This window comes from Triturus cristatus, chromosome 1_2, assembly GCF_964204655.1.
Source record: "Triturus cristatus chromosome 1_2, aTriCri1.1, whole genome shotgun sequence".
In the NCBI taxonomy this organism is placed as follows: domain Eukaryota; kingdom Metazoa; phylum Chordata; class Amphibia; order Caudata; family Salamandridae; genus Triturus; species Triturus cristatus.
Genome location: NC_140580.1, coordinates 1,187,340,195 through 1,187,462,611, shown reverse-complemented (window position 1 = coordinate 1,187,462,611; position 122,417 = coordinate 1,187,340,195). Strand labels below are relative to the sequence as shown.

General features: G+C 45.1%; 1 long non-coding RNA gene across 3 annotated transcripts; it reads left to right on the top strand.

The window, feature by feature from the left end:
• Positions 1-57,887: 57,887 nt before the first annotated feature.
• LOC146868993 (uncharacterized) lies at positions 57,888-114,443 on the top strand. 3 transcript variants are annotated; one of them, XR_014965467.1, is made up of 6 exons: positions 57,888-58,060; positions 66,305-66,514; positions 66,598-66,698; positions 102,764-102,833; positions 109,131-109,201; positions 114,104-114,443. It is a non-coding gene; the product is annotated as an uncharacterized LOC146868993 (long non-coding RNA). The 3 variants fall into 3 exon arrangements; XR_014965466.1 differs by lacking the exon at positions 57,888-58,060 and adding an exon at positions 58,255-58,378; XR_014965465.1 differs by lacking the exon at positions 66,305-66,514 and having other exon boundaries at positions 57,891-58,392.
• The last annotated feature ends 7,974 nt before the right edge of the window (positions 114,444-122,417 follow it).

Sequence of the window (122,417 nt, the reverse complement as noted above, 5' to 3'; positions counted from 1 at the left end):
TGCAACAGTGGGGTAAGTGTTGGATAGTATAGGGGTAAAAATTACTATTCTAACTCCAGGGGGTGCATCAGTAGGGTAAGTGTTGGATAGTATAGGGGTAAAAATTACTATTCTAACTCCAGGGGGTGCAACAGTAGGGTAAGTGTTGGATAGTATAGGGGTAAAAATTACTATTCTAACTCCAGGGGGTGCAACAGTGGGGTAAGTGTTGGATAGTATAGGGGTAAAAATTACTATTCTAACTCCAGGGGGTGCATCAGTAGGGTAAGTGTTGGATAGTATAGGGGTAAAAATTACTATTCTAACTCCAGGGGGTGCAACAGTAGGGTAAGTGTTGGATAGTATAGGGGTAAAAATTACTATTCTAACTCCAGGGGGTGCAACAGTAAGGTAAGTGTTGGATAGTATAGGGGTAAAAATTACTATTCTAACTCCAGGGGGTGCAACAGTAGGGTAAGTGTTGGATAGTATAGGGGTAAAAATTACTATTCTAACTCCAGGGGGTGCAACAGTAGGGTAAGTGTTGGATAGTATAGGGGTAAAAATTACTATTCTAACTCCAGGGGGTGCAACAGTAGGGTAAGTGTTGGATAGAATAGGGGTAAAAATTACTATTCTAACTCCAGGGGGTGCAACAGTAGGGTAAGTGTTGGATAGTATAGGGGTAAAAATTACTATTCTAACTCCAGGGGGTGCAACAGTAGGGTAAGTGTTGGATAGTATAGGGGTAAAAATTACTATTCTAACTCCAGGGGGTGCAACAGTAGGGTAAGTGTTGGATAGAATAGGGGTAAAAATTACTATTCTAACTCCAGGGGGTGCAACAGTAGGGTAAGTGTTGGATAGTATAGGGGTAAAAATTACTATTCTAACTCCAGGGGGTGCAACAGTAGGGTAAGTGTTGGATAGTGTAGTGTAATATTATGCGTTGTAATGGTATGCGTTGTAATGGTAGTATGCGTTGTAATGGAATGCGTTGTAAAGGTAGTTTTTAAAAATGCGTTGTAGTGTCATGCGTTGTAATGTCATGCGTTGTAATGGATTATGCCTTGTAAAAAATGCGTTGTAAAGGTAGTGCGTTGTAAAAGTTGCGTTGTAAAGGTTGTTCCCCTGGTGGAAGACATCAATGAGGTGCACATATGCAATGTTCTTACATTAATTTGAAGTGACATTTGTCATTGCACAACTTTATTTACCTCCTTTTTGTACATCTTTTTTACATCCTCATTTTGTTTCTTTCAAGTATTTCAATTCTCCGTTATTTGTTTTCATTATGGTGATTCCTGGGGTGGATAGAGATCATATTTGCATTTTGACTTTGGGGTCACGTACATTTCACAGGTTTACTACATTTTTGTTGTTGTTTTAATGTTTATTTTTCATGCTTATTTTCCTTCCCAAGTTTTCCCCTAAGTTTGTTTTCTGTTAGTTATTATAATTATCAGTTTTGTCACATATTCAAATATGGCTCCACATGGGTCACAGGGGTTGGACTTTTCTTTTGAGTTGTATAGAAATGACGTAAAAGGAGCCATGCAATAAGGATTATCCTTCCTATCAGCTCTTTTTGCCTGATGAAAGGCACTGTAATGCCTAAAATGCATTGGACCGAAGCAGGGAATTTGGCTGTTTTACATTTAGATACAAGAAAATCATAGTTTCTTTAATGTACAATATTCTTGAGTTCAACATTCGAAAGTTAAAACTTGAAGTTTATATTGTGTGCATTAAAGTGAAAGTTACTTACCTTCTGTAACTTAATATCTGATAGAGTCACAGTCTAGCCTCAGATTCATTAACTGAAGGGGACATATCTGGCTCCACTGACGTCATGACCAGAGTCGACGTCATTGCAGAGCCGTACGACGCCATCCCCTGGTGTGCAGAGTTACTGCTAATAAATTTCTCGATCCAGACTGGTGCCTGAGGAGAATTCAAAAGGTAAGGAATCTGCAGCTAGATGTCTCTATCAGATCTTATACTTTCAACAGATTAATGTTGCTGTTTACATGTGGATTACTTTTGGACGGGGTTATCCCCTAGGAGTGTACGCAGCAAGCCTGTCACATATCCAGACTGTATTTCAGCCAGTGCTGTGACACCGAGGCACAGAGGGTGAGGGTGCCCTGCCCCAGTGTGAGGTGCAGATCGTGAGTGCGAGGCAGAATGCTCATTACTGGTAAGTGCGTGTGAGGCTTCTGTCTGAAGACCAATGGTCTCACGGCAGACAGGGGCTACGGGGCCCCAATAGTGGTGAGTGAGGTAGCTTGCCACTGGTGTCCTCTGGCCGTCCTCTTATGGCTCTGCAAACTGGTCCAATAAACCCCTTCCATATTTGGCTTTAGTGAGGGCGAGCAGACCGAGGCTTCTCAGGGAGGTAGTGTTAGGGAGAAGAGCTCAGAACTCAAAGGTTAACCAACAGGTTTGCCAGCCGAATGCTTCTCTTTTGAATTAAAATACATGTATTTAATGAAACAACAGCGCAGTTAGGAGACTCAGCCATTGGCTTGTAATCCTGTTTGCAATCCTCCTTGAGGCACTACGCCTCTCCCTGTAATAGACTTCACTGGCAGCTATTTTCATTGGTGGATAACTCATGACAAGGCCCTGATTAGGCACATGTGTAGTTCACTTAAATCACCCCCAAGGTGTAAATGTTCCCACCCTTTCAGTTTGCTTTAACCTCTGTGTGTTTGTTCTGCAATCTCAGACTTCTACTTAGTCTCTCCTTCTCTAGGCACACCCTCAGCACCTCCAGCAGAAAGAGCAGAGTTCAGGTGATGTCCCCTCTCCTCTGGGAGACTCCCTGTTATACAGACACCACTCCTGGCCACACGGCAATCCTTTGAGTACTCTGTGGAACACTCCTTTCCTTGGTCATGAAAAACATGGACCTGGAATAAACTGCGGTGGGTTGGATCACATTTGTGTACACATTTTCCAGACTGGGGGCGCGGATGCACTGTTTAAGGCTTCAGACCCGGGTTGGGTTGGCTTTATTTCCGATGTCATTTTTTGGCTGCTCTTCTGGCACTGTCTTTGTGCGAGGTGATTGCTATCACAGCAGATCGCAATGGAGCCGAGTATGCGAAACATGGGCACAATGAAGAGTGGGATCTCCGCACCTGGCTTTCCATAGCATTACTGAGACCGCAATCAGAAACAATATAACGCAGTGGTTCTTACCCTGTTGTCCGGGGACGTCTGGGGGTCCACGAGGACTTTTCAGGGGGTCCGCAAATGTTTTATAAAAGTAAATAATATTCAAATGAATACATTTAAATCAATAAAGTTTATACAAATAAAGAGGCAACATTTAAAACTTTAAGATTTGAATGTCAATTAAACAAACTATAGCAATATTTGGTCATTTGTTTGGTATATACATGTTTTTGTATTTTTGTTAATTGTTTTGAGGTTCAATCATAGAAATTGCTTAGGCTGGTGGTCCCCAGGTTCCAATAATGCCTCAGTGGGGATCCTCGGATTCTAGAATGATTTAATGGGGGTCCCCAGCTCTCCAAAGGTTAAGAACCACTTATCTAGAAGGCAGAACCTGTCTAGAAGCTTCCTCACCTTGAATAACAGAAACTGCAGTCTCCCCTAACAGCTACTAGTGGCAGTGTTCAGAAAGAACTATTAGTGGCCCTTTGCGAACAAGGACTTCGTTGAAGGACAGCCAAGTCTCCATCCTCCTCCACTGCATTGTCAGCGTCTCCACTTTCCAGCCACAGGGATGAATGCAATACCGTTCTGTGGTCTGGCGACTCTGTCCTCCTCCCTCCGCCCGCAGAGCAGATGTATCACTTTATTGTTCCTAGTTACACGGCGACCGAGCCGCCGCTGCCTAGAGCTCTCCTTTGTGGTAGTGTGGGGGAACAGTTTAGGCTTATAAGAGGATAGTGTTAAGCATTTATTGCAAACACAGAGTCAATAAGCGAGACACACGCTCTATAAAGAAATCCAACACCAATTTATAAAAATAACGCTGATTTTTATATGAATTTAAACACCAAGATCATCGTAATCAAGTAAGTACTTTTGAGATAGGGATTTTTCAGAAAATAGAAAATCACTGTATTTGTTCTTGGCAACAACTTCCAGAGCTGTCCTTCTGGACCTTAGGTGAGTAGGGGCCAGGTCTACGGCAGCACCATCAGGCCACCTCGGCCTGCTCTGGGGCATCCGGGTGCAGAGGTGATTTGAGGGCGGCTGTGGGCGGACAAGAGCACGGCATGGTGTAAAGGGCGGGGCAATGAGTCACCTGTTGAAAACCACAATGAACTGCGACCATGTGACACACTAACAAACACTGGCAAATGCAAGGGTATATTGGATGCGCATTCTCTTAAGCTTTCCAAAAGTGATCAATTTAGGTGACCTCTTCTATCCCTCCGCTGTCCTTCTCAATCCAAATAACGGACTAATATCCACCAATCAAATGACTGTCATATTTCACTGCACTAATTCAGCACTAATCCTTTATGGGTTCTGGAGTAGCGTGCTACTCGCCAAAAAATGCGTTTCAATACCTCATCAGGGGTAACAAGCGCAATATAAATGTAAAACTTTTTCCCTCTTCTATCCCTCCGCTATCCTTCTGAATCCAAATAACTGACTAACATAGTCACCACTCAAAATTACTTTCATATTTCACCAAACTAATTCAGCACTAATCCTTTATGGGTTCCGGAGTAGCGTTCTACTCGCCGAAAAAGCCCTTCGATGCCTCGTCAGGGGTAGTAAGCGCTATATAAATGCAATTACAATAAAATACAATACAATCATGCGTTAAATCGAGGGCACCAAAAATGGATCCCACTGGTCGCAGTATGCAGACTCTCCCAACATTCCGAGTCCCATTACCATCTATGAGCCACATCATATGTTCTTGGCATGCCCGTGGGACCTCAGGACAAGGGTTTTGGGTTCACATAACAGCAGAACTTTAGATGAGACAGATCAGTAGATTCTCATCTCCTTGATAGAGAAAGAGGTCTGGCCATTCTACCGATTCACAAAACCTTGGTACGCTGCCGCCACCGCTTTCTGTGATTACCCAAGGCATGGACTGGAAACCTGGGCCCTTCCTGAGATCTAGTCACTGCTGATTTACAAAACCTTGGTACTCTGCCACCGCCGATTTATGTGATTTTCCAAGGCACAGACTATAACCAGAGGTCCTCCCGGAAGGCATAGAAATGTCTCTTCACCAACCATGGCATTTGAATTCAATGACGCCTTCTAGATCCCTTCCATAAAGGGGAATTTTCTCTGAACTTTGAAAGGTGCTGCTTCATTTTTGACCCTTCAATAACTGAGGGCATATGCTCCCAGTTCAACGCATATGTTTCAGAACCTGTTCCAGAGAATTGAAATCTTCAGGTGCACCAGTATTGGCATGGAAAGCTGTGTCAGTGGACAGATTTAGCAAATTGTGTACTGGCTGTTTTGGTGTTGCCCATCTCAAGTGCCAATGTTGAGAGGGCCTTTTCACAGATAATTATATGGGAAGGAAAGCGTGAGCGCACATGATCAAAGACTCAGTAAAGAAGTATTGTATGGTGTACTACGATCGTTTTGATTTGTAAACATGTATTGGGACCTCATATACACCATACGTGCGTTATAGAATTCAAATAGAATTGGAATAAATGTCCTGCACATCTAACCTGGGCTTCTATTGGAATTCTATAACGCATATTAGCAAGCCCATTATCGCCGTTTTAGCGGCAGTTTCCTGCCGCTAAAACGGCGATAGTTTTATCGCCGGTCTTGCGAATATGCCCCAGAGTTCTGTAATACACTTGGGCAGTTCTTTGTTGACAAAGTCACCTCAGTATATGAATCCTTCAAGAGTGCTAATAACTAAGTCATCTCAGTATATGAATCCTTCAAGAGTGCTAATAACAAAGTCACCTCAATATATGAATCCTTCAAGAGTACCAATAACAAAGTCACCTCAGTATAAGAATCCTTCAAGAGTGCCAATAACAAAGTCACCTCAGTATATAAATCCTTCAAGAGTACCAATAACAAAGTCACCTCAGTATATGAATCCTTCAAGAGTACCAATAACAAAGTCACCTCAGTATATGAATCCTTCAAGAGTGCCAATAACAAAGTCACCTCAGTATATGAATCCTTCAAGAGCGCTAATAACAAAGTCACCTCAGTATATGAATCCTTCAAGAGTACCAATAACAAAGTCACCTCAGTATTTGAATCCTTCAAGAGTGCCAATAACAAAGTCACCTCAGTATATGAATCCTTCAAGAGCGCCAATAACAAAGTCACCTCAGTACATGAATCCTTCAAGAGCGCTAATAACAAAGTCACCTCAGTATATGAATCCTTCAAGAGTGCCAATAACAAAGTCACCTCAGTACATGAATCCTTCAAGAGCGCTAATAACAAAGTCACCTCAGTATATGAATCCTTCAAGAGTACCAATAACAAAGTCACCTCAGTATATGAATCCTTCAAGAGTGCCAATAACAAAGTCACCTCAGTATATGAATCCTTCAAGAGCGCCAATAACAAAGTCACCTCAGTACATGAATCCTTCAAGAGCGCTAATAACAAAGTCACCTCAGTATATGAATCCTTCAAGAGCGCTAATAACAAAGTCACCTCAGTATATGAATCCTTCAAGAGTGCCAATAACAAAGTCACCTCAGTATATGAATCCTTCAAGAGTGCCAATAACAAAGTCACCTCAGTATATGAATCCTTCAAGAGCGCTAATAACAAAGTCACCTCAGTATATGAATCCTTCAAGAGTACCAATAACAAAGTCACCTCAGTATATGAATCCTTCAAGAGTGCCAATAACAAAGTCACCTCAGTATATGAATCCTTCAAGAGTGCCAATAACAAAGTTACCTCAGTATATGAATCCTTCAAGAGTGCTAATAACAAAGTCACCTCAGTATATGAATCCTTCAAGAGCGCTAATAACAAAGTCACCTCAGTATATGAATCCTTCAAGAGTACCAATAACAAAGTCACCTCAGTATATGAATCCTTCAAGAGTGCCAATAACAAAGTCCCCTCAGTATATGAATCCTTCAAGAGTGCCAATAACAAAGTCACCTCAGTATATGAATCCTTCAAGAGTGCTAATAACAAAGTCACCTCAATGGATGCAGTCAAATTGCCTGAAGCCGAATGGGGACAAAACTGAGGTTATGCTACTGGGAGCTGGGGCAGATATTTGGTCGCCCAGGTGGCGGCCGGATAGTCTGGGTGACTGCCCAAAACCAGTGAACAAGGTTAAAAATCTGGGAGTCATTTTCGATAATAAACTAACTTTTAATGACCAGATAAATAACCTCTCGTCAACCATTTGGTATATATTGAAAAGGATCAGAAGAGTATGCACATACATTCCCCAAGATTCATGCAAAACATTGGTGCCGGCACTGGCCTTGGCCAGATTAGATTATAGCAATGCCTTATATTCAGGAATACAAGTCCAACACCTAGCAAAGCTCCAGGGGCTGCAGAATGCAGCCGCAAGGCTGGTACTCAGAGTTCCTGGATCCGAGCCAGTTGGTCACAGATTGAGTAGTCTCCACTGGCTTCCTATGGGGAAAAGGATCAGGTTTAAATCGCTGTGTTTGGCCTATAAAGCCTTACATGGGACGGGACCACAGTTTCTGAGAACCCACATGAAATGGTACGTACCGGCTCGAAATCTGAGGTCAGTCCACTCAAAAACGCTGCAAATTCCCAAAATCAAGCAAGTGAGGTGGGGAGGGAGAAGCTTTCTGCTTCGGACTGCCAAGGATTGGAATCTTTTACCCATCGCGATCAAATGTAGCCCCTCATTGTTGCACATCAGGAAGGCATTAAAAATGTGGCTTTTTAACGCCTAGACAAAGCACGCATGGGCAGATTTTCTTTCGCATCGGACACAGCGCCAAGACCCCCACGGGCAATCGCGCGCTTTAGAAATACTAAATCAAATCACACTTGTAAATAGGTGGCAGTGGCAACAGTAAGGGGGGGTTCAGTGGAATGTCCACCTCAAAACTCAGTGACCAACACTTATACAGAAACTGGAGTACGGAAGGGGGCCTAATCCCCAATGCGGTGTCAATCCACGTGAAGTAGCTCAAGGCTTAGTAAATAAGGTGAAGCAATAAGCACCACAGAAAGGTCTGAATACATGATGTGACCGTGGCAGTAGGGGCTTGTAAACATGGCACTCACGGTTGGCATACAGGGAAAATGTTCAAATCAATTAACATCTTAAACGTAGCATTCATGGACTTTGTACATTGATACACAAAACTGCATGTCACAGGTGTACCATGTGACACAGGAGAATGGAGTGTCAAGCACTCTGATTGTCAAATGTAAAAATGCATGGTACCGTGTAACAGACACATACAACGGTATCTGCCCTTTTTTATTGAAGAGGATGAAACCCCCCCTCCTGCTGAGCAGCCTGTCTCACTCTTCACCAATCATGATGATTTGGAGGAAGCACTCACAACCATCGACCATGACTTCCTCCAAGAGCTGCTCGACTCCATAGGCAGCCGATCTCCGGACCCCGTGAGATCCAGCAGTGTTGTTGCATCTCCACATGCCCAGCCAAACATCCAGCAGGCACCACCTACCACCGCAGCCACAAACCAAGACTCTGGGGACTTACTGATACAATTTCAACGCAGTGCCGTAGGAGTCCAGCATAAGATGGCAGACCACGGGTGGGCGAGGTTGGAGCGACTGGCAGCCAAACTTGAGGGGATCCACGGGTGCCTCAGTCCCAATAGGGACCACTCAGCTGCCATCAGAGGCACCTACAGTCTGCCTCCAGCAGTCCCTAGCTGACATCACTGGTGTCATGACGCAGAGGCAACAACAACTGTCCTGCCAAAGTGCCACCAGTGATGTGGCCAAAGAGTTGGGGACAATGAGGAAGATCTTGGAGAACATGGAGCGGAAGCAGGATTCCCACTTGGCTGCTATGGCTGCCTACCACACTGACGTTGCTGAAGCAGGATTCCCGCTTGGCTGCTATGGCTGCCTACCACACTGACGTTGCAGAGGCAGGATTCCCGCTTGGCTGCTATGGCTGCCTACCACCCTGACGTTGCTGAAGCAGGATTCCCGCTTGGCTGCTATGGCTGCCTACCACCCTGACGTTGCCGAAGCAGGATTCCCGCTTGGCTGCTATGGCTGCCTACCACCCTGACGTTGCCGAAGCAGGATTCCCGCTTGGCTGCTATGGCTGCCTACCACTCTGACGTTGCCGAAGCAGGATTCCCGCTTGGCTGCTATGGCTGCCTACCACCCTGACGTTGCCGGAGCAGGATTCCCACTTGGCTGCTATGGCTGCCTACCACCCTGACGTTGCCGGAGCAGGATTCCCACTTGGCTGCTATGGCTGCCTACCACCCTGACGTTGCTGGAGCAGGATTCCCGCTTGGCTGCTATGGCTGCCTACCACCCTGGCCTTGCTGAAGCAGGATTCCCGCTTGGCTGCTATGGCTGCCTACCACCCTGGCGTTGCTGAAGCAGGATTCCCGCTTGGCTGCTATGGTGCCTACCACACTGACGTTGCTGAAGCAGGATTCCCGCTTGGCTGCTATGGGGCGGCCTTAGGCATGTGCAAGCTGTGCACCTGCACAGGGCCACCAAACCCCAGGGGCCACCACGAGGAATCGGATACAATACATATTCGTGGCGGCCCCTGGCAGGGATTTGGCGCATGAACGACTGAGGCGTGCTAAATCCAATGTGATGCACGCTGAATGGTAGTTCTTATACTCTTTTCCTTTCTAACCCAGTCTCGTCTTTGTGTGGGGTCGGCCTTGTTTCGGGCTCTTCTGGTAGGTCTTGTGCTTGTTTAGAACTTTTTTTCCAGGAGAATCGAGCTTGTTTTAATAGTCCAGATCTGGCACCTCCGGAGGTTCGCATGTGCGCGCATGCGCAGTGCCCGCGAGTCCTGCAGCGAAGGGGTTACAGAAGCACCACGCATCACTGGCGGCAGGAGGGGTGGCAGCACCTGGGCCCGGCGTGCAGCGAGCAGCACCGAGACCGGCCGAGGCCATGCACCGGCGTGCCTAGAGACCCATGGCAAGAAAGGCCGCCTTGCAGAGGCTAGCATGCCAGTGTGGGGAGGGGGAGTGAGGAGGTCAGCGTGTGCCACTGCAGAGTGAACCCGAGGGAAGGTGAGCCATTGGACGAGGGTGTGGGGAGCACTGGGGAGGAGGGCAGATCAGGCGTAGGAATGTATCCCAGCCCGTGGGGGTGAGGAGCCGGGGGCGTGGGGAAGGTTGGGTGAGGATGTTATTGTAGATGGTGTGTGCTTTGGGTCTGGGTGGAGATAAGCCATGTGAGGTGGCGAGCTGGAGGTATTCTGGTGGCCATGGGAAGGGAGGGCATGATGAATCGTGAGAGAGAGCCTCTCCCTCACGATTCATCTCTGAGAGGGCGCGGGTCGGAGAGGTGGTCACCGTGCGCCAGGGGTAGGGAGTGGTACAGATCGGCGCTGTATGTTGAGGGAAGAGTGAGTTAGGAGTGCAGGGGCGGTGTTTACTTGTGGCTGAGGAGAGGCATGGTGACTTTTGGAGGTGTAACTTGGGAGGCACGGTCGTATTGGGGGGAAGAGGAGAGCAGGGTACGAGGTGTTAGACGTAATGTTAAGGATTCATTAAAATGATTACAATTACTTATCAACAATCATGAAAACAGAGTATGAAGCTGATACTTGTGATCTAATGAGTGGATCTGCCTGCACAAATCTTTTAAAACATCGAGTGTTCGAATGTACTTGGCATTTGGTTATGTCTGTTTATATGGTGTTGAGGCAGACATGAAATGCAAGCACCTATGGATGGACGCCTGGAATAGGATGGCAGTGCCTACCCAAGTTAACTCAATCTAATGACCTTTTGCAGAGACCTTGGTAGGAGACTGGCTTCTTGATCATTTTTTTAATTACATTCCAGTGCTTGTCATGTGACTAGCAGAGAAAACTAGTTTAACTAGTCCTCAGTTTGCAATTGGTGAAGCAGCCTTCTCTGTCCATACTAGGGGCATAGTTACCATTGGTTCAGCAAGTACAGTGGTAGTGAGACCCAAAACCCTCAGGGTCCCATTGAACCCTGATAATTGCTATATTTTACTTCCTGAGCAGCAGCCAAAGGTGCCATTTTCCTTGCTTATGCCACGGCCCATGGGGTCGTTGGTACGCTGTGCTAGTGATTCGTACGTCTGCTTGAAAGTTGTCTCCTGACTGGATGTTCCTTGCACATTAATTTTGCTTCAGTGAACCTCTAGTGCCTTTTCATAGCCTTAGGACTCACTGTAATTAATCCTTGTTTAATAGGTGCTCTGAAAGCGAGCAGAACTGGTTGCTGGAATATGGCACTATACAAGAAACCTTAATTAAATATATTGTATTTTGTCTTTTGACAATGTGGTAAAGTGGACGAGTCTTTGGTTACCTGTAGGCTGTCTTCAGGATTAGTTAGTGACTTACTGAGACAGGTCTCTGTGTGCCATGATTTAAAGGTAGCCTACTCCCTTCCTGCTAAGGTCACTTCCCAAATAGATCATGAACTATTCTCCAGGCTCTACTGCTCTCAGTGGACTGAGAAAACAGACCTTGTATGCCAAGTCACATGATGAAATGAAATGAACTGAAAGAGGCATTTATAGAGCGCATGGCTACCCTAAGGCCTCCCAGCGCTAAGAACCAGACGACCAGAAAGCAGATTAAATTATACAGTAGGAAAAAGATGATCTACCCTATAGTTTTATAACACTCTTCAAATAAACCTTCCATATATGGCTAGTCCTCATAATGTGTCATACATGTAGTGGGAAGGGTAATTACTATCAATCAGTCAGGGTTTGTAAAGCTCAGCTGCTTCACACATAAGGGTCTCGAGGCGGTGTGGGATTCATGCTGCTGGATCATGCTTCTTGTTGGTTGAACAGCGAGGTCTTGTGGTCCTTCCTGAACTGCTGGAGCGATAGTGAGGCTCTGAGGTGCAGGGGGAGGGGTTTCAGGTCTTCACTGCCAGGTGGGAGAAGTAGCGGCCTCCACTGTTTTATCAGCGGCTGCATTGGGGGGCTGCTAGGGAGATGGTTCTGGAACATATTTTCCTGGTAGGTTGGTGGAAATTCACTCGTTCATTAAGGTATGCTGGTCCTTCATTGTGTAGTCCAGGGAAGACATGGCTTGGCAGTTCGGGCTGGACTGTTCCCATGAGGCACAGGGTCAAGGCTGATTTGCATATGGCCATGTCTGAACTGGGGTGGTGTGGTGAGCAAAAAAACGATGGATTTAGGCCCAGATCTCTGTACTGGGGTGAATGTATGACATTGTTCTGCATTCTGTCCATCAACTGTTGTTTTTGTAAGAAAATAAAAATGACACATCAAAATCTTTCAGCAGCCGCCACTGCTGATTGTCTTCTTTTTTTCCCTACCCACTGCTAGCCTCGCCCGCTGCATTGCAAGCAAAATGAAGAGAATTCGAGTACACAAATCAGAACGCTTTTGCTGTGAGGATAAACCTGCTGTGCTTACCTGACGTCTTCTTTGGCCTCCTGGGGTTGCCACATCCCTTTTGCCGCAGATTGCTTCTCCCTCCCGCCGTCGCACCGGCGAAATTGACCGATCATGGTCAAGTTAAAGAACCATCAATCCAGGGTGGAGGGAGGGGTAAAGGGTACCCTTGACGCCTTTATCATACGAGCTGAGTCACTGCTAGCCCATGAGATCCAGTTGACTGAGCAGCGGCTCTCACTGGATTCTCTAATAGCTAAGAAACGGTCCTCCTTGGGCAATATAGCTTTTTGCCCTACGCCTGGTGGTAGAGCCCCTCTAACTCAAGCTAAACAAGTCCATTAAACTCAGCCTGATTCCACCGACATATTAACAGTGGCAGAGTGTAGTTCACAGGGGGACCCAGACACACTAGGCCCAATTGTAACAGGCCTCACCACTAAAGACATTTTGAAGCAAATGTCCGGCACTAGTGACACTCAGCTGGTTACTGTAAATAACACACTGGGAGGAGAAGACTTAAGGGGGGCGCCCAGCGCTCAACGATCAGCGCCTAATATAGACCTCACTCAGACCCCCATCAGTGAAGTTGTTACACGCTCCAAAACATCCCAATTATTGACAGGGCGCCTGGATAGAGGTGGGACGCTTTTAGTAACTCGTCCCAGTAAGCCCAGCCGTAGAGGGCCATCAAAGCCTAGTAAAGGAGTAAATACGAACCCTGAGAGCAGAGTATGCCCATCCTGTCAAATTACAAATGGGGCGGTGGGGCTGCACGAAATTACTACAGCATTTGGTGAAAAAATGGAACAGCTTTTACTCCAACATTTAGGCCCAGCAATGACAGCAATTTCTAATTTGGTTGGGAAATTAAGTAGGCTGGTAGACCCGGTTAGTGGACAGCCATCCGGGACTAATTCACAGAGGAGGGAGGAGGAGCCAGTAGTGGCTGATCGTGGGAATAAGGCCGCCACTAATACTGACCCCGGGCACAGAGACCACAGGGAAATACACGGGGAACAAGCAAATACAAGTAATGGGATCCCGTGCTGTAAGGCCCAGGGCAACACGCGGATTCTTCCTGACCCAAAGGACGTTTGTCGGGGACAAAAAGAGCCCGACACTGCTCACAAGAATAATAGTAATGTCTGCGCCCAGAGTACTCCAGGTCTTCAGACATTGGATTTACCCCCCGCATCTAGCCCCTATCCGATTGTGCTAGTAGGCGTGCCTGGTCTCAATAAAGATAGTGAAGAAATGACCAGCACACTGATCAATAAAGCCTCGCACTGGCTACGTAATAACACATCTGTCAGGAGATTGCAGCACAGGCACATCCTTATGGCCAGGAGGGTGGCTTGGATTGGAAACAGTGAGAAAAAATGTGCAGGCGACTGTGTCATTGTTAACTTCAGGCACCCCGAGTTAGTAAGAGATCTGCTTGATAATCGCCATGAGGAGGGAGGAAATGGGTCCTGTATCAGGATGCTCCCCCTGCATTTCTTTTACAGGAATAGTGCCCCAGAATTTGGGCAGAGATGGCAGGGGCCTGGGGTCGTCAAGAAAAGGAGGGAGGATGTCCTCAGCAATGAAACGAACAGATTTGCCCCTCTCTATAGTACCTCTGCCCTGGACGAACAACACTGACTGATGAAAACAGGGAGTGGGGAGACTGAGACAGAACGAGACACCCACCGCATTATTGGAGATATTCACCCACTAGGGGTACATGATCTGGAACTAGGGGCACTTGATCTGGATTTAGCGGCCGGTATCATAGCAGGGCCGGAGAGGGAAGTAGAAACCATGCCACCACTAGTAAATTACCCAAATACGTGCCCTCCCCCAAAAAAGCTGCCAGGAGCGATTAGGGGCCTAGACTCAAACTATAAAGAACTGAGGCTGATTTCCTGGAACATTGCAGGGCTTGTAGCCAAGATTCAAAATTTAGGCTGGCTAGATTTCATCAAAAAACACCATGTCATTTGTCTCCAGGAAACATGGGAAACAAGCAGTGACGCGTTATTTCTCGAAGGATACACATTGTTCCGTCCCGGCCCGGAAATCACCTAAGGGCCGCGCCAAGGGCGAACTAATTATGTACATGGCACTGGCATTGCAAGGAAGGTGGGTTGACCTGGGGTGGGATTCATGCTGTCTCCAGGGCGTAAGATACCTAACAAAGGGCTTAAAGCTCATTTTTATAAATTTTTATAATGCGGGACAATCCTTGTCAAATTTGGTGGAGCTGGAGGAGAGGCTGGTCAGCCTACAAGACACAAGGGATGCAGGCACCCAGTTAATCCTTATGGGGGACTTTAATTGTCATCAGTGCCCCTACCTGAAATGGGAAGGTGGTACTTGGGACGCCTGTCCTTCTATTAAGGGTTGGCATCCGGAGCATTCTAGAGAGGGTCTGGCGCTGAGTACAATTCTGAGCAAGTTTGCTTTAACCCACACGATGGATAGGATTGGGTGTGGGATGCCTAACACTATAACTCCTTCCTTCAAGGGAAGGGGCAACAACTCAATTATTGATTACATCTTCATATCCAATGTCTTAGAAAGTAGGGTAGGCGACTTTAAGATAGTGCCCAGTGTGTTCAGTGACCACAACCCCCTGGCACTGTCACTGGTGGACACGATCTGTACCAAAGTGGTCAAAAAGACCACTGTGGGCGGATATAAGGCAAAGGATCAGGGGAGGAGAATTAAATGGAGCAGCATTGATGGAGAGGAACTCCATAGAGTTCTCCTCGCCAACGCTGATAACCACACTTGGAGGTGTTTATATCTAAATGTAGAGGGGACGGATTTGATTGCAGCATTCGAGGGCACTGCTCAGCACATAGATAGCCTTTTAAGGAGTAAACCAAAGACTCAGGCAGATTTCTGCCCCAGATGGTTCGACAAGAACTGTTCAAGGGCTCATAGGGACCTGAAGACGGCACTAACAACAGTCCCAAAGGACAGAGGAAAGATTGCTGCCTGTAGGATTCGCTACAAAAAAGCGACCAAGTTGCGGAAAACCTCCTTACAACTCGAGGCTTGGGACTCTCTAAGAGAGGCTGCAGTTTCTGGAGGGTAATAAATGCCCCGTGTTTCCAACCCCCAAATAAACCCCAAGTGGCGTCTCACATTCTGCCAGAGGCGTGGGTGGTGCACTTCACCAGTCTGTACAATCGTGGGAAATTTGAGGAGCAGTCAACCCCAATTTTAGGACTCTCTATCAGCGATTGGACACCCATCATGGTAGCTGAGGTCAAATTGGGTATCGATGGTCTGGTAATGAGAAAGGCACCAGGGCCCGACGGGATACCTCCCGATTTATTTAAAAGCCAGGCAGACCTCTGGGCCCCTATACTAACTAGGGTGTTCAACACAGCCTTCGCAGTAGGTATGCCCAGATCCTGGTCCACGGCCGTCATTGTGCCTATATTTAAGAAGGGCAACAGAAATGAACCACAATGTTATCGCCCAATATCCCTTATAGATGTTACGGCGAAAGTCTTGGGGAGAGTCATTTTAAATCGCTTAATGGTCTGGGCCGATGAAAACAACATCTTCATGGATGTTCAGTATGGTTTCCGAAATGGGCGTTCCACAACTGACCAATGCCTTAACCTTTATCACCTGGTGGCAAAGTATACTATGGCCAGGGAAGGCACAGTCTACTTGGAATTTATGGACCTCTCAGCAGCATTTGACTGTGTGAACAGAAGAAAGCTGTGGGAAATTTTGGGAACCATGGGCGTGGACACAGGACTGATCCACGTTTTACGAATGCTTCATCAAAACACCACGGCACGGGTTAGATTTACTGACGAGGGAGACGTCACAGAGGACTTCCAGTGTCGTGGTCGGGTAAGACAAGGATGCATCCTTGCGCCCTTCCTGTTCTCGCTTTATATCGATGGGCTCGACAAGGCGCTTGGAGCCTTGGAGGCAGACTGTCCCTGCATTGGGAGGAGAAGTATACCTGTCCTCCTATATGCAGACGACGCGGTCCTCTTGGCGCGTACAGGAAGGAGTTTGCAGGCCCTCATTAGCGGATTTGTCAGTTTCATGGTAGACCTTGATCTAGTACCTAACCTCTCAAAGTCGTACATCATGGAAGCGGGTAAAACCCCATCCAAGAATTGTGTCTTTACTATAGGAACACATAAACTTGAGAAGGTTAAATTCTTTAACTACCTGGGGATCCTATTTGATAAAGACCTCAATTTTAAATCCCTCATAAGACATAAATGTAGCCAACACCCTAGTGCGGTGGGGTCAATTATGAATTATGCACGCAGACTTGGCCGCTGGTCACCCAATGAAATAGTGCATCTATATGGCTCTGTCTGTTGCGCCAAAACCCTGTATGGAAGTGAGGTGTGGGGCTTCACAGACGGGGAAAAAATTCAAATGGAGGAAAACAAGTTTTTAAGGAGACTCCTGCAAGTGCCTCAAAGTACCCCTTCTTTTATAGTCCATGAGGAGCGGGGTATCTCCTACCTTAGCGAGAGGGCTTGCCTCAAACCGATTATTTGTTGGGTTAAAATATGGACAAATCCAGAGGCAAGTCTAAGTAGACAAATCTTGGAGGACTGTATGAGGGGGGACAAGGGGCTGCAAATACCCTGGCTCAAATATGTAAGGGACACACTAAATAGATTGGGTCATGCCAACTTTTTCAATGATCCCTCTACATTAGCCAAGAGAGACAAGGGCGTCATAAAGGCAGACTTCCTACGGTATTCAGACGGGGTTAGAGAGGAAAGGGAAGGGCAGAAAAGCACTGTAAGACAATACCAGCTCAAAAAATCTTGTCTGGGCATGGAATTTTACCTGTCCAATATACACAATGGACAGGATAGATTCCTGATGACTAGATTCAGGCTAAATCTTTTGCACCACATTCTGTCAGTCCCAGCTGGTTTTGCAAGCGATGCAAGCACAAAAGGGTGTTGCGGCTGCGATCTAAGATCTCCGCAAGATACCCTTCATTTCGTCCTAATCTGCCCCTTTTATGCATACCCAAGGTCCCGGTTCCTAAAAACTATTTTAAGACGCTCCAAAATCAGACAGGCTAAAGTGGCTCTTTTATTTCTTAAACTCTCCGCCGACCCCTTTGTTTTATTTAGCACTGTACACTTCCTGTGATTGGCTGTTAAACTAAGAAACACTAGAGGAGAGGACTAACTATGAGGGTCGCTCCCAAGTTTATAGGATTAAAAAGTTTGTACCCAGATTCAGTCTATACTAATTACTGTGAGAAAGTTGTACATAATGGATTATAGTATTTGATTGTCCCGTTTTTAATTACTATGTATATCGGGGTTTTATCATTACTGATTTTACGTGTATTGTGTATAATGATTTAAGTTTTTAACAAAAATAAGACTGTTTTATGATGTGTATCTTTTATGGATATTTTTTTAATACCCGAATAAAGACTATTTGATTGAGTACACAAATTTGGTTATTTGAAACGAAAGAGAAAGGTGGCTCAGCAGGCTTTCGTAGTGTCACAGGAAGGAGCAATCCTGAACTTTATCACCCAAGGGAAACCTAAAGATGGAGAATCCTCTGGCCAGAGTACTGCTGATGCACTAGGTAAAACAGGCGCTGACGACCATAAAGAAGAACAAAAAAATGATGATATCCATGAGCAGAATGATACTCATGAGCAGACCAATGAAAATTAACAAGGTGACTCTGAAATTGATACAAACATGCAGCAATTACCAACTCAGGATGAGGATTATTACAAAAGACCCTCAGACAGAGAAACTGAAACATCATTCATCGGTCCATCAACATCTGGCATTCTGAAGGAGGTTCAGAGTTTACAGACGGATGATGCTGGTATTGAAAAGGAAGCCAAAGAGCAAGACCATGTTACAGACCCGTGTTCTGAATATGATTTATGTGATTGGAGGGATCCTACTTTGTGGCCGAACTCTCTTACGGACGCGCAACGTGTTTTTCTTGTTGAAAGGGGTCCCTCCAGAGACCCAGATTCTAAAATAAAGTATCCAAACTGAGTTTATTATTAAAAGCAGAAAAGAAATACAAGAAAGAATAAAACGCCAGGAAGGCAAGATAAAAATAAGGAAGGTACACAAATTTGATCTAGACAAGGAAGATTATGGACTTGGGCAAATTTTTACGTTTGCACGTAGGTATGACAATGCGAAAAAATTAAGAAATAGTGCCATGCCAAAAGTAGCGTTCAGTGCGACAGCCGAAACACAGGAAAATGAAAGTAATCCAGAATCATCAGCCTCAGACATGAACTCACTTACGAGTGGCAATGAATCAGAGGATGAAAGCAGCACTGCACGCAATATGATGGATGGAAGAAAGAAACTGCCACCTGGTGAAGAGTTGAATTTTTTAGCGCAGGACCATCGCCAAACGCTAAGGCCTCGGAATCCACGGAAACAAGCAGAACAAGAAGAAACGAGGCGAAAAGCAAGGCACAACATAAGAGGCGCCAAAAGCAAAAAGAGGGCAATGGCGCAGGCGCTAAACAACGACACCAGTGTCCTAGATGCGGATCTCTTGAGGCAGATGATTTACATATGTTCTTTCAGTGTCCCTCCCTATCTGGCTTTTGGCATAACGTTGAAAATACTCTTTCGGCCATATTTAGATGTGAGTTTAAACTAAATCTAGCAACAGTCTTCTTTGGGGTAGACACCTGTTTATTAAGTCTGCTTTCTAACTCACAAAAGGGGTTACTCCTCTGTCTCATCATAATCGCACGGAGGGAGATATGTAAATGTTGGAAAGACCCAAAGCCCCCGTGGTATGAGAAGTGGTTGGCAATCGCACTCAGCATGGCCCGTTTGGGGAAGAGTGGCCTGAATGACAATGATCAAAATATCTGGTCATATATCCTATCTTGGGGTACCGAAATGAGGTTGGTTTAAAGTTCTCCTCCGGTCCAATGATTACACCACATCACCACACCATGTACTAAGAAGCTGGCCTGGTCTGGTCTAAGCTAAAGTAGTAAACAGAAGCCAGAGGGTGTTCTCAGGTAACAACGGGCTTTTTGTTCTTATTGCAGACGCTTAAGGTGAGATGAGGACTAAAAAAAAAAAATAACCATTGTCAATCTCTCGACAATAACCTTAACCAAAGCAAAGAATCAACTCCTGGCACTTGGAATCTCCTTTTGCCCAGAGAGTAACTTCAATTATGGCAAAACAAGAGTGGACATTTTTAGTTACATCAGAAAATTGAAACTGAAAACATTATTTACGATCAAAAATGGCAATAGTGAAGAAAGGCCAGTCGAACAAAGCCTTCTAGCATTAGATGCCCAGATGCTGTTAACTCTTCAAGAACTAAGCGTAGAAACTGGCGAAGGACCGGGTGGTCATCAAACACAAACTTCTACCCAAGAAAGACCGGGAGCTCTAATTACAACACAACCATGCGCTGGGATGAGTCATTTTAAAAACAAATCAACCTTATTACCAAAAGATGCGATTGACATTGAAAGAGTCACGGAAGACCTAAAACAATTATACTACAAGGTATGCCACGCCAAAAAGACTAAAAAACATAATGAATTACAATGTGACAATTTAATAAATAAGCTTAAGAAAAATCATGAAATTGTAATTAACAAATCGGACAAGAGTGGAAACATAGTCATCTGGCCACGGAAAGACTATATCTTGGAGGCACAGAGACAACTCAGTGATACTAACTGCTATGAGAAGGCATCAATGACTGATTTTAAAAAAGCAAAAGAAAAATTTAAAAAGGATCTGTTATCATACAAAAGATAAGGCCTGATTTCAAACCAAGAATTCCAATTTTTGCACAATGAATTCCCAGTGATCCCTACCATGTATCTAATCCCCAAAATACATAAAAAAGTATCACCTCCACCAGGGAGGCTAATCATTTCTGCTATTGGGGGGATGAGTGAAAACATCAGCAGATATGTGGACTTTTATCTACAGACCCATGTGCAAAATCTCCCCACATATGTGAAGGATACTGGTGACTTTCTGAGTAAACTCAGTCAAATAGAGAGGAAAGATAATTATTTCTTGATCACTTTAGACATTGAATCATTGTACACTAGCATTGACCATCCAACTTGAATGCTAGCAGTTAAACACTATTTGGACACCCAACCAATATGTTATCACAATCACAACATTATGTTATAGAATTGATTAAGTGGTGCCTTTTTAATATGTTTTTTATGTTCAGCAAAGTCTTGTATATACAAAAGAGAGGAGTTGCCATGGGAGCCTGCTTCTCCCCCAGCTACGCGTGTCTTCATGTTGGCTGGTGGGAGGAGCAGGCTCTGAGGGGAACCCATGCTGAAATATGTGACACTCATGTGATAAGTTGGCTGGGCTATATCGACGATATTTTTGTTGTATGGAATGGGAGTCAAGGAAGTGCAGAAAAGTTTGTGGAGGCAATCAATACCAACAATGCCAACTTAACTTTTACATCTTTCATAAGCCACCACTCTGTAGATTTTGTTGATACTACTGTCTATGTGAAGGATGGCAAACTGGGCCCAACATTACATAGGAAACCCACCTCAGGGAATTCCATACTACATGCTAAAAGTGCACATTCCTGGCACTTAATAAAAAGTATCCCGTATGGAGAATTCCTTAGGGTAAAAAGGATATGCAGCACAGAGGAGGAATTGGAAAAATGCTCACACGCCTCGAGAGAAAGGTTTAAACAGTGGGGGTAGAGCGACAAAATTCTCTCAGATGCTAGTAAGAAAGCCAAACTACGTAACAGAGAATCACTACTCACCAGGCATAATCAGAGCAATAATACTTTGGAAACATCTAATGAAAACACAATACCCAGACTAGTTACCACCTTCAGTAAACAACAAAGGCAAATAAGGCGGATAATCAACAAACATTGGCCTGTCCTCCTCACGGATTGTGTTTCAGCACCTAAGTTGCCGGCTACTCCAACTCTGACATTCAGACGAGCCAAATCCATGAGAGTGGACTTGGTGAAAAACAACCCAGAAATCGTTCCCAGCACTACTTGGTTAAAACAAAAACAGGTTTTTTTTAAATGCTCTACATGCCGGGCTTGCAAATTTGGTGAGAACAAAACCCACTATAGTCCCAAAGAAAGATCCATTATGGGGCACTTTACATGCCGCACGGAATATGCAGTATATGTGTTAACATGCACATGTGGCCTTAAATACATAGGAAGCACAAAGTTACAGGTGCATGTGCGTATTTTGCAGCACCTGCGTGCCACAGTCCACAGTGACTCAAATTAGCCGGTAGCGTGCCACTTTAAAGCTATGCATGAGAATAATCTTAACTGTCTCAAATACTATGTAATTGATGCCGTCCCAGCATTACGCCGTGGAGGCAATAGAGAACGTAAGTTGACGCAACTAGAGACACACATGATCATAGAATTTGATAGTAAGGCCCCTTTGGGACTTAATACGGCTGAGGATCTCCATAATTTCTTGTAGAGTTCTGTGGTTTTCCCAGGTTTCATATCATCTTAATCCTCATATGTTTTAGTCATTGTATGAATTATCCAATTTTATATTAGCTAGTACTTGGGAGCCAATAATTATTATTGAATACCAAAGTATCAACTTTAGCCTCACACCAGTTGGTTTATCATCTACCTTATCATTGTTTTTAACATATATAGTAAAAAAAACAGAAAAAAGATTTTTTAGAATTATCATCTCTATTTTTAGTTTCCTTAGTACTGTATTATGTAGTCAAGCACTGAGCACTTTATTCTTGCATTATTTGCACATGGTCTAAATCTTTCCACAGGTTTAACAGTACTGTACTGCGTCATTTGCACTTTGTTGATAATCATTAGGTCTTAGTCAATTTTTTTATCTTTTTAATACATATTAATATGTCTCAAGGCAGACAGAATTTACGAGTAATTAGGATGTTATGATTGTCGAAATTAAATTTATATAATTGAAGACTATGGCGGATAGAGAGGAGATTCCTCCTTTTTTCATTTCAGCTCTTTTGTTCGTGGTATTTAACAGATATTGTTATAGGTGGCATTTAAGCATAATAGTGAGTCTAAGACATTAAAGACTACATAGAACAATCATCTGAACAAATTGACATACCAACATTGAGCTCTAACATTACATTGGGATGTACTCAATAGAGAGTACCTTCTTCCGCTATACCCTCACAGCATTCATGCTAGAAATCTGTACGAATTTTAATCCATCAATTTGGCATGTTGCACCTAATACGCTAATAGCTATGTCATGAGAGTACGCAACCCCTGAGTCAGCCCGTCTACTAGATGACCACCCCCGAAGGATCAGCCTTATCCTTGACCACTCTTTGCAATTCTGCCCATGCCTACCCCTCGACCCAGCGCCATGTCCGATGTTCCAAGGTAAAGGAGTATCCAAAAACGACCGGGAAGCGACGCACACAAGTGGGGTGGAAGTCTCTGAATACCAACACAGTCCGCATCATGGAGGGACGTCTTTCCCAGTGCTGCCCCAGGATCTGCACTGCACACAAGGTCCAGGAAGGCGGAATCAGCCAAAGCAGACAACTGTTGCTGAAATTGTCCCTGGGTCGCCGGAGGCCGTGCACGGGACGAGGCCACCACCTTCCACTCAGGTCCAATACCTCCGGAACAGATCAAACCCTCAGCTAGCCGATCACACAGTAGCATACTGTCCGGAGTGTCCAGCTGTGCACTAATCGCAGGGGTGGCCGCGACATTGTCCTCCTGTGTGCAGTGTGGGAAGTCCCTGTGTACCTGTGGACAGGCAGGCCGCCACTGTCCCAACGCTGATGCCACACCATCGAGCTTACTCCCCAAGACCCCGACGCCCCGAGCCAAGGAGAAATGAAGGGCACCAAGGGCCTCTAGGAGGTCGCCGTACCCCAGCACAGCTCTCTGCAATCGCTCCGCCACACTCCCAAGAGTCACACACTCCCAATCCTGCAGCGACCCAGTGGACAGGATGGTAGGCTGCATCGCAACAAGATGGCCGCCGGGGAGGCCCGACCCGTATTGGGGCCGGGACCCAGGGACAAGCGCCTCGAGGTCCACGTCGCTGGAGACAGGGTTCCGGGGGCAGGCAAAAATGTATCCGTTGCGTGGTCACGGGCAACAGTCATCCCCACCACGGACCAGCTCCCGCGAAAATCCGGGAGCAGCCCGCAAGGATCAGGGCGAGCCACGGGCGGCGTCCGGGCAGCTCACAGTCAAAGGCAGGGGCAAGCACCGGAGAATCTGAGAATTGCACCCCCGGGCATGCCCTCAGTCCGCTACGCTTAGCGGTGGGAGCGACCACGGCGAAATGCAGGCCGAGGTTAGCACCGCTCCGGTGGACCGACTCCACCCAGTCACCACAGGCCGCTGTTGTTGAACTGCCACCCGGCCAAGGCGTCCACTCGAGGTCCCGGCTCCAGGGCTGCACGGGCCGCAAAGTTCAAATACACATTTCTCTGGCGGTACCGCAGCCAGAAACCTTGGAGTCACACGTTCGGTTGCCACTCTCATTCACAAACACGATCGCATAGCGCAGACTGAGGATCTCGTGCAGGATATCCGTGCGGGATGCGGAGGTTCACGGAGCCGGGAGTCTACGCTGCCGTCCCGGTCGCCATCTTGGCTCCTCCCCCGCATGTTTTCTTAATAATGTATTTGCACATATCATATCTTCAGTCCTACTGTTTAATATTTATTTTAATTGCCGGACGGCATTTAAAATTTCGCTTACATGATGTAATTGTCCTCGCTGCCTTGTTTCCATATGTATTGTAGCCTAGATTTGACTGAGTCTTTTCTCTATGTTTATGTGGGGGGTTATGTGACACTTGGAGGTGGTATAAATGAAGTAAATGCAACTCTATACATGTGATCAAGGCCGTTTTTTTTCGGCCGAAACGTGTTATGACTTTCTGTGAGTAGAAACATACTTACGCCAAGAAAAGTGGAGTTCGCGCCTTCTTCATTGTCGTCAGGAGGTTGAGGAGGGGAATTTCGTTGGATGCCTTAAAGAAAAGTGCTACACTACATTGATCAACTGTCAAATCAAAGTATATACACAAACCAGTCTAACACAAAGTACAATGGGGAATATCAGCAACACCCGGCGATAATTATCGCTCAGCGCTCTTAGTGTGAGGATAATTATCGCCGGCTAGCTTGGATTTTTATCGCTGAGATAGAGTGCTATTAGCAACGCTTATCTTCTCAGCGATAAAAATCCTCACGCTAACTGCCTAGCGTGAGATTATCGCTGGAAACCCAGCGATAATCTCACGCATTGTGGCGTTAGCTTGCCGATAGGAACCACACAAACTTAGCCATGATATCCACCCTCCATAGGATATCATGGCTAAGTCAGTCCTGAAGCAGGCGTAAGGAAAGAAGCGATAACAGGGGTTATCGCTACTTTTCCTGCCGCTATGCTTCATAGCGTGGGGCTTGATGATAGAAGAAATGTCGCTGAGCGACATTTCTCCTGTCATGTTAGGTCAGGAACGCCCACTTTGCATCTCATTAGAGATGCAAAGCTGGGCGTTAGGAATCCCCACGCTAAAGCAAGGTTTCACGCGTTAGCGTGACCTTGCTAATTAGGTGATAAAATTATCGCCGCTTTTCGGCCGAAAACGGCCGCAAAAGCGGCGATAATTTTTTATCGCCACGTTGTAAATATGCCCCAATGTTTTTAAATTTAAAACATAGATCCACTTAACTTTGTTGTGAAAGGAAAATGTAGTGATTCACCAAGTTCAAGACACAGGCAACTAAGTACCACCCAACCAGCCGTGGCTCGTGCAGGTAAGAGAGGTGGGGCTGGGTGGGGAGCCGATTTCAACAGAGGACGACGAGGAAAAATTAATTATTTATTTAATTCTGCTCATGGTCGTCTGTCGAATCCCTCCCCTAACCCGGCCCCACCGGTGTTACCTGCATGGGCCACGGCTGCACCCAACATTCCTACATCAGTGAACAAATGCTGTGGGCGCTCAATGCACCCATCACCGACAGAGAACTTTTGAAGAATGCAAATTATTCAGCACATTATCCGTATGCATGGTCCAATCTTACCTTTGCCAGGCTACATATCATGCATGTCTGTTAAGCCCAATCAAACAGCAGTGTGAAAGTAGCCTATCCTTAGAAGATGGTGTAAACCCATGTTTAGAGATCTGAAAACGTATTTGGGAATGAGTCTGATGTCTCAAAAATCGAACTCAGACGTTCTTTGATTCACATTAAACATCATTGAGACCACAAATCAATAAACACTAAACCTTTATTTCCAAAAAAGAGTACCTAAGCTAAACCTACATAAAAAAACTATCCTAACCTACACTATTGTAACGTATGCGAATTATAATAAACACTAAACTAAATACCTTACCTTAACCTACACACATAACAACATATATGAAACATCAACCCCCTCCACTCTTAAGGCACATCTGGAGACGGGACAAAGACAACTTAACCTAAACATACACTAACTAAACATATTTCCTAAACATATATCTATATATATATATATATAACCTCCAAGACAGCGCTCCTTCCGATTGCTGGGACCCGAGAGAGCTGGCGCACACGCCGGCGGAGCAAGCCGGAAATTAATTGTTCCAAATGTGCAGATGTCGTGCGCTCTCAGGAACAGAGTGATCCAACACAGATGGCAGAACAAACGGGTGTTTATTCACAACGCGTTTCGACTTACAAAAGCCTTGCTCACGTGAATAACAGTGCTACAGTGAAAACAAACTAAATAAAGTTTGGAGAGCTGTGAATACAAACAATGGACCAAAAAATCATGGTGGCAGAAAACCAGCCCAATGCAGCAGCCATCTTGGAGTGGTTAAATAACCATCTCAAACATGAATGTAATCATATACATGTTGTCCAGATAAGCTATAGGCAATCAAATTGACCACAAAATCTTTTGAGAAGTAAGTACTAATGAGGCATGATGTTAAAATACCTGGCAAGTGCCTGTGACGTGTTTGTACAAACCACCCCATGTAACTACAATTCAACGGTGGTCAGAGGCAGAGACCTAACCCATATGTGCGGGATATCCTCTATCAACAGGTAAATTGATGGACAACAATCAGCAAAAAGGGGGGGGGGGTATATAGTATGTGTTCCCCAAGTGGGGCTAACCGTATTGACCAGAAGAAGGACCAAGTCTTTCACGCGCCCAAATATCCAGAACTGGTGATGACCTCGGTGAAGTGAAGGGGGAGAGAGGGAGAAACTGCCCGTGCAGAGTGAGTGTCAGTGTTGGGACCCCTGCCTCTCCTCCTAGAAAGAAATAAACAAAATCAAATGAAAAAACATGGTTAAAAACAGATGCAAAAAGAATCTGCATCTTTACAGTTCTAGTACATGTTCTAAAAATTGGAAGAAGGGAGGAAGGGAAAAATGTATACTGGTTACACAGACATGACATAATGTAACACATCACACATATCAGATGCAGACAGGCTGGCGACAGAATACCAATTATCACTCTCTGAGGTGTACGGCTAATTCTTCGTCCTGATTGAGACCGCCCGGGTCCTTGCTTTGAAAATCAACAATGTATTTGGATTCCCTTTGTCTCAGCCTCAGTGCCCTATCTCCTCCCCTTGGATTACTGAGGACTTGTTCCAAGATGAAGTACCTAAGTAGAGTGGAATCAGAGAAATGGTGGTCCCTGTAGTGACGTGCGACAGGATATTTTTCGTCTCTGTGTGTTATGGCTCTACTATGCTCAAGTACCCGTTTTTTGGCTTGGAGGGTAGTGCTTCCTATGTACCACTTGTTACAAGGACAAACAATCACATAGATGGCAAATGTGGTGCTGCATGTTAGAAATTGCTCTATCTCCTTGTCAACTCCATTGTATGTGGTCGTTTTGAGGAATGTACTCTGTTTGCACGCTTTACAATGGCCACAGGGAAAAAATCCCTGAAGCCCATGTGTGTGTTTGTCAGGGTACTCTGTCACATCACTGCGTACCAACATGTCCCTAATGTTCTTACCCTTCCTGTAGGTGATACTTGGTCGCTTGGGAATACTGTTGCCAATAACATTGTCAGCAGTAAGAACATTCCAATGTTTGGTCAGTATGTGTTTGATATTGTCAGAATTAGTGTTGTAGGTCATGATGATACGTGTGACATCGTCATTCTCCTTAGATGTCTGAGTGGGTTCACTTTCCAACGTAGAAGTTCTAGAGATCCCGTTGGCCCTCTCTCTAGCTCTATTGAGTACCCAATTGGGATAGCCTCTATTCCTGAAGCGTTCAAACATCTCCTCACTCACTTGTAGATAGGCTTCTTCTGAATTGCAATTTCTTTTTGCCCTCATGAGCTCACCAAAGGGGATGCTCCATTTTAGGGTCTCTGGGTGACTGCTCAATGCATGTAAAATGCTGTTGCCAGCAGTGGCTTTCCTGAAGAGAGTGGTACGCAGTTGGTTGTTAATGATGTCAATTCTGACATCCAGGTACTCTGCCCTATTGCTGCTAACCTGTCCTGTGAGAACAATATTGCTGGAATTTTGATTGAGGCATTGGATAAAATCCAAGGCTTCATCTTCATCACCCTCCCAGACAATGAAAAGGTCATCAATATAGCGCATCCATTTGATGACATGCGCAAACTGATGGGAGGAGACCATATTGGCAAAACAGGAGCTTGCCCATCAGTTTGCGCATGTCATCAAATGGATGCGCTATATTGATGACCTTTTCATTGTCTGGGAGGGTGATGAAGATGAAGCCTTGGATTTTATCCAATGCCTCAATCAAAATTCCAGCAATATTGTTCTCACAGGACAGGTTAGCAGCAATAGGGCAGAGTACCTGGATGTCAGAATTGACATCATTAACAACCAACTGCGTACCACTCTCTTCAGGAAAGCCACTGCTGGCAACAGCATTTTACATGCATTGAGCAGTCACCCAGAGACCCTAAAATGGAGCATCCCCTTTGGTGAGCTCATGAGGGCAAAAAGAAATTGCAATTCAGAAGAAGCCTATCTACAAGTGAGTGAGGAGATGTTTGAACGCTTCAGGAATAGAGGCTATCCCAATTGGGTACTCAATAGAGCTAGAGAGAGGGCCAACGGGATCTCTAGAACTTCTACGTTGGAAAGTGAACCCACTCAGACATCTAAGGAGAATGACGATGTCACACGTATCATCATGACCTACAACACTAATTCTGACAATATCAAACACATACTGACCAAACATTGGAATGTTCTTACTGCTGACAATGTTATTGGCAACAGTATTCCCAAGCGACCAAGTATCACCTACAGGAAGGGTAAGAACATTAGGGACATGTTGGTACGCAGTGATGTGACAGAGTACCCTGACAAACACACACATGGGCTTCAGGGATTTTTTCCCTGTGGCCATTGTAAAGCGTGCAAACAGAGTACATTCCTCAAAACGACCACATACAATGGAGTTGACAAGGAGATAGAGCAATTTCTAACATGCAGCACCACATTTGCCATCTATGTGATTGTTTGTCCTTGTAACAAGTGGTACATAGGAAGCACTACCCTCCAAGCCAAAAAACGGGTACTTGAGCATAGTAGAGCCATAACACACAGAGACGAAAAATATCCTGTCGCACGTCACTACAGGGACCACCATTTCTCTGATTCCACTCTACTTAGGTACTTCATCTTGGAACAAGTCCTCAGTAATCCAAGGGGAGGAGATAGGGTACTGAGGCTGAGACAAAGGGAATCCAAATACATTGTTGATTTTCAAAGCAAGGACCCGGGCGGTCTCAATCAGGACGAAGAATTAGCCGTACACCTCAGAGAGTGATAATTGGTATTCTGTCGCCAGCCTGTCTGCATCTGATATGTGTGATGTGTTACATTATGTCATGTCTGTGTAACCAGTATACATTTTTCCCTTCCTCCCTTCTTCCAATTTTTAGAACATGTACTAGAACTGTAAAGATGCAGATTCTTTTTGCATCTGTTTTTAACCATGTTTTTTCATTTGATTTTGTTTATTTCTTTCTAGGAGGAGAGGCAGGGGTCCCAACACTGACACTCACTCTGCACGGGCAGTTTCTCCCTCTCTCCCCCTTCACTTCACCGAGGTCATCACCAGTTCTGGATATTTGGGCGCGTGAAAGACTTGGTCCTTCTTCTGGTCAATACGGTTAGCCCCACTTGGGGAACACATACTATATACCCCCCCCCTTTTTGCTGATTGTTGTCCATCAATTTACCTGTTGATAGAGGATATCCCGCACATATGGGTTAGGTCTCTGCCTCTGACCACCGTTGAATTGTAGTTACATGGGGTGGTTTGTACAAACACGTCACAGGCACTTGCCAGGTATTTTAACATCATGCCTCATTAGTACTTACTTCTCAAAAGATTTTGTGGTCAATTTGATTGCCTATAGCTTATCTGGACAACATGTATATGATTACATTCATGTTTGAGATGGTTATTTAACCGCTCCAAGATGGCTGCTGCATTGGGCTGGTTTTCTGCCACCATGATTTTTTGGTCCATTGTTTGTATTCACAGCTCTCCAAACTTTATTTAGTTTGTTTTCACTGTAGCACTGTTATTCACGTGAGCAAGGCTTTTGTAAGTCGAAACGCGTTGTGAATAAACACCCGTTTGTTCTGCCATCTGTGTTGGATCACTCTGTTCCTGAGAGCGCACGACATCTGCACATTTGGAACATATATATATATATATATATATATATATATATATATATATATATATATATATATATATATATATATATATATATATATATATATATATATATTTATTTATTTATTTATCTATTTTACATTTACAAGTACAAAAACATTAATCCCCAACCCAATGGAAAAGGAAACTTAACCCAAAACACTATGTAGAACTCAAAAGCTAATGTGAAACCTTTACACCTAACTCTAAGCTAAACCTTCTCTAAACCTACACTTAACACCACAGAATACTATGCATATATAAAAAAGATAAAAGTAAAAAACAAGGACTCAGGGACTGTACAAAGGGCATTGTACAAGCAGATATGACTCAGAAAGGGATCCCCAAGGCACCCCTAATGTCCTGAAGGTGGGTCAACACCTCCGCCATGTCTCTCTCAACTGACACCACCCGAACATTGAAGTCCAACTGTAACCTGTGGTCCTCCTGGGTGAATGTGACAGCCTGTCTAGGTGGGGCTGGTAGTGTTGCTGCAGCCAGTTGAGCAACTGTAGTTGGCGGGGCAGGTTGTGCTGGTGCAGCTGGTTGAGGAGCTGAAGGTTGTGGGGCAGGTGGGACAAGTGCCAGATGTTGTTGAGCTGCAGAGGGCACTGATTGTGTGGTTCCATGTTGTACGCTGGAAGTGCCTGGCATATCTTCACTGTCACTCTGGTGCACTGAAGTGGCAGGCAGCACACCACTCTGTCTAGCGGCTTTTGAGCGTCCTCTGGAATGGCCTTTCACCGTCCTGCCGCCCTCTCCTCGTTGTACCTCCTCTCCATAGCCTGGTGCCCCTTAGCAACTCTGTGGATGTGTCTGTAACAGTCCTCCTGGCTGCCTCAGGTGACATGTTGTCTGTAATGAAAGATACACAATGCAAGATGTAAGAACCAAGTTCCAGCATGTATCTCCTACACACAAGTTTACAGAAACTTTACAGTCTTTCAACTGTTTGCTACTTGTAACATGATCTGGCAAGTTACATGTGAAGCAAAACTCTTATCACAACCTGACATTGATACCGACGTGGTCATGTATGGTATGGGACATAGCAATGGCAGAGTCCAGGAACAACAGTGGAAGGTCAGCTGAGTTGAACGGTGACGTTGACAAACTCAGACAGAGTCTACCAAGGGAGTGTACCCAAGGAGACTGAGTTACAGGCCCTTTGCAGACCCAGAGCATGACATTTACCCAAAAACATAGAATGCGCTGCTTGTAATAGTGGCAGATCACTAAGCACTAAAGTGTCCCTCTTATACAACGGTCGGATAAATCAGAAATCATCAAATCACTACATAGTTGGGTGTGTCGCCAGAGCTACACATCCAAGATTCATGCTGTATACTACTACTTGAAGCATCTAAGTAATCTTATGTCACAAGTCAGCTATTTATATATACGTGAAACTGCCGGGAATCTCCGTGCCCGGTTGAAGAGGCCGCCCTGCAGGGTCGGGGGCTCCCCTTTCGGAGGTGTTTCTGTGTATATATATATATATATATATATATATATATTCAATTCAATTCAATTAAAAAATCTTTATTCGGATACAAGAATATATCCATAAAAGCACAGCCATAATAGCAGCAAGTAATAATAGGACACAAATGCGTTACAAGAACAATAAAATCCGTCGAGATAATACCTACAAAGTTAAAATACGCTAAAAAACAATAGTAAAAAACAGAAGTGCTTCAGAAAGGAGTACCACAATAAGATTACAAAGCGCGCAACAACTTTCAGAAGAGAACATTCCAAGTGTATAAATACTGCAAGGATGAAACAGAATTCATCAAGATATTTGCTAACGTTTTAAACAATGATAGAAACAAAAATAAAATAGGCATACATCATGGAGTACACATCGAGTTACGGGCCCGCACTGCAGCTTTCAAGAAAGAACCAACCCGAAAGGTTAGCTCATCATCCTCTAAGGTAATAGCCTTCCTATAAGCTACTTTATAATCAAACACAGATGCAGTCTTGAAGAATGGTATCAAAAACCATTTGGTATATATGATATAATAATTACAAAAAAATAAAAAATGCAACATAGATTGTTTGTGAGAACCATTACAGGGGCATGGCAAGCGGTCGAGGTTAGAGTTATACCCCACAGGAAAGCAGAGCAGAAATGTCATGGTATCGGCCCTAAAACGTGATAGCAAACCCCTCTCCCATCAGCCAATAGGTTTTAGTAGGTAGCTATTTATACATTTGTATTAATAGCAGACGCGTTTCAGCAGTAGTTTTCTTCAGTTCTAAAAAAGTGTGACAATATCACATGCATGGTGCGTCATTTTATAAAATTATGTATAAAAGTCTATATGGCTAAAAATTATTATTAATTAGAACATTATCTTACTAACATGGCGGCCAGAGGAAGCAAACATCATTGGAGTCCTTCTTTATTTACCACCATGTGCCAGCGCCAATCACGAGAGACTATTCTTGTTTAAAATGACACGCTGTGCATGTGATATTGACACACTTTTTTAGCACTGAAGAAAGCTACTGCTGAAACGCGTCTGCTATTAATAAAAAGTGTATTTTCAGCAACCCCCATGAGTGCCTATGCGTGTAAAATTATTGCAAGCACTGGAGCTGGCATTAAAACATGAGTCCCATCCTCACGATCTACATGGCACCTGCCTTAAGAGTTTGGCAAAACCTGTCTTTGGTGGGTTTGGAGCAGTTATTCGTAGCAGGAGCCAGAACCATCTCTGCAGGAAATCTCCGTCGACCGGAGGTCGTGGATTATTCAAATCCAAGGTCCGCAGTAATTTGACTGCTGCCAGCGGACTCATCTTGATTTCAAACAGAGACTTGGCGAGGGGATTGCCATGCACGGCTTGATGGTGGTTAAATAAACATCGGAAACGTCCTGAATAACAGCAGGCATGCCTCCAGGGTTAGAACTTTGACTTTTGCATATCATAATACTTACCATGTATAAAAGTCGATATGGCTAAAAATTATTATTCACTCGAATATTATCTTACTAACATGGCGGCCAGAGGAAGCGAACATCATTGGAGTCCTTCTTCATTTACCACCATGTGCAAGAGCCAATCACAAGAGACTATTCTTGTTTAAAATGATGCGCCGCTCATGTGATATTGACACACTTTTTTAGCACTGAAGAAAGCTACTGCTGAAACGCATCTGCTATTAATAAAAAGTGTATTTTCAGCAACCCCCTGAGTGCCTATGCATGCAAAATCATTGCAAGCGCTGGAGCTGGCATTAAAACGTGAGTCCCATCCTGACGATCTACATGGCACCCGCCTTAAGAGTTCAGCAAAACCTATCTTTGGTGGGTTCGGAGCAGTTATATATATATTTTTTTTTTTTATTTTTTCACTTAAAAAAACATAGGTTTCAGGGACGTTATAGTTAGAAATTAACATTTAAAAAACCTTTGAAATTCACTGAAAAAACCATAGGTTTCAGGGACGTTATAGTTAGAAATTAGCATTTAAAAAACCTTAGAAATTCACTGATGTCACTCAGCATGTCATGAGTGATGTAATATGTGACGTCATCAGCAGTGCATTGGGGACGCGAGTTATAGTTAGGTCTACTAACTATAACGGCCAAATTTCTATGGTTTTGTACGAGTGAAATCTCCAACTAACTATAACGTCCCTGAAACCTATGTTTTTTTCAGTGAATTTCTAAGGTTTTTTAAATGCTAATTTCTAACTATAACGTCCCTGAAACCTATGTTTTTTCAGTGAATTTCTAAGGTTTTTTAAATGCTAATTTCTAACTATAACGTCCCTGAAACCTATGTTTTTTTCAGTGAATTTCTAGGGTTTTTTAAATACTAATTTCTAACTATGCCTACAAAGGTAGGACATGTGAAGAAAGAGCAAGAAAAGCGCAGAAAGAAGCAAGACAAATGCAGAAAGAGGCAACAGAAGTCCAGAAAGATGAACAAAAGTGCAGAAAGAAGAAGAGATGTGCAGAAAGAACCAATAGAGGAGCAGAAAGTCCTCCTGTGCCCCCAACTTTTTTGCTGATGGGTCCTGGTGGTAACTGACTCTGACTAACCAGGCCTAGAGCTAGTGCTTTTGCTAAAAGTCATTTAGAATACAGTGAAAACACCTATATACACTAGGGAACACTAAGCATTGGGGTACCACTGTGATTAGCATGACCTCCTCTGTATTTGCCATGAGTTAATGCCTGGGTCATTGCATGAGTACATGAGTAGTGACTGGATGATTAGAGTGCTACAGGAGAGTGTATGGTGATTTTATAAGTGCTTGGGTTTTGGCGCAGTGATTGGATAAGCACATAGGATTGTCTGGGTGATTGGAGGACTGCATAGATAGTACCAGGGAGATTACTGGACTGCATAGGTAGTCCTCAAGGTATTGCAGCAGTGTATGAGTTAGTGACTGGGTCATTGCATGAGTACATGGGTACTGAGTGGATAATTAGAGTACTGCAAGGACAGTGCGTGGTGAATTTATAAGTGCTTGGGTATTGGAGGAGTGTTTGGATGAGTACATGGTAGTGGCTGGGTGACTGGAGGAGTGCACAGGGAGTGACAGTGTGATTGCGGGACTGCATGGGTACTACCTGGGGAATTGAAGGACCAAATGAGAAGTGTGTAAGTGGATACAGAGCTGTATGGGTAGGGCATATGGGATTGTAACAGTGATCAATTAGTGCCTGGATCATTGCATGAGTACGTAGCTACTGACTGAAAGATTAGAATACTGCAAGGAGAGTGCCTGAGTGAATTTATAAGTACTTGGGTATTGGCGGAGTGTTTGGATTAGTACATGGTAGTTGCTGGGTGACTGGAGGAATGCACGGGGAGTGACAGGGTGATTGCTGGACTGCATGGGTACTACCAGGGGAATTGAAGGAGCGAATGAGAAGTGTGTAGGTGGTTAGAGGACTGCATGGGTAGTACACAGGGATTGTAGCAGTGCATGTGTTAGTGCCTGGATCATTGCATGACTACATGGGTAGTGACTGGATGATTACTGTACTGCGAGGAGAGTGCATGGTGAATTTATAAGTGCTTGGGTTTTGGCGCAGTGATTGGATAAGGACATAGGACTGACTGGGTGATTGAAGGACTGCATAGGTAGTACCAGGGGGACTTAATCCTCCAACTTACAACGCACCAGAGGGCCCGTTTGCACAGTGGTGAAGGGAGGGGGTGGGGCCTGATGTGACAAGTGTGCAAACGTTCCCCGTGGCACGTTTTAAGTTGGGGGATTAAGTCCCCTTGAAACCTGAGGGTCCGTGGGGCCCAAATAGCCCACCAGGTACCTACAGTAAGCACCACAGAGCTGAATTACAGAGAGGTGGTCCGAGGCCACACCCCTTTTTTGACCTCTCTGCAACTCAACTCCGTTATGCTTACTGAAGGTACCTGGTGGGCTAGTTGGCCCCCAGGGACCCTCAGGATACAAGGGGACCTAATCCCCCAACTTAAAACGCACCACGGAGCGTGTTTTCACACTTGTCACATTAGGCCCTGCCCCCTGCCTTCACCACTGTGCAGACGTGCCATGTGCTTCGTTTTAAGTTGGGGGACTAAGTCCCCTTAAATCCTGACGGTCCCTGGGGTCCAGCTAGCCCACCAGGTATCTCCAGTAAGCGCCCCAGAGCTGTGTTGCAGAGAGATGTAAAAAGGGGCGTGGCCTCGGACCACCTCTCTGCAACGCAGCCCTGTGGCACTTACTGGAGGTGTCAGGCCCTAGCAACCTGCTACGCACTGACTGCAACGAGACGGTTGTATAGTAAGCAACCCGACTCGTATGAACTAAGTTTCCCAGCATGCATAGCGTGAGTCATGCTCCACGTGACTCGTTCGCAACACTACAACCGGATATAGCCCCAGCAGGAAGATCGGACGCTGCCGATTATTCATAGCGGATGGCCAGGTCTGCGGTTCTCTGGTTCTCCATATTGGCGGCGGTAAGCGTGCGACTTGCACCTTTGTGGATTACCGCGTTTCAGTTCCGGATGGTCTGGGCTCTTTGTTTCTTCCCCCGAGAGTGCCTTGTTCGCTCTTTTGTTGGCGAAACCACTCCTTCGCGGTTTCTTGCAGAGGAGCGTGTTAGCGCTTCGTTGTGCTTTGGTTTACTTCCCGCTCCTCTGTTGGAAGAGACTGTGGTGTATTGTGCTGCTGCAAACCCTGATGCCCGCCCTGTAGGGTCAGTTTGGTGCACCTCTCCATGTCCCTCCTGTCCTCTGTTATTCGAGTCCATGTACCTACCCCAATTCCTCCTGCCTACCATGATCCAGTGTACCATACTTGTGAACATTTTGAACTTGGTAAGAGGGAGATTTTGAAAAAAAACTGGGGTATTGATTTTCCCCTTTGAGTTACATTGAAAAAGAGGAGATTGTAGACAGGAGACAGATCAAATAAAGCCCATTTGAGCTTAAAAACATTGGACGTTTCCTGGCTGAAACGGGTCTGTTGGCATGTATGGTTGGACTACCACTGCCTCTTCCTTCTGCCCACAATGGTCTATTATATTGCCACAGCCTCTCTTGCCAGTCCTGTATTGTTGGTGTGTTGCCCCTACCCCCCTTTCCACTGTCCTCCATAGTCTGTTGTGCTGCCACGGCCCTTCCTGCCTGCTCAGTGTGGTTAAATTGTTGCCTTTGCACCCTCCTACCTGCCTTCAATTTTCAGAGTCCGTGCCCCTAGCCTCTGCCTCTCAACAGTATCCCAATGAACAACTAGATTGCTAACATTCTATATTTATTACAAAAGTGTGGAACGCCTGACGTCATCTTGATGTAATCAAAACTGTAATACCTAGAGCATTTCCTTTAGAAATTACATATCTGAGAGGGTCTTATTTGCATCAAAATTATGGTTAGTGCTCTAAATATTTTCTGAGTTTTCAAATAGCAACAAAGAACTTTTAAATTATTTGTAATCTTTATGTTTTTTTATCCAGTTGACCACTTGATTAAATGTTGCACTTAGGGGAGAGGATGTGGTGTTACTTCCAGAGCTGCTGAGTTTGCAACTGGGGAACCAGGTTGGAGTTTCTGCTTCAGCTCAACATTCTGTGATTCTGGTCAAATCACTTAATCTCCCCATGTCTACAACCAAAATGAATTTGATCTTGTGTGATGTAACCAATGCTCATGTAAAGCACTCCAATACCTGGCAAGTCTGCACTATATAAAACTGCAAATACACAAAAAAATAAGTGTTTTGCACACTTCTGTCATTGGGCTACATGTGGGTGATATTTGTGCTGCATTTGGGCTCTTTTGTCTCTGGTGGCCATCTTGGGAGATTTATTTGTTGTGAAGTTTCCTAATTTCCTCATTTACTGCAGTCTCCTCAGTAGGAAATGCTTTCAGTTTTTTACTTTGATTCCATCAAGAAGGTATTCAGATATGTCACACATTTGCCATAAATTCTGAATGTTAGCACTCTAGTTGCTCATTAGATCACTGTAGTAAAGCTACTGCTCACCACGGAAGTCTGCTGCTGGTATTAAAAGTGCATGTTTCAGTCTGTATATCAGAATTTTTTAATGAAATAGAAGAGGATTTGAGAAGTCACTCAAAATGTGCCCTAATTTTTCTTTCTTCAGCACTAATCATAATTTCAATGGCAAATTGAACCCCCTCATTGTGTTCCTTTTTAAATTAAATGTTTTAAGTGTTACCCGTTTATTCCAATCAAGATGGCTTCAGGTGTGCCATACTTTTGTCATAAGTAAGACAGTAAGCGCTCTAGTTGTTCTTAAGAACACTCTGGGACATTCTGTCATTGGGCTATACTTGGGCTACATCAGGGTGATATTTGGGCTACATTTGGGCTCTTTTGTCTCTGGTGGCCATCTTGGGAGATTTATTTGTTATGAAGTTTCCTAATTTCCTCATTTACTGCAGTCTCCTCAGTAGGAAATACTTTCAGTTTTTTACTCTGGTTCCATCAAGAAGGCAATCAGATGTGTCACACATTTGCCATAAATTCTGAATGTTAGCACTCTAGTTGCTCATTAGATCACTGTAGTAAAGCTACTGCTCACCAGGGAAGTCTGCTGCTGGTATTCAAAGTGCATGTTTCAGTCTGCATGTCAGAATTTTTTTATGATGTAGAAGAGGATTTGAGAAGTCAAAATGTGCCCTAATTTTTCTTTCTGCAGCACTAATCATACTTTCTATGGCAAAATGAACCCCCTCATTTTGTTCCTTTGTAAATTAAATGTTTTAAGTGTTACCACTTTATTCCAATCAAGATGGCTTCAGGTGTGTCATACTTTTGTCATAAGTAAGCCTGTTAGCGCTCTAGTTGTTCATTAGAGCACTCTGTGACATTCTGTCATTGGGCTATACTTGGGCTACATCTGGGTGATATTTGTGCTACATTTGGGCTCTTTTGTCTCTGGTGGCCATTTTGGGAGACTTATTTGTTATGAAGTTTCCTAATTTCCTCATTTACTACAGTCTCCTCAGTAGGAAATACTTTCAGTTTTTTACTTTGATTCTGAATGGTAGTACTCTAGTTGCTCATTAGATCACTGTAGTAAAGCTACTGCTCACCAGGGAAGTCTGCTGCTGGTATTGAAAGTGCATGTTTCAGTCTGCATGTTGGAATTTTTTAATTAAATAGAAGAGGATTTGAGAAGTCACTCAAAATGTGCCCTAATTTTTCTTTCTGCAGCACTAATCATACTTTCTATGGCAAAATGAACCCCCTCATTTAGTTCCTTTTTAAATTAAATGTTTTAAGAGTTACCACTTTATTCCAATCAAGATGGCTTCAGGTGTGCAATACGTTTGTCATAAGTAGGACTGTAAGCGCTCTAGTTGTTCTTTAGAACACTCTGGGAAGCTGCAGTAGAACACAAAGGAATCAACTGACAGTCTCTGCCCTTGTTGGATGTACATGTTTTACTGAGAATGTCAGACTTCATTCTCACATGACTGAGAAAGATAATGTGAATTTACAGAAAATATGCTCTCAGTTTAGCTCATAGATCACCTTCCAAACCTCTGTGGGAAAAGCATGAGAAAATAGTTTTCTCTCAAACATGATTCATGATATCACAGCAGAAGGCTTTTTCACATGGTAAAATCACCTTAGAACACACCACAATTCCTAAAATGAGTATGGTACCATCAACAAATGATTTATAATGTAACTAAAGTCTTAAAACCTTCTATTAACTGCAATGCTTTTTAATGAGGTGCTTTCATGTATATTGGTCCCAAGATGGCTGCCAACACTTCTTGGATGAAGTACTGACAGCCAATCAGATCTCACGATGAGATGTGTGGTTAGGCTCCGCCCAGATATAGCTATCTTTTTAACTCTAATTTTCTCAGGAACTACTGAACGGATTTACACCATTTAAGCAAAAGGCATGAGTCTGAACTGAGGACTACCTCGTTGCCAAATTTGGTGTAATTCCGTTAAGCAGTTCGGGCTGTAGCTGTGTCAACAGGTCCTATGGGAAAATGCATGGGGAAAACGTGTTTTGGGACCCCCGTTTTTCTCAGCCCCCGCTTGACGAATCACCGTGAAATTTTCAGGATAGGAGCGGACCGGAGCTGGCCAAAAGTTTGGAAAATTTTGCGAAGATTCATCAATCAGCGCCAACGTTATTCCAAATAGAATGTTGCGGATTTCCTATGGAAAAAAGGTCCTAACTATAACTACCTACTGGCGACTGCCAGTAGGTAATTATATATATATATATATATATATATATATATATATATATATATATATATATATATATATATATATATATATATATATATATATATATATATATATATATATATATATATATTGTGTATCCCAATGAGCTCGTAGCTTTCAGGAGTCACTCAACAGCTTGCCTCTGCCCCGGCATCTTGAATAACAATTGGTGAACCCTACTCGTTTCGAGGCAATCCGCCTCTCGTCAGGGGCTGGCTTTCATTACTGGCGCCTGAACACTCTACTTAATTTATGCATACTTGCGCTATATATATATATGTTGGAAAACGAGGCAGCATCTGTGAGGCCTGCACAAATAACATGACTACATTTGTCCTTCACTGGGAACCAAACACCCAATTGTAGCGCCTGACTCTCAGAGGGTAGCGTTGCAGAGCAGTCTGAGGCTTACTCAAGGGAGGTGGTGTGGGCTAGTAATCACCATTTGCAGGTGCTCAAAAATAACACTCAATATTGATTGTCCAGTCTGTACTTTGCTTTATAAAAGTAAGAGTACATTTATTAAACACACACACTACTCAATACTATGCACCAATTTACAAATATACATAAGCTGTTGGAATTACTTTGTGACATTGCATAACATCTCCCCCCTCCCGCAGGGGGGGGGTGGGGTCCAGTACCACCACTCCCATGTATGCATATCAACTTGCCCCCAATGCAGATAGTTGAACATAACCTGGAGCGAGAGCCCTGCACACTGGCACCGTCCCAGTGGCGACCCACCCCATTAACTCAACAAGCATTAAAAAGGGGTAAACCTGCCTTGGTGACACATGACCCTGACTGAGCATCTCCTACTGACCATAAAGTATGCACCTCTATATCTTAAGGGCTAGCAGTCTGGGGTCTTCACCTAAGTGCAGCAGCAAGAATCCATGTTTACGCACACTTTAGAATGACAGTACTCATCACCTTGGTTGATCCTTTGAATGCATTGTAATTATAGCCCCTAAAGGCATCACAGATGAAATCACAGGATTGCGCATATAGAGCCAGACACCCTAGCAGGACTGTCTGGCAACATAACCCCACTTGGCTTATGACATCTCCTTACACATGTGACTTACAGTCCCTTCAAAAGAAGTACTCCTGGCAACTACACTTCTCCTGCAGTGCGCCTCTTCACTTTAAAAGGAATCAAAGGTAAAAGCATGGGATTACGTAAATACAGCCATACCCCCTAGCAGGCAGGTCCAGCAACATAACTCCATTTAGCTTAACATCACCTTACACAGGTACTTCACTTTACACATGTGAGTTTCAGTCCACCTAAAAAGAAATAACCACTAGTAAATGCATTTCGGTGCAATTACACCACTTCACCTCCAGGGGATGCACTTCTTCACACATCCCCAACTCAGCCCTTCACTTCATGATGCACTTCTCCACACACCCTCAGCTGTAGAACAAAAGTTCCAGCCTAGAATGGGTTTAAATGCTAGCTGAGCCCTTGAGGGGTAGTTTCCTTTAGGTCCCCATGACACTGAGGGTGGGACTTTTCTTCGTGCTGGGGGGAAAGACTGCGCTTCTCCAGTAGCTCCCCCAGCACCTTTTCACAAGTGAGGGTGACCCCCCTCCTCTGGGGGCCACAAAGCACCAAAACTGAAGATTTCTTCGTGCTGGGTGGGGGGCGGGGGGGGAGATTGTGCTTCTCCAGCAGCTCTCCCCAGCACCTTTTCACAAGTGAGGGTGACCCCCCCTCCTCTGGGGGCCACAAAGCACCAAAACGGCAGATTTCCAAATGCCTGGTGAGGCATTATGGGGCGCTTCATGCTCCTCTTTACCAGCCCCAGCCACTGGGAACACTCTCCTCCGCCCTCTGGGTCTCTGAGAGGGTAGATTCAGCAGGGTGCTGTCCTCACTGGCTCCCTGCGCCAGCCTTTCGCCTGGCTCTCCTCCTTGGCCTCTCTTCTCCCTGCGCAGAGGCCACTGCTCCTGCGCTCCGGTCCTGGGCTCTTCTTCTGGTGCTGTCAGGGGGTCTCTCCTTCCAACTGCCCATTGTGCCAGGCTCCAGCACCTTCAGCCTCAGCAGACCACACCCCAGAGAGAGCTTCTCTTCCTGTGCAAGCACTTTTAAAAAGTTGAGTAGGGGGCTGGCAGGAAGTCCCTATTGGTCCTATCAAACAGCGACACATCACTTTCCTGCCCCTGCTCCCTCCTTGTCCAGCCTCTGGGTTTGTTCAAAATGCCGTCGTCTAGTATCTCTGGCCACATGTCTCTGAAGTCTATTCCGCCCACGCTGCCTTCCCTCCTTGGTGCAGCCTGGTGCCTGGCACCCAGCGACAGCGGTTGATGGATTGGCCGGTAGCCCCACCCATCTTCTCTTCGTGGAAAAGAGGCCCTAGCTTGTGGAAGAAAGGTTATCAATCGATCCAGCTGAGGTCAACCCTCAGCCTGGGTCTGGTCATGGTTGGCTCAGAGAAATATGACAGTTGCGGATGACCCCAAAGTAGTACAAATACGACTTTGGACTCTGCAGAATACTTCTTTTCACATTAGCTACATTGGACTTAAGTGCGTGTCTGGAATCTGTAGGCCTAATGGAAGTTAATCTAGCCATGGGCCCCACATCCCCATAGGGGAATAATGAAGTGAAAACACAGTGAAACACACTGACTTTCCCTGGCATGTTTCTTTCCAGTGTATAAAGCCTATTCCATGTCACCACCCAATACTGCATAAGTTCTGCCACACCATTCACTTTGTAGCTGCTCCTGGACTGCGCACACTAGGAATCTCCCCTGCGGAGCCTGTACATGTGTGCACACACATGTACACATGTGTCTGCATGTAAGCAGCCCGGTGTCCCTTACTCCAGCTGCTGTGCAGTGGCCTGGTCGAGCCAGGGGAACACCAGTAAAATCCCCATGAAGTCTCTTACATCCTGAGTTCACTGTGGGTGAGTCCCAACTTATTAGGCTCCCCCACAGTAAAAGCTCAACAATTAGTTGCTCAAAAAGCGAAAAATCTGGGCGGCCCATAGTGTCAGAACCACCTTCTAACAATATATATATATATATATATATATATATATATATATATATATATATATATATATATATATACTTTATTCTCAAACCAAGGACGACGACGCCGGTGAGCAAAGCTGATGGGCAGCCGAAACGTGTATGATATTGGACGATTAAAATGGGTATAACAACTGCACACAGCGTCGGCGTCCTTGATGTGAGGATAAAGTGGATATATTGCATAGACCTACTCTTGTGGTGTACCGTGAGGCGATGCGACTTTCGTTCAGGCGGCAGTGGTACACGCACAAGAGAGAGTGTGAAGTATATATATATATATTCACTGAAAAAAACATAGGTTTCCTGCACGTTATAGTTAGGAATTAGCATTTAAAAAACCTTAGAAATTCACTGAAGAAACCATAGGTTTCAGGGGCGTTATAGTTAGCTGGACTTTTCACTCGTACAAAATTATTGAAATTTCCCCGTTATAGTTAGTTCAGCTAACTATAACTTGCGCGCCCGCAATGCACTTGTGATGACGTCACATATTACATCACTCATGACATGGTCAGTGACATCACTGATAACATCACTGATGACATCTCAAATGACATCACTGATGACATCATCCAGTGAATGTGTGTTTTTCTGAAAATTACATATGTTTTATATATGTATATCTCAAGGTCGATGGAAGAATAAATGGGTATATAAGTGTCTAAATGGAGGATTTGTTTTTGAAAAATTGATTGTATAACTGACTGATTAAGTGTATCTTAGTGAATACATGGCTTAGTGAGTAATGTTTAAATATGTAAATATCTGTATCAGTCTCTCACTTTGTGTATAAGTTGCTGCATGGGTTGGTGAGTAGCTACATGAGAGTCTATATAGGTTATTAGTTGTTTTTTTTAGTATCAGTATGAGTGCCTGAGTGTCTGTATGGTTCATTGGGGGGTATTACGTAGTGCATAGGTGCATGAATGAGTGACTCACTGTTTGTATGTGTTGAAGACAGCATGTGTGCAGGACTGTATGAGTGGATGACTGTGTGCATGGGTGTGTTAGTGAGTGAATGACTGTCTCAATAGTGTCTTTATGAGTAACTACATATGTTTTAAACAAGTATATGTGACTATTGGTGTATATAAGTGAGTATATGTGAGAGTGAGAGATTGGAAGAGTTCCTGTATGAATAAGTATGTGTTTCTATAAGTGATTGTTTAAAAGATTAAGTATGTGTAAGTTTCTGTAGAAGTAAGTGTGGTGGTGTGTGTATAACTGTATATGCAAGTAAATGGATATTTGATTCTTTATTAGCATGAGTGACTATGTGTGTGAGTAACTCTATGGATGAGTGGCGGTGTGTAACAGGATGTATAGATGTATGAGTACATATGATGAGTGAGTACATGTATGACTGACTGTATAGGACTGTTGGTGAATGAGTGGATGTGTATGTGGATCTTAGAATTACTGAATAGGTTGTTGTTACTGGTATTGGTATGTCCATTGTTTTGAAAATTGTAGTTTCTATTTTTGAATGTGTGTATCAAAGGTTATATTAGGGGGAGAGGAGGTCTGCCACTCTATCACAAGGATGATGTCATTAGTGATGTCATTTGAGATGTCATCAGTGATGTCATGAGTGATGTCACTGACCATGTCATGAGTGATGTAATATGTGACGTCATCAGCAGTGCATTGCGGGCGCACAAGTTATAGTTAGCTGAACTAACTATAACGTGGGAATTTCAATGGTTCTGTACGAGTGAAAAGTCCAGCTAACTATAACGCCCCTGAAACCTATGGTTTATTCAGTGAATTTCTAAGGTTTTTTAAATGCTAATCCTAACTATAACATGCCTGAAACCTATGGTTTTTTCAGTGAATTTCAAAGGTTTTTTAAATGCTAATTTCTAACTATGCCTACAGAGATAGGACATGTGAAGAAAGAAGAAAAAACGCACAGAAAGAAAAAAAAGAAATGCAGAAAGAAGCAACAGAAGTCCTCAAAGACGAAGAAAAGTGCAGGAAGAAGGATAACGTGCAGAAAGAACAAACAGAAGAGCAGAAAGAAGCCTTGTTGCAAAATCATCCTGTACCCCCAACTTTTTCAGACGGATACTGGTGGTAACTGAGTCTGACTAACCAGTCCTAGAGCCAGTGCTATGTTAAAAGACACTCAGAATACAGTGAAAACACCTACATACACTAGGGAACACTATGCGCTGGGGTCCCCCTGTGATTAGCATGACCTCCTCTGTAAGCCCCAGTATATAATAGGACAGGGTTTTACAACTACCTCTTAAAACGCGCCACAGGGCGTGTTTGCACACGTCACCATAGGCCCCGTCACCTCCCTTCCCCACTGTGTAAACACGCCCTGTGGCCGTTTTAAGTTGGGAGATTAAGTCCCCTTGAATCCTGAGGGTCCCTAGGGTCCAACTAGACCACTAGGTACCTCCAGTAAGCGCCACAGAGCTGTGTTGCAGAGAGATGTAAAAAGGGGCACGGCCTAGACCACCTCTCTGCAACGCAGCGTAGTGGCGCTTACTGGAAGCACCTGGTGGGATAGTTGGCCCCCAGGGTCCCTCAGGATTGAAGGGGAATTATTTCCCCAACTTAAAACGCGCCACAGGGTGTGTTTGCACATGTTAACTCAGGCCCCGTCCCCTCCCTTCACCACTGTGTAAACACGCCCTGTGGCCGTTTTTAGTTGGTAGATTAAGTTCATTTGAATCCTGAGGGTCCCTAGGGTCCAACTAGCCCACTAGGTACCTCCAGTAAGTGCCACAGAGCTGTGTTGCAGAGAGGTGTAAAAAGTGGCACGGCCTGGACCACCTCTCTGCAACGCAGCTCAGTGGTGCTTACTGGAAGCACCTGGTGGGCTGGTTAGCCCCCAGGGGCCCTCAGGATTTTAGGGGAATTATTTCCCCAACTTAAAACGCGCCATAGGGCGTGTTTGCACACATCACCTCAGACCCCGTCCCCTCCCTCAACCACAAAGTAAACACGCCCTGTGGCCGTTTTAAGTTGGAAGATTAAGTCCCCTTGAATCCTGAGGGTCCCTAGGGGCAAAATAGCCCACTAGGTAGGTCCAGTAAGCGCCATTGCAGACAGGTGTAAAAAGGGGCACGGCCTGCACCACCTCTCTGCAATGCAGAGCAGTGGCGCTTACTGGAAGCACCTGGTGGGCTAGTTAGCCCCCAGGGTCCCTCAGGATTGAAAGGGAATTATTTCCCCAACTTAAAACGCGCCACAGGGCGTGTTTGCACATGTCACCTCAGGCGCCATCCCCTCCCTTCACCACTGTGTAAACACGCCCTGTGGCAGTTCTAAGTTGACAGATTAAGTCCCCTTGAATCCTAAGGGTCCCTAGGGTCAAACTAGCCCACTAGGTACCTCCAGTAAGCGCCACAGAGCTGCTTTGCATAGAGGTGTAAAAAAGGGCGTGGCCTCAGAACACCTGTCTGCAACGCAGCTCCCTGGCGCATACTGGAGATACCTGTTGGGCTAGTTGGCACTCAGGGACCCTCAGTGTTGAAGGGGAATTAATTCCCCAACTTACAACGGGCGCATTTGCAGAGTGCTGCAAGGAGGGGACGTGGCCTCCGACGCGATGCCGGTCTTTTATTTATTTTATTTTTTTAAGAAGGAGGGCTGTGTGGCCCCCCTTCTTTTTCTAATTTATTGGCTCTGGGGACCCCATCCCCCAGGGCCTGCACCCTAATTTTTTATGTTGAAAAAAATTATTTTGGAACGGGGCTGCGTGCCCCCCCTCCCAAGGCCTTAATCGGCCCCGGGGACCCCAAGCACCGGGTCATGGCCTTTTTCTGTTTTTTTTATTCTTTAGGAGGGGGGCTGCGTTGCCCCCCTCCTCAGGCCACTTATGGCCCAGGGGACCCCATCCCCCGGGGCCGGCCTTTGTTTTTTATTATTTTTAAAAAATATATATATATAGAAACACCTAGGACATGCTGGACAAACCGTATGTACCTATCACCATGACGATTTGCGTGATATTCATTAAAAGGCGACTATGCATACAATGAATCCACGTGGAATGTATTTACACCGCTAGTGAAGCTCTGACGCGTCTGACGCCCTACCGTGCCTAATCCCGGCGCCCCCACCGGTGGGTTCTCTCCAAGTAGACACCCTTGTTGTTTATTTATACAAACATGGGTAGCTATTGACGGGCACATTTAATACACACGCACACCAAGCCATTCAAAGGGGATTCGACAAAAATTTGACAAAATTATGCAAGAAACACCCCTCACGGTTAATAAAACACACATCCACCGCCGGATGTGTAATACTTTTTATTTTACTCTCTGGAAAGGAGACAAACCTCACTTGAGAGTCACAGCGTGATCCTGGCTGAGCCCAATGTTGTGTTACACCCACCAGTGCCCGCCAAGTGCCGCACACCTCTGTGTTATATTCCACCAGCTAGTGCGTATGCTATGACACTCTCTTGCCCATGTGCACTGTAACAACACCCCGTGAATATGTCATGCCACACTTGCCATCGCAAGGTTTATATTGCCCCATCTAACGTGCCTTCCTCGATGCCTAGTTATAACGCACAGCGCTATGCCATACATATTACAATCTGGGACCCATATCTTTGCATATGCAACGTTACACTCCCCTGCACATATTTTATATTACAACTTTAGAGACTAGTTAGGTTACACAACACTGCCCTGTGCATATTACACTCCAAGGTGCATATCGCATAGCACGCACTAGTGCCTGTGCTTTCTCGCGCTCTCCAATGAATCTGTCATTGCGCACAATATATTGCATATTATATTTCACGCCCCGGTTCATCTTATATCACACTTTTTGGTGCATAGTTTATAACATATAGTTTTCATTTTCAATCGTGCTCTCAGGACTATGGTCTATATAACACTGCGTCCACCTACCCTTTTCACGGACATTACATTTTGCGATGGGGGGTGGAGGGTCAGGGGGTGTTTCTGCCAAGTGAGCCCGGAGTCACAGTCACAAACGTCCTCTTCTTCCTGAATAAAAGTGAGATTATGCTGCATACTTGTTCATATTTTAAGTAGTTCGCACAGACACACATTTTAAAAACAATAAAGTTCCTAATAACCACCTTCTCTGAACAGTTAGCTTGCTGCCCCATCCACCTCCTCCCTATCTGTTGTCTGAATCCATGGACTAGCCTCCTCCCTCCTGCCATGCATGGTCTGATGTGCTGCCACTGCCCTCCATTTAGCATGATGTACCAGTCCACTCCTCCTGCCCTCCATTGCCCAATTCTATGGCCCATCATTGACCTCCTGATTAGCCTCTGTGCTTAGCTTGCTGCCCCTATTCTCCTTCCCCCTGCCCTCCGATGTCTTTGTGCATGCCCCTGCTCCATCCTTTTTGCCCACCATGTTCCATGGACCTGCCACTCCTATCTACTCTGAGTGTTCTGCTGTGCTGCCACTCCCCTCCCACCTGCCTAGCATTGTCAGATGACTGTAACCTGTCCCTGCCACCTCCACCCTGCCTGTCCACATGCCATGCCCCTATCACCTTCCTCCTGTCCTCCATGGTCCATTTTACTGTCACACCCTTCTGCCCTCCCTGGTCTGTTGTGCTGCAACTGCTCCTCCTGCCTGCCCCACGTGGTCTGTTGTGATGCCCCTTCCCCTGAACTCTCTTGTCTGTGCCCAGGTCCTGACCCTTCCTTCTATCCTCCATGGTCCTTTGTGCATGCCCCTGCACCCTCCTTCTTGCCCATCATAGCCATTGTGCTGCCATTAACCCTCCCGCTTGCCATGCATGGTCTTCTGTGCTGCCATGGCCCCTCCCACCTTCCCTGTGTGTTCAGCTAGCTGCCCCTGATCCCCTCCCACCTTCCCTCCATGGTCTGTGTGTATGCCATCATAGTCTCACTGTTGCTCTCCATGATGTGTCTTGTTTCTAGTGCCCATCCTGCCTGACCACCATGGTCATCTTGCTGCTCCTACCCTACCCCCTTGCCCCCAGCCCTCTGTTTCCATGTGCAGACCCCTATTCCCTCCCTCCTGGCTTGTCTGTTCCAATGTAATGCCCCTGATCCGTCCCTCCTGCCCTTTATGGTCTGCTATGCTGCAGCTTTCTCTCCTGTCTGTCCATTATGGTCAGCTAGCTACCATTGCCTCTTTCCCCTCTGTTCTCTGTTGTCCATGTGCATGGTCCTGTCCCCTCCCTATTGCTTTCTATAGATTGTTGTGCTGCACTCCCGTCCCGCATGCCTTGTGTGGTGTATTGTGCTGCTGCAAACCCTGATGCCTGCCCTGTAGAGTCAGTTTGGTGCACCTCTCCATGTCCCTTGTGTCCTCTGTTATCCGAGTCCATGTCCCTACCCCAATTCCTCCTGGCTTCCATGATCCACTGCACCATACTTGTGAACATTTTGAACTTGGTAAGAGGGAGATTTTGAAAAACAACTGGGGTATTGATTTTCCCCTTTGAGTTACATTGAAAAAGAGGAGATTGTAGACAGGAGTCAGATCAAATAAAGCCCATTTGAGCTTCAAAACATTGGACGTTTCCTGGCTGAAACGGGTCTGTTGGCATGCATGGTTGTACTACCACTGCCTCTTCCTTCTGCCCACAATGGTCTATTATATTGCCACAGCCTCTCTTGCCAGTCCTGTATTGTTGGTGTGTTGCCCCTGACCCCCTTTCCACTGCCCTCCATAGTCTGTTGTGCTGCCACTGCCCTTCCTGCCTGCCCAGTGTGGTCAAATTGTTGCCTCTGCACTCTCCTACCTGCCTTTAATTTTCAGAGTCCGTGCCCCTGGCCTCTGCCTCTCAACAGTATCCCAATGAACAACTAGATTGCTAACATTCTATATTTATTACAAAAGTGTGGAACGCCTGACGTCATCTTGATGTAATCAAAACTGTAATACCTAGAGCATTTCCTTTAGAAATTACATATCTGAGAGGGTCTTATTTGCATCAAAATTATGGTTAGAGCTCTAAATATTTTCTGAGTTTTCAAATAGCGACAAAGAACTTTTAAATTATTTGTAATCTTTATGTTTTTTTATCCAGTTGACCACTTGATTAAATGTTGCACTTAGGGGAGAGGATGTGGTGTTACTTCCAAAGCTGCTGAGTTTGGAACTGGGGAACCAGGTTGGAGTTTCTGCTTCAGCTCAACATTCTGTGATTCTGGTCAAATCACTTAATCTCCCCATGTCTACAGCCAAAATGAATTTGATCTTGTGTGATGTAACCAATGCTCATGTAAAGCACCCCAATACCTGACAAGTCTGCACTGTATAAAACTGCAAATACACAAAAAAATAAGTGTTTTGCACACTTCTGTCATTGGGCTACATGTGCGCTACATCTGGGTGATATTTGTGCTGCATTTGGGCTCATTTGTCTCTGGTGGCCATCTTGGGAGATTAATTTGTTATGAAGTTTCCTAATTTCCTCATGTACTACAGTCTCCTCAGTAGGAAATGCTTTCAGTTTTTTATTTTGATTCCATCAAGAAGGTATTCAGATATGTCACACATTTGCCATAAATTCTGAATGTTAGCACTCTAGTTGCTCATAGATCACTGTAGTAAAGCTACTGCTCACCAGAGAAGTCTGCTGCTGGAATTGAAAGTGCATGTTTCAGTCTGCATGTCGGAATTTTTTAATTAAATAGAAGAGGATTTGAGAAGTCACTCAAAATGTGCCCTAATTTTTCTTTCTTCAGCACTAATCATAATTTCAATGGCAAAATGAACCCCCTCATGGTGTTCCTTTTTAAATTAAATGTTTTAAGTGTTACCCGTTTATTCCAATCAAGATGGCTTCAGGTGTGCCATACTTTTGTCATAAGTAAGACAGTAAGCGCTCTAGTTGTTCTTAAGAACACTCTGGGACATTCTCTCATTGGGCTATACTTGGGCTACATCTGGGTGATATTTGGGCTACATTTGGGCTCTTTTGTCTCTGGTGGCCATCTTGGGAGATTTATTTGTTATGAAGTTTCCTAATATCCTCATTTACTGCAGTCTCCTCAGTAGGAAATACTTTCAGTTTTTTATTTTGATTCCATCAAGAAGGTATTCAGATATGTCACACATTTGCCATAAATTCTGAATGTTAGCACTCTAGTTGCTCATTAAATCACTGTAGTAAAGCTACTGCTCACCAGGGAAGTCTGCTGCTGGTATTCAAAGTGCATGTTTCAGTCTGCATGTCAGATTTTTTTAATGAAATAGAAGAGGATTTGAGAAGTCAAAATGTGCCCTAATTTTTCTTTCTGCAGCACTAATCATAATTTCTATGGCAAAATGAACCCCCTCATTTTGTTCCTTTGTAAATTAAATTTTTTAAGTGTTACCACTTTATTCCAATCAAGATGGCTTCAGGTGTGCCATACTTTTGTCATAAGTAAGCCTGTTAGCGCTCTAGTTGTTCGTTAGAGCATTCTGGGACATTCTGTCATTGGGCTGTACTTGGGCTACATCTGGGTGATATTTGTGCTACATTTGGGCTCTTTTGTCTCTGGTGGCCATTTTGGGAGACTTATTTGTTATGAAGTTTCCTAATTTCCTCATTTACTACAGTCTCCTCAGTAGGAAATACTTTCAGTGTTTTACTTTGATTCCATCAAGAAGGCATTCAGATGTGTCACACATTTGCCATAAATTCTGAATGGTAGTACTCTAGTTGCTCATTAGGTCACTGTAGTAAAGCTACTGCTCACCAGGGAAGTCTGCTGCTGGTATTGAAAGTGCATGTTTCAGTCTGCATGTCGGAATTTTTTAATTCAATAGAAGAGGATTTGAGAAGTCACTCAAAATGTGCCCTAATTTTTCTTTCTGCAGCACTAATCATACTTTCTGTGGCAAAATGAACCCTCTCATTTTGTTCCTTTTTAAATTAAATGTTTTAAGAGTTACCACTTTATTCCAATCAAGATGGCTTCAGGTGTGCAATACGTTTGTCATAAGTAAGACTGTTAGCGCTCTAGTTGTTCTTTAGAACACTCTGGGAAGCTGCAGTAGAACTCAAAGGAATCAACTGACAGTCTCTGCCCTTGTTGGATGTACATGTTTTACTGAGAATGTCAGACCTCATTCTCACATGACTGAGAAAGATAATGTGAATTTATAGAAAATATGCTCTCAGTTTAGCTTATAGATCACCTTCCAAACCTCTGTGGGAAAAGCATGAGAAAATAGTTTTCTCTCAAACATGATTCATGATATCACAGCAGAAGGCTTTTTCACATGGTAAAATCACCTTAGAACACACCACAATCCCTAAAAAGAATATGGTACCATCAACAAAGGATTTATAATGTAACTAAAGTCTTAAAACCTTCTATTAACTGCAATGCTTTTTAATGAGGTGCTATCATGTATATTGGTCCCAAGATGGCTGCCAACACTTCTTGGATGAAGTACTGACAGCCAATCAGATCTCACGATGAGATGTCTGGTTAGGCTCCGTCCAGATATATCTATCTTTTTAACTCTAATTTTCTCAGGAACTACTGAATGGATTTACACCATTTAAGCAAAAGGCACGAGTCTGAACTGAGGACTACCTCTTTGCCAAATATGGCGTAATTCCGTCCAGCAGTTCGGGCTGTAGCTGCGTCAACAGGTCCTATGGGAAAATACATGGGGAAAACGTGTTTTGGGACACCCCTTTTTTCTCGGCCCCCGCTTGACGAATCACCGTGAAATTTTCAGAATAGGAGCGGTCCGAAGCTAGCCAAAAGTTTGGAAAATTTCGCGAAGATTCGTCAATCGACGCCAGCGTTATTCCAAACAGAATGTTGCAGATGTCCTATGGAAAATACGTCCTAACTATAACTACCTACTGGCGACTGCCAGTAGGTAATATATATATATATATATATATATATATATATATATTACCTACTGGCGGTCGCCAGTAGGTAGTTATAGTTAGGACCACGTTTCCATAGGAAATCCGCAACATTCTATTTTGAATAACTTTGGCGCCGGTCGACGAATCCTCGCGAATTTTTCAAAATAGGTGGGGCGCTATGCTCCGCTCCTACCCTGAAAGTCTCGGGGGGATTCGTCAAGCGGGGGCTGAGATAAAAGGGGGGTCCCAAAACGCGTTTTTCCCATGCATTTTTCCATAGGACCTTTAGACAGGGCTACAGCCCGAACGGCTGAACAGAATTTAATGAAATTTGGCAGAGAGGTAGTCCCCAGGTCAAGGAAGTGCCTTTTGTAGGTTTGGTGTAAATCTGTTCAGTAGATTCTGAGAAAATAGCCTTTAAATCAATATATATATCTGTGGCAGCTTACGGTGCGCTTACGGTGCGCTTACCGTAAGCTTACCGTACGCGTACGGTGGCGTGCGCGAGCGCGATTCTGATTGGCTCTTAGATCTTAGTAAACATTCGAGTCGGTCGAAACCAGGAAGCGGCGGCCGCCATTTTCTCTCTCGCTTCCTGAGTTGGGCAGCAAAAACGTACCCCAAATATATGTAAAGAGGCAGTTTCATGAGATCCTAACCACCCAGCATTGATACAGGGGTCCCCAAACCACCCCCAAGCCCAAAAAAAAATACAAAAATTTTTTCGGAAAATCGCCGATTATGCTTACCGTACGCGCACGGTAAAAAATTATAAAAAAAAAAAAACTATCCACATTCTCCCCACCCCGTGTGCAAATGGTGCCCGAAGAATACATTTCACAAAGATGCGCAAAATATGTCCCCCATGTGCGCACGGTGCGCGAAGCGCATCGTGCGTACATGGCCCATCCCGCTGAACGTGGGCACGCGGTGCGCGCAGCGCACCGCGTGACAACTCTGCGCGCACGGCACTAACTGCGTAAAGTGGGCGCGCGGTGCGCGAAGCGCACCGCGTGCTCACTGTGCGCGCACGGTGCGCGAAGCGCACCGTGTGCGCACGGAACGAACTGCGTTAACTTGGCGCGCACGCCACGAATGGCGTAAAGTAACTTAGCATTTAAAAAACCTTGCAAATTCACTGAAAAAACCATAGGTTTCACACATGTTATAGTTAGCTGGACATTTTACTGATAAAAAACCAATGAAATTCCCCCGTTATAGTTACTGCAGGCAACTATAACTCACGCGACCGCAATCTTCTGCTGATGACACATGTGTCTTTATGAAAAAAAAATATTTGTAATATATGTAAAGCTAAAATTTAATGGAAGAAGACATGGGCAAATAAGTGTCTAAATACAGTATTAGCATCAGCAGAGGATTGCGGTCGCGTGAGTTATAGTTGCCTGCAGTAACTATAACGGGGGAATTTCATTGGTTTTTTATCAGTAAAATGTCCAGCTAACTATAACATGTGTGAAACCTATGGTTTTTTCAGTGAATATATATATATATATATATATATATATATATATATATATATATATATATATATATATATATATATATATATATATATATATATATATATATATATATATATATATATATATATATATATATATATATATAGCTCTTCATGAACCAAGACCTTCCTTTTTGCCAAAGTTGGTGTAATTCCATTCTGCAGTTCGGGCTGTAGCTTTTTCTAAAGTTTCCTATGGAAATTAACATGGCCCCCGCTTGATGGATCACCCGGAAACTTTCAAGACAGGATCTGACCGGAGCGCCCCACTAGTTTTGAAAATTTCAGGAACTGTTTTTTTCAGTGAATATATATATATATATATTCACTGAAAAAACCATAGGTTTCAGGGGCGTTATAGTTAGCTGGACATTTCCCTCGTACAAAACCCTAGAAATTCCCCTGTTATAGTTAGTTCAGCTAACTATTACTCGCGCCCCCGCAATGCACTGCTGATGACGTCACATATTACATCACTCATGACATGGTCAGTGACATAACTGATGACATCACTGATGACATCTGAAATGACATCACTGATGACATCACTGATGAAGTCATCCAGTGAGTGTGTGTTTCTGTAAATTTTAAATATGTTTAATATATATATAGGGAAAAACCTATGGAAGAATGAGTGGGTGTATAAGTGTGTGAATGGATGATGTAGTAGGTGTGTGACTGACTCTGTAAGTGAGTCATTAAACGTATCTTACTGCAGACCAGTGACTAAACTGTGTGAATGTCTGTATCTGTCTGTCTGTTGGTGTATAAGCGGCTGCATGGTTTTGTGAATAGCTATATGAGTGTCTATATGGGTTATTGATTGATTATCTGAGTAACTGTATGGGTGCCTGAGTGTTTGTGTGGGTAGGATGTGTGTGACTCTGTGACTAGATGTGTGAGTGGGTGATTTAGTGGGTGCATGGTGTTAAGAGTGCATCTGTGATGGACTGTATGGTTGGGTGAGTGTATGTATGGGTGTGTTAGTGATATTGAATGTATATCTCAGTTGTACATGTGTCAGTAACTACATATGTGAAACGCAGTGTATATGTGTGTAAGAGTATATAACTATCAATATGTGAGAGTGTGTGATTTTGGGAGTGGCTGTATGCGCCATAGTGCAAGGATATCTCTGTCATGTCAAAGAGGCAAAATAAAGGCCCGCAACAAGCAGAAAGAGGCAAGGTAACGGTCAGTAACTAGCAGAAAAAGCAAAATGCAGGTCAGGAATGAGCAAAAAGACACAAAATAAAGGTCAGCAACAAGCAGAAAGATGCAAAATAAAGGTCAGAAGTGAACAGAAAAGGAAGAAAACGAACAGATAGTGAGCAGAACCCACTCAGCCACTCATGCACCCACTCACAGAACAACTCAGACACTCTTACATCCACTCATAGACCCAGTCAGACACATGCAGAATCACTCATACTCTCTCTCACCCACTCACAGATCTACTCAGAGACTTGTGCCCCGACTCACAGACCCACTCAGAGACTCCTGCCCAACTCACAGCTCTACTCAGAGACACATACACCCACTCACAGTCCCACTTAGAGACTCATGCATCCACTCACAGACGCACTCAGACACTCATGCAGTCACTCACAGATTGACTTATACACTCATGGAGGCACTTGCAAACCTACTCAGACACTCTCACACCCACTCAAAAACCAACTCACACACCCACACACAGACCCACTCAGATTCTCATGCACCCATTCAAAGACACACTCAGAGACTCACGCACCCACTCATTCACCCAGTGAGACACTCACGCACCCGCTCACACACCCAGTGAGACACGCATGCACTCAGTAACATGCTCACTCTAAAAGGTTACATGTTACAGTTAGGAAATACAATTAAAAAATCTTAGATATTCACTTAAAACCAAAGGTTACAGGGTTGTTATAGTTAGGAAATAGGATTTTAAAAGACTTAGAAATTCACTTAAAAAAACAAAGGTTACAGGGGCTTTATTGTTAGGAAATAGAATTAAAAAAACCTTTGAAATTCAATGAAAAAACTAAAGGTTACAGGGACGCTATAGTTAGGAAATAGAATTTAAAAAAAACTTTTAAATCATCCCGTGAGTATAAGTGTTTCGTAAACATTTCTGAGACTGAAAGATATATACTAAGCTTCAGCATAAGTTAAATTGCTATTCTTTCTGGTCCAGGGATGACCTGGCATGGCAGCTCGGGCTAGACTATTCCCATGGGGAGCAGGATCAAGACTGATTTGCATATGGCTGGGTTCAAACTGGATTGGCATGGTGAGCAAAATAACAATGGATTAAACCCAGATCTGTGATTGGAGGTGAATGTTTGACAATGTTAAGCATTTTGCCCATCATTTTTTTGTGTTGCTTTTTCGCCCTAAGTGGGAAGGGCATTGCCAGACTAGGGATCCGTGCCCTCTATGCCACGGGTTTCATGCTAGCCTGGCTGATGAGGGATGATACTAGGAAGCTTGTTTCCGGTCCAGGGAGAACCTGGCCTGGTAGTTTGGGCTGCACTGTTCCCATGAGGAGCAGGGTCAAGACTGATTTGCATATGGCTGGGCCCAAACTGGGTGAGCAAAAGAACGATGGATTAAACCAAGATCTCTTGACTGGTGGTGAGTGGTTGAACCGTTTCAGCACTCTGTCCATCATCTAGTTGTGTTTGGGGTGGGCCTCATCACAGTCACTGGGCTGATGTGATTGAAACGGCTCACACATCCAGCCAGTGTGATTGATATTGTGGAATAAGTGGTACTGGAGCAGTACTTAATTTGTGCAACTGGTAGTAGGTACTGGGCACATGCACACATTTTTGGGGGCCGGGACTTATTTTTCAGCAACGTACTTTGACCCACAGCAAGACTGACATGGGCTCAAAAGGTGCAAATGAGGAAGGTGGGAAGAGCAAAATGAGGAAATAGTGACAGTAGGAGTGAAAATAACCTGCGACTGTGAGGTAACAAGACATGAGGTGTAGGAGACATTGAGGTGGGGTCAAGATGAGGCTGCACCGTTAATACCTTGCCCCCCCCACCCCCCTGCACCTAACAAATGAGGCTCTGCTAGCTTCTTTGTCCTTCCTGACACAGACACCAGACAGCAAGGGCGCACAGAATACATGAGTGATAACAGGCTGCTTGGCAGCACAGGAAACTTATTTTGTTACTATATGAATGTAATTTCAATGATTGACCTAAGACCCTTAAAATGAGGATCAACAGAGAGCTTTGCAATGCAGGGGGGCGTCTTCTCACTCGCTATGGAGACAACCCGAGCGCATGCGCGCGTTTTCCAATTAGCTGAAGAATGTTTCTGCTGCAAAGGTGCCTACGGATGTTTGGACCTCTCCCAGCCTCCAGGGGGCGCTCCATGGCAACAGATACCAAGCGCTCCCTTTTGTTTTAAGACATACATGTCTGCGTGTGTTGTGAGGGGCATGGGTCACTCTGTGAAGGGACTGTCCGTGCTGGTTGGGACTTTGGATCTGCCCCGCCCTTCAAAACTTAGGAGGGGGTGCTGGAAGATGAAACAGAGCGATAGAAGAATCACAAACGCATCGCACACGTCATCATACGTTTCGTTCTGTCAGTCGGTGCTTGGACTCACTTTGGCCTCAGAACAACATCTGCTCTTCTCGAGTTACCTGCAAATAAGCGCGGTGCGTACATGAACCGACCGAGCTAGCTGCACGGCGGGGCAGCATCGCTGCCTGACCTAGAATGCTTCGTGGGGTGGACGGGGACTCAACCATGTACGGCCCCGAATGGGGCCTCTATAGCAACGAGAGAATGGACGGCTCTTGTTGAGGGCTCTGTTGCCCGACAACCACATTCTGATGCTAATCATTGTCCCTGGGCAGGAGGAGCCCAAGAGGGAGGCGGGCATGGGCGGGGCCTCACAGGGCAGCAGGCCCTCCCTGCCAGGGTCCACAGACCGCTTCCAGCGAGTGCAGACTGACGGATGCCAATGCACTGAGGTACCCACTCGTGTGTGAGTACATGTCCACGCTGTCCTGTCTCTCTGGCTGCTGACAAGAGGTGTTCAATTTCCCACTGTCCTAGCGCTCAGCTAATAGAGGTGCTCGCTCCACACTGTCCTGATACAGGGTTTTCTTCCACACTGTCCTGTGCTAATAGGGATATTCACCTCCACACTGTCCTAGCTCTCTGCTGAAGAGCTCTTCCCTTCCATATTGTCCTGTCTCTATGTGGATAGTTTTCCCTTCCACACTGTCCCCTGTACGTCCTGTCTATCGTCTGATAGAGGCGTTCCTTTCCCCACTGTCCTGTCTCTCGGCTGACAGAGATGTTCCCTTCCACACTGTCCTGTCTCTGTGGTGACAGAGGTGTCCTCTTCCACACTGCCCTGTGCGGACAGGGATATTTCCTTCCACACTGTCCTGTATCGGTGGTGATAGCGGTGTTCGACTCCACACTGTCCTGTATTTTTGCTGCTATAGATGTTCCCTTCCACACTGTCCAATTTCAGTACTGATAACGATGTTTCCTTCCACACTGTCCTGTACCTGTGCTGATAGAAGTGTTACCTCTCACACGGTCCTGTACCTGTGCTGATAGAAGTGTTACCTCTCACACTGTCCTGTACCTGTGCTGATGGAGGTGTTACCTCTCACACTGTCCTGTACCTGTGCTGATAGAAGTGTTACCTCTCACACTGTCCTGTATCTGGGCTGATAGAAGTGTTACCTCTCACACTGTCCTGTATCTGTGCTGATAGAAGTGTTACCTCTCACACTGTCCTGTACCTGTGCTGATAGAAATTTTACCTCTCACACTGTCCTGTCTCTGTGCTGATAGAGGTGTTACCTCTCACACTGTCCTGCACCTGTGCTGATAGAAGTGTTACCTCTCACACTGTCCTGTACCTGTGCTGATAGAGGTGTTACCTCTCACACTGTCCTGTACCTGTGCTGATAGAAGTGTTACCTCTCACACTGTCCTGTACCTGTGCTGATAGAAGTGTTACCTCTCACACTGTCCTGTATCTGGGCTGATAGAAGTGTTACCTCTCACACTGTCCTGTCTCTGTGCTGATAGAGGCGTTACCTCTCACACTGTTCTGTACCTGTGCTGATAGAAGTGTTACCTCTCACACTGTCCTGTACCTGTCCTGATAGAAGTGTTACCTCTCACACTGTCCTGTACCTGGGCTGATAGAAGTGTTACCTCTCACACTATCCTGTATCTGTGCTGATAGAAGTGTTACCTCTCACACTGTCCTGTACCTGTGCTGATAGAAGTGTTACCTCTCACACTGTCCTGTCTCTGTGCTGATAGAGGTGTTACCTCTCACACTGTCCTGTACCTGTGCTGATATCTGTGCTGATAGAAGTGTTACCTCTCACACTGTCCTGTCTCTGTGCTGATAGAGGTGTTACCTCTCACACTGTCCTGTACCTGTGCTGATAGAGGTGTTACCTCTCACACTGTCCTGTACCTGTGCTAATAGAGGTGTTACCTCTCACACTGTCCTGTACCTGTGCTGATAGAAGTGTTACCTCTCACACTGTCCTGTACCTGTGCTAATAGAGGTGTTACCTCTCACACTGTCCTGTACCTGTGCTGATAGAGGTGTTACCTCTCACACTGTCCTGTACCTGTGCTGATAGAGGTGTTACCTCTCACACTGTCCTGTACCTGTGCTGATAGAGGTGTTACCTCTCACACTGTCCTGTACCTGTGCTGATAGAAGTGTTACCTCTCACGCTGTCCTGTACCTGTGCTGATAGAGGTGTTCCCCTCCACACTGTCCTGTACCTGTGCTGATAGAGGTGTTACCTCTCACACTGTCCTGTACCTGTGCTGATAGAGGTGTTACCTCTCACACTGTCCTGTACCTGTGCTGATAGAGGTGTTACCTCTCACACTGTCCTGCACCTGTGCTGATAGAGGTGTTACCTCTCACACTGTCCTGTACCTGTGCTCATAGAGGTGTTACCTCTCACACTGTCCTGCACCTGTGCTGATAGAGGTGTTACCTCTCACACTGTCCTGTACCTGTGCTGAGAGAGGTGTTACCTCTCACACTGTCCTGCACCTGTGCTGATAGAAGTGTTACCTCTCACACTGTCCTGTACCTGTGCTGATAGAGGTGTTACCTCTCACACTGTCCTGTACCTGTGCTGAGAGAGGTGTTACCTCTCACACTGTCCTGCACCTGTGCTGATAGAGGTGTTACCTCTCACACTGTCCTGTACCTGTCCTGATAGAAGTGTTACCTCTCACACTGTCCTGTATCTGGGTTGATAGAAGTGTTACCTCTCACACTGTCCTGTATCTGTGCTGATAGAAGTGTTACCTCTCACACTGTCCTGTACCTGTGCTGATAGAAGTGTTACCTCTCACACTGTCCTGTACCTGTCCTGATAGAAGTGTTACCTCTCACACTGTCCTGTATCTGGGCTGATAGAAGTGTTACCTCTCACACTGTCCTGTATCTGTGCTGATAGAAGTGTTACCTCTCACACTGTCCTGTACCTGTGCTCATAGAGGTGTTACCTCTCACACTGTCCTGTACCTGTGCTGATAGAGGTGTTACCTCTCACACTGTCCTGTCTCTGTGCTGATAGAGGTGTTACCTCTCACACTGTCCTGTACCTGTGCTCATAGAGGTGTTACCTCTCACACTGTCCTGTCTCTGTGCTGATAGAGGTGTTACCTCTCACACTGTCCTGTACCTGTGCTGATAGAGGTGTTACCTCTCACACTGTCCTGTCTCTGTGCTGATAGAGGTGTTACCTCTCACACTGTCCTGTACCTGTGCTCATAGAGGTGTTACCTCTCACACTGTCCTGTACCTGTGCTCATAGAGGTGTTACCTCTCACACTGTCCTGTACCTGTGCTGATAGAAGTGTTACCTCTCACACTGTCCTGTCTCTGTGCTGATAGAGGTGTTACCTCTCACACTGTCCTGTACCTGTGCTGATAGAAGTGTTACCTCTCACACTGTCCTGTATCTGGGCTGATAGAAGTGTTACCTCTCACACTGTCCTGTATCTGTGCTGATAGAAGTGTTACCTCTCACACTGTCCTGTACCTGTGCTCATAGAGGTGTTACCTCTCACACTGTCCTGTACCTGTGCTGATAGAGGTGTTACCTCTCACACTGTCCTGTACCTGTGCTGATAGAGGTGTTACCTCTCACACTGTCCTGTACCTGTGCTGATAGAAGTGTTACCTCTCACGCTGTCCTGTACCTGTGCTGATAGAGGTGTTCCCCTCCACACTGTCCTGTACCTGTGCTGATAGAGGTGTTACCTCTCACACTGTCCTGTACCTGTGCTGATAGAGGTGTTACCTCTCACACTGTCCTGTACCTGTGCTGATAGAGGTGTTACCTCTCACACTGTCCTGCACCTGTGCTGATAGAGGTGTTACCTCTCACACTGTCCTGTACGGGGAACAACCTTTACAACGCAACTTTTACAACGCACTACCATTACAACGCATTTTTTACAACGCATAATCCATTACAACGCATGACATTACAACGCATGACACTACAACGCATTATTAAAAACTACCTTTACAACGCATTCCATTACAACGCATACTACCATTACAACGCATACCATTACAACGCATAATATTACACTATACTATCCAACACTTACCCTACTGATGCACCCCCTGGAGTTAGAATAGTAATTTTTACCCCTATACTATCGAACACTTACCCTACTGATGCACCCCCTGGAGTTAGAATAGTAATTTTTACCCCTATACTATCCAACACTTACCCTACTGATGCACCCCCTGGAGTTAGAATAGTAATTTTTACCCCTATACTATCCAACACTTACCCTACTGATGCACCCCCTGGAGTTAGAATAGTAATTTTTACCCCTATACTATCCAACACTTACCCTACTGATGCACCCCCTGGAGTTAGAATAGTAATTTTTACCCCTATACTATCCAACACTTACCCTACTGATGCACCCCCTGGAGTTAGAATAGTAATTTTTACCCCTATACTATCCAACACTTACCCTACTGATGCACCCCCTGGAGTTAGAATAGTAATTTTTACCCCTATACTATCCAACACTTACCCTACTGATGCACGCCCTGGAGTTAGAATAGTAATTTTTACCCCTATACTATCCAACACTTACCCTACTGTTGCACCCCCTGGAGTTAGAATAGTAATTTTTACCCCTATACTATCCAACACTTACCCTACTGATGCACCCCCTGGAGTTAGAATAGTAATTTTTACCCCTATACTATCCAACACTTACCCTACTGTTGCACCCCCTGGAGTTAGAATAGTAATTTTTACCCCTATACTATCCAACACTTACCCTACTGTTGCACCCCCTGGAGTTAGAATAGTAATTTTTACCCCTACACTATCCAACACTTACCCTACTGTTGCACCCCCTGGAGTTAGAATAGTAATTTTTACCCCTATACTATCCAACACTTACCCTACTGTTGCACCCCCTGGAGTTAGAATAATAATTTTTACCCCTATACTATCTAATACTTACCTTAAATGTAATTTAATATTATGTGTTGTAATGGTATGCGTTGTAAAGGTAGTATGCGTTGTAATGGTAATGCGTTGTAAAGGTATTTTTTAAAAATGCGTTGTAGTGTCATGCGTTGTAATGTCATGCGTTGTAATGGATTATGCGTTGTAAAAAATGCGTTGTAAGTGCATGCGTTGTAAAAGTGTGCGTTGTAACGTCATACATCCTCCTGTACCTGTGCTCATAGAGGTGTTACCTCTCACACTGTCCTGCACCTGTGCTGATAGAGGTGTTACCTCTCACACTGTCCTGTACCTGTGCTGAGAGAGGTGTTACCTCTCACACTGTCCTGCACCTGTGCTGATAGAAGTGTTACCTCTCACACTGTCCTGTACCTGTGCTGATAGAGGTGTTACCTCTCACACTGTCCTGTACCTGTGCTGAGAGAGGTGTTACCTCTCACACTGTCCTGCACCTGTGCTGATAGAGGTGTTACCTCTCACACTGTCCTGTACCTGTCCTGATAGAAGTGTTACCTCTCACACTGTCCTGTATCTGGGTTGATAGAAGTGTTACCTCTCACACTGTCCTGTATCCGTGCTGATAGAAGTGTTACCTCTCACACTGTCCTGTACCTGTGCTGATAGAAGTGTTACCTCTCACACTGTCCTGTACCTGTCCTGATAGAAGTGTTACCTCTCACACTGTCCTGTATCTGGGCTGATAGAAGTGTTACCTCTCACACTGTCCTGTATCTGTGCTGATAGAAGTGTTACCTCTCACACTGTCCTGTACCTGTGCTCATAGAGGTGTTACCTCTCACACTGTCCTGTACCTGTGCTGATAGAGGTGTTACCTCTCACACTGTCCTGTCTCTGTGCTGATAGAGGTGTTACCTCTCACACTGTCCTGTACCTGTGCTCATAGAGGTGTTACCTCTCACACTGTCCTGTCTCTGTGCTGATAGAGGTGTTACCTCTCACACTGTCCTGTACCTGTGCTGATAGAGGTGTTACCTCTCACACTGTCCTGTCTCTGTGCTGATAGAGGTGTTACCTCTCACACTGTCCTGTACCTGTGCTCATAGAGGTGTTACCTCTCACACTGTCCTGTACCTGTGCTCATAGAGGTGTTACCTCTCACACTGTCCTGTACCTGTGCTGATAGAAGTGTTACCTCTCACACTGTCCTGTCTCTGTGCTGATAGAGGTGTTACCTCTCACACTGTCCTGTACCTGTGCTGATAGAAGTGTTACCTCTCACACTGTCCTGTATCTGGGCTGATAGAAGTGTTACCTCTCACACTGTCCTGTATCTGTGCTGATAGAAGTGTTACCTCTCACACTGTCCTGTACCTGTGCTCATAGAGGTGTTACCTCTCACACTGTCCTGTACCTGTGCTGATAGAGGTGTTACCTCTCACACTGTCCTGTACCTGTGCTGATAGAGGTGTTACCTCTCACACTGTCCTGTCTCTGTGCTGATAGAGGTGTTACCTCTCACACTGTCCTGTACCTGTGCTCATAGAGGTGTTACCTCTCACACTGTCCTGTCTCTGTGCTGATAGAGGTGTTACCTCTCACACTGTCCTGTCTCTGTGCTGATAGAGGTGTTACCTCTCACACTGTCCTGTACCTGTGCTCATAGAGGTGTTACCTCTCACACTGTCCTGTACCTGTGCTCATAGAGGTGTTACCTCTCACACTGTCCTGTACCTGTGTTGATAGAAGTGTTACCTCTCACACTGTCCTGTCTCTGTGCTGATAGAGGTGTTACCTCTCACACTGTCCTGTACCTGTGCTCATAGAGGTGTTACCTCTCACACTGTCCTGTACCTGTGCTGAGAGAGGTGTTACCTCTCACACTGTCCTGTACCTGTGCTGATAGAGGTGTTACCTCTGACACTGTCCTGTCTCTGTGCTGATAGAGGTGTTACCTCTCACACTGTCCTGTCTCTGTGCTGATAGAGGTGTTACCTCTCACACTGTCCTGTACCTGTGCTGATAGAGGTGTTACCTCTCACACTGTCCTGTACCTGTGCTGATAGAGGTGTTACCTCTCACACTGTCCTGTACCTGTGCTGATAGAAGTGTTACCTCTCACACTGTCCTGTCTCTGTGCTGATAGAGGTGTTACCTCTCACACTGTCCTGTACCTGTGCTGATAGAAGTGTTACCTCTCACACTGTCCTGTCTCTGTGCTGATAGAGGTGTTACCTCTCACACTGTCCTGTACCTGTGCTGATAGAAGTGTTACCTCTCACACTGTCCTGTACCTGTGCTGATAGAAGTGTTACCTCTCACACTGTCCTGTACCTGTGCTGATAGAGGTGTTACCTCTCACACTGTCCTGTACCTGTGCTGATAGAGGTGTTACCTCTCACACTGTCCTGTACCTGTGCTGATAGAGGTGTTACCTCTCACGCTGTCCTGTACCTGTCCTGATAGAAGTGTTACCTCTCACACTGTCCTGTACCTGGGCTGATAGAAGTGTTACCTCTCACACTATCCTGTATCTGTGCTGATAGAAGTGTTACCTCTCACACTGTCCTGTACCTGTGCTAATAGAGGTGTTACCTCTCACACTGTCCTGTACCTGTGCTGATAGAGGCGTTACCTCTCACACTGTCCTGTCTCTGTGCTGATAGAGGTGTTACCTCTCACACTGTCCTGTACCTGTGCTGATAGAGGTGTTACCTCTCACACTGTCCTGTCTCTGTGCTGATAGAGGTGTTACCTCTCACACTGTCCTGTACCTGTGCTGATAGAGGTGTTACCTCTCACACTGTCCTGTCTCTGTGCTGATAGAGGTGTTACCTCTCACACTGTCCTGTACCTGTGCTGATAGAGGTGTTCCCCTCCACACTGTCCTGTCTCTGTGCTGATGATGATGTTTCTTTCCACACTGTCCTGGCTCTATGGTGATAGTTTTCTTTTTCACACTGTCCCCTGTTTGTACTGTCCTGTCTCTGTGTTGGCAGTGTTCCCTTCCATACAGTGCCATGTCTGTTGTGAAGGTACCCCCTCCCTTACTGTCCCTTCTATGTGCCGATAGAGCCGCGCCACACTGCCCTGTGTGTGCATGTGTTGACGGATGTTTGCTGTGCTCTGTTCTCATCGGGGTGCCCTGTGCTCCCCCTTCCGTGTATACTCTAGTGAAGGTGTCCAGTCTCCCAGCTAGACCACCAGATGACCACCTTGTTACCTTGAATGCAATGCGCAAGTCTTGGATTGTCGGATGGGATGCTGATGCATTCTGGGAGTGTCTTCCAAATTATTGTCATTGAACACACCTGAAAACAATGATTTGTAATAGAAAAATGCAGGACTTGAGCCGTGGTACCTTTGTGCCCTGGAGTCATCAATCCATCACTCATTTATATAGCGCTACATTATCACCCATAGGAATAGCTGGGCGCTGAGGTTGCCGCCTCTGCATCGAAAAGCCAGGGCTGGCATCGCTTTCTGAAGTCTGCGAGTGAGGGTGCCATGTAGAGGGGGACGGCATTCCAGGCCTTGGCGGCGATGTAGGAGAATGCGATGGATGAGGGTGAGATCTGCGAGGGCGAGTGAAGTGGAGCGCAGGTGTCTCGAGTGCAGGAGGTTTCACTGAAGGTCCGTCGCCCTTTGACCCCTTGCACACTTCAGCAGCACGTGACAGTGCACTGTCTCCACGTGTGTCTTTGCTTCCCTTCTAGCCTAGAAGAGTTGGGCGGTTGGCAGGATGACCTCGGCGTACCACTGGGAAGCCCGTCGACGGCAGCGCTTGTTGGACAGGAGGCGGCACGAGAATGAAGAGGTGGGTGACTTCATCCTGCCAGGCCTCTGGCACCTATGGGCGGTGCCACTGGAATTAAGCGGCAGAAGGTGGACCAGCTTTGCCCCAGGGTTGACTAAATTAAGGGCCATATGTAGAAAGCAAAATTGCGATCGCAAACGCCGAAATTCTCCGAATTTCGGCGTTTGCGATCGCAATTTTGCTAAGTGGGATGTAGGAAGGAAAATCTGCATGCAAAATAAGGAATCGCAAAATTTGCGATTCCTTATTTTGCAAATGCATTTAAGGAATCCCAAATAGCGATTCCTTAAATGCAATGTAGAAAGCACCCAAGTTGTGCTATTTTGGCTTAAGGAATCGCAAATTACCACCAACTTCAGGTTGATGGTAATTTGCGATTTCTTTCAATAAAGCAGTTTTTTGCATTATTCAAAGTGCCATGTGGCACACATACATGCCCTTAGGGCATGTATGTGCGCCACATGTGCACCCATGCTCATTACAGGGGTGCAAAAGGGTGTCATGTTGACACCCTTGCACCCTTGAAATTGCATTCTCAATTTGCGATTCTCTAATTGAGAATCGCAAATTGAGAATGTCTTCCTATTCATTCCTATGGGCCTTTTAGCCCATAGGAATGAATGGCAAGGTATTCCTTATTTGAGATTCTCAATTAGAGAATCGCAAATAAGGAATAGGTGGGATTCGCATACAAAATTGCTAGTCCTACCTACATAGCGTTTTGCTATTCTCTAATTGCGATTCCCTAAAAATTGCAATTAGAGAATTGCAAAACACAGCCTACCTACATATGGCCCTATGTTGCAAGAAAGGGAAAATTATGCTGCATATGTGACACAGTCTGTCAATATTTACATAATTTGGGGCAGATTTACAAGCCCTTTGAGTCACTTTTGCGCCTCCGTCGCATCACTTTTTGCGATGTAGTGGTGGCGTAAACAATGCGGCACGTTGCTGCCCATTTACACGGTGACGCATCTAGGAAGATGCGTCCCCTTGTAAAGCCCTGCACCACATTATACCTGCGTCAGGTATAATGTATGCAGGGTGGGCGTTCCCGCGCAGGAAAGCCTCGTAGAAGTGACGTGCGCCACTTCTAGGATGCCACTGCATCAAAACCTTATGCCTGCGTGGAGCTGGCATAAGGAGTGACACAGCACAGTAAGTATAGGCCTCCCCATGCATTGCTGGAGTTGCGTTGTGCTTGCGACACGACTCCAGCAATGCGTGACTTTGCACCAACAGATGCGCCAGAATTTCTGATGCATCTGTCAATCCTTGCGCCATGATGCGCCATATTGTAAATATGGCGCATTCATGGTGGTGCAAGGGTTTCACATGGAGGCGCAGGGAAACTGAGACATCTCTACAGATGCGTCAGTTTCTTGTAAATCTGCCCCTCAATCTTTTGAACCCACATTGATAATGTTTGAGCTAAAGTTATAACTCACTATCACCAGTCTAAAACCCGAAAACAGCAATCTCCAACAGAAAGGTGACCAGTTAACATTTGAAGTCTCCCACTGTATTTTTATTAAAGTTTGTTCTCTTTCTGCTACCATTTATTTGAAATTAAGCTGACATCAGCAAATTATGCACTAGATAATAGATTAAGTGGCAAGTGTAGTAAATCCATTAAAATGTGGAAAAAGACGCAGCCTCAGAATTTGCATAATTCCAGAGCCCTTCTCAAAGGGTTTTTGGAAGCACGCGGGCAGTGGTTGTGGCAAGCATTGCCTGTTTTCTCTGAAGCCACAGGAACCGGATGCTAGTCCAAGCTATTACTTCCTAGAGTGTGACTGCCAGAGAGTACCAATGTAGAGGGTCAGAGGTTACGTATGAAGTTTGATGAAGGTTAGAAACTCTAGTTCAGTGCATAGGAAGACTACACAATGAATGCATTGTCCATTCAGTAGTATTCATTTTATAATTAAAGGAATTTTATTCTATTTAAGTCTTATACCGTATTAGAACATTGGAATGTGGAGCGCTGCATTGTAGACAATGGAGTGCTCCGTGCTTCTACGGCCGGTAAAGGCCCGCAGAGCAACATTTCAATGTTTTACAAAAGCCCCTCGAAGCTCGAAGGGATTTAAATCTCCTCGAGCTTCGAGAAACCTTTGTTTAATTTGTTAGAACATTCTGCCCTCTAGTGGCAGAATGTTCTAATAGCCTTATAGCCCTTCGTAGCAGGGCTATACCGCTATTAAAGTCCCGCTGCTTTTGTTAAAGTCCCTCGCCTTCGGCTCGGGCCTTTAACGCTGCAGCGGGCCTTTAATAGCCGGTATAGCCCGCTACGGCGGGCTATAAGGGTATAGTATAAGCAATAGATTTGCATTTATTCAACAATTCTACCTTAATGCAGAGGTAACAACTTTCTTTAATGAGAGCAGCTTCCTATGAAATGTGTATTCGAGGGACATTTGTGTCCAATCTAAACACGGGGCCATGATTCTGAGTCTGTCTTAATCCAGGTGCTTTTTGTTGAACTAATAAATAGCGATAACCTGACACGCGCTGCAATAAATAGCGCCTGTTGCAATTTTCTGGGGATCATGTAGATTATACTGTGTACATCACCACAAACTTCATGGACAGTAAATGCTATACAAGTTTCACGTGGTTGACCTGCTAAAATGTAATGAAGGGTGAGATATTTAACACACCTGGTAATTACCGGATGCTGCAAATATCACCCAACCCGTAATTCCGACCCCTGAACAAAAAGGGGTTTGTGCAGGGGTTGAAAACGCCGACTAACTCATAATCAGGGTCTGTGTGTCTGATTTGTGAGTTCAGCGGTTTGCAAACCTGGTTACAACGGTGAAAGAGCATCCTTCAGTCCATCGATCACCGACTGGGGAGAAAGGTCTGACACGTGGCGCCAAATGCCCCTAGTAGGAAGTTCATGTGATATAACGCATCCGTCTTTGTTTGGCACAGGAGCATTCAGAGAGATCATGCGCACTCAGCGACAGTGCAGTGTTCCAGTGGTTACTTCCTTCTCAGCATCAGAAAGGAGATCCGAGCAGGAAGCCTTGGCTGCTGAGGGCTAGAGGGTGACAGCAGCCGGGAAGACGAGCACCTCAAGGAGACCTGCTGAAAGGTAGCAGTCAGCACTGAAGGGCTCTGGGGGTTATCCCCTCCTTACAACGCCCCTGACACAGCGCCTCGGTTGACAGTGCGCATGATGAGGGAAGAACAGCATCAGTCAATTCCTTGGTGCTCTGCGCTCTTCATGGTTGGCCACAGTAGAGATGATCACTGCAATCTCTAGAGGCCTCTCAGTATTAAGCTGAAGGCCTTCCAGGCAGCACTCTCAGCAGCAGGGCGTATAGTTCTGCTGCTAGTTGAGGCAGGCTGTAGTAACCCAGGTCAGTATAGATCCTTTCCTTCATGTTGTAGCACAGCTTTCCTCAGTCCTGGAACCTGGTGAATACTCTTTCAGCAGAGGCAGCCACACTTCCTGCCTCTAGTTCGGTCCTTTCCTTCTAATCAAAAGGTGAAGTCACCTCCCCGAGTCATAGGCCACTCTACATTCAGAAACAGCGGTAACAGGCAATAGATCACTCAGGTTGTACTTTTCTCTTGAAATGTTAGAAGGATCTAATCAATGTCAAGTGAATCCTGCTGTAGATATATAACTGTTAGACCTGGCACTTTGGCGTGGGTCTCCTGTAAGAAAGTGGGTTTCTCTTGCAGTAACCCCCCCCCCCCTTTTTTTGCCTAATAGCTGATGCACTTTTCCTTGTTGTGCCCTGGACTCCTGCCAATCAGGTGCCCAGGGCCTGTGTTCCTTCCCTAAAAACTGCTTAACAGCCAAAAACCCAAATTGGCAAACCCTGGCCACATGTCAGCCCCTGCTAAATGGTACGCTAGGTACCCAGGGCCTTGTGACCAGGGAAGGCCTCTAAGGGCTGCAGCACTCATTGTGCCACCCTTAGAGGCCCTGTACCCTTACACACACACACTGCTCTTGCAGGCTGAGTGTCTGGATACAAGACAAAACAGAGTCGACATGGCACACATCCCTGGGTGCCATGCCCACAAACCTACACTGCCCTGGCATACATCAGCCACCCCTCTAGCTGGGTGCCCTATGCCAGTGGTGTGGGCACAGAGGCCGGAGCCCTGTGCCCCTACAGTACCCAGGTCCATTCCTGGGCACTGTAAGTGCAGTGCTGCCATTTAAGAGTATATGGTACTGGGAGCTCGTCAAACACGAACTCCACAGCACCATGATGGCAACACTGAAGACTGAGAAGTTTGGTATCAAACTTCTCAGCACATTAAACCGGCACTGATGCCATTATGGGATTTAATGTACAATGCACTACAGAGGGCATCTTACAGATGCCCCCTGAAACCTAACCTACAATCCACGTCTTGTCTGAGAGGCTGCCACACAGCAGACATGTTGCTGGACCCCTGGGTAGGAGAGCCCCTGCTCTCCTGGGTCTGCAACAATGCACATCCTGGGCGAGTTGCTAAATCTCCTCCCCCAGGATGGGCAGGGAGAAGCTTCAAAGGCCTGCCGCCTCTGTGAGCTTCCCCAGGCCACTGCAACCCCACTCTGGCGGGAAGCTTTGGCCGGAAACCCCAAATAAGGACAGGGGATGTGCCAGCCTGCCAACCCCACCCCTCAGGTGGGGGAGGCGAGGTGAAGCACATCTCCGGGCTCTTGCCATCTTGAAGATGGGAAGCCCTGCCCAATCAGGACTAGGCTACTGCCCCCCTCCCACAGGAGAGAGGCAGGATAGGGGGTGTACCCACACCAGGACAGGGACCCATTGGCCCCTGCCCTTCACCTACCTGTAACGCTCCTAAATCTAGCATTTAGGGGCACCCTGAACCTTCCTTCCCCAGATTCCAGATTCCAAAATCCGAAGAAGAGCTAGAAGAAAGAAGACCTGCCCTGCAGCTGCTAAGAAGAGGAAGACACAAACTGCTTTGGCCCCAGCCCTACCGGCCTGTCGACCCTCGAACCTGCTCCTGCTCCAACCCGGCATCTTTGAGGCCAGCAACCTCACAAACCCCGGAGGACCTGGCTACCTTTTGGCTCTAAGCCCCTGGGACTCCCATGAGTAGAGGCTCTACTCAAAACCTACCTCTAATCCCTGGCAGCAGCCCGGAACCGCGAACCCAGCACACTCTGCACCAGCCAAGCCTGGCCTGTGCCGGAGTGAACAAAGACCACGAGAACGACCCCACAGCGACTGTGACCCAGAATGGGCTGTTGGAATTATTACACACTATAATCCAGTGGACTCAGAGAGCATGGTAGAAAGTCAAGTTTGGTATGCCTGAACTCAGAATAATAAAATACATCTTTTAGCAAAGTTTATTTTAATGTTCTGTGTTTGCAAATGCCACTTTTAGAAAGTTGGCATTTGCTCGCCTAACCATTTCAGCCCGCCTCTGCGCTGATGTGTTTCTGCTGTCTGGTTTGTGTGAGTGACAGGGCTGGGGAATTCCAAGAGACAAGTCTGGGCAGCCGGTGGTGAATAGGAAGATTACACCAGGATGGGTGGAAGGAGTGCACCTGGACTTTGAATAGGGCTGTGCTCTGCCACCACAATGCTGGCTCTGCCCCCTGTGGAGCGTCTGATGTCTCTGCCCTGCACACTGAAAGAAGAAGCCAGAGTCCGGTAAACAAAGTGCTCCAGAACTGGGTTGAACTGGGCAAAGGCCCCCTGGCATGAAAGAACAAAAGAATGTGGTATAAGTATAGGAGCCCTGCTCCTAAGAAATCAGATCCTGTCCTGCCAAGAAGAAACCTCTGTCCGATGAGGAGGAACCGGGAAAGCTGTAGGAGGGGTACTGTCCCTGACCTGGGGGATTGGCCTGCAGTGGTTGCCTTGCTACTGAAGAGGAGGAAAAGACTACAAAGACTTTGCTTTCAAACTTGCTTTAAAAGATCTCCAAGGGCTTGTGTGTGAGCTTGCTCCATGAACGAAGTCCCAGGACCAGTGGACTTCATCTCCGTGAGAAGAGCTCTGGAAAACTGCCGTTTTCCCCGTAAGCGACGAAGCCAAAACGAAATATGCGTCTCGTCCCTCGACGTGTACACTGAAAAGCCTGTGCCCAGCTGTCCGGCCCGAACAACGCGACTAAAGGCCCCTATGAGCCGTAGCTCTCACCGTAAAGGAAGGGCCTGTCCGGCCCAACAACGCGACTAAAGGCCCCCTACGAGCCGTAGCTCGCACCGTGAAGGAAGGACTTCGCACTGCACTTTGGTTTTCATCCTACAAACCGTACTACTCCCCGTACGCTCCTTTTCCCTGCTGTGGAAGGGCTGCGGTGCGTAAAGTTGCTGCGTACGTCTCGCAGACTCGGAGCGTACTATGGCTTCGCATCGCACCTACGGTAAAGGCGCCCCACTCAGGGTACGGCGCGTACATCGCATCGAAGAAGCATCCACACCGCGAAAGGAGGACATCGCAGCGTATTGCGTTTGTTGTTTCACCGCACCGTCCGTGACGAACTCTCCAAGACAAAGGTACTGTGTACGTCTCGCACCGCAGGGTGTACGCTCCGTACCGGAGCGCTTGCAGCGCGTGTAAGACTCGTTCTGAAGCTTCTTTCATCGCCGTACGAACCGTACAAAGCAGAACGCACCGCATAGAACCTTAAAAATCACGCTGATCAAGAAATCTTTTATTTGCTAACAGTATTGTGGACCTGCTTATCGTTATTTGGTCTTGTGCTAAGCCTTATATAAATATATACTATTTTTCTATAATCCCAGTGTGGAGTCTCTTTGTGGTGGGTCGCTTGGTTACTGTATGAGTTCACAAATGCTTAACCTATGACGCTCTGAGATAACGCCTTGTCTGCTCACGCCAAGCTACCTAGAGAGTGAGCAGGGGTTATTTTAAGAGAGTAATCCCCTCATCCTGACTAGAGGAGAGGATCCCTGCTTGTCACAAGTACCTACCTCTGTCAACCAGAGATCCCCAATTCTAACAATAACCATTCTCTGCAAATTAGTATCCAAAATGTGCTGTCATACTGGTTCTTTTGGTGATGGTCAGGCATCCCATAATGTCCATTGGATTTATGTACGCTAACCCAGACACTCCTTCAGCCATTCAGTGGCTGTTGGCTCAGCTCCTCTTGCCATGACTGGAAGCAGGATGCAAGGGTTGGGCAGGAAGTTCATCGTGGTGGTTGAGGTGTTCTGTTGTCGCCAGGCTTTTGTCCAGTCCTTTGCTCGTTCCTTACTCTTCTTAAGTCATAGGTTGCCATTGTGGAATAGATTAAAAATCCTTTACCTATAAAACGAATAGTACTGACTAGACAATCCATTTATTTTATTGTGTTTACGTGCACTGTACCCGAGTTTCGACCCTACATCACTGCACCGTAGTTTCTACCGTATATCGTTATCTATCTTAATCCAGAGAAGGTAAACAGAAAATCTTCTTTCTGATCCTTTCAAGGGGCTGTGAATTCAGGATCGGGCACACAACTTCCGGCTTACAGCAGTTGTTGCATGAAGGGATGGAAGAACAGAGTGGGGCACAGCGGTCCACGCAGAAAGAGCATACACACTTTCTGACTACCACTATCTCTAGGGAGCACTCTACAATCTTAGGCCTGCATACATATAAGTCGACCCCATTCTTTGATTTGCCAGCCCTCATGTATAGACACACTCCTCATACACATACCTCTCACCCCCAAGAGGAATGAGGAAATGGGGAGCCCCTTCATGCTTAACAGTCTGAATAATAGAAGAAATAAGTGGGCAAGAAATATGATTGTGAACAGGACAGGGAATATGAGGTGCATGCAGGGAAGGCAAGAGATGATGAAGGCAGATTATGGTTGATCGATGTTAAAGGAGAAGGAGAAGCGAAAGGCAGTAGTAGCAGAGAACAAAGAGGGATCTTAAGCTAGAGAGTGAAAAAATTGCAGCAATAATGAGAACTGACAAAGCCAGGGGGAGGAAATCAGGTAGCACCTCTTGGCAGATGTGTAAGGGGTAATTTCGCTTGGTATCATGGGCAGACCAGCTGTCCTCATTTGCTTAATCCGTACCAGGTTATCCAGCCTCACTGGGTAAATAAAATTTTGGTTGCCCCCAGGAATACCTCACTTGCTGTTTCAGTTTATGCCAGTCTCATCCTAAACTCTTTGTTGTCTTTTCAACTCCCTCTTTAAGGCCATGTAGCCATTAATCCTATATGCTTGACAGTGGCAGTACATCTCTGTTAAAATTTCCATTCTGGTATATACTTGATTGGTTACTGTCCTCCAACTTAGTTATGAGACATGACCCTCAGTTGGGGATATTAACCCCTTAACCACGGCGCAAATTCTCCCGCGATGCGGTAGAATTAAAGAGCAGGCGGGGCTGCGACGGCCAACGGACGTGCGCAGCACCAGGGAGGTAGTGCTTGCGTCGGCCATTGGCCAACGCAAGCACCGAACGGGTTAAGCTTTTCCATTACACACCCAGGTTCTGGAAGAACATCCCCATATCCATCAGGACCACCCCAGCACTGCTCCAACTTAGGAAAGAGTTGAAGACTCACCTCTTAAAAGAAGAGTACATTACACTCCACTAACTGCCCACAATCCTGCATCCTCTCCTATTACTCGTTGAATTTATGCTTTCCTTTGACCATGTACAGCACTCCACTTGCAACATTTAATCTATAGAAATACCATTTATATACATACTTCCATTTTTTGTGAAGGGCACCCTCCATTCTGTGTTTAGGTACGTACTGCATAAGAGCAGCAAAATACATTATTCAACTACTATTATTTGGATCCTGGGTTGTGGACCCATATAGACTCCTTTTTAGGTCTCGCCTAGCGTTGCAGCGCATGCGCTGCCCGCTCTGCGAGAGATATTGTGGATGTGGAGATTTCAGAAGGGGACTTAAAGCCCCACCCCTCATTTTCATTGGCTGGTGTCATCGTTTATGTAAAACGGTGGCCTCCCATTGAAACTGAGGCTTTTTGGTTTCCGCCCTTTCCCCTTTTCGTCCAGCCCATCTGGACTGTATAGTCTGCTTTTCGGCTGTCATGAAGCACTTTCTTAACTTTAGGGGGCCATATGTTTCTAATTAGTTCATCGTTTGTTTCGTTCAGCAGAGCGAGCTTTAGGGAGTCATCTGTTTCTAATTAGTTCATCGCTCGTTTTGCAGTTCTTAGCAACCGAGAATATTTCTTGAACCTTCAGTTTTGAAACTACTTGCACATTATCTCTTCTCCCCACCTTCCTGCTGGGCTCCGAGAAAGCCCTGACATTGAAGGATGGGCCTTCCCCCCACACTCGTCTTTTGTAGGAATCACGTTCTAACTAGATCTGCTCCCCTACATCAGAGGGGAGCTGATAAATACAGTTAGAACCTGTATGTTGGTGCCTGGCCGTATGTCTATGCCTCCCCTAAAGCATTGCAGCTGTTTCCGCAAGGGGGAGCATATTCCGATTGGGGAGCTGGAAACGACGGAACACCGGCCCCCTCTCTCTTACGTCTCTCCGTGTCGTGCGCGGTTTGTTTCTGCCCGGCTAGCAGCCGTGTGTCACTCGGGTCTCGAGGGCGCGAGGGCCGGTGTTAGTAGTTAGTATTTGAGGCGGTGGGAGTAAGGGGGCGCTTGCCTTTTAAGTTCTCTAATATGTAACACAACTGTTGTCCATTGAGCATTTGTTTTTATTTAACTTGAAAATGAAAGAATGTATATTTTTAGACCACTCGGACGATACTAAGGAAGTGTTGGGGGAAATCCAATTTTGTATATATATTGACATTTACATTTTAAAATACGGTTTGATTAGATATGAAGTGCTTGCTGTTTTAGAAATTGAAAGCGTTATTGTATGTTTATTTGTTAAATCAAAAATAAACATTTTAAAATTGAAATAATTTGCAGTATTCAGACATATCTGATGCTGACTTTATTTTACACCCATGTCCACTCACCAAATGCCAACATCAGTTGAGCACACAACCTTCTCACACTTCACATTCCACAGCATTATCCTCTCATACACTTTAACACAGGGCAGTTGAATTTAACATGTTTCATTCAATTTGAAACCAGCATTTGCAATGCAATAGGTCTCGCATTTACGCGAGTTTGAGCTATTGGCATTGTAAATGACAATGCCTTTTATTTTTATCCAGGTTTTTTAAAACATAAATAAAACAGTCATTTACAATGCCAATAGCTATTCCCTCAACACACTTTTTTTTTTACTTTAATAAGCGCGGCGCAGTCTTCACGGACACCGCGCTATTCAATGCAATAGGTGTTGCTTTTGGTATTGTAAATAACAATGCTTTTTAATTTTTTCAAAGGCATTGCCATTTACAATGTCAATAGCCAAAATAATGTCATTGCGAGACCTATTGCATTGTAAATGCTTGTTCAGAAGGTTGTCCTGAGGTGGCCCTTATGCTTTTTTGCCCATAGTAACATCTGTTCTCTTTATGCTTGTTTTTGCTCTCTTTTAGTAATCCTCTTTTACAGCTCCTGTAGTTTGTGTATCAACTCACATTCAGAAGCCATCTCTGGTCCAGATCTTCATGCCGACAATATTCTGCCCACATTAAACCCATTTCTTGGGGACAGGAGGATGATCTGACCCACTAAAAACTGTACCCCTTACCCCAGTGTAAAGACTTTGCCTCTTATGGATTCTGCACATTTCCTTCTGGCCGTAGAGCTCCACTATCCACTGATGCCCTATAAGCTCTTTCTAAAGGGCAATCTGATCAACAATTTAGCCACAAAACAAATCTCTGTGAGGAATGTGTGAATGTGGGTTAGTAATTGTAATTGTAATTGTATTTATATAGCGCTTATTACCCCTGACGAAGCTTCAAAGCGCTTTTCGGCAAGTGTCACACTACTCCTGAACCCAAAGAGGATTAGTGGTGAATAAGTATAGGAAGATATGAAATTAATTTGAGCTGTGGACATGTGTGTTTGTTATTTGGATTGAAAAGGGATCGTGGAAGGATAGAAGAGGGAAGGGTTTGCATTTTGTGTTACACTGAGATGGGTGAGCGGAAGAGGGAAGCAGCAGGTGCTGGAAGGTTCCATAACATGGTGGTCCTCTATAATCTGGCTCAGAGCCCTGTGTTGACCACCGAGCAAAGTAATTTAGAGGAAAATAATGTACGTGTTCTCTTTGACTGGGGCTTTCCTTCATTTCCCAGACCCAGAGAATTTGGTTGACTAGCTTCAAATGACAATCCTAAGGAAAATTCTTCTCTTAATCCCTCCCACTAAGCCCGCTGTGATTGTGGGTGTCTGCAATGTCTTATATCTTGGTCTCTGGAGTCTTGAGGTTTGCATGTGGATTCCATGGCCCTGACAAAATGCAGCATTTTCAGATTAAGGCCCGTTGCTTGATTTACCAGGACTTCTATATGACTAACACTCAGTTCCGCTCACTCACCTTTACCCCGTATGTGCCTATGATGCCACTGCACTCTGGGTCATTGCTGATGCTAAGAATTGCACACTTCAAACATGTATGAGGGGAAGTAGAGCCTTTCAAGTCATGCATTCCCCCCCAGCTTTAAAATACCCTTCTTTCAGAGAGTCGAGGTTTGCCAAAGTTTGCATGAGCATCAAATACATAGATATATATATTTTTTTTTGCATTTATACCCTTTTGATCAGGCTCTGTCTTCTTAATTGTCAAATAAGGAACATGCCTCGGATGAGTAGGTAAATTACCTTACGTCCGGAGAAATGGGCTTTTGGGGGGAGACAAGCACTCTGGAGAAAGCTAGGAAGCAGTGGGTGAACCTCTGTGAAGCGACAGTCATTCCATTGGTGGAATCAACAGGTCTATTAGGTAATAGGAAAGGAAGGGGGAGATGCCAGGTGGCTGCAAGCTCTGTAGATGCCTCCACACTTAAACTAGGCAAGGCATGCTGGTAAGGTTGCCACTTTTTTTGCTGACTTCCGTAGAAAAACGCTGGCCAGGCCGGTAAAAACAAGCGAAAGGGCAACCCTAGCTACTGGTCCTGAGCTGTGGGTAGGTGCAAGCAGCTGCCTGACTGGTGTTGAGCATTAGGCTATCTGCGGCTCTAGCAGTTTCATTCACATATTCTAGCCAACCACGCGGAGTGGTGCGTTGCCATGATTCTTGCAGCTAGCAGTGGTGCTGCCTGTCTGGATGGATGTACCATTCCTTTGTCTCATGTTTCATCTGCTTAAACTGGTACTTACATAAGGATCTCCTGCAGAAGCATCGCTTTAAGATGGCCGCCAGAGTTGAAATCGCAAATGGCACAGCCATATTCGGCTGGTTAACCTACTATGTGGTTTGCACAGTACTGCTGCTGGACTTAAAAGGATCACATCACGGAAGTCATTCATTAATAAGTTTTCATTATTTGATTGAGTTCATCAATCAAACGGGAACGCAGACACCAAAAGCATTAATACTGCACGCAGCTTGGCATGGTGATTCTGAAACTGCAGTTAAAGAAAAAGTTACAGCAGCAGCATGTTAGAATCCGGGGTTTCTGGTTGGCGCAGGTATGCACTTGCGACAAGCAGGGACCCTTTCCTCTAAGTCAGGGCAAAGGATTACTCGTGAAAAATAACCCCTGCTCACCCTCTAGGCAACGTGGCGCGAGCAGTCAGGCTAGATTCCAGAGGGCATGAGGTTAAGCATTTAGGGTGTCCCACAATAACCACCAACCCACTACACAGAGACACAAGACCGTATTTATCAAAAACAAAGCTCTTTATAGGTAGACTCTTCAAGCAAGCTTCAAAATACAATCCTTAACTTTCAAAGAGGGTTCCAGTTACTGGTATGCAATGTTCCAGGAGGCCACAGTTCTCAAAAGGCAAAATTAGGTGCAATTTCTGCTTCTTTGGGGTCCGTGCGCACCGTAGCGCTGTCAGTACGCTTCGCACCGGCGCCGGTACGCGTCGTACCGGCTTCGGTACGCTTCGTACACCACAAGTACGATTCCTTCTTCGCCTCACGCTTTCCGCGTGAGCAAGCGTACGGAGATGTAAACCGTACAGGCCGTACAGTCTCAAGTACGCTCCGTACGGGCTGGGTACGAGTCTTTCTAAGCCTCACGCTTCCCGCGTGAGCAGCGTACTGGGACGTGGCGTACAGCGTAGTACGGACCGTACAGCGGAGGGTACGCTTTGTACTGGGGCGTCTGGAGCGCACAGTACCTTATTCTTTACGGGGAGTTCGAGGCGGCCTCGGCAGTCTTCAGAGGGGCGTCCCGCGTCGCGTTGTAGTCCCGCTTGACCGGGGACAACGGTGCTTGGTGGGGCGCCTCAGGACTTCACGGCCCACCTCGAGGTGGGTGGAAGGAGGGGCGACTCGGGGGTGATTTCAGCGGCGCAGCGCTGTCGGCGTCACCCAGACGTGGCGAACTTGCGTGTCGTCGATCCTTGCAGTTGTCTCTACGGCTCGGGGTCACAGAGGCTCGGGGCTTGGAATCAGACAGTCTTGCCTTACGGTGCGAGCTCCGGCTCGAGGGGGCAGCAGTTCACTTTGCTCAGGCCAGGCAGGGCAGGCCGTCACGGTGCTCACAGCAGCACAGTTGGCCAGAGGTCACGTTGCTCGGCGAGATGGGGGCACACAGGTTCTCTGGGGTCAGCGTTCGCAATCCACCAGCAGCAGCTTCCTTTCTTCCAGGGAGGGGTAGCGCCCACTGTTCCTGGGGCGCAGTTCAGGGGGCAAGTTCACCAGCAAGCCCTTGGAGATTGTTCACGAAGCACAAGTTGATTCAAAAGTCTTTCTCAGTCTTTTCCTCTCCTTCTTGCAGCAAGGCACCCACCACAGGCCAGTCTCTCAGGCTTAGAGACATTACTCCTCCATGTAGCTTTCCCAGGTCCTTCTCGTCGGGCAGAGGTTCTTCTTGGCGTCAACAGGATCTGATTTCTTAGGAGTAGGGCTCCTTCTTTTATACACAGTTTCTTTTATTCTTTGTGGCCAGGGGGCCTGTGCCTGGCTCAGTCCGGTTCTGGAGCACTTTGTTGTGGTGACTCTGCTCTTTCCTTTCAGCAGCAGGGCAGAGACATCAGACGCTCCACAGGGGGCGGAGCCAGCATTGTGGTGGCAGAGCACAGGTCTATTCAGAGTCAAGGTGTACTCCTCCCACCCATCCTGGTGTAATCTCTCTACCCACCACCTGGCAGCCAGCCTGTCTCCTGGAATTCCCCAGCCCTGCCCCTCACTGAAACTAGGCAGCACACACACACACACACACACAGGAGAGGCGGACTGAAATGGTTAGGCAAGTAAATACTAACTTTCTAAAAGTAGTATTTACAGACACAGGATATTAAAATAAACTTTACTAAAAGAAGTATTTTATTATTCTGAGTTAAGGCATACTAAACTTGACTTTCTACCATGCTCTCTGAGTCCGCTGGGATTACAGCGTGTAGTAATTCCAGCAGCCCATTCTGGCCTATGGAGAGCAGGTAGCCTTCAATAGTGAAAAACGAAATTGGCTGTAATTCACTATTAGGACATGCCACACACATCAGGGCATGTCCTACCTTATGCCTACAATGCACCCTGCCCGTGGGCCTACCAGAGGGGTGACTAATATGTAGTTAAGGGAGGGTTTAGGGACTGGCAAGTAGGTGAACTTGCGCAATCAGCGTGACAGTACCAGACTGCACGCAGGTTCTGCAATGGCAGACCTTAGACACATTTTGCTAGGCCGCTTCTGTGGGTGGCACAACCAGTGCTGCAAGCCCACCAGCAGCATTTGTATTTACACGCCCTGGCACTCCTGGTGCACTTTACTAGGGGCTGACAGTAAACCAAATAAGCCAAACATGGAAACCAATGAACATCAACATTTTACCATAAGGAGAGCATGTGCACCTTAGCACTGATCAGCAGTGGAAAAGTGCCCAGAGTAATAAAACAGCCAACAGGTCAGAGAAAATACAGGAGGAAGGCAAAAAGTTCAGGGATGACCCTGCAAAAAGGGCCAAGTCCAACACAGCTCGTTTTCTTTGATTATATTTCCGTGACATCGGTTCGTTCGCTTGCAGAAAATGGATTAACAAAGTGATTGCTGCTACTGTTTCTAATCTCGGTTTGACTTTGTTTCTAATTGTTTCATTACCAAAACAGATACAAGCATCCTGGGACTTGTTTTGGGGTAACACCCCTCATCAGCCACGCTAGTTGAATCCAGGGGCAAAGTGAGCAAGGGACCCACGTCTGGGAATACCCTGCCAACTTAGGGCGAACAAAGCAAACACAAGGAGATGGTGGACGGAGCACTGAAACTTTTCAGACACTCACCCCCAGTCACAGATCTGGGTTGAATCCATCATTGCTCTTTAGATCACTTTGCCACCCCAGTTCAGACACAGCTATATGCAAATCAGTCTTGACCCTGTGCCACATGGGAACAGTCCAGCCCGAACTGCCAAGCCATGTCTTCCCTGGACCGGAAACAAGCATCTTGGGACCAGTTTCGGGCTAACAGCCCTATCAGCCAAGCTAGCTTGAATCCAGTAGCAAAGTGAGCAAGGGACCCACGTCTGGGCATACCCTGCCAACTTTGGGCAAGCAGAGCAAACACAAGGAGATAATGGACGGAGCGCTGAAACTTTTCAGACACTCACCCGCAGTCACAGATCTGGGTTGAATCCATCATCGTTCTTTAGCTCACTTCGCCACCCCAGTTCAGACACAGCTATATGCAAATCAGTCTGACCCTGTGCCTCATGGGAAGAGTCCAGCCCGAACTGCCAAGCCATGTCTTTTCTGGACCGGAAACAAGCATCCTGGGACCGGTTTCAGGCTCAGAGCTTTAAATCGGCAACCAGCCCAAGGATTCGAGGACCATTGTGAAATGGTGAAACCTTTAGCACATCTTTCAGTGGAGGTAGGCTGGCTTTAGAAAGTCACATGGTCGAGGCTATTCGCCAATTGGTTCTTGATAGAATCACCAATTGTATTAATGTAAAGAAATCTTGCTTTGCTAGTCGGAATTTGATGTTTTGAATTGGATTTATTTTTTATTGCTTGTTTCAATGGGCTAGTTTTTTTCTGAGTGATTTTGTTGCCAAGTCCTTTCTTGTTCCCTGATTGTCTCTCTTTTCGTTCTTGTCTGAGAGAGCGCATGACCATTTGTTACTTTAAAAAGAAAAGGATAATGTGCTAAAGCCACCCATTACCTACTATTGGTTGGCTGCAACATCACTCTAATTTTTTTGCTTCTGATTGGTCAGCACATGCTGCCCTCACCTTTTTAGGTCGAGGGACCATCCGGTCTGCCGAAGGCAGAACCGGAAGTCCGGAGATCTTATGTTTCTGAGAGTGGCTCTTTAGCCCGCCTCTCTTTTTGGCTCTCCTCCATTGGCTGGCTTCCTAAACGGAGGCCAGCCATTGGAGGAGAGAGCCGTCCCTCCAAATAGGCTCCGTCTTTTTCAGATTCGGGGGCGTGTTCCGTGCTGTTCTTTCCACTTTTTAGCCACGCCCTTTTTCGAACAGCAGGAACACGCCCCCGAATCCGAAAAAATTTCGAAGCTTCCATCCGCCATTTTTTTGCTGTCGTCTGGCCGTGAGGATCCATCCGTCCGGCGCCGTGTTGTTGTGCTGGTGGCGGCGCTGCCGGGGCAGACTCCAGTTCGACGAGCAGGGATCCGCACCGTGCTTTGGACGCCTTTCCCCCTTGTGCCTCCGGAGCTGGCATTTCACCGGACTCGCAGTGATCCCGCCGGAGATGGTGTTGGTTACAGACTCCCACGCTGGCTCCTGCGTGGTGTCTCCGGTTCAGGTAGTGCTCCAACTGTCTATGTTAAGCTTCGGGGCTTTACCACTTGGATGTCTTTGCCTGCTACAGATTCATGCTTTGTTGTGGCTTTGCCTGCTTCAGATTCATGCTTGGTTGTGGCTCTGCCTGCTTCAGATTCGTGCTGTGGCTCTGCCTGCTTCAGATTCATGATTGGTTGTGGCTTTGCCTGCTTTAGATTCATACTTTGTTGTGACTTTGCCTGCTTCAGATTAATGCTTGGGTGTGGCTCTGCCTGCTTCAGATTCGTGCTGTGGCTCTGCCTGCTTCAGATTCATGCTTGGTTGCGGCTCTGCCTGCTTCAGATTCGTGCTGTGGCTCTGCCTGCTTCAGATTCATGATTGGTTGTGGCTTTGCCTGCTTTAGATTCATACTTTGTTGTGGCTTTGCCTGCTTCAGATTCATGCTTGGTTGTGGCTCTGCCTGCTTCAGATTCGTGCTGTGGCTCTGCCTGCTTCAGATTCATGATTGGTTGTGGCTTTGCCTGCTTTAGATTCATACTTTGTTGTGACTTTGCCTGCTTCAGATTAATGCTTGGGTGTGTGCTTTGCCTGCTACAGATTCCTATCCAAATGCATAATGCGTTCTGACATCTGGGGCGCTCGTGGTGCTCCCCACATGAGCAGGATTGCTTGTTAAAACTGGCCTCGTCCGAAGCATATATGTAAAATATATGGGTTCATTACGATTGAGACTGTGTTGTCCCTTGCAAACGTTTGCTTCGTATTTTGTTTACAAAAAAGAGGCTCTGTGAAGCATTATAGGAACATGAGTGGGACTTTGACGGATTTTGGGATGCGTGCTAGGTTTTCTTCACTCCGTTGTCACTTTCACAATTGAACATAAGATGCACAAGATGCAGCTCAATCCACTTATTATGTGATAGTGTTGGTTAATTGTGAAACGGTTCATGGTATTGAAATACATCGATGATTACGTGGTGCTTGCCTTGCTGCGACTGACGGTTGTGGGATTCCCAGGTCTGAGTCCATTGGCTATACATGCTTAAGCTCATTGGTACTGACATTTTTAAGATTCTCGTGCCCTGAAACTTTTGGGGATGCTCGCATGTTACTACAAATTGATAGTTGATCCTGACAAAAGAGTGGTTAACACAGTTGTGCACTCATTTTGAGATTTTATGGTCCATTAAGGATGACGTGGGGTTATGCCTTTGTACTGTGACATTGTTGTTTGATTCGCCGCGGGTCCAGACTGCTTCTGTGGGGGAGAGAGCGAGCTTGGAGAGGCGACTACCTTTGGCGCAGAGCTCCCCACACAGCAGCACCAATATCGGGGCTCGCCCCTCACAAACTGCGCCAAGCGTGCTGGTGGCGGTATCCTGCTCAAAGAAACTATGACGTGCTGATTAATAAGAGCCATTTAAATCTAAGAACAAGCTCTTGTGTTTTCTTTTCACTTAGGGCCAGCATGTCAGTAAAGACAGTTTTGAATAAAATCGTGGATAGAATTCTACATATTTACATAATAAAACGTCGTTGTTGCATCCCTCAAGCGCAATCCGTGAAAGGCCGTAAATGTTCATTTTAAAGAGAAGACTTTTGGCTTTAAAGAGCGAGAAATCCGAGCTGTCAAACTTTCGGTGGTGCCTTGACAGCACGCGCTTGACAGGACTCCGGTGTACATGCCGCCCCCCCCCCCCCCCTTAGTCCACACGCAGTGTCTGATAAACAAAACAAACAAAAAAAACATTATTTATATAAACAAGGCACTCCCTTTTTCATGGCAACCTATCTTAAGCTATATCTAATGTTAACTTGTTTTTCATATAGCGCTCCATACTGCTTTATTACCGTTTGAGCGCTGTAAATAATGGAGTGCTATTACCCAATGCATTTGTTCTCCCATTTACCAAACTAAGACGGATGGGTGGTCCTTGATGTGGCTGGAACTTGTGACCCAAAGAAACTCGTGTTTTAGCAGCGAACTTAACCCAGTGTGCCATCCACGTTATGTTGGCAGCGTGTCAGTTTCGAGCGAGTAAATCAATGTAGTTTTAAAAATAACTTACACCGATATCTTCTTTTCCAAGATTGCCCTTCAGTTTAATTGGAGTGCGGACATTTAAACTTTCAGAATCGTTGTGTCATTTATCAGGCTTGTATTTTCGATTCATATTGCTCTAAAACCTAAATCAATGGTATTCAAGAGCTCAGCTATCATACTGACGTATGCCATTCCAGCTCCTCTCTGCTGACCACATTTCTTTGACTTTTTATTGTTTTGTTTATGATACTTCAGTTTTGAGCGAAAATCCAATCGTAGGCCATTGCTCGACTTTTCTCCTCTCTTGCAAATGGATACCAGCTCTTGCAGGTCTGTACATTTTAGAATTTTTAGGTGTCCTTCTAAATTTGAACAATCCTCTCCACCTGGCTCGAAATGTGAAGCTTAAGGTGTCAGAAACACAAAGTATCCAAGGTTCATGCCTGCTGCCTTAAACTGCTCCAGCGTGAATGTGCAAACTTACCTTGCACAAACACTGCACACGAAAACAAGCAAAAGTTATACTCCCACCGGAGCCAAGTTCAGCAGCGTGTGTGCTCCTCATCACGGGATCAGAACTCTGCAACATCTCACTAACTCCCTTTCACTGTCTCTTTCACTACCTCTCTCTATCTCACTACATCACAACACCACTCTGCTTACATCTCACTACCTCACAACATCCCTCTCCCTCACTACATCACTGTTTCACTACCTCACTCTTTCTCACTACATAACTCTCTCTACCTCACTACTCCACTCTATCTCACTACCTCACAACTTCTCTCTCTCAAAACATCACTACCTCACTCTCTAGCTCACAACTTCACTCTCTCTCACTCACTACCTCAATCACTCTCTATCTCACTACCTCACTCTTTCTATCTCACTAACTCACTTTCACTCTTTCACTACCTCTCTCTATCTCACTACATCACAACATCACTCTATGCTTATATATCACTACCTCACAACATCCCTCTCCCTCACTACCTCACTCTCTATCTACCTCACTCTCTATCTCACTACCTCACTCTCTATCTCACTACCTCACTCTCTCTCTCACTACCTCACTCTCTATCTACCTCACTCTCTCTCACTACCTCACTCTCTATCTCACTACCTCACTCTCTCTCTCACTACCTCACTCTCTATCTACCTCACTCTCTCTCACTACCTCACTCTCTATCTCACTACCTCACTCTCTCTCTCACTACCTCACTCTCTATCTACCTCACTCTCTCTCACTATCTCACTCTCTATTTCAATACCTCACATTCTCTCTCTATCTCACTACCTCACTCTCTCTCTGCTATGCAATAGGTATCACATATGCAAAAAAAGCTAAGCTAATGCCAATAGAAATGACAATGCCATTTATTTAGGGATACAAAAAAAGTAAAAAAATAATGAGCAATACCAATAGCTCTACCTATAATATTGCCGAGACCATTGCATTTCCAATGCTTGTTCTCTCTGTCTCTTCGATGCCGCATGGGCCAAGGGCTGATTAATCTCTTCATTTAGAGTTCTTCCGCTGCTCATGCTGAGCTTAAGGCACATTCTTGTTGCTTCTCCTGTCCTTGTTGCTTCCTATTGAATGTCAGCAGCAGCGCGGGGCCCCTCCCCCCTCTCATTCATTTGTTCATTAAGGTTTTCAAAGGTGGGAGGGATGAACCTTCTGCACATGCAGGTCATGTGTGCTGGGGACGGGCGTCAGAGTTTTATTTCATACATGTCCGTTGTGTGGCTATAGATATTAACTCCTGAGTCGTTGCAGGTGTGCACAGGTAGCACCACTGATTTCCCCCAAACTACGGTGCCACATGTGCAGGTCCAGCTGGATTTCTGAGCCCTTCCGTCGCCCTTACGCCGCCCCGAATTATTGGAGCAGTCTCCCTCATCGTCCGTACAAACATCTCCTCTCCTTTAATTGTGCCTAAGGATGCATGGACGTGGTACTTGATGCTTCAGAAGGTAAATGCCAGCAGCAACCCTGGAAGGAACAGTTCACATGAACATTTTAAACAACTTTCTTAAAACGGCTGCAACTTTGGAGCTCAAATGAAACATTTGCTCTCGACTAGACTTGAAGAATCACGCCCTCCACATCAGAGCGTGATGCTTTATTATGTTGAGTCCCAAAAATATAAGTTAAAAAAGCATTGTCAAAGCCCATAGGTTGCACAAGTTCTATTGACATTGCAATTGTTCAACCCTGTTGTCCAGCAGCATGGCTGAAGGTAATATTAAAAAAGAGCGCTATGATGACGCCATCAATGCAGACTGCTTCAAAGCACTTTTATTGTTTTACTTTCAACCTTGCTGGCAACATGGCAAAAAAAACATTCATTAAGCCTAATAGTTCTACTATTTTGAATTGTCAATGTGGCGGAGTGGCTATTATCTTTAAGGATAAATACATATTGGCGTCCTCTATATCTACCACTATCTCTGGCATAGAGGGGCTACACTTCTGCCTCCAAATCAACCCCCAACAGTCTTTAGCCGGCCTGATTATTTACAGACCCCCGGATTGCTCCTCGACAAACACCTGTGAACTTATGGACGTTATAGTCCAAAGTTCTCTAGCCCACCCACACTATATTATAGTAGGTGATTTCAATGTCCACGCGGTTAGACCTGACTGCCCCCAGGCCATTCAACGTATCACTACGTTGCAAGCCGCTAACCTAACTCAAATCATTTCTGGACCTACGCACCGGGCAGGCCATATGCTGGATTTAATTTTTTCCAACATATTGGATACGACAGCTAAGCCTCCGCAGCCATTGCTATGGACGGATCACTTTTTAATTCCCTTTTTAATCTCATTCCCATCCCACTGCCAGACAATGGGAAAACGTTCTTATGTGCGTAGAAATTAGGATAATATATCAGCCGATACCCTATGCCCTGCCCTTGCAGCTGCCCCCCCAGCCCTGACTATAGACGTGAACTCTGATGCAGTGGCGTTGAATCGCTGGATAGGCAACACGGTGGAATCCATTGCTCCTGCAAAAATCGCCACGTCATGCAGAGGGGGAACAACCTTTACAACGCAACTTTTACAACGCACTACACTTACAACACATTTTTTACAACACAAAATCCATTACAACGCACTACACTTACAACGCATGACACTACAACGCATTTTTAAAAACTACCTTTACAACGCATTCCATTACAACGCCTACCATTACAACGCATAATATTACACTACACTATCCAACACTTACCCTACTGTTGCACCCCCTGGAGTTAGAATAGTAATTTTTACCCCTATACTATCCAACACTTACCCTACTGTTGCACCCCCTGGAGTTAGAATAGTAATTTTTACCCCTATACTATCCAACACTTACCCTACTGTTGCACCCCCTGGAGTTAGAATAGCAATTTTTACCCCTATACTATCCAACACTTTCCCTACTGTTGCACCCCCTTGAGTTAGAATAGTAATTTTTACCCCTATACTATCCAACACTTACCCTACTGTTGCACCCCCTGGAGTTAGAATAGTAATTTTTACCCCTATACTATCCAACACTTACCCTACTGTTGCACCCCCTGGAGTTAGAATAGTAATGTTTACCCCTATACTATCCAACACTTACCCTACTGTTGCACCCCCTGGAGTTAGAATAGCAATTTTTACCCCTATACTATCCAACACTTACCCTACTGTTGCACCCCCTGGAGTTAGAATAGTAATTTTTACCCCTATACTATCCAACACTTACCCTACTGTTGCACCCCCTGGAGTTAGAATAGTAATTTTTACCCCTATACTATCCAACACTTACCCTACTGTTGCACCCCCTGGAGTTAGAATAGCAATTTTTACCCCTATACTATCCAACACTTACCCTACTGTTGCACCCCCTGGAGTTAGAATAGCAATTTTTACCCCTATACTATCCAACACTTACCCTACTGTTGCACCCCCTGGAGTTAGAATAGCAATTTTTACCCCTATACTATCCAACACTTTCCCTACTGTAGCACCCCCTGGAGTTAGAATAGTAATTTTTACCCCTATACTATCCAACACTTACCCTACTGTTGCACCCCCTGGAGTTAGAATAGTAATTTTTACCCCTATACTATCCAACACTTACCCTACTGTTGCACCCCCTGGAGTTAGAATAGTAATTTTTACCCCTATACTATCCAACACTTACCCTACTGTTGCACCCCCTGGAGTTAGAATAGTAATTTTTACCCCTATACTATCTAATACTTACCTTAAATGCAATTTACTATTATGCGTTGTAATGGTATGCGTTGTAAAGGTAGTTTTTAAAAATGCGTTGTAGTGTCATGCGTTGTAAATGTAGTGCGTTGTAATGGATTTTGCGTTGTAAAAAATGCGTTGTAAGTGCATGCGTTGTAAAAGTGTGCGTTGTAACGACATACATCCCACGCAGAGAATCCCCTTCCGCCCCTTGGTTCTCCACAGAGCTGATGGCTGAAAAAAGCAATTGTAAAAGGCTGGAGCGCCTTTGGCGAGTAAATTATTGTAATTCAGCAAAAACTTGCTACAAAAAAGCTCTACATGGTCTCCATCAATCCATAAAAAAAGCTAAAAAGCTATTCATTGTGAACTCCATCCAGCAAGCGGAGCAATCAAGCAAAGAAGTTTTTAAGATTGTTCAATCCTTTTTTAAACCTAGGGCTATTGAGACTGAAGTTACCCCGTCGGCGAGACTCTGTGAAGACATCTCGGACTTCTTTGACAAAAAAATTATGAAAGTCTATGATACCTTCACGACCCCTGAGCCCACAGTTATGGCAGACATGACAAAGAATGAGCTGCCCTCCCTTTCCTTAGCTCAATTTCATCCCATCCCCCTCCTTGAAGCATTGAAGGAAATACAAAAATGCAAATCAGGGGCCCCTGATGACCCCTGCCCGCCTAAGCTTTGGAAAATGATGTCGGATGCAATTGTAGTACCACTCCTACATATATGGAATATGTCCATTGAAACAGGTACATTTCCTGAGTGTTGGAAACATGCCACACTTCTCCCTCTGAAAAAGAAGCCCAATGGTGCTCCCGATGACCTAAGTAATCTCCGCCCAATCTCCTTACTAGCAGCCCCAGGTAAAATGCTCGAAAAGCTGATACAACGACAATTGAACAGCTTTATCGAGGAAAAAGGGATTCTACATGAAACACAGTCAGGTTTCAGGTCCGGTTTCAGTACCACCGAGACCGCCCTTATTGAGGTAGCTGAGTCGATCTGGTGGTCCTTAGATTCGGGGACATCAGCTATGCTGGTGCTCCTGGATCTATCAGCCGCAATTGATACAGTGGATCACGGCAGAATGCTGCTACGACTGAAGGACATAGGTCTGGAAGATAAGGCACTGAGCTGGCTCCACTCCTATCTCACAGATCGTTCCCAGAAAGGGGCATTGGGCACCTTCTCTTCGAAGCCAAAACGTCTGTGGTGCGGCGTCCCTCAGGGGTCGGCACTCAGCCCTCTTCTTTTTAATATTTATTTAGCCCCACTTTTCACCCTGATTGCCAATTGGGGGGTCAAGGCGATTTCGTATGCAGATGATACGCAATTAGTCTTCCCCTATTTCGATGTGTCGGAGGCAGCTTTTAGCAAAATGAGGGGCTGCCTCCGAGATGTGGCCAGCTGGATGAATGCAAACAAATTAAAACTGAATGCAAGCAAAACGGAGGTAATATTCTTTGGTAAAAACACTCATCCTCCTTCGGACCTGTGGTGGCCTCCTGAAATGGGTCCACCACCATCCCCCGGAACCAATGCGAAGAATTTGGGAGTAAAATGGGACGAGAATCTCTCTTTTTCCTCTCACATACAGCAGGTCACTACTGGATGTCTCCACAAACTCAGAAATCTCCGTAGGTTCCTTTCTTTTCTACCAGAAGAGTATCGCAAAATGGTCGTCCATGCGACAGTCACATCCAGACTGGACTACTCGAACGGCCTCTACCTTGGTCTGCCGAAATATCTGGTGCAACGCCTGCAGATCGTGCAGAATGCGGCTGCGAGACTGATAAAGCACATTCCTTTCAGACAGCATGTCTCTCCGCATCTGCGCGAACTGCATTGGCTCCCAGTGGCGAGTAGAATAAAATTCAAAGTTCTTACCTTGGCGTTTAGAGCACTAAAAGGGACCTGCCCTAATTACTTAAAAATCAGACTCCCCCGTTACCATCAGGAGAGGCACTTGCGTTCTAACTCCCTGCTTCAGCTACTCGTCCCACGAGCAAAAAAAGCCAGACTTGGGGGCAGGTCTTTTTCTGCCGGCACGGCGAAACTTTGGAACGCCCTGCCTTCTACCATCCAATCTGCTACGTCAGAATCTAGCTTTAAGAAGCTTCTAAAGACCTGGCTCTTTATGCAGAAAACCTAAGCAATCCCCGTGCCTCCTGCTTCTCTGATTTGCTCACTTAGCGCCGGGACACCTCCTCGTGAGGTAGCTGTTCGCGCTTTACAAATATCAGTATTATTATTATTATAATTTTATTCAATGTTAACTTTAAGTTATATTGCACAGCAGCTCACTGCTCCACAATTTGAAAAGAAAACAAAAAAAAGAACAAAGTCAATAGAATTTGCAGAGGCGAAACCTATTGGGTTTGCCAATGCTTGTTGGATTTGAGGACTGTGTGGGGGGGTACTGGAACCAGGAGACACGAAAACTTGTTTGGTACAGCTAAGGTGTCCGCATGAAGTAAACACAGCACGATTCTGCAAAGGCTTTAGGAGAAAACGCTACGAAATTGCTTGTTTCGCAGCCTATTTCAAACTTGATGCTAATTTGAGCACAGTTTTTAATGGCCAGAGTGCAACATATGCCCAAGGATTTGGTACCTTTTAATTGACTACGAGTGCCCCGGTAATTAACGACTACTGCATAAAAACCCATTTGCTTAGGGTTTGCCTGGATCCAGTCATTACACATGATGATGTCTGCATCACCCACATCAATTTCAGTGGGTCAAAATTGACAAAATGTAATGGGGGGAAAGGCCTGGTAAATCTTGAACATGCAGATTTTGATCGGGAAAACACCAACATCGGCTTATGCTCCATTTGTGAGTCTAATAGTGTAATAAAGGGGCCTCAGATTTAAAAATAGGTGTGATCCGTACTCCGTCCCTCAATGGCGACTCGCATTCAAGCGCTAAGCTTTGCTCGCCGAGCGGTGCAAAGCAAGAGCTCTGATCCTCAGAATTCTTCTGATCCATGTCATACAAAGAAGGTAGGAAGCTTAAGCACCAGGAATAAAAGCAGCAACATTGCAGCACGTGAGCCTTTGTCGCTTCTGACACAGATTCAGACCTCGCTTTGCACGCGACATTGAGCCGAATTCTCATATTACGGCTGCTGGGGGGATTGTCTCAGGTTTATCACCATTCAAAGATAATGGGCGCTTCCTGCTTGCAAAGTGATACGTGTAAGAGAAGACTGGAGCTCCATTACAGGTAACCCAAAACCTCTCCTCCAGAGCTCATCGGCAAGTGCCAATGGAGGATACCGGAGAATGGCGGAGGTGGACAGGTTATGTACAATGCGGTGATGGTAGCTCATTCAACCACAGACACCTGTGTGATTTCTGGAATGGTCTCTCAGCACAGAGCAGGAAGAGACACTACGCATTGTGAGCGGACTACTGTCAGGTGGCCTGGGTAAAGGGATATTCCTCTTTAAAACTGCAGGTGTTACATTGAGGAGGGTGGAAACTGTCAACAAGCATTAGCACAGCCAATGCGCCTGGCTTGCATTTTTATTTCCGACTAAATTATTTTTAAAAAGCCTGCTACAGTGCAAAAGCAAAACAGAACAACAGGGTCAACCAACATTGTGAGCCGAAATCTCAATCTAATAAATACATCAGCCGCTCCTTCTAAGCGCTGCATTGCAGAGCCATCTGTCCATCTCACACAATCTCACCACAGCTGTTAACATACATTTGTATCTCATCACTGGGCCAGCTCCTCAGTAATACATATATCACACTAACAGTAAATAATTACCATGGTAAACTTAACATAGAAATATGACTGTCATGTCAAAAGCAGAAGAAACTCTTGTGAAGAATTCCTGCATACATGCTTGAGGTTTTTCGGATTCAGATACCCAAGCATAAAATATTTAATGCATATCAGCATCTGTGCTGATGTTGAAAGGCACATTTTAAATTATTGAAACTGGGGACCACTCCATGAATCTACCACCTCTACAAGAAGATGCTGCATGCACCATTTACCTCCTCTAAGCTCTGCTCCTAACAGCCCCTGGTTTGTGTTGTACTCATTACCCACAGTGACCTAGGGCTCTATCATGCACCATTCACCTCCTCTAAGCTCTGCTCCTAACAACCCCTGGTTTGTGTTCTACTCATTACCCACAGTGACCTAGGGCTCTATCATGCACCATTCACCTCCTCTAAGCTCTGCTCCTAACAACCCCTGGTTTGTGTTCTACTCATTACCCACAGTGACCTAGGGCTCTATCATGCACCATTCACCTCCTCTAAGCTCTGCTCCTAACAGCCCCTGGTTTGTGTTCTACTCATTACCTACAGTGACCCAGGGCTCTATCATGCACCATTCACCTCCTCTAAGCTCTGCTCCTAACAGCCCCTGGTTTGTGTTCTACTCATTACCCACAGTGACCTAGGGCTCTATCATGCACCATTCTCCTCCTCTAAGCTCTGCTCCTAACAGCCCCTGGTTTGTGTTCTACTCATTACCCACATTGACCCAGGGCTCTATCATGCACCATTCACCTCCTCTAAGCTCTGCTCCTAACAGCCCCTGGTTTGTGTTGTACTCATTACCCACAGTGACCCAGGGCTCTATCATGCACCATTCACCTCCTCTAAGCTCTGCTCCTAACAGCCCCTGGTTTGTGTTCTACTCATTACCCACATTGACCCAGGGCTCTATCATGCGCCATTCACCTCCTCTAAACTCTGCTCCTAACAGCCCCTGGTTTGTGTTCTACTCATTACCCACATTGACCCAGGGCTCTATCATGCACCATTCACCTCCTCTAAGCTCTGCTCCTAACAGCCCCTGGTTTGTGTTCTACTCATTACCCTCATTTACCTAGGGCTCTATCATGCACCATTCACCTCCTCTAAGCTCTGCTCCTAACAGCCCCTGGTTTATGTTCTACTCATTACCCACATTGACCCAGGGCTCTATCATGCGCCATTCACCTCCTCTAAGCTCTGCTCCTAACAGCCCCTGGTTTGTGTTCTACTCATTGCCCACATTGACCCAGGGCTCTATCATGCGCCATTCACCTCCTCTAAGCTCTGCTCCTAACAGCCCCTGGTTTGTGTTGTACTCATTACCCACAGTGACCCAGGGCTCTATCATGCGCCATTCACCTCCTCTAAGCTCTGCTCCTAACAGCCCCTGGTGTGTGTTGTACTCAGTACCCACAGTGACCCAGGGCTCTATCATGCACCATTCACCTCCTCTAAGCTCTGCTCCTAACAGCCCCTGGTTTGTGTTGTACTCATTACCCACAGTGACCCAGGGCTCCATCATGCACCATTCACCTCCTCTAAGCTCTGCTCCTAACAGCCCCTGGTTTGTGTTGTACTCATTACCCACAGTAACCCAGGGCTCTATCATGCACCATTCACCTCCTCTAAGCTCTGCTCCTAACAGCCCCTGGTTTATGTTCTACTCATTACCCACAGTGACCCAGGGCTCTATCATGCACCATTCACCTCCTCTAAGCTCTGCTCCTAACAGCCCCTGGTTTGTGTTCTACTCATTACCCACAGTGACCCAAGGCTCTATCATGCACCATTCACCTCCTCTAAGCTCTGCTCCAAACAGCCCCTGGTTTGTGTTCTACTCATTACCCACAGTGACCCAGGGCTCTATCATGCACCATTCACCTCCTCTAAGCTCTGCTCCTAACAGCCCCTGGTTTGTGTTGTACTCATTACCCACAGTGACCTAGGGCTCTATCGTGCACCATTCACCTCCTCTAAGCTCTGCTCCTAACAGCCCCTGGTTTGTGTTCTACTCATTACCCACATTGACCCAGGGCTCTATCATGCACCATTCACCTCCTCTAAGCTCTGCTCCTAACAGCCCCTGGTTTGTGTTCTACTCATTGCCCACATTGACCCAGGGCTCCATCATGCACCATTCACCTCCTCTAAGCTCTGCTCCTAACAGCCCCTGGTTTGTGTTGTACTCATTACCCTCATTTACCTAGGGCTCTATCATGCACCATTCACCTCCTCTAAGCTCTGCTCCTAACAGCCCCTGGTTTGTGTTCTACTCATTGCCCACATTGACCCAGGGCTCCATCATGCACCATTCACCTCCTCTAAGCTCTGCTCCTAAAAGCCCCTGGTTTGTGTTCTACTCATTACCCACATTGACCCAGGGCTCTATCCTGCACCATTCACCTCCTCTAAGCTCTGCTCCTAACAGCCCCTGGTTTGTGTTGTACTCATTACCCACAGTGACCCAGGGCTCCATCATGCACCATTCACCTCCTCTAAGCTCTGCTCCTAACAGCCCCTGGTGTGTGTTGTACTCAGTACCCACAGTGACCCAGGGCTCTATCATGCACCATTCACCTCCTCTAAGCTCTGCTCCTAACAGCCCCTGGTTTGTGTTCTACTCATTACCCACAGTGACCCAGGGCTCTATCATGCACCATTCACCTCCTCTAAGCTCTGCTCCTAACAGCCCCTGGTTTGTGTTGTACTCATTACCCACAGTGACCTAGGGCTCTATCGTGCACCATTCACCTCCTCTAAGCTCTGCTCCTAACAGCCCCTGGTTTGTGTTCTACTCATTACCCACAGTGACCCAGGGCTCTATCATGCACCATTCACCTCCTCTAAGCTCTGCTCCTAACAGCCCCTGGTTTGTGTTCTACTCATTACCCACATTGACCCAGGGCTCCATCATGCACCATTCACCTCCTCTAAGCTCTGCTCCTAACAGCCCCTGGTTTGTGTTCTACTCATTGCCCACAGTGACCCAGGGCTCTATCATGCACCATTCACCTCCTCTAAGCTCTGCTCCTAACAGCCCCTGGTTTGTGTTCTACTCATTACCCACATTGACCCAGGGCTCCATCATGCACCATTCACCTCCTCTAAGCTCTGCTCCTAACAGCCCCTGGTTTGTGTTCTACTCATTACCCACATTGACCCAGGGCTCCATCATGCACCATTCACCTCCTCTAAGCTCTGCTCCTAACAGCCCCTGGTTTGTGTTCTACTCATTGCCCACATTGACCCAGGTCTCCATCGTGCACCATTCACCTCCTCTAAGCTCTGCTCCTAACAGCCCCTGGTTTGTGTTCTACTCCTTACCCACATTGACCCAGGGCTCTATCGTGCACCATTCACCTCCTCTAAGCTCTGCTCCTAACAGCCCCTGGTTTGTGTTCTACTCATTGCCCACATTGACCCAGGGCTCCATCATGCACCATTCACCTCCTCTAAGCTCTGCTCCTAACAGCCCCTGGTTTGTGTTGTACTCATTACCCACAGTGACCCAGGGCTCCATCATGCACCATTCACCTCCTCTAAGCTCTGCTCCTAACAGCCCCTGGTTTGTGTTCTACTCATTGCCCACATTGACCCAGGGCTCTATCATGCATCCTTCACCTCTGTATGAGAGGCCCCAAGCAGTTATAATGTCTACTGAAGGCTTCTCACTCGCTCCTCCACTTTCATGGGAACTAGACTATGAATGCTCCACTGCACCGGCTTCCTCGGTGTACGCGTGGCTATCCCTTGCATTCATCACCTCTACTGGTGGCCGCTCCGTTTAAAATCCACATTTACTAAAGACTCGTTCGTGAATTCAGCGCATTGACTTGAGGCTGCTCTGTGACTCTTCACATCTACTGGAGCCGCTTTACACACTGCTCAGATTTATCGGGGTCCGCTCACTGCTGTCACAATATATACTAAGACTGCTACATGCAACCATCACATGCAGAGTGAAGCGCTCCATGTGTCTGGGACTTCTAATGGGTCCATGCGTACAGCACATGAACAGAGAGATGCATCCTCCACATATACTGTTGGCTGTTTAATGCACCTTCCTTTGCTAACGGTAGAAGCACCGCGTATCTTCCATGTCTACGTTGAATGTTTTCACCTGGGCCACGCATCTTCCTTATTTACTGTGGGTTGTTCAGTGAACTGACTATAATGGGAGCTGTTTCCTGCATTCACCACATCTACTGGGGGCGGATCCCTGCATCTGTCCTATCTACTGGGGGCGGATCCCTGCATCTGTCCTGTCTACTGGGGATGCTCCATCCATTCCTTACACATCTACTACGGACTTCATGTTTTTAATCTTCACTTCCCTCCAATCTACGCTGCCCTTCAATATAATCATGAAGACGGGAGGGTCACCGGATCTGTAGATTTCGACAATAATATAATATGGTCCAACAACTCCTCAGGGACCAATATCACTTCATTAATGCTTGTCTCTAAAACTCTACTCACAATACCTCCGCAATTCATGTACCAACCCCCAGGAAAGAATAACCCATTCCTGGAGAAATAGATTGACTTAATTATAACCCAAATGCTAATCTCTGAGATCAGCATCATTCTCTGTGACCTGAGTTTGAACAGGGCAATGCAAACAACACAGCTTTCTATGTTTCTTCAAGACATCGATTGCTCGCTGCAGAGCGTCTATAATCAATATGATAATTGCCAAAGAACTCCTTCTATCAATAAATGAACCTATCTCGGTCGATCGGTCCCACGGTGTTATATTTCACATCGGTACCCTAATATAGGTCCAAGGAACATCGTACACTTTCCCTACATCAGCTTCCGTTATTTTACATGAACGAGCCTTATAAGGACATAACTCCAAATAAGGACAGAATGCCTTATAGGGACATCACGCCTTATAAGGACTGCAGCGTTTTATGGACTAAACCTTTCACCTAGTTCCATGCCGAGGGTGGGTTTTTCCCAATCGATATTGCTAAGACATCATCCTTAGCTCATATGAATAATTGATGAGTACACTGTCCAGGGGGTACACTTCACCTCTCCCATCGACGCACAAGGTTTAATCCCCAATGTCATCCTCATACTGAACAATGGGTAACACACGTACATAGACTTTATAAATGCAGCACATCTTGCTATCAGAAGGCAGGAGGGAACCGAGACTTCAAGACCGACACACTGACCAGAGACGCTGCAGCTTCGGCATGCCATCGCTCCAGCTGACAGTGGTCTGACGATCCCTTGCGGGGTGTCCAGCTCAAGTCCGGGACGAAGTCCCACACTCTCACTATTCAGGTATGGGGGTTCAACTCAATCCTAGCGGGATTCTTGGCTCTTAGGCTTAGGCTCTGTAGCACCTACTCACATGCTAGGTACACTTGGGTACATGTAGTCAGGCATCTTAGGAGTACGCACTTTATTTTCTAAATGCATTGTATATTCAGGTATGTGTTCATGACTATTGCAAAATGGTAGAACAATACTATTCCTTTTTATTCACTGTACTGCTGGTTCTATATCTCTGCTACTGTGTACAGTCGTAACAGCGCACTTATCCTACATGAGAAGAACAACGGTACAATAAATTCTTATTGTAAAAACGCTCAACTGTTTCTTCTCTGTATCTCTCTGAGAGCAAAACAAGCAAGCACGAGTGACTGGGGAAAAGTAGTATATTGTTTCCACGAGTCTGAGGTTATTGTGTTCTGAGGTTGCCAAAAACGAATCTCTCTGATAGCAGGAGATTCTAGTGGCACTGCGAGCTAGCTAATGCAAACCATAGGCTAACATATGCGGCGGGGGTGCACGGAGTCAGTCTGCCACCAGACCCACAGTATATGTCATCCGTAAACAGCGTAGGTCCTGCATGACAGGGTACTATTAGGACTACTCTACAACGGTTATTAGCTTCCTTTTGCCTTTGCATTCACCGACTGCAAATCTCTGTCAATAAAAAAAGGAAACTTTATAGGTTGCCTTTTGAAAAGCAAGAAGACTGAAGCCTTTAACCCCTTGGTTTCTGGATAGATGACCATGAAGAAAGAAAATCCCTCAGGGGACCAGAGGACACTTGTAAGCAATCCCCTTCTCTTCAGACTCTGAATCATGGTAGCACTGCCATACAGACTACACAAACCATTTTGAGGTCTAAATTCTCACATATCAAATAACATAATGTGTATTTGTAAAGCGCACGTTCACCCATAGGTCTCTTGACACTGAATAACAGATGTTTATTGTTACCCAACTCAATGGTACTCATTTTATCGACCTCAGATGGATGAAAGGCTGAGTGGACCTGCCGGGATTTGAACCTGTGACCATGAGGTCAAACACAGGCCCCTGCAGGGGATGCATTAGTCCACTGAGCCACCAGACCCTCTCTTTTGGACGTTGCTAAATGACACCCACATTGTCATCTACAACTCAATGACCAGCCTAAATGGAGTCCCCAATTCCAGACGTAAATAATTTGTAAAATTCTTAACTGAAAAAAAATCACAACCTCCAAATTGTGACTTCTTTCAATCCCTGATCACCTGGATGATGAGAATCTAATCACGAAACCCCAGACATCCTCCTCAAATGTTACAGTTTACTTGGAGCCTCAGCTGCTCAAATGAATTTCCAAGTCACTTCACCAACATGGCGCTCAATAACATTTGTATAGAAGTCACTTCACCAACATGGCGCTCAATAACATTTGTATAGAAGTGGCCAAACACTTGATAACAAAATGGACCAATTCTGTGAGCTTATGCAAAGTGTATTTCTTAACTGTTTAAAAACTAGTCAAGCCTCACCTGTTTGGGAAAAAAAAAACGCGAACCCCAGTGACCTCAATAACTTTGGAGCAGCATAAGGTCTAACTTTCCTGGAAAGGTGATTACAAGCTGTGCTGCTTCCTAAATTTCTCACAACATACAAATAAACAATCTCTTGGCCAATGTTCAATCTGTTGCAGACAGGATTGGAACACTGACACTGCTCTTCTACAAGCTGTCAATCATCTGCTTCCTGGACTGAAGTCTTTCCTACATAAATGTGCTCCTTGACATCTTCGATACAGTCAACCATATCCCCTGATCAATAACCTTTAGAATCGAATGGACATTGATGGTGTGGTACTGAAGTGGTTCTCCTCATCCCTGCCAATCAGCAACACTTTATCCTGCAAAGGCAAGTTGGAAATAGAAGTCCTTGCAGGCTCCACCCTGTCACCAACTCGCGACTCGTCACTCACGCCGCGCAAAGTCGAGTAGCGCTGAGAGAGCATCCACAGAACCCTTAGTAAATCGAGCCCAGGAGTCTTTCTGTTTCCCTTATGCCTCCCACACATCCCTGTGCTCAGATTTCATTGGTAATCTACTACAAAATACGGGTTTGTCGAACAGAGACAAATCTACATCCACACTGGTTGACTAGTTGACCGCCCTAATATGAACCACTCCTAACAAATGTGAGCTGTTGCTTCCAGTGACCATATTGGCTATGTCATTGCAAAATGTGTTTAGGGCGATATTTCCCAAACCGTGGTTCGTGACCTGGGCGATCTTTGGTGGGGTGCAAAAGTCAAAGCAATGAATAAAGATGCCTTTAAATTCTGTATTTATCTTGTCACGTTTGCTGTGCCTCAAAGACAGAGGACAAATGTCAGGCTATGTCTACTGCTGGGTATTTTATTTAACATGGGTGTTTACCAGTGGCGGTTGGTGACACACAAAAATGGTAGGGCACTACACGAGCAGTATTTTTGGTTATAGCACGCTGTGCAAACTTGACCCAAAGGTATTGCAGAGCTTAACGCGAGCACCAGTTACATTACAGTATTTACATTAAAAGAATTATAAAGAAAAATGACTCGTTTATCTGCCCTTAAATGCCTGCAGCACGTCCTCAATGTTTCACAGTCCCTGGCTATGAGCATGAGGTCCCACAGCCAACAACTGTAATCGATCCAGATGCTGCTCTCATGCTGTTAATAACCTTAAGGAGCATGAATGAAGCGTCAGGATTGGCTACAGAAAGCTGGCTCAGTTCTCCTAAAGGCACTGGAGGCCTGGGACTGCTCTCCACCCAGGTGTCTCAGACACCTCCTGCTGGGGAGCTTTGAATTGCGCAAGTCAGGCTGGCTGGCGCAATTTAGCCGGTCAACCAAAATGCACACTTCAAACTGAAATGGCAACTTCTCGCTGCTGCCAATCAGGAACAATAGCTCACGGGCCCCACCCCACCTTCACACATGGTTCGGCTGGCAGGAAAAAAATAAAGTGGAAATAAAATTATTTTATTACCGTTTTATTTTTCACGCTTTCTGCGCAGCAGTGTGGGGGGTACCCTCCTCTGGCCTTAGGGAGGAAACCCCGCTATTGTGTTGCTTACAAACTCATTTCACTTTGCAGTCAGAGAAAGAAAAGTAAAGTGAACCTTTTTTCCCAACACATAACTAAATGTAAATAATACTTGGTGGTAAACTATACACATTCAGCAGTTCGGAAAGCAACATTGAAGCACATTTTTTGCAAGTGTAATGGAATCAAAGATTTTAATAGGATCAGAAAAAATCAGTTTCTCAGTTTAGTAGTAGTATAGTTAGGACTCCTAACTTTAGGACTCCTAAATGCCTTCTGTGAATACCAAAAGTCTTAAAATTAGGATTTTTCTCAGTTTAGTAGTAGTAAAGTTAGGACTCCTAACTTTAGGACTCCTAAATGCCTTCTGTGACTACCGAAAGCCTTAAAATTAGGATTTTTCTCACTTTAGTAGCAGTAAAGTTAGGAGTCCTTACTTTAGGACTCCTAAACTGAGAAAAATCCTAATTTTAAGACTTTCGGTATTCACAGAAGGCATTTAGGAGTCCTAAAGTTAGGACTCCTAACTTCTGTGAATACCAAAGTGAGTTAGTGTCTTCTGTGAATACCAAAATGAGTAAGTGCGTTCTGTGAATACCAAAATGGTAGTAAGTTTAGGATTTTGTCTTATGTTAGTTCTGTGAATCGGGCCCTATGTGTGCAAATTTAGTGACCATTTCGATACAAACTGTGCTGTCTGTAAAGACAATGTGCTCCCACACAATGCTTTAATTACATTACAAAATCGCCCGCCTCATGTCCATTGAAGCTAGATGGGCTGCGAAAGTGTGGTATTAAAAGTTGATCGTGGTTCTAAAAAGTTTAGGAAGCGCTGGTTTAGGGCAAGCGGTTCTTGGTACATGTATTTACAAAATTTCGTTCATGTGTTTTGCAGACGGCGAAAAATGAACTGAATACTACCAAACAGACAAAAAGATCTGAAGAACACATCCTACCCCAGTCAGGTGCGTATGAGCAGTGGTGGCTGATGGCCTTAGAAAGAGGTGGGTATGTACAAGTGAAATATATGTAAAACGAACAGTAAATGCTTTGTAAATAGAACTAGCGTGATTACCTCTGCAATATGAATTCCAGTTTGAAGCCTAGCATAGCTGCAAAATGGAATTCGTACTGCAGAGGTGATCCTCCACATACTATTAACAAGCATTGGCATAGCCAATAGGTCTCGCTTTTGGGACCTTCTAAGTATTTAGTTATGCAGCACAATATCCTTGGTGCAACCACATCAACTGTTGCGTGGCTAAACACTTATAAGGTCCCAAAGGCGAGACCTATTGGCTATGCCAATGCTTGGCGTGGTTGTGTGTGTGGTCGTGTGTGTGGTTGTGTGTGTGTGGTTGTGTGTGTGTGGTTGTGTGTGTGTGGTTGTGTGTGTGTGTGGTTGCGTGTGTGTGGTTGCGTGTGTGTGGTTGGTTGTGTGTGTGGGTGTGTGTGTGGGTGTGGTTGTGGGTGGGTGTGTGGATGTGTGGTTGCGTGTGTGGTTGTGGGTGTGGTTGTGTGTGGTTGTGAGTGTGTGGTTGGGTGTGTGGTTGTGTGGGTGGTTGTGTGTGTGTGTGGTTGTGTGTGGTTGTGTGTGTGTGTTGTTGGGTGTGTGGTTGTGTGGGTGGTTGTGTGTGTGTGTGGTTGTGTGTGGTTGTGTGTGTGTGTGGTTGTATGTGTGGTTGTGTGTGTGTGGTTGTGTGTGTGTGTGTGCTTGTTTGTGTGGTTGTGTGTGTGTGTGGTTGTGTGTGGTTGTGGTTGTGTGGTTGTGGTTGTGTGTGTGGTTGTGTGTGTGGTTGCGTGTGTGGTTGTGTGTGTGGTTGTGTGTGGTTGTGAGTGTGTGGTTGGGTGTGTGGTTGTGTGGGTGGTTGTGTGTGTGTGGTTGTGTGTGTGTGTGTGCTTGTTTGTGTGGTTGTGTGTGTGTGTGGTTGTGTGTGTGGTTGTGTGTGGTTGTGGTTGTGTGGTTGTGGTTGTGTGTGTGGTTGTGTGTGGTTGTGTGTGTGTGTGGTTGTATGTGTGGTTGTGTGTGTGGTTGTGTGTGTGTGTGTGCTTGTTTGTGTGGTTGTGTGTGTGTGTGGTTGTGTGTGTGGTTGTGTGTGGTTGTGGTTGTGTGGTTGTGGTTGTGTGTGTGGTTGTGTGTGTGGTTGCGTGTGTGGTTGTGTGTGGTTGTGTGTGGTTGTGAGTGTGTGGTTGTGTGTGTGGTTGTGTGTGTAGTTGTGTGGGGTTGTGTGTGTGGTTGTGTGTGTGGTCTGTGTGTGGTTGTGTGTGTGTGTGGTTGTGTGTCTGTGTGGTTGTCTGTGTGGTTGTGTGTGTGGTTGTGTGTGTGCTTGTGTGTGTGTGGTTGGGTGTGTGGTTGTTTGGGTGGTTGTGTGTGTGGTTGTGTGTGTGGTTGTATGTGTGGTTGTGTGCATGCAGTTGTGTGTGTATGTGGTTGTGTGTGTGGTTGTCGTTGTGTGTGTGGTTGTGTGTGGTTGTGGTTGTGTGTGGTTGTGTGTGTGGCTGTGGTTGTGTGGTTGTGTGTGTGGTTGTGTGTGTGGTTGTGTGTGTGGTTGTGTGTGTGGTTTTGTGTGTGGTATTGTGTGTGGTATTGTGTGTGGTTGTGGTTGTGTGTGTGGTGTGGTTGTGTGTGTGGTTGTGGTTGTGTGTGTGGTTGTGTGTGTGGTTGTGTGGGTGGTTGTAGTTGTGGGTGCGGGTGTGGTTGTGGGTGTGTGTGTGGATGTGTGTGTGGTTGTGTGTGTGTGTGGTTGTGTGTGTGTGGTTGTGTGTGTGTGGGGTTGTGTGTGGGGTTGTGTGTGTGGTTGTGTGTGTGGTTGTCTATGTGTGGTTGTGTGTGTGTGTGGTTGTGTGTCTGTGTGGTTGTGTGTGTGGTTGTCTGTGTGTGGTTGTGTGTGTGTGTGGTTGTGTGTGGTTGTGGTTGCGTGTGTGGTTGTGTGTGTGTGTGTGTGGTTGTGTATGGTTGAGTGTGTGTGTGTGGTTGTGGGTGTGGTTGTGTGGATATGCGTGTGGTCGTGTGTGTGGTTGTGTGTGTATATGGTTGTGGTTGTGTGTGTGTGTGGTTGTGTGTGTGGTTGTCACTATATCAATGCACTCACTATATCAATGCACTCACTATATCAATGCATTCACTATATCAATGCACTCACTATATCAATGCACTCACTATATCAATGCACTCACTATATCAATGCACTCACTATATCAATGCACTCACTATATCAATGCACTCACTATATCAATGCATTCACTATATGAATGCATTCACTATATCAATGCACTAACTATATCAATGCACTCACTATATCAATGCACTCACTATATCAATGCACTCACTATATCAATGCACTCACTATATCAATGCATTCACTACATCAATGCATTCACTACATCAATGCATTCACTATATCAATGCATTCACTATATCAATGCACTCACTATATCAATGCACTCACTATATCAATGCATTCACTATATCAATGCACTCACTATATCAATGCACTCACTATATCAATGCACTCACTATATCAATGCACTCACTATATCAATGCACTCACTATATCAATGCACTCACTATATCAATGCATTCACTATATCAATGCACTCACTATATCAATGCACTCACTATATCAATGCACTCACTATATCAATGCATTCACTATATCAATGCATTCACTATATCAATGCACTCACTATATCAATGCACTCACTATATCAATGCATTCACTATATCAATGCACTCACTATATCAATGCACTCACTATATCAATGCATTCACTATATCAATGCACTCACTATATCAATGCACTCACTATATCAATGCACTCACTATATCAATGCATTCACTATATCAATGCACTCACTATATCAATGCACTAACTATATCAATGCACTCACTATATCAATGCACTCACTATATCAATGCACTCACTATATCAATGCACTCACTATATCAATGCATTCACTACATCAATGCATTCACTACATCAATGCATTCACTATATCAATGCATTCACTATATCAATGCACTCACTATATCAATGCACTCACTATATCAATGCATTCACTATATCAATGCACTCACTATATCAATGCACTCACTATATCAATGCACTCACTATATCAATGCACTCACTATATCAATGCACTCACTATATCAATGCACTCACTATATCAATGCATTCACTATATCAATGCACTCACTATATCAATGCACTCACTATATCAATGCACTCACTATATCAATGCATTCACTATATCAATGCATTCACTATATCAATGCACTCACTATATCAATGCACTCACTATATCAATGCATTCACTATATCAATGCACTCACTATATCAATGCACTCACTATATCAATGCACTCACTATATCAATGCATTCACTATATCAATGCACTCACTATATCAATGCACTCACTATATCAATGCACTCACTATATCAATGCATTCACTATATCAATGCATTCACTATATCAATGCACTAACTATATCAATGCACTCACTATATCAATGCACTCACTATATCAATGCATTCACTATATCAATGCATTCACTATATCAATGCACTAACTATATCAATGCACTCACTATATCAATGCACTCACTATATCAATGCACTCACTATATCAATGCACTCACTATATCAATGCACTCACTATATCAATGCATTCACTATATCAATGCATTCACTATATCAATGCACTAACTATATCAATACACTCACTATATCAATGCACTCACTATATAAGCAAAACTACACCATAGAGTACCGTGTGTTGTCATACTTTTTTCTAAGCGCTATACTGTTCTAGTAACTAAATGAAAGAATACGCTACATGATACACTTATGAGCAGAAATACCTCTATTGCATCTGCCAGGAATTGATAAAGGTGTTCCTGTCAGTCGTAAATGCATTTACTACTGCAGATTCCTCCACTACAAATGCAGAGCACCCCCCCTCAAAGAGTGGGGATTGGGCATTCCAAGGCCTGGTTTGGAATACCCACAAATATGTACGTTTGAGGGAATTCCCAAACCCTTCTCTGACCCCTTTCCACCCTGGAAATCGTCAGACATTTGAATACAGCAAAGTCCTGCAGTAACTCCCCATCCAGGATGGGAGCCCCTAGCTTTAGGGGGGTGCAGGGGAAGAGTTGTCTCCATGGTGAAAATGTTTTCCTGTAGAAATAAAACTGCATTTGCACAGGAGGCTGCACTTCCCTTGTGCATATTTCTATGCACTGCATAACTGCTCAGTTGTCATAGGAGGCCATGTGAATATTTATATAACATTCCCAGTATACAAGGCATCCTGGCGTGCCTTTCGAGGTATACCATTCGGAATGTTGGCGAATGGCATTACCCGTCCGGATTTAAATCGCCACCCATAGTTTTACGTTCGTATTAATGAACAGAAAGTTTGAATCCACATGCCCAGTTACATATTATGAAATGTTTGAGATTACATTTGCAAACTTGTTTCATGCCATCTCTTTGTTTGCCCACTACTCTTCAAATATGGCTTAATTCTTATACTACGAACCCATATTGTGATTTCACAACACATACCTCCCATCACGGTGACAGGCTTAGCAGCCATGTCAGGTTTCTGGCTGTTAGGAATGTGTTGAGTACCCAGCACAGGGCAATTGCCACAGCTGCATGCATTTGTAAATGTGTAGGTGTGAATTATGCATAGACAGTTTAGACACTGGAAAAACATCTACCCCACGAGGCACAGCTACTTTAAAGTTTACATGTTGCGATTCCTGATGTACATCACTTAGAATACGTCATGTACTTGGTGCAAGCACACAGAGCCCACAAAAGTAACTAGGGGCCAGATGTACGACCATTCAGTTTAGCGAATCGCTAAACTGAATGTACAACAGTGTCTCAGACACTGTTTGCGATTCACAATGGGGTCGCAAATTACATGCCTTATCAATATTCATGAGACAAGCGCAATTTGCAACCCCATTGGGAATGGCTGGCACTCCCAGGGATGGTGGCCTGCTGGGGTCAGCAGACCACCATATCTGTGACTGCTTTTTCAATAAAGTTTTTTTTTTTTAAATGCAGCCTCTTTTCCTTAAAGGAAAACAGGCTGCATTTAAAAAAGAAAAAATTTACTTTTCAGTTTCACTTTTTAAGGGTAGGGACCACTGCCTGGTTTTAAAAAATATTTTTGCGCCCATTCACAAAGGGGAAGGGGTCGACCCATTCCCGTTTGCGAGTGGTTTACCAACTACTTGAAGAAGGTGGTAAACTGCAATTGTTGTGCGACCGCATTTGCATTTACATTGGTGTTAGATTCGCTATTAGGAAGGGCCACCCTTGGCACGCCCCTTCCTAATACCGAGGCGCAAACCATATTTTGCGAGTCGCAAATAGTTTAGCGACTCACAAAACATGGTTTGTGCATTGGGCAGACCAGTTTTGCAGTGGCCTGAATTCCCGTTTGCGACTGCAAAAAATGGTCGTACATCTGCCCCTAGGTTTCCAAGTTGCATTCAAGTGAAGCTGTGGATGGCAGATTGAAGCAACACTTGACACTTTGCGGAAAAGCGGTCCTTTGCCTCTTACTCTATTGTTGTCAAGGCACAACCTATTCTTTGTAAATATTTATAATTCCCATTCATCTATTCATCGATGCACTCACCAACCGTTCGTGTATCCACCCGTCACATAACTACACACAAAAACTCACCAATCGATGAAAATATCTTTCACTTAGTCTAGGTTTCTATAAGTATAAAACCATATGGTAAGTGTTCATATGATAGAGGTAGTGTGCAAGGATATATAGAAGACATAAGATTAAAATTTACTGACAGATGGTAAAGAGGCAAACACTAAGGCTGAATTGTGGGGTACGAAAAACCCCTGTTAAAGAAGAATCAAGTCGCTATTATATTTAAAATAGGAAAGTGGCCGGCAGCAGATCTTCCCAAAGAATAGAATAAGGCACTTTTTTGGCCTTTTGTAGTAATTTAGCACTACCACTAGATGGCATCCTAATACTTGTTTCTGCCTTTCTTTACTCTATGGAAGCAGAAGCGCTGTTAAGAAGCTTCCTCTACAAGCACTAACTTTGGTACAATTTTACTTCTCTAATACATATCTTTTTCCAGAATCAGGGAGAATATTTTTCTTGACAGAACCAACATAAGTGTATATTTTTCTTGATAGAACCATTATTAGTGTTGAACTTTAAACATTTATCAGAGTTTATCAAACCAAGGATTTCCTCTCTTTCAGAAACACCCATGGATCTAATCTCAGAAGAAGATCGTAGAAAATATGGAGCAAGACTGATCGGCAGATACAATGTAAGTTGCATCTGCACATTCTTGCATTCCTCCAGCATTTCTGCTCCATGATGGAATCCACTTGAATCTTTCTTTAGAGATGAAGATAATTGGATGGTTTTATGAACACACCCATGAATTGAAATGACATCACCATCAGTAGCGGTTGCAGCAAAACAAAAGTGTGGGGGGAGGCGGTGGGGGGTTTTAGGGGAAAAAATAATAATAATAAAATACCTTACCTGTCGCTGCTGATCCAGTGGGTTACCAACCTCAGGTACTCAACTACCATATACTCACCTGGGCCCATAAACACACACTCATTCATATAGGCTAGTAGATACCGCTGGGGTCAATTTATTGTGCTAATACCTGTAAGGTGAATTTATCTAATCATTTCTTACCAAACCTCTTGATCCAATATATTTTCCTTTGGTCAATGGACTTTTTAGTTAACTAAATAGATGAAAATTACATAGAGTAAACCTTCTTTAAATAATCACAGACTCTGTAGAGTTTTAAATGTTTATCTAGTAAATTCATGTGAGCCAAGTACCAAAATACAGTTAGAACACCGTTTTCTTCAAAGAGAGGAAGGGAATGAAATTTAATTAGAATAATCGTTAAACAATGTTATTACGATGACAGAACCTGAATAGGGAGGAAACAGAGAGAGCAGCACAATGACATACTACACAGACTTATAGTTACCTAGAATGGTGTGAAAGCCAACCCCTTGGCCAAGGAATTGGAAAGGGTCCCCTGGGACAGATCAGGTGACAAAGGCTCAGGACAGGATTCAGGACAGGATAGATGACCTCTTCTAGATATGACGCCTGCGTCGCACCCCTCTCTGACACTATCTTCCTCCTCGATTCTTCCGCGATCTTCTATTATGTGCCTCCTCGATTCTTCCGCGATGATCTTATAATTAATTGGCTCAAAAGTTCTAAGTCTGGAAATGGATCTTCTTCAGTATTCTCTTAATTCTCAGACAGCATCTCGGTCTCTCAGCATTCTCAGTCTCGCTCTGTTAACTAGACTAACTAAACTACCTCAATTATACCTTTCGACTGGCATGTACAACCCCTAAATGTTTCAAATTTATGAAACTTCTAACTCTGATTGAACAGGGAAAGGGGAGATGATCATCACACCATGCTAAGTTTAATATTTGTCTTTAAGTTCATTGTTCTATGTTCCCGCCCCTTAATTTACTTTCCCATGCTTTATTTCCCCACCCGTGTTCACATTTTTATTAATCAAAATTATACAATTTAATAACTCCTCCATTCACTGGTCAGGAAGAAGGTTCTGTTGCCAGGACAAACAGGGCTCATGGCCTTGGATGAGTTTCAATTCTTTCGTCATGGTTCCGGGCGGGTTGCAAATACGCATGTGCAGAAGACAAGGGGGCATGGACATCTGTCATCCTTTGAGGCCCAAAATACGAACTAATAAAAAGTCAGAAAGAAACATATTAAATTCAAAATAAAATGATTTTACTGTCCACCACCTATCTCTACTCTAACCCCCTTTACTTATATAAATCTTTCGCATTAGCATTTTATTAAATTTGCAAGGTTTAGTTTCAGCATAAGCATACGCATTAACATGTGAGTTCCAAGCGGCCATTTTGGAAGCGATTGTGCGGCTGCAAAGATTTCCCTCCAAAGCATAGGTACGTCACTACTACGTAGATGTAGTTGACACATCCGCAGTAAATCCCGCGTTAGCAGCCATTTTAATCACTTTCGGGTAACTTGTTAGTACGACACATAGGCAAGCTTCCTTTAAGCTTAAGTGTACAAATTTTATGATGCATTATTAGTATTTATGAACACAATTATTACGGTATTACAAGTTATTTGAAAAGATTGCTTCCGAGCAAGTCTCTTTTATACGAGTCCTTGCTCCATCACTTCCGCCGATGGCCGCCTCAGTGCTTCTGTCCCGGCAGTCACTGGGAAAGCACAGGCTCCCCACCCAATCCAGACGCTGCTGTCATGTTATACTTAGCATGAGAGCAGCGCCAGGATTGGTCTGAGTGGTCTGGTCTGCTGCTCAGGCAGTACTTGGTAGCCTGCGGCTTTTCTACAACCTTGTTGTGCAACACAGCTGGGTTGGAGAAATAGAAGTGTGCATGTCTGTTTGGCCGGCATAAGACAGAGCCTGCCAAATTGACATGTACACGTATGAGTGCCCACCATTCCTCCCTGTCATTGCCCGGCTCCGCTCTGCCCTACATACGTCTAGTCACAGAAAAATAAAATATTATTGTTTTATTATCATTTCATTTTTCTGTGACTGACTCTGACCTGTGGGGCAAAGCTCCTCCGCCATTACGGAGGAGCTGCCCCTGATCAACATATCCTTAAGGGCCACACCTACCCACCTTCAATATAGGAAAGAGCTGAAGAAATGCTTATTTCAAGAACAAAACATTGTGACACAGTAAAGAGGCCACTCCCTTCTCAGAAGCCACACCTACATTTACTCTGATTGCAATGCTGCCTTCAACCCCATAGACCAATTTGCTGTCTTTCTGCTATGTTCCTATTATATAAGGGATAAAGTACCACCTGCCATACATAATGTGGAATTCAATAACCATATAGAGGAACAAGTCCGAAGGCCGAGTTCCTTTATAAGGTTATGGAACTCCGAGGTGACTCCCTATCATGTACACCAGGTGGTACTTGATCTCACATAATACATTGTCACACCATCACCTTTTCCACAAACCACTAAAAACCTTGGTGTTCATATGAAAGAGAAAGCATGTTTGCAAACATGAAGAATAAAAATAATATCTCTAGTGCAAAACTAAACACATGAAAGACGTGTTAGATATTTGTTGCAAACAGATATTAGAAACAGTTTAATACAAGTCAGTTTAAAAAAAAAAAAAAGAACTACAGTAGCACGGAATGTGTATAAACATGCAGACAAATTCTTGCCTGCTCTAACTAAGCTGTGCAAAAAAAACATGATCTCTCTGGTTTTCATGGCAAGCTAGAATAATAGCTCATAAGAAAGAAAAGAGATGTTTTTTTATTGGTTTAAACAGCTGTTTCAATTATGCTCTGAGACCTGACTTGCCTTTCGCCTCGGCTGCTGTCTCTGGCAACAGGCATTGTGACGTCAGAACTTCACTGTAACAACTTATAATAGTCGAGCTCTGATGTCTTTGCTTTATAACTGCCAACTGGGTCCGTCACAAGTAGCGGATTATAAAGAAATTAGAGAGTAGTTTTTATACAGTGATCACAAAATCTAATATATTATATAAATATAACACATAGGGGCCGATTCCGATATCGGTCGGATGGGCTCCGACCGATTCGGATCGTGTCGGCCGGATTCCTTTCCGACCGAGCCATTCTGATGGGCTCGGTCGGAATGTAATCCGACACGGATTTCCGGATTGCGGACCACAGGCTTGGAGAGCCTGTATGCCATCCGGAAATCTCTCAGTACTCCCCCTGCTGCCTCTTTGCGACCGAGGGAGTACGATGGTAGTTTTTCACTGCCTTTTCGTGCCGGTTTTTCTGGCATGAAAAGGCAGTCGGAAACTGTCTTTGGGGTCCCCAGTAGGGCCCCCATGGGTTGCGAGGCTGCCGTATGGCGGCCTGGGGGCTCCTATGGTGCCCCTCTGTGCATCCCTGCACCCGGTGGCAGGCACCTTGGGGTGCCACCCACAGGGTCCAGGGATGAACTGCACCCCTGCTTTCCATGATGCAGGCATGCATTCCGCTCAGAATGCATGCTTGCATTGTGTTGTATACAAGTGCGACCGAACCCTGTTTGGTCGCATTATACTAGCAGGTCTGTAACCAACGACAGCAGGTCGGTCTGTTACGACTCCTGACCGATGTCGGACGGAGCTGAGTCCGTCCGACATCGGAATCGGCACCTCAGTGGCCTGGAATCCCAGTACACAACATTTCTCTAATTTTCTTATTACAGACAAGCGGTGACATCTCTATTCAACTATGGTAAGAAAATAATAATGTAGCAGCTCAAAAGTAGTAGCTTATTAACAGCTGATGTAATAATGCCTGTCGCCAGAGGCAGCATCCAAGCTGGAAAACAGGTAACAGAGCATTAACACAGCTGCAGTTACTGAGTTTAAATATCTTTATTTCTTATGATGTGTTTTTCTAAAACAAACAGCGATCAGCAAACAGGAAACATTTTCGTCAACATGTTTATTTTTTGTGTGCTGTAGATCATCATAGGAAAATCTTTCTTCATGTTACTGCTCATTATAATCATTATGAGCTACAACTTTAAAAGAAAATCTTGTTTACATTAAATTGATTGTAATATGTTTTTACTAGTTACAATAAACTGATCGGAATATGCTTTTGCAACACATTACTAGCTGCTTTTTGTTGCGTAGGGTCCGCTTTTATACTTCATGTCAGCAGCCATACTATTTCTTTCATTTGAAGGAGCAGGACACCAAGGATCTATGTGTTTTTTGGGATGGTGAGAGATAGTGTGACTATGCATTATAAAGAATAAAATGTCCACTGCGGTACCTTTAAAGGTACTGTAAGTTGGTTTGGAGTTCCATGACTTTATAAAGAAATTCAGCCTTAGGCCTTATTTCTCTATATAGTCATGGCACTCCTCTGCAGGCAGGGGTACCTTATCCCATATATCATATGCATACATTTGTTCAAATTGGAACCAAGCATATATATATGTTTTTGGCTCAGACTAAACATTTCTTACTTTCATCATTTTTTTATTTACTAAATATGTTCTGTGTGAGGTTTTTGCATACATAGATGGTTAAAGTGCAAAGTGTTCGTACGCCCATTTTGTAAAATGCAAATATAAGAAGCCAGATACTGACAACAACGAAGATGGCGGTATGAAAATACCCTCTAATTGATGTTTTTGCCTTTGCAGTCTGTGCAGTATGGTCAGCAGTGGTAGACACCAGAGAAACATCCAAGCTGCTAACAATCCTATCAACGTGTACCCGTCCACGTGGCTCTTGCAGCTTCACTCAATACATTTAGAGAAGTTAAAATGCCTCAAAAATATTAAAGTGAACATATGACAATCGCACCATTGTGTTGTTTTAATTGCATACAACGTAGCAGCACTCCTAATTAATTAAATGTTTATTACATTTACACTTTTAAATGATCATCTTTTTCGGACTAATGTGGCGTGCAACCAGACACAAGACAGCTTGGCCCATTTTAAGTGCAATATTATCCCAATAAAGGTGATCGTTCTGATGAATTAAAAGTGTTTATTTCTTAGCGTCTTAAAAATTGTGAAGCACATGCAGGTTCCATAACAAATCCAGAAGAAATATTACTTACCTTTGGTAACAATCTTTCTGGTGGATTCCTTGACTCCCTGGAGAATCCTCATACCTGAATATCTCACGCGACAGACCAGAATTGGAAACTTCTAAAATAACGTAGTGAGGCGACATCAACATTGCCTATCAAAAAATGTTTTTTGCCCTTGCCTGTCGCGTGTACTTGGGCCTCCCACACAAGTGAGGCACCGTTTTTACCGGGAGACCTGGGGGAACGCTGGGAGGTGGGAAATTTTAGTGAGCCCAGTGATGCCACAACTTTCCCCCACAAAAATGTGTGAAAAAAGGGATTTTTTCAGCTAAAATTGAGGTTTGCAGGGGATTCTGGGTAAGGAAACATTGGGGGATCCACGCAAGCCATACCTCCCTGGAAGCCCCCGGGTGTCTAGTTTTCAGAAATGTGTGGGTTTGGTAGGTTTCCCTAGATGGCCGCCGAGCACAGGGCCAAAAACACAGGCGACCCCCCTTGCAAAACCAGGTGGTTTTGAGATAGGCAATTTTGATGTCGCCTCACTACGTTTTGGGCCCTTGCCTGTCGCGGGTACTTGGGCCTCCCACACAAGTGAGGCACCATTTTTACCGGGAGACCTGGGGGAACGCTGGGTGGTGGGAAATTTGTGTGAGCCCGGTGATGCCACAACCTTCCCACACAAAAATGTGTGAAAAAAGTGATTTTTTCAGCTAAAACTGAGGTTTGCAGAGGATTCTGGGTAAGGAAACGTTGGGGGATCCACACAAGCCATACCTCCCTGGAAGTCCCCAGGTGTCTTGTTTTCAGAAATGTGTGGGTTTGGTAGGTTTCCCTAGATGGCCGCTGAGCACGTGCCAAAAACCCAGGGGACCCCCCTTGCAAAACCAGGTGGTTTTGAGATAGGCAATTTTGATGTCGCCTCACAACGATTTGGGCCCTTGCCTGTCGCGGCTACTTGGGCCTCCCACACAAGTGAGGCCCCATTTTTACCGGGAGACCTGGAGGAATGCTGGGTGGTGGGAAATTTGTGTGAGCCCGGTGATGCCACAACTTTCCCACACAAAAATGTGTGAAAAAAGTGATTTTTACAGCTAAAACTGAGGTTTTCAGGGGATTCTGGGTAAGGAAACATTGGGGGATCCATGCAAGTCATACCTCCCTGGAAGCCCCCGGGTGTCTAGTTTTCAGAAATGTGTGAGTTTGCTAGGTTTCCCAAGGTGCCCGCAGAGCTAGGGTTAAAAAACTACAGCTAGGCACTTTGCCAAAAAAGGGTCATTTTTCACTGCGAAATTGAGGTGTGACCATGTTGCATTTTGCACCGTTTCCTGTCGCGGGCACTAGGCCGACCCACACAAGTGAGGTACCATTGTTCTCGTAAGACTTTGGGGAACGCGGGGTGGGTGGAAATTTGTGGATCCACACAGATTCCAGAACTTTCCACCACAGAAATGTGGGGAAATTGTGGTTTTTTGGACAATTTTTTAGGTTTGCAAGGGATTCTGGGTAACAGACCCTGGTGGGAGGCAGTCAAGTCACCACATCCTGGATTTCCCTGGGTGTCTAGTTTTCAAAAATGTATAGGTTTGCTAGATTTCCCTAGGTGCCGGCAGAGCTAAGGTTAAAAAACTACAGCTAGGCACTTTGCCAAAAAAGGGTCATTTTTCACTGCAAAATTGAGGTGTGACCATGTTGCTTTTTGCGCCGTTTCCTGTTGCGGACACTAGGCCGACCCACACAAGTGAGGTACCATTTTTCTCGGAAGACTTTGGGGAATGCGGGGTGGGTGGAAAATTGTGGATCCACGCAGGTTCCAGAACTTTCCACCACAGAAATGTGGGGAAAATTTGGTTTTTTTTGTCAATTTTTTAGGTTTGCAAGGGATTCTGGGTAACAGAACCTGGTGAGAGGCAGTCAAGTCACCACATCCTGGATTCCCCTGGGTGCTACTTTAAAAAAATGTATAGGTTTGGTAGGTTTCCCTAGGTGCCGGCAGAGCTAGTGTTCAAAAACTACAGCTAGACACCGCAAAAAAAGGGTAAATTTTCATAGTGAAAATGTGGTGTGTTCACGTTGGGTTTTGAGCCATTTCCTGTTGTGGGCACTATGCCTACCCATACAAGTAAGGTACCATTTTTATCGGGAGACTTAGGGTAATTCAGATTTGTAGAGCAACTGTTATTACCTATTGATTTTTGATGCATTTCTGCCTTCAAAATGAAAGACATTGTGTAAAAAAAGAAGTCATTTTGAAAAATGACCGATAATTCTCATGCTAGTATGAGTATTCCCAATTTCGAAAATGTGCAAATATGTACTGTTTCTAAACTCTATAATTTGTTCCCATTTCAGAAATACATAGGTGTCTTTCATACCGATTTTTCCATGTATAGATTTTCCCACAATAATTGCTATATACCCGGAACATACTAAAAAACCATTGCAAATTGCAGCTCCGTTTTTGACTCTGGGTTCGTCAGGTTCTTGGTGAACCTACAAGTCCTATATATCCCCACAACCAGGAAGGTCCAGCGGATGTAACGGTATATTGTTTTCAAAAAGCTGTCATAATTAGAAGACGTTACAGGTGAAAACGTTGACACAAAAGGCTGGTTTTTTCAACTAATTTTCAATTGTTCCTATATTTAACTGTTAGTTTCTATAAAGAAACCTTGATGGATCTACACAAATGACCCCTTGCTGAATTTAGAATTGTATCTAATTTTCTAAAATGTATAGCTTTCCAGGATCCATTATTGCTTTCATACCCATTTCTACCATTAACTGGAAGGTGGTTGAAAGCACAAAAAATAGCAAAAATAGGCTATGTCCCAGAAAAATGCCAAAACTGTGTAAAAAATGTTAGTTTTCTGACAAAAGTCGGTCATTCCCTAAAAGCTGGGAAAATGGTGATTTCAGCCCCACAAACCCTTTTTTGATTCAATTTGCAGAGAAAAACCCAGACGCTTTCATTTGCAGCCCGTTTTTCCAATTTTTCCCCCAAAAACAATATTTTGCTGTATTTTGGATAATTTCTGGGACCCCTCCAGGGGAATCCACAAACCCTGGGTACCTTTAGAATCCCCATGATGTTGGAAGAAAAGGACGCAAGTTTGCCGTGGATACCTTATGTGTTCAAAAAGTTACAGAGGCCTAAGCGCGCACTACCCCAAATAGCCCAAAAAAAGCTTAGCACAGGGGGGGGGGGAAGGCCTAGCAGCGAATGGGTTAAGCTATTGCCATTGTAAACAACAATGCCTTGTATTTATGTTTTAAAAACGAAAATAAAAATAAAAGGCATTGTTATTTACAATATCAATAGCTCAAACTTGCGCAAATGCGAGACCTATTGCATTGCAAATGCTTGTTTTACTCTGGCCCTCAGTGTCAATCTGCCCTACTTATAGTTGAACATGTCATAGGACTTTTAATGAGAACATTGTGGAAGAAACCATTGAAGTCTTGAGCTGGTGGGATGGCTCAGTGGGCTGAACACTCACCTCATACACAATGTATTGCTCTAGAAGTCCTGGTAAGGCAGGATGAGCCTTCATCCTTCTGAGGTATGGTAATTGAGTACCCCAGATTCAGTAATAGTGACGTTTTTTATGTACAGCACAAAGGAACAACAGAGCAGAAATCACGTTATTGCTTGTATTACTATTATCAATCAGAATCACAATTGAAAGTAGATTTTGGTGGCACCAGGTCTGCGACCGTTGACGTTTGAATTAGGAGGTCCAGCACGCCTCTATTTCTTCCAAATAAACACAAATCCTCTCTAAGAACCATAAGAAATAAACACCTGAATCCCTAGAAGGCTATTTTCAGGCTCTATATATTTCTTTTGGATCAAGTGGGAATTGAAGACTTTTTCCTCGTAAAGAAGCTGTGTGATCGTGTGCACATTATTTTACATTGTTGATAGCACTCGGAAATGAGCTAACATCACAATTAAGAGCTGATACTCGTCCATAAGGCTATGGGGGAAAATTATTTTATGAAGTTTAGCAGGAAAATTACCCTAATGCGTACCTTTATCAATAAATGTATGTATTTTTAAGGTTTTGTGTGTTTTCCAAATAGTGCAAAGAAAGACCAGGTTAAAAGCAAGAGGGTTTGAACTTCACTGTTTTCTGTCTGTGAAAATATACCTGGTGAAAATGTTGCGCTTCCGGGGTCCAGGGTAGCTAGTGTGTCCGGGAGAGGCCGCCAGTCCACGTCCTTGGTTAATCATTCCGGTTTCAGCCAAGGACACGTTTTGGGACAGAAGCCAACATCGAGTGCCGCCTGGGGCTATAGTCATGGGTCGCATGAAAAGGATTTCACTAAATACTCTTTCATTTTAGGCAAATGGCCCCACTGGGGTTCCACGAGACATTTGCTTCAGTTAATTCATGAGGACACCCTCTTGATTTATTGGAGGCGTGCCGCCTGGGGCTATAGTCATGGGTCGCATGAAAAGGATTTCACTAAATACTCTTTCATTTTAGGCAAATGGCCCCACTGGGGTTCCACGAGACATTTGCTTCAGTTAATTCATGAGGACACCCTCTTGATTTATTGGAGGCGGTGGGGGGAGGGGTTACGCCTCATCATAAGGTGGAGGTGATGGACTAAGAAAAAAAAGCATTTGCAATGCAATAGGTTTGATTGCATTGCAAATGCTTCCATTTAAAACTGAGCGCGGCGCTGCTTGAAGGACAAACTTTAACACTGAGTACGGAGTCCTTGAAGCGGGCGCCGCGCTCAGTGTTAAAGTTAAAAAATATAGAAATAAACCGAGCGCGGTGTCCTTGAAGCAGCGCCGTGCTCAGTTTTTAAGTAAAAAACAAACAAACACAGAGTGTGGTGTCCCTGAAGTGGACGCTGCGAAAGACGCGCAACAATATAAACAAATAAAGTGAGTGCGGTGTCTTTAGCGGGCGCCGCACTCATTAAAGAAATAAACATACATTTTAGAGGGCATAGTGCTGCAGCGTCGCGCTTTGTGGACGACTGCCAAAAAGAAAGTGCCTACCAAGTAACTGAAGGAGACAGTCTAACGCTGCAAGCAAACGATCCAGGTGGGGTCTAAAGGAGACAGGGCGGTCACCAGAAAGCCTCACTTTCAATCGGAGGCCAGCGTATACTATAAAGGATGAAGCCGGCCAATAGAACGGATGGGTGGAGCTTCCACTCCACTTCCGAAATCGCCTCGATTACAATAGATCTTGCAGAGCGAACAGCGTATGCGCTGCCACGCTAGGTGAGACCTAAACATGGCACCCTTCTGAACCTGCTCGGGCAGCCCATCGAACCCAGTGCAAAGTAAGAAACTTTGTAGTGTGCCTTGAAGGAGAATTGGCAATGGCTCTTCAGGCAATACAAGTGGTGAAAAGCACATGGTTTCATTTCTCCTTGCTTTGCAAGATGATAAACGTCATCCCCCAACATCGACCTATAGCCGCGGAGGTCATGAGAAGCTCACAGCTGCAGCATAAGAATAACCTTTAGGTAGTACCCCTTTGTACCAGCTGAATAAACTGGAAATGACTCAAAATGCATGAGTGACAATGGCCCTGAGTATGGAAGGATGAAAGCTCGTTTATTGGTTAATTGTAGCGGACTGCGTTCATTAAAACAATCTCTGCGCGGTGCACTGAGTCTTCTGTTTTATCGACTAAACGTATGATGCTGTCCCATTTTAGACTGTTAAGATCTGTGGGGATTTTTTTGTGACGTGCTGCCAGTTTGGGAAAGGGGACGTTTTTTACTTTTGGCTCAAAGAACTTTGAAACCTCTGACATGAGAAATTGGGCAAGACTCGTATCTAAAATGTAGGCGCCTCATTAAAACCTTCTTTTCTTAATAGTGACATCTTCTGTACTCATATTAGATTGGTTCACAAGTATTCTCATCATGTAGACATTGCCTTCTTACATGTTACGTGGCATTCCAGCACCAGGACATGTAGTGTCTGCTATATACAGAGAAACATCACAAGTAGCTGTGTTATATGGGTTTATATTGCCACAGAGGGCTTCTGACAATTTGCTTTATAAATGTCGCCTGAACCAACCAAGGTGGGTATATAGGACCATTTTTTTTTAATATCTCTATTTCGTTTTACAAATATGTGCACAACGATTCCATATACAGAGTTTAAAATCTAAACATCCGTTCAGCCAATGACTGCCTTGATCCCGCCCTCTGCTACCGAAGCTTTAACATATCAAAAGCAGAGAAACCGCATGAACTCAATTACCGCAGCTTATCAATGACCTTCACAAAGAGCGTCTGCCCAGGTAATACACAAACAAGCTGCTGCTAATGGGGGCTCATGAAGGCTGCAGCACCCGTTATACCCCAGATGCTGCCGTTGCACGCCTCCCCAGGGGGGAAGAGTGCTGACCCACCATTCCCCTATGCGTGTGCAAACAGCTGCACACACACATAGTGCTAAAAGGTAGAACCGCAGGTACGTGAAGCCAGTCAGGGAGCGAGGGCGTCGGAGGTATCCCATTCAGGGTGAGTTGTACCCCGACCAGTCTGCCTGAGTCTGCGCATCATCGCGTTTACTTCTGCTGCAGCCCACCGTACTAAGTCCCTCGGCCATCGCTGCGGGTGTAGCGTGGCCACATTTCGTTTTCCTAGTACTAGGGCTAGATGTGTATGCCTGGAGGTGTGCATGGCCTTCACAGGCCTTGGGGAAATGACCCAAAATATTTATCACTGCAGGGGCGGGCAGCGTACGTTCTCTTAGGTCCTCTAGCGATCTCGAAAGAATTAGACTTGTTACTTGTTATGTATTTTTTGTTTTACGTAATTGATTAATTTAGAAAGCTTTGCAGCATTTGCACATCATCCTTTAGCATTCATTATTTGCCTTAGACTGCACGTATGCCTGCCAGTGTTTTGAGAAATGTGTTTTTTTGTTGGGGATTATGTGTTAATATTTAAAATATGTTTTATGCAGAAGCGTGTATTATTACAAATCCTATTTTAAGTACAAAGCTCTCTGTAAGGAAATTAACATGCATTCTAAAATGTGCTTTTCTTATGTTGTACATTGGCACTTTAAAGTAGGTTGAACAAGACGTATAAAAGAATAAAATAAAGTGCGATGTGTGACAGCAACTTTTTGTTGACAGGGTTCTGCTTTTACTGTGTTTATTTCCAGACACTGGGAAGGATGTATTGGTAGATGCTTGCAACAAGGATGGGCCTGAAATGATGAGTTTTTTCAGCTGTGCAGATTAACGCTCTTAAAAGAAGCATTGAAAACAAGCTGTCTCCGTGGAGCCGACGGGGGACGGAAAGTGAAAGCATGCGATGCGCTTGTGAGCGCACGGTGGGAGCGTGTGAACCAGAGGAGACACCATGCGCGTGCACATCAGATGTCCGTGTGCGCACATGGTTTGTCTCCCTTCGCTAGGAAAAGCCACAACAATAGAGTCTCGCCAAGCGAAGCAGCTGCGCTGCGTTCTAGGCGAGACCTAAAAATGTAAACTCTTTTGCAGTGCGCGTAGGTAGAGACAATGGTAGCCTTACTTCATCGGATGACTGTCGTGATCCGAACTACTACAGCATGATGGTGCCTGTTAGGCCTCTGCTACGTTTTAGATTTTTCTGTTGAAAATGTCACACATAAGCAGTCTGAAACCTTGGCAGCTATGCAGATGTAATGTTCTTAGCAAAGTTAAGAAATAGAAGGAGGCGCAGGCAGGCTTTGAAGGGAAGGCGCGATAAAAAAGCAGCGGGCTGTTCCCATCTGTCTCTTCGAACATCCCCTAGCAGAGGGACTTCCAGGCTTATGGGGATTAGACTCGGGGTATAAGACAGAACAGGACTTCCTCCACCTATATATTTTAGTGTTGGGCACTATGTCCATATAATAAGGCAAAGCCCACAAGCAACGACACCAAAATATATCACTT